The sequence below is a fragment of the Schistocerca cancellata genome, chromosome 4, assembly GCF_023864275.1.
Source record: "Schistocerca cancellata isolate TAMUIC-IGC-003103 chromosome 4, iqSchCanc2.1, whole genome shotgun sequence".
Classification (NCBI taxonomy): domain Eukaryota; kingdom Metazoa; phylum Arthropoda; class Insecta; order Orthoptera; family Acrididae; genus Schistocerca; species Schistocerca cancellata.
The window spans coordinates 428,757,874-428,902,052 of NC_064629.1; the positions used below are offsets into that span (position 1 = coordinate 428,757,874).

A 144,179-nucleotide genomic window follows, 5' to 3' on the forward strand; every position below is an offset into this window, starting at 1 on the left:
AATAGCTACTTTCATTTAAAAACGTGAAGTCTTCTATATGATTGAATAGTTCAACCAGACTGTTTCACCGACATCGTATAACAGACAGTGGAAAACAGCCGATGTGATTGTGAAAGACTGGTGCTGACCCCGTAGACAGCGGGATTGTTGCAATGTCAAACCACTCAGGGCTTTCCTCCAATGCAGCTCGAATACATAATTATTTATATCTGAAAAATTATCCACAGAATTTTTACAGACGACACAATTATCTGAAATGAAGTACTGTCCGAAAAAAAATTGCAAATTTTCAGTTAGAGCTTGATAAAATTTTAGCGTTGAAACGATTGGCAATTGCTTTAAATGTTCATAAATATAAAGAAGTGTACTTCACAAAATTCTAAAATGTAGTATTCTATGACAAAATTGTCAGTGAGTCATAGTTGGAATCAAATCATACACATACCTGCAGTCAGGAGGCCGGTGTGCTGACCTCACGTCCCTCCATACAGCATCCAAATGGCCTCACTGTCTGAGGATGGCACGGCGGTCGATCGGTCACAATATCAGCCTGTCTGTGGCCAGAAGGGCGGACCTTTTCTATAGGTTCTAGAGACATGAAGCCTGTTCATCAAATGCCTCAAATGGCTCTGAGCACTATGGGACTTGACATCTGAGGTCATCAGTCCCCTAGAACTTAGAACCTAACTAATCCTAGGACATCACACACATCCATGCCCGAGGCAGGATTCGAACCTGCGACCGTATCGGTCACGCAGCTCCAGACTGAAGCGCCTAGAACCGCTCGGCCACTGCGGCCGGCCCTATTGATCACGCAGTTTTCGATAGAGCAAGTGGTAGACTATGGCACTTTCGTTCGATACGGGGAAAACCCAAGCAGTCTGCAGAGGAGACAGATAACAAAACTCTCGTGCGATCTGTCTTAGAATATTACTTAAGTGTGTGGAACCAATACGAAGTATCACTAAAAGGGGTACTTAACATATGCGAAGGAGGGCACTTAGAATGGTCACTGGTTTATTTGACACCTGGGAGAGCATCATAAGAAATGTTCAACGTCCTGAACTGGCACATGCTTTAAGACAGACGCCAGCCATCCGTGTAAGCCTACTTATATTAAGTGAGGTAGCTAGGAATAAACTACGATACCTGATATATCGCTCCGGCAGGAATCGTGGAGACATGTTTAGACTAACCACAGCTCATCCAGAAGCATTTAAGCAATCATTGTTCCTGCGCTCCAGAAGCGAATGGGAGGTGAAGAAACCCCAATATGAAGTATGATGGGCAGAACCCTCTACCGTTCACTTCACATTCGTTTGCAGAGTATCTAACTTTACCATCTAATGGCAACCTATTGAGAAATACATAGTCTCTCCTCTAATTTCCTTCGCGTTCAATTAAATAATTGAACGCAATATGGACGTTTGAAACGGATCAAATTACCATCTTCCCTTCCTTTGGGCAGCGGAACGGACTAGCTGCTTTCTAATAACTCGGGGAGAGCTACAGTGTAGCAGCTTTGTGAACAGAAGCTAATGAGTTTCGAGCCGATTAACAACGACGCGGCAAAGGTAAACGGTGTTAGCCTTGCAAAGCAGTGAGAGTAATGGTGGTTGTGTCCCGGCAGTGATAGATTATATAGGTCCCGAGGAACTTCGTAGCAGAATAATTACAACTCGCTTTCAGCGCCGGGATGCTTTAACTGGAAATATGAGACAAAAATCCCTATAAAAACTATGGAGCCACTCGTTCTCTAAACAAAGGAACTTAGGAAGCATTTTTTAAAACGACATATCAGATTATCTAATTGTATTCAATGTGATGTGCACAGTGTAATATAGAAATTGGAACATATCTGAAGATACCTTACAACTAAAACGAAGGAAGGAAGATTAGTGCTATAAGTTCCGTTGATAAAGCGATTAGCCGTGAGGGGTAGCCGCGCGGTCTTAGGTGCCTTGTCACGGCTCCCCGCGTCGGAGGTTGAGTCCTCCCTCGGGCATGGGTGTGTGTGTTGTACTTAGCGTAAGTTAGTGGAAGTTAGATTAAGTAGTGTGTAAGCTTAGGGACCGATGACCGCAGCGGTTTGGTCCCACAGGATTTTACCACAAATTCCAAAATTTTTCCACTGTGGTCACTAGAGACACTGCACATGCTGTGATTTGGGAAGGCTGGATAGGAAATCGGCCGTTCGATTTCAATGGAACCATCCTGGCATTCACCTTAAGCGATATGGGCAAATTCCGGAAAACCTAAATTTGGCTGACCGGACGGTGATTCGAACCGCCGTCCTCAATAGTACGAGTCCACTGTCTAACTGCTCTCTTACTATAACCACGTTGTAATGACCATATTACTGTTATTTCGCATTTTTTTCACACCTTGAGAAAAAATAACAGGGAAATTTTTAAAAAAGATACTGAAATACACTTTATGATAAATGAATATTCAACATGTTTTATATTTTATTCATTTCAGTGCTTTTAATATAACATACCAGTGAAATTTACGTGTAGTACTTACTCATACATCCATACAAAACCAAATAGCATAAATCATAGCCACAGCCACTAATGCCGTACGACTTCACTTACTTTATCCCCGAGTCACTGAGAGTATTTCCGAAATATAATTCCTTATACAATTTCGATTTAAATATAAAACATCATTAGTGTAATCTATTGTGTTTTATTATTATTATCATAATTACTGGCAGCAGCTGTAGTAGTAGAAGTGCTGCCGGTTAAACTTAATTAGTTCTTAGTCGGCATCACTTACTCACATTGTCTCTATAGACACTCAAATCATTTTAATACTATTTCTCGTAGTAAAAGTATCATTATTTCTGAGGTAACTATGGTGTAAAGAAGGTACTGTATGTGTGAAACCCTGGTTCGTTCCTGATGGCCCCAATCAGATCAGGTTAAATAAATACTTCTGTTAAGATTTAGATTTTTTCACAGAGACAACTTCCCATTTCTGGTGTCTATTGTTAAGAACAATATCTCTGATACCAGTAGTCTCAGTGCCAACATTTTGGTAGAAGTAAAAGAATTTAAATTACATCAGTTATTTTTGTTTCAGTAATCAATAATGTTAGTTAAATATGTATTACAATAAAAAAAATCCGAGGGAACTAAAGGTATAAATAAATGGCAAAGTATACAAAACTCTTTAAAGGTACATCATATAAAGGCAGACAATTCTCAAAACCATTTTATCTTTACGCTTATATGCAAGTAATATATGCAAATGACTGGGCACATGAATGTGTAGTGTTGTGTACTAAATTGGTGTATCGTGTTGCTTACTAAAAATAAAATGAGTGCAAGGCACTCTCCAGTTTCATTATAAGTACTGAGTCATCTCGCTCGGTCATTACAACAACCCAGCCATAGTCATACAAGAATGAAGTGCCCATAAAGGGAGACAGATTTCTACAGCAGTGGTATGAGGCGTTAAACGCACACCCTTATTTCACACATTGCGAATCCGTGCCATCTACTAACAATATGTTAAGCGAGACCAAACCATTTGGACAAAAGCACACACTGATGTCGAAACTAATTAATGAGCTGATGAACTCGCTAAGAAGGCTACACGCACAGGATTATTATTGAATATTGTAATCCCCTTTACAGAATTTGACCGGGTTAACAGGTAAAGGACTGTCTCTGAGAGGCAAGAAGAATGGAACCTAGCAGTTTTCTTCAAGACAAAGCGATGCGCACATATCCAGCCTAGAGTACTTCCACAGACGTTGTTCGCCTCCTGAAATTGCCATGGAAAGGGAATATCCGCTGTTATTAGGATGTTTGATGACTGTAGTTTCTCAACTTATCTGCACAGAAATAATTTGTTAGATTCCCCCTCCCCTGCGAATACGACAATAATTCACCGGGAGTTATTAACTACATTATTTTCGCCTATAAGGAGGACAGTGCACACACAGATATCTTTCTGGTAAACTGATAACAACCTGGATGCACCTCAACGGACTTCCAAGTCCTTTCTTTGCAAGGGATTGTGTTGTACATGGAGGATAGTATACCGGTTCCCAGGAAGAAATAATGTTCCGTTGTCGGTATTTCGATCTAACGACCGATTTTAGAATCAAATGAAGGACTGCGCGCTAGGAACCACCATAAGAAGTTTCCGGTATTTTCCACTGTGTTGGTTGTTGTGAGATAAGAGGTTGTCCTCTGTGCAGCGGTTGTAAACGTTACGAGTTCTACATATCTAAGTATTGTTTGAAGGATATTGTTGATTCCTCAGTTTCAGAGTTTTCTGGTGAGCAAAATTATGTACATTTTTAAAACTAATTACACAAGGTGTGGACGGTTAACCCATACTTCGTCGGTCGTGCATCATCTTGTAACTTGGAACGGAAAACAGTCCTGTACGATGGAACTCGTGATATTTGGCAATGAAATGAGCTTTTTTTTATATCGTAACAATTTCCCATGTCATTGCAATTATTGGAAATACTTTCTAATTTAAAATGTTTTAACTTGTGCTAGATTTTGATAATACTTCTTAATCTGATTTCACTTACTGATTATTGGTGTGAAGTAGAGTCATAGTGTAACACATAGACCATTAAATATAGTACTGATAAGATTTTCTCGATTGCAACACTTTTAAATTTAAATAGAATTTTTGTACTTAGCTACTTGACTATATTATCCCTTGGAACATTTTTTCACACTTGGAAAAACCATTCTTTTCCAAAGTAATTTTTGTAATTTCACAAAAAGACTGGGCCACATATAAAGGAGCTGCTGTCATTTCAATATAGAATAAGAAAATATATCAAACTTCCATTACACGGCTGACTAGATCCAAAAGTATGAAAAGTGTTCCAACGTACCACACTCCCTACTACCCGATCTGGTCACGGATGAGTCTTTATGAATTAAACTAACGGTCGAAAAACTCGTAACTTCATTCCTTCCTAGCCAGTGGATACTCTCGCCATAATTGCGATATTACAATACCTGTGTTGGTAAGGAAAACGATGCAATGTTCCTTCGGACAGGCATGCCTGTGCGAAGGAACACGCACTGAGGCGACTACAGCCTACATGAAATGTATTCGCAGTTGCGAATGCGGACAACCATCACGTGCATAAAGGAATTACGACAATGAAAATTTGCATCCGACCAGGACTCTAATCCGGATTTCCCACTTTACGCGAGTGGTCGCCTTAACCTCTTTGGCTATCCGTGCATGACTCACAGCCACACCCAAACTTCCATAAGTCGTCGTTCATGCGTCACAATCTGCACTCGTACAATTATGAAATTCCCGTGCAGAGGGAAGGTATTTTAATTGAAAGTCACTGCCTAGTATCATCGTATATAAGCGCTATAGCAGTGTCTGTGTTGTTAAGATATACGATGCAATGTTCCTTCGTCTAAGAGTGCAAGTTGTGACGCACGTACGACGACATATGGAAGGTTGGGCCTGGTCGTGAGTCGTGCGATTAAGGCGACGGCTCGCATAAAGAGGGGTATCTTGGTTCGATTCCCGGTCCGGCACCAATTTTCGTTGTCATTCCATCACACAGCTGACGGTTGTCCGTATTCTCAACTGAGAATAAATTTCCTGTGTCTCACCCTGATTGTTGTGTAGAAATACACGGCACGTCCGGTGCAGGTGGCAGACGCTGCTAATCACCAGAAAACATACAGGCTGCCTCTCAGTGCATTATTTCCGCGAGCTGCTGCATTTTGTCCTGGAAGTCTGAAGTCTCCTGCCTTAACATGTGCACTGTTTCGAATTTCATCCACAGCCCTGTCTAAATCTCTTCCTCTCCTGTCCTTTGCTCAGAGCAGCGTCCTCTCCACAAAACGTAATCCTCCGATGAAAATCTTTCGCTAAAACTCCGGCCAGCGATGCAACTGTTGAGGTGCTGTCTGTTTTCCTACCAAAACATCTGTGTAAAATGTATTCCTGCCGATACCGTTTCTACAGCATTCTGTGTTGCCCTCCTACTTCAACAATTTATTTTTTAGTGCATTAATGCGCGGTCCTCCCCGAACACGAAATTTCCAGAAGGTCAGCTCCTAACCTCCCAATCTTCAGTATTGTTTAAGAACGTCCAATGATCTCATCTCCCGCCCCTTGGAGGAAATATGCTCAACATCACTGGGGCTGGTGTTTGGTCGACACACTGGGGCTGGTGTCTGGTTTACACAGCTCTCTTTTACTGGGAGACAAAAAACGCATTATTATAGTGAAAACTTGTACCAAGGCTGGGAATCGAACCCAGGTGTCCTGCTTACTAGGCAGGTCCGTTAGCCACAATGTCACCATGGCACAGCAGTTCACACAACAGTGATAATTTGGATCGAGGAAGGAGGCGTGCAGCGTAATCCGTGCAGTTGTGTGGAAGGTGGCTTAGTGGCTAACGCATCTGCCTAGTAAGCAGGAGATCCGGGTTCGATTCCTGGTGTTGGTACAACTTTACACTCGCCGTTTCAGTCTGTACACATGAAATCATATCTGTATGAGACCAGTAAAGTCTCTGAAATTGTGTCATTTCATTTGCATTAAACAATGATGAACAACATCGCTTCCTTAGAGAGGGCAGGGGCTATGGATATATTCAAACTGTTCCTCACTCCATCTTTCTTCTGTCACTGGGTTGAGTACAATGTACTCTGCAGTTCGCTTTTCCAAACCAGGACCTGGCTGTAAAACGGCCATATGCTTGTGAAAGGTGCCCACCCAGCTCATATACCTATTATTGGCTGCCACCATCATCTGCATCGACTGAACTCTATTGAGATTCGGATCGCTCCTCACAGACTCAAATGTGAAATGGAAAGCTTTCGCGAAATGGAAACGTTGCAGAATTAATGGCCGTAACAATCGAGTCCAGGGTGTGGTCCTCCTAAGGATCGATGGTAATGAACGGATGCAGTAATCATCTAGTTACTGAAATTAAACAGTGCTCCGAATTGATCCAAATTTATTATAAGCCTAAGTGCAAACAAGAACAAAGACATGATCTGATAATAGCACAGCTGCCGTCGGGTAAAGAATATCAAATGCAAAACATCAAAGTGACAATCATTACCGAGCCAGCAATTACCAAGTGCAATTCAGAAACAACATCCCATTACGTTATAGAAAAGCTGCTACATATTACCAACCTCTGTTATCTCCCCTTCGCCTTGGCAGCAAGCTCTTTTCATATTTACTGTCCCCTGCAAAGTGGGCTGCATACGTCTTACCACTAATAGCCGCACGTCAGATGATAGACGTGAGCCTCACCTGAAGATTTCATTCTCTGAATGTGTCTCGATCAATCGTCTGTTTTTTTGTGTGTGAAAACTGTTAAAGCTTTTTAACTAAAACAAACGTTATTAACATACTACGCCTTGCAGCCCTCTGCCACTAGAGGGCTTGTAACATGGCTGTGTTTAACGTAACTATGCCGGCTCGTGAGAAACAGCGTGATGTAATCGAGTTTAGAGTTCGAAGAGTTGTCCTCTCCTTTAGCAGTGTCAGACCAGACAGGAACGGTGCGACATCAGCAACCGTCCGATGCCTTGGGTTCATTGTTATCGATCATCCTCTATAGAGTCCCGACTTGGACCCATCCGATTTCGATTTTCTGTTTCCAAAACTTCAAGAACACCTTCGAGGACTTCACTTTGATAGTGGTGAAGTGGTACAAACAGAGGTGCGGTTGTGCCTCCGTCAACAAAGCCAAACATTCCATAGTGACGGCTTCAACAAACTGATCTCTCGTTGAGAGAAGTGTGTTCGTCGCCATGATTATGTCAAGAAATAAAATGTGTTGCCATAAAGAATAAAGATGTAGAATTTAAATAAAATATGTTTTATTTAAAAAGGTTTATGAGTTTTCATGTGAAATAATTCACAGGCATTATTTCTCGTAGCAAAAGTTGCCCTCTCTCCTCCAAAAAGTTTATTTAAAAGTTAGCCAATCTCTTATGTTTGCAAGCTGGTAAAGTCTTAAAAATTTAGCAACGATGTCCCACTTGTGAGAGAAGTTCTAGTGCCAACCAACGCCAGCAGCAAATGTGCTTGCTTTTCTCGTAAAATGGCGCCTGATCCCTCACCCATGCTACTCTTTCTAAGCACTAGCCAGTCATCGTTCTCCCCGTTACTTTCTGCAGTACTGCGTCAACAAACTCCATGGCCTGGCGGCAGGCTGTCGATACAGCGACTTTTTTCGAAGTACGGACATTACATTCCAAAACACTAGTTTTGTACAATAAGCCAATTTACCTCTGCCACGCTCATACGACCAGCGCACGGCCTGCAGTCAGCAAGCACAACGTGCGATCGTTTTAACTGAATAAACAAACATACAGTTCCAAAAAATGGTTCAAATGGCTCTGAGCACTATGGGACTTAACATCGGAGGTCATCAGTCCCCTAGAACTTAGAACTACTTAAACCTAACTAACCTAAGGACAGCACACACATCCATGCCCGAGGCAGGATTCGAACCTGCGACCGTAGGGGTCGTGCGGTTCCAGTTTGAAGCGCCTAGAACCGCTCGGCTACAGTTCCCACACAGTCTCTGTATTCCTTTTAGTGCTCATTGCTAAGGTCCATTTTGTGACGCCTGCACACCAGACACCCGCCCAGTTTCTTCGAAAAGCCAGCGGGCCGTGCCACTGCCGCACCGTTTTCACGGTAGCACTGGGCTGACGACCGCCGACCTACATAACCGATCACTCCGGAGCATCGCCCTGCACCGCGCAGTGAGGGTCTTCAGATCTCAGGGTAAGTTCTGCACTGGAGGCACTTCACCCGCCCATGACTATTAAGCTACAGCACACGCGGAGAAATATTTGGAGAGAGCGCCAAAACGGCACCCAGGCTGTGTACCTGCACTCCGTCTGACCATAGGCACAACTTCTCGTCATGTCGGCAGAGCTTCAGAACTCAGTCTCTGTCCATTAGCGAGTATTACTGCAGGGCTTTCGGTCCACAGCACCCGATGCGGCTACCCGCTGGTCTCAAGACCATGGCTCACAAGTGATGTGTACTATTCCTCATGCAAAAATTCCCAGTAAGAATAGAGAAGGTTAACAGACAGAAAAAGACGGATTGATCTCGGTAGCCACTAATATCATTACCGTAATTAGCATCCAGCATAAACTGATCGGTAGAAACATGACTTTAATTGTGATTAATGGAATTTTGCATAATAAAAGTGAGAGGTGACATTTTGGTGAGGAACTGATGCTTCTCATGTTCTTAGAGGGGAGCTTCAGTCGATGTTGGAGAGTGTTTGCATTCATGCTAAAACTGAAGATCGTTCTATTATCAGCGTACAGCGTGAGCTGCATGCGGTCGGTGTTAGATATGTTAGCGGTCTAGAATGTGTACAGTATCAGTCCAAGTACCGAACCCTGAGACACGGCAGCATAGATGCGATGAACTATTTATTGACAGACCAGCTTCATATTACACATGGAAGGTCCTATCTTCAAGAGAGGAATGGGTAAGGCAGGAATGTGACAAAAAATGGTTCAAATGGCTCTAAGCATTATGGGACTTAACATCTGAGGTCATCAGTCCCCTAGACTTAGAACCACTTAAACCTAACTAACCTTAGGACATCACACACATCCAAGCCAGAGGCAGGATTAGAAACTGCGACCGTATTAGCAGCGCGGTTCCAGACCGAAGCGCCTAGAACCGCTCGGCCACAGCTGCCGGCGGAATGTGACAGCTGCACGCCATGCTCATATAGATTGAATAGAAGACGAGTATGCCACACATTTCTGGTCGCTCCGAAAACGTCGAGGAGCGCCGCCCTGAAGTAATCGTGGCGCGATAGAGCGTCAAAGTCCTCCTGCACTAATTACAGGAGCTGATGCTCGGTTCCCTGACGCTTAAAAAACCTGAACTGCTCCTCAGGTAGTATTTCGTCGAAAATGACGTGACGGTGTAGTCTCTTGAGTGACATCCTCTCGAAGACCCTGGAAAGAGCTCACAATAAACTTACACATACGTAATTCTGCGCAAGTCGCAGATCTTTTTCAGTCTTCGGTTGTCGTTGTTGTGGTCTTCGGTCCAGAGACTGGTTTGATGCAGCTCTCCATGCTACTCTATCCTGTGCAAGGTTCTTCATCCCCAGTACCTACTGCAACCTACATCCTTCTGAATCTGTTTAGTGTATTCATCTCTTGATCTCCCTCTGCGATTTTTACCCTCCACGTTGCTCTCCAATACTAAATTGGTGATCCCTTGATGCCTCAGAATATGCACTACCAACCGATCCCTTCTTCTAGTCAAGTTGTGCCACAAATTTCTCTTTCCTCCAATTCTATTCAATACCTCCTCATTAGTTATGTGAAATACCAATTTAATCTTCAGCATTCTTCTGTAGCACCACATTTCGAAATTTTTTATTCTCTTCTTGTCTAGACTGTTTATCGTCCATGTTTCACTTCCATACATGGCTACACTCCATACCAATACTTTCAGAAACGACTTCCTGACACTTAAATCTATACTCTATGTTAACAAATTTCTATTCTTCAGAAATGTTTTCCTTGCTATTGCCAGTCTACATTTTATATCCTCTCTACTTCGACCATCATCAGTTTTTTTGCTCCCCAAACAGCAATACTCATATACTACTTAAAGCGTATCATTTCCTAATGTAATTCCCGCAGCATCACCCGATTAAATTCGACTACATTCCATTATTCTCGTTTTGCTTTTGTTGATGTTCATCTTATATCCTCCTTTCAAGACCATGTCGGTATGACCACTATATCTGCATGTTTCGAAGCTAAGGGATAACGACAAGTCCGGAAAATCTCGTTGAATATGCCGACCAGATGTGGGACAGCAGCTGGTGGCATCATCTTCGGTAGTGCATTATTCACGTCGTCGGGATCACAACACGTCCTAGTGTTGAGGGTTTGGAGTACCTACGTCAGCTCTTCAGCTAATGTTTCTTCTGTCTTGCCCTCTTCATATCTCTTCACAAAGTAGCGTGTTAGGCACTCAGCCACCAATGTGGTAAGTGCTTCATCCACTTGATCTTCTCTAGATGTGAAATCTGCGGCAAAGACATCATCTAGAGCGTTTGTTTTCTCATTTGGTTCACTAATGATCCGGTTACCATTCTTCACGGGAGCTGTTCGCTGATTGCGTCGACGGAAGTGTTTGGTTGCCATCCAGGCAGAACCATCATCGAGCTGAAGTGCAGCAACCGCACTTGCTCATTCTCGGTTTCATTGTGTCTTCATCACCACCTTGATGTTCCGGCGCAGGTGACTGAGCAACGTTTTAGTGGTTGTATTCGTTGTAAATTGCCACTCTTGGTATTTCTGTTCTCTTAAGTTACAGATGCAAGAACATCCGAGTTGTCCCTTGAAGTACTTGTTGTAGGTGGTGTTGCTTGTGCAGCAGTGGGGAGAATGCTTACTCATTGAACTGAAACGGCGCAGCATCGATTCCGGTTTGCGTACGTGGAGAAACTTTGGCAAACTTTACGGTGATTATGGCATGTCAGTGGACACAGTTCATGCCTTTCGGTGATATTTCCATTTGGTGCAGTAGTGGAGCGTCAGTATCAATGTCAGAAATGACTCGGAGATGGTTTGAAAACAGAGTGTTGCGCGTTGAGGTTCAAATTTACTGTGGTAAATCTTTAATGATAGCAGCATCGAAGACATCTAGTTGCCCTCTATTGTTTGGAAATATGGTACTGTCGTATGGCCCCATCACTGCGAACTTGCATCTTTTTGCGACGGCAGTAGGTGACGTCTGCTTGAATACCAGGCGACATGGTCGGTGTTCAGGTCACAAGAGATGAAAATTGTATCACGTAGGTTTAGCAAGGCCTCGAAATCACTGGGATCGATAAGACGGGACGGCGATTGGTATGTTGCGATAAGCGTGATACAACCCATTGTATGATTGCCGATGCCAGTGGCCAGTGGCGCACGAACATGTGCTCTGGGCTCTAGCTGTGTTTCGCACACTACCCATATGTCAATAACTTCACTTCGGAGAAAATGGCGAAGTTCTACAGCTTGAGTGGCGACGCCTTTGGCTCTCCACGCGGCTATTGTCAGTCCGTTAAAGGTTTCCATAATGCGGCCGTTGAGGTTTAGATACGGTGGCTGCCTGCATAGCTGACATCAGTGCCACGTTAATTTCCTGCGGAATTACTTCTATTAGCTTTGATATACTGTTCACAAGAGCTGTGACTTGAGCAGTTAAGCTGCTGAAATCTTTGTTTGGGGCAGCTGTTATGACACTGGCGCTGGTTCCAGTTTCCTCGGCTGCTTTATAGGCGGCGCTCGTGGATGGATGAACTTCAGGTGGGCGTTGCTTATGATCTTCGTCGTTATTTCACCTCCTGTTAAGTCAGACGCAACGTTCGGCTGCATCGGCAGGTTGTCGAAGGTAAATTGCTGCATTGTTTTGCGTGGATGCTGGCAGAATCTGCTGACATCTACGTCGTAGTCTTCTGGGTAGTTTTGGTGGCGTTTCCCTCCTGTGTAGTGCTTGAGCTTTGCTGGGCAGATGCTTCTGCATTGGCTGGCGCCGTCGGTGCGGCAGTTGCGGTTTAGGATACGCCAGGCGTACTTTGGCCTTCTTCTTTTATTGCAGCTCAGTAGTTAGCCCACGTCGGTGAGTTGTGACGCAGTTCTATTCGGTGAAGCCGCCGTAGATAGCTATATGTCCTTCCTCGTCACGAAGCGCGTATGTCTGCGTCAAACCACGAGGGAGAGGGCAATAACGACTACTGTGCTTGCCAGCAAACTTGCCAACACACTTGTCTGGTATGGAGCTGTGCCGTGCAACGTAACTGATGCCCTGGCACCGGTACCATTACGCAGAGCCTGCATTAGCTCTTGAACTTGCAAGATCCCCTCGCGTCTAAACTGATACTGTTATTACGCAGCTTAGCCGCGAGTCCGTAGAAGGTGGTATATGTGACGTACAGTATAACTGGTGCATTTCCATCCGGACTTTGCGAGTGTAAGTCGGACCTTCCTTGATCCGCATAGGTGGGTCGTGTCGTCGGATTTCCTCCTACCTGTGCGCGGCGCAGCTCTCGTAAATGTCGTCCCGTGCAGATTCTTCATTGGCGCATTGGATGTCTCTGTCGGTGCAAGATAATTATCTGAAATTGCTGTCGATCAACTTTGGGGTATCTATTTACTCGAAATTAACATTCAGAATGCCGTAATATCACTTTTATTCCTATTACATCAATAATGAAACACTCATGTCACAAACTACTCGTAACCGAGAGCATGGCTACCATCGAACAAGACAGGAAGAGCTCTTAACGCCGACTGCCAACCTTGGCGCGCAATCCGTATGTCTTACTAGTTTCGTCACAGTTCGTGGATTTCCGATCAAGTTCGTACTCACTAAGATATGCATTTATTAATAAACGGGTGTGAATTTTAACGAGGCAAAATTATGATAAATAGGTTTAAACTTCCAGAGGCTGCTCCTAGTATTCATGTTGTCATAAATGACTTTAATTATTAAACATAAATAAACAAAATCGGTGACTTTGGTGCCAAGATGGCAGTACTTCCCATCATATATATTTCCCAGGTTAACGCGTGTTGCTACAGTCAAGCGCCGAGACCCACCCCACTACGCGCGACATATGGTCGCTTCGTCACCTAGCCAGCCAGCGCTGGAAATGCTCTCCGATTCATGGCCGGCTACGGGCTACAGCACTTCCTAACTATCGTGAATACATCAATGTGAGACACTAATTTATTAAAACTGGTAAAAATGCCTTCCTCACATAAGAGGCACCTTACATATTCCCTCCGTTGTTTCTTTCCAAAATTGTGCTTTTTTTCGTGAGATAAAATCTCAATTTTGGAAATAACAAAATCGCGGTATTGCAAAATTCTAGGAGTAGCCTTTACATTTTGGTCATTTGATTTCTATTGAGATCTTTAACTTTTCCTTTAACTCAGTATTTTTTTTTCTTTTAATTGGACGTAAACAAAATATATATATTTTTTAAATTTTCGTTACAAAATTACTAATCGTTCTGTATTATTGCTCTTCTATGTCACCATATTATTAGAATATTAATTCCCATGCTCTCGTTATGAACACCTATACTTTTAGATAAAGCACAATATATAAATGAATAATTGAAATAGTGAATGAGTATAAACATTTCCCAAATAACACCAATACAAAATGAATAACCAAGATGTAAGACAATTTGTTATACAATTCAGTTTACAAAACATTAGATATACATTTTATGTAGGGACTTTTTCAATAATTCGTGACACCTGTCGAAGAATATGTCACCTCAAAGCTAAACAAGACGCTCGACTTTCGTATCGGCTCTGTCGCCGTTTTTCAAAAATTTACCAAGAGCGTTCTTTCTTTCATTCAAACAGACCACTATATACACTGATGATAAACTGTATCTTCAGCACACTTAGAGACACAGCAAATTTATCTGCCCTATTTTACAGCACCAGGCCGTCCACTACACCACTGAACACTGATGGCTCAAGACAATTTTATTTGTTTATTTTTTCGCACGCCACTGACAACACTTTCTTTCGAACCAGTATTCACTGTAATCCCAAAGATAGGGTTGTTCGGTTCGCTGGTTCCGCTGGGATCCGGAAGCAATAGCCATTATCAGTTCTTCCCTTATAATTGATATTGCTTTGGATAGGTTTCCCAGATTCCTTGGTCAGCTTACAAGGGCGTCCATATTACGTCTCATCATTCATCAGTTACATTACAATGGTACATGAAACAAAAAAAGACTACTTTAGACAGAAGACTACTATAATATTTCACAACAGTTCCTGAGGAATCAAATAACAAAGCTATAAAGCAATAATAATACTAAGATTTATGTACCACATTTCATTACAGTTCATCCTGCTAATCATCACTGTGTCAGTATGTAAGCCTTCGTTTGCAAACAGTCGTAGACACAACCTCATGACGTCACTCTCAGACGCTAGGGCACCGACCCGTCAGCTGTGCCGGTTAGAGAAACCTCATTAAGACCAACCGATGCCTGGCGTGACATAACACCCCGCCTCTCATTCATCGACACTGGGTCATTCACCTACTGACCTACTCTTAAAGTAAATATTATGATTTCCTCATTCCACATATGTTTATTCAGATTCTTTCCATATTATCATGTCCTATTTTTTAATGCACAAATAAGTTAGTTGCTACGTCGGATTAGAGTGTTTTTCATTACTTTTTCTTTTACGCTAAAGAGATATCTGTCTGGCAGCTACTATTCATGCTCGTCAACTTAGGAGGCTTCCCCGTAACTACCACGATATCGTTTTACATCCACTATATTATAAATTCCTCTGACTACTTTCGACTCAGGGTGAGCCACTTCCACGACATTAGGGTGTGATACCCTTCTTACCACATAAAGACATTCAAAAATCTCATAAAATGTATTTTTTTCAGCGTCAATATTGGACGATTTCCTGTGAGCTCTAATCATTACTGCGTCTCCCACTACATATTTCTTGGGTATAATATTCCTATCATGCCTTGCCTTCCGATAATCCCCTTTTGCTTTCATCCTGCTTAACACCAATTCCCGTCTTTCTTCTATAGTCACGTCTGATCTCTTTGGGAATTTCACTACATTCTCAATCATATTTCTAGGCTTTTTGCCCGTTAGCAACTCATCTGGAGATACTGCAGTTGTTGAATGTGGCAGTTCGTTCAGTATCTCCTCAAACTCTTTCATACACATTCCCCAAGCAGTGTGATGGTCGTGGCAGTAGGTCCTACAAAGCAGTCCCAGCTTTTTCATCACTCTCTCTACCGGGTTCGAAGCTGGGTGAAACCTTTTTATCTATATGGCTTTGATTTCTAGCTTCTCCAACATCTTCTTCCATACTCTGGATACGAATTGAGACCCATTATCACCGAGAATTTTTTTTTTTGTTTTACCCACGGTGCGAACGTAATCCTTTTCTAACTTATTTGCCATTACGTTCCCTGTACATCTCCTTAAGGGATACAGCCTTAAAAATTTCTAAAATACGTCCATTATCACCAAAACGTATTTAAACCCCCCTTTTGAGGTCGGTAGTGGCCCGAATACATCCGCCGATGCCATCTCTCCTATTTCTTCCGGTATAATACAATACATCTGACCCTTGCTACTAGTTGTACGTGTCTTCGTTTTCTGACACTTCTCGCATCTTCCAATACCTTTCTAGCCCTCTTCACCATATTACTGAAGATACATGTTTCTGCCAATTTTTCAGAACACTTTTTAGGTCCGAAATGTCCATAGCTCATGTGAATATACCAGAGAAATTCATTTATGGTATGTCCAGGCAAACACAACTTCCAGTTTTCCCATACCAGGTTAGTCCTGAGATACAATATTCCCTTTTCTACTAGGTAATATCGCTTCACTTGTGGTTCTTGATTTTCTTCCCATTTCTCCTTTGCCTTACGCAGCCTTTCGTCCTTCTCTTGTTCCTGTGATATATTCCTCAGATACCCTTTAATCTTATCCTCATATTCCACACCTTTCATATATAATAAATGGATTTCTCGAGAATCTGACAAATCTTGATTCTCCTGGTTCATCCCCAATGGCAATCTGGACAGCGCGTCCGCTACTACGGTGTCTTTACCAGGTCTGTAATGTATCTCATATTGGTATTCCTGAAGAGCTACAGTCCAACGAGTGAGTCTGCCATGTGTTAATCTGCAGCTTTTCATAAAAGATAAAGCCTTGTCGTCTGTGTATACTTTTACTTTTCTACCCATTAAATAGTATCTGAACTTTTTGAAGGCCCATACTATGGCCAATGCCTCCTTTTCAGTAACGTTATAGTTACGCTGGCATTTTGTCGACAACCTACTGGCGAATCCGATAGTTCGATGTTCTACCCCCTCTTCTGTCTCTGTCCTTTGGAATAGGTGGGCACCAATTCCAAAGTCCGAACTATCTGCTGACAGACAAAATTCTGTGTCCAGTTTAGGGTGGTAGAGTATTCCCCCTTTACGTAAAGCTTCTTTTATGCCGTCGAACTCTTTCTGACACTGCTCTGTCCACACCCAAGGTACATTCTTTCCGGTTAAATTATGCAGTGACTTTGCATTTAATACCTGTTTACCCACGAATTTTCGGTAAAAATTACACAAACCGAGAAACGACGTTATTTGTTACTTGGCTGTGGGAATTCTTTGATAAACTCCAATTTCTTAGGATTCGGCTTAATACCCTCTGCTGATATAATGTGCCCTAAAAATTTTATTTCGCTCTTTCCGAATTCGGACTTAGTTAAATCACGTTAACATTGCCCTCTTGAAACGCTTGCAACACGTCTTCCAGAATCCAATTGTGCTCTTGCCAATCACGCTGCTACCGATATATTCAATCCGAATGGGAGAACTTTGAAATGATAACACCTGCCTCTATATCCAAAAGCTGTGTACTGTTTACATTTCTCGGGCAATTTTATTTGCCAGTACGCGGCAGTCATATCGAGGCTAGATAATTTACTGGTCCCTTCGAACTTTTGCAATAATTCTTCAAGAGATTCTGGCCTATCATTCTGAGGCTCTATTATCTTACTCAATATCCTGGCATCCAAGGTTACTCTCACTGAACCATCTTTCTTTGTCACATATACTAATGGATTGAAAAATTGACTCGTCGATCTTTCGATAATTTGCAATTTTATCATCCTTTGTAACTCTTTTTCTATTGCCTCCCTTCTTGCCAAAGGTATCACATGGGGTCTCAGTTTGAATGGTTGGTGCGGTTTGACTTTAAATTCATAATGTTCTCCTTTCATTAACCCAGGTCTATTTTAAAATACCTTCTGATACTTTACCAGCAACTCTCCTAGTTCTTTTTTTGCACCTTAGTCCATATCATCGATATTATTTAATTTAGCTTTGATATTATCTACTGACCATTCTGACTCAACTGGTTCTCGTCTCTCTTTCCTACAGTCACTCCCCTTCGAATCTGCTTCCCATTGGAAACACGCATTATTTTCAGGTAGAATTTTCCCTGCGCCTTCTCTTTAGCTTGAATGGCCCTGCCAAACTTGAACTCGTTTCTAGTACCATTTACCGTCAGGATCACACTACCCCTTTCTAAATCTACAAATGCTGCATGGTCTACCAATAAATCCATCCCTAATATAAGCCCTACGCAAAGGTCAGGTACCACTATAGCATTAACTTCCAATACGATTCCTTGAAATCTCACTTTCAATAACACTTGGTTTTTTATTTCCTTACTTTTTCCTCCTACTGCACCCATGACTCTAACTCCTTGTAACGGTAGCATAGGTCCCTTATTTGGTCATAAGGCCTCTCTGCTATGGCGCACAACTCACTACCTGTATCAATGACTGCTACTGCTTCGATACCATTAATATCCACATCTATTATCGGTTGATACTCTTCCTTACTCACCATTTCATCTTCCTCTAAAAGAGTTTCTTTAATATCCCACCAATCCTCTTTTATTATCCTTTTGATCTGTATTGGTCCACTGTTCATTTGAGTTTGTGCTCGGAACCCACACGAACTCCCCTCTAGTTTTCCTGCTCGGTAATTTCTCTTTCGGGACCTCTTTCGGTCCTGCCACCCTCATATATCTCTCCCTGTTCTTCGTACCGTCTATTACCATGGCTGTTCGAACCTCCTTGGTTCCAGCCTCCTCTACCACGTCTGTTATGCCCGTTATCACGCCTCTCGTTATCCCTCATGTTATTGTGATTCCTATTACGCTCTCTCCAGTTCTCATTTTTCCTTGATCTCCAATTTACACCTCTCCAGCCGTTACTGGATGTTTCCTCCCCTGATAATGCATCTAATTGATCAAGTGCTTGTAAGATGTCCTCAGTTTTCTTTTTAGGTATGCCTATCAGCTTTTCTTGCATAGATATCGGCAACACTTCTGCAATAAGATCCTCCTCACTCAGTGGATTATCTAAATACAAATTTTTTTCACAGAAACTCTCGAAATAATCTTTGTAACTATCGTACCCACCCCCAAGAAAATTTCTCCCTTGAAAGATACTATTACGTACATTGCCTTGTGTACTATTAGACCAATATTTGTCCAAAAATTTCTTAATAAATTCGTCATAAGTTTGACATGCTTATCCTGCTGTCATTCCCCACGACAGAGCGCCCTCTTCCATTCTGCTAGTGACACAACCTATTTTTCTTGTGTCATCCCAATTTTCTGGCAAAACCCCTTTAAATTGCTTTATAAATGCTTTGGGATGTAACTTACCTCTCGCAGCGAAATTATGGAAAGTCCACACCCTGAGATAGTGGTCCTCATTATTAATTTTTCCACTATTGTTACCTGTGTCCATTAGATTTTTAAATTTAGCATCTAATTTCTTTTCTACCTTTTCAGCAAAGATATCAGTGCCCCTGTTTGTAAAATCACTGACTTCTTGCTGAATACTAGCTACCCTTTCAGATATCTCTTTAGTATTATTCTCTACCAAATCCGACAATTCTGACTTTACTTCCCCCACTCTCTCGTTTACTTTGAATATTTCCCCTTTTCTGGTTTTTAATCTCCTTAGTAACATACTTATCGAAAGTTGTGATACTTTGTTTAAGTTCACTGATATCTCTATGCACTATTGCAGTCTCACTTGTGGTTATCCTCTTTGACAAATCACTTGCTACCGTTTTCTGCTCTTTTACTATTGTTGATATTCTTCCCTCTATTTCGGTGAATTTATTGGCAGCTTTTCTGATATACTCATCTTGCCTATTAGTATTTTTCTTAATTTCCTCTATTTTCTTACTCAACGCTTAGTTACCATTCATTATAGCTATCAACATTTCCCTGATACCCATTTCTTCACCTTTACGCTGTATAGCCTCCGGTACTGTGTTTGCTCCCTCTCTAACAACGTTTCCAGTGGGAGACAAAGCCCCTGTATCTGCCGTTTCTAAAGTTTCTACCACCTTTCCCTGCTCATCATTGCCTACTACATCAACCATTTCACTTTCTGGTCGCTCTTTAGACACAGCAAGTGTTAACAATTCATCACTACTCTCCACTAAATTTGCGTTGGCTTGGGCCATATTTTGCTCTATATTTTCCGTTAAGTACTCATTTTAACGTTTTTCCCGTTTCGCAACAACATACCCTTCTGCACCCTAATCTCGAATCTAACATCCCTAGAATGTGTAAAGTTCAACTTACGTTAGGTAACTCTCGTTGTTCTCCAGCCGTGGCATTAATTTGAGGCTGGCTCGACCGCTGTGCCCGAGCGTCGAACTCCGAACTGCCACGAGCGCGCCTCCGGCGCACCCCTGTTATGCCGCTCCTTCGATCTGCCTGCCGCGCGCTGCTGCCTCCTCTGTATCTGTGGTGGTCCTTGCCACGTCCGTTGCTGCCGCCGACTTTTCCTCGATGTCTTCTCGACGATCGATCGTTCCACACGCGACCGCGAAATGTTCGTAATCCTTAGATGCGATTTTTCCACAACACGACTTTATTGCGTTTCGCGACACCAATTACGCACTCCGCGACACGTACCCTTCACTTTTAATGTTGCTACCCTCTACCCGTTGTAGTTCACTATTCACTTCCTGCTTCCGTTTCAGTCACTTGAAATTACTATTACTTGCTGTTCATAACACTTTTTTTCAAGTCGGCACTCTCGAATGCAAATATGGTATCTTTAATAATAATCTTCTTGATAGTATTCGACCGCCCACGCAGTTTTATCCGACGTCATGGATGCCAAGTGCAAACTTGGCATCTCTCTCCTTAATGCTCTTCCTCTCACACAACTTTATTCCACAGAAATGGATGCCAATTACAAGATTTGGCAACTGTCTTCTTAATGCTCTTCCTCCCACGCAGTTTTATTCCGTTGCAAGGGATGCCAAATGCAAGATCCCCTCGCTTCTAAACTGATACTGTTATTACTCAATTTAGCCGCGAGTCCGTAGAAGGTGGTATATGTGACGTACAGTATAACTGGTGCATTTCCATCCGGACTTTGCGAGTGTAAGTCGGACCTTCCTTGATCCGCATAGGTGGGTCGTGTCGTCGGATTTCCTCCTACCTGTGCGCGGCGCAGCTCTCGTAAATGTCGTCCCGTGCAGATTCTTCATTGGCGCATTGGATGTCTCTGAGCCGGCCAGATTGGCCGAGCGTTTCTAGGCGCTACAGTCTGGAACCGCGCGACCGCTACGGTCGCAGGTTCGAATCCTGGCTCGGGCATGGATGTGTGTGATGTCCTTAGGTTAGTTAGGTTTAAGTAGTTCTAAGTTCTAGGGGACTGATAACCACAGCAGTTTAGTCCCATAGCGCTCAGAGCCATTTGAACCATTTGATGTCCCTGTTGGTGGAAGCTAATTATCTGAAATTGCTGTCGATCAACTTTTGGGTATCTATTTACTCGAAATGAACATTCAGCTGTGGAGATGGATGGTCAGATTTTGGGGCTGTAAAATCATGTTATGAGGCTTCTTGGATATTTGAGAGCAATGAAAATATGTTAACAGTTTATGCTGTTGAATTGGATGGTAAGTGTACTGGTTGAGTAATGCTTCTGGCCTGTACAAAGCCGTCGATGTGTAGTACTGGTATCCTCCTCACTTTTCCCTCCCTTCGCAGAGTTTCGCATGTTGGCAGTGCTGGCCAGTGTTTTTCTTTTGTTTCTCGTATTTCTCGTCGCAGTGCGAGTTGGTGGATGAATAATAGGTTGTTCATCTTCAGCATCGGTAGCGGGTACTATGAAGGCTGTCGTGTCCAAAGGGTAATCCATCAGTAAACCACCGATTCTTTAAAGAATCGAACTCACATGTATAACACAGCTTCAGACGTCTTATTACTTTAGAAATGAGTTAGTGTGTCAAATATTTGACGTTAAGCATGTAAGCCACAACGCTTAACAGTTCATGAGATATTCTAGGTAGGAATTTTGTTTATGAAGAACTGTTTATTTGCGACAGTATTACCTGTCTCTCTCACTCTCTCTCTCTCTCTCTCTCTCTCTCTCTCTCTCTCTCTCTCTCTCTCTCTCTCTCCTGCAGTAGCCGAGAAAGCTTTTAGTGTTAACGGCAGAATGCTCTGGAAACAGGCATATTATTGGAGACCGCTGTTGAAAGTTTTGACTATGGGGAAGTTAGAGAGCGGTATCTCAGGAAGGACTTTGTGAAAATGATCGGCAGAGTCCATTATTTGCAAACTCTGTGCGTTAAATACACGATTACGAGCATGCGTGATGTGCAGTAGTTTTTAACCTCCGCTCCGCTAGCACCTGGTAACTTAAAAAGCTTTTTTGTGTTGTTTTATATCCCGCAGCATACTGCTGTAATTTACAGATGGTGTTACTCTTTGCGCAGCCGATTTTAGCACGGTGTTATTACCGAAAGCACGTATGTGTAGTACGATTTTTTAACATCGCTGCAGTTCTCGAGTTTTAACACTTCGCAATGTCAGTGTGTAAACCAGTTCAGGCAGCTGTTTCAGTTATTGTTTTACAATGAGTCTTTTTCCCACCAATTCACAAGTGGAGTTGGGAAATTTATTTCGACTTCCAGGTGAAGGGAGTATCTTATCTAGAGTTACTATTTATTTTGAGTCTGCCTGCCACTAGTTTGAGTGGTATTCTGAATATTTTCCAGCAGGTAACACCAATTGTGTGACGTTATCAGTTTTGAGCTGTATTGCGATTTTAGGTTCAAAAATGGTTCAAATGGCTCTGAGCACTATGCGACTTAACTTCTGAGGTCATCAGTCGCCTAGAACTTAGAGCTAATTAAACCTAACTAACCTAAGGACATCACACACATCCATGACTGAGGCAGGATTCGAACCTGCGACCGTAGCGGTCGCTTGGCTCCAGACTGTAGCGCCTAGAACCGCACGGCCACTCCGGCCGGCTGCGATTTTAGGCACTCGTTGAGTAGCACTATGCATATATACTGAAGAGCCCAAGAAAATTCTCCTGCAGTGACTGCATGATCTCCCAGCATTATTAATGGCAAATGAACGTCTCGTGGAAAAAAGCAGAAATATGCCATTGATGTTATCACATAGTCGAAACCATTCATCCCTGGATAATATCACTTTAGAATGACAAAATTATGGATACAACAACTGGATACAACTCTCGGTCCACCATGAGACCGTGATTGATAACCTTGCAGTTGGTGTTATTTAAACTATAGCTGAGGTCAAACAACACAATTATCATGGCACGCGGCTGCTTCATCTCACTTGCTATCCACCTGGACATCTTCACCCTTTACCGTTTGCCTCACAATTTGGTGAGCTATTCATCGATCGCTGTTAATATACACTGAAGAGTTAAAGAAACTGGTACACCTGTCTAATATCGTGTAGGGCACCCAAGAGCACGCAGAAGTGCCGCAACACGACGTGGCGTGGACTCGACTAATGTCTGAAGTAGTGCTGGAGGGAATTGACACCATTAATCCTGTAGAGCTGTCCATAAATCCGTAAGAGTACGAGGGGGTGGAGATCTCTTCTGAACGGCACGTTGCAAGGCATTCCAGATATGCTCAATAATGTTCATGTCTGGGGAGTTTGGTGGCCAGCGTATGTGTATAAGCTAAGAAGAGTGTTCCTGGAGCCACTCTGTAGATTTGTCCTGCTGGAATTGCCCACTTCCGTCGGAATGCCAAGTGGACATGAATGGATAAAGGTGATCAGACAGGATACTTACATACGTGTCACCTGTCTGAGTCGTATCTAGACGTATCAGAGGTCCATATCACACCAACTGCACACGCCCCACACCATTACAGAGCCTTCGCCAACTTGAATAGTCTCCTGCTGACATATAGGATCCATGGATTCATGAGGTTGTCTCCATACCCGTACACGTCCATCAGCTCGATACAATTTGAAACGAGACTCGTTCGACCAGACAACATGTTTCCAGTCATCAACTGTCCAATGTCGGTGTTGACGGGCCCAGGCGACGCATAAAGGTTTGTGTCGCGCAGTCATCAAGGGTACACGAGTGGGCCTTCTGCTCCAAAAGCTCATATCGATGATGTATCGTTGAATGTTTCACACGCTGACGCTTGTTGATGGTCCAGCATTGAAATCTGCAGCAATTTGAGTAAGGGTTGCACTTCTGCCACGTTGAACGGTTCTCTTCAGTCGTCGTTGGTCCCGTTCTTACAGGATCTTTTTCCAGCCACAGCGATGTCAGAGATTTGATGTTTTACCGTCTTCTTGATATTCACGGTACACTCGTGAAATGGCTATGCGGGAAATCGCTACCTCGGAGATACTGTGTCTCATCGGTCTTGCGCCGACTGCAACACCACGTTGAAACTCACTTAAATCTTGACAGCCTGCCATTGTAGCATCAGTAACCGATCCAACAACTGCGTCAGACACTTGTTTTCTTATATAGGCGTTGGCGACCGCAGCGCCGTATTCTGCCTGTATACCTATCTCTGTATTTGAATACACATGCTATACCAGTTTCTTTGGCGCTTCAGTGTAGATGTGTAATCAGGAGCGATTTTTCCTTAAGTTTGTCACCAGAAATAAATAAAGTACATTAACCTGAACTTCCTCCCCAGCAGCTGGACAGAGACTAACCGTTTTCTCCATTTCCAGCGGTGAGGTGGTTCAAATGGCTCTAAGCACTATGGGACTTAACATCTGAGGTCATCAGTCCCCTAGAACTTAGAACTACCTAAACCTAACTAACCTAAGGACATCACATACATCCATGCCCGAGGCAGGATTCGAACCAGTGACCGTAGCTGCAGAACGGTTCCGGACTGAAGCGCCTAGAACCACTCGGACACAGCAAGCGGCTGGTGGGTGTGGTTGGTGGGGGGTGGTTGACATTATAGGAGTGGGTGGAGTTGTGGAGGAGCTAAGTTAGTGAAGAAACCCCAGTTGCCCTGTGCTGTGGCCACTCACTTCAGACAGCGTAGCGCCATCTGATTCGGTATCCCACTTTCTGTCCAACCATCACGGGACGCCTGCTTCACAGGGTGTATATTCACCAGGAAAACCTAAGTCGTCTGTGTTGTCAAAACAAATACTTACCGGCAGCCACAACACAACACATCGCCAGGTTTCCACCAATGGCCGTCAGGGACCGCTACCCGTTTGTGGAGCCTGCTGAACAGCTTCACCAGAGGTCGCAGCTAGCCTAGAAACTACTTTGCTACGCCAGGCACGTGATCTGAAATAGTTCCGGTAGATACATCCGACAATGGGCTTTATAAGGCGGAACACTGCCGGCAACAGACAGTTCGACGCACCGCTCGGAAGGATACAGAGCTGCCGCCTTGCAGCAAGGCCAGACGCAACATCTAGCTGCCCGATTGCTTGGTATAGTCGACGAACCTCTTGACATTGTAGTACTGTTTGTGTTCGCTCCCCATGAACAGACGGGCTTTTATTATTATTATTATTATTATTATTATTTGTTTTTTGTGTTTGTGTCGATCCGCAGTTAGGATCGAGTCGGTTGCTCTTTTGGATATTGTATTATTGTTTTGTTTTGGTGAGTCCAATAAAGTGTTTTTCAGACTTGTGTTTTCCGCTTTTGTATTCTTCTAGCGCAGCCACTTCACCCTGTTTCCCTCCAAAATTTGAATTTCGCGCCATGACATCAATACAAAATTGCCACATCTACAGCCGCCACCTTGTATCCGCCATCTCGGATAAATTTAGCAACAATGCCAGCTGTGCCAGAAACTGCCTAGCTAGACTGCTCCTCCATATACTTCTTATTAAAAGTAGAAGTCTGGAATACTTTGAGAAGTCCATTAAACATACTTCTGGAATTGAATTCATTCTGAGTTATGAACAGTTGCTCAGAGGGAGGGTTGAAAGACATTTGTTCACGTATGTCAGCACAGTCGTGAGACAAGCCTTATGGCTTACTATGTATCTAAATGAGAAATGGATAATGTCTGTAGCTCCATGATCGTGTTCACAGTGATATGATTGTGTTTAAGAAGGTATTAATGCTATACGGCTGTAAAGAGCTACAGGAAGAGCTGCAGAGGATCGATGACTAGTACAGGGACTGTCAGTTGATCCTCAACTGAATAAATGCAACGTTTTGTGTATAAACAGGCAAATAAACCAACTACTATACGATTACACCAGTAGCATCAAAAAATGGTTCAAATGGCTCTGAGCACTACGGGACTTAACATCTGTGGTCATCAATCCCCTAGAACTTAGAACTACTTATACCTAACTAACCTAAGGACATCACACACATCCATGCCCGAGGCAAGATTCGAACCTGCGACCGTAGCAGTTGCTCGGTTCCGGACTGAGCGCCTAGAACCGCTAGACCACCGCGGCCGGCACCAGTAGCGTCAAATCACCGGTAAAAGAAACTGCTGTAGAGAGTCCGTAGGAGTAACCGTCAGGAGCAGTTAAAAGTGGAATGACCAGATAAAAAATAGTAATGAAAGCAGACGCGAGGCTGCAAGAATCTTACCGAAATGTACAAGTAAGTCACCCACGAACGAAGTGTCTTACAAAAATTTATTCGGCCAATTGGTATTTCTCATCAATCTGGGATCATTAGCATGTAGGATCGATAGAAAAGATAGACAACGTACTACGAAGAGCGACACTGTTCGTCATGGGATCGTTCAGTCGGCTCGAGAGCGTTACGGAGATGTCCAACGTACCCCAGCGGTAGACGCGTTGTGCATCACGAAGAGGTTGCTGATGTGATTATCGTGTCGTCCAGTAAGGTCCCATGGTGAAGTTCGTACATCAGGATAGAACCACAAGCTAAAGACAGTCGCAGCTAAAGACAGTCGCTGTCAGACGCTGCCACGAAGAAGAGACGTCAACGAAGACACGCCCTCTAGAGGTTCCGTACGCCGCCGCTGCTAGAAGTCTTCTTACGTCAGAGTGTAGCGCCGTTCGCCCTACGTTGATGATGACAACCTCTCGTAGTTCAGTTCCAGCAGCGAGCTAGTGTCGTTGGTCAGTGTAATATACACTACTGGCCATCAAAATTGCTACACCAAGAAGAAATGCAGATGATAAACGGGTATTCATTGGACAAATATATTACACTAGAACTGACATGTGATTACATTTTCACGCAAATTGGGTGCATAGATCATGAGAAATCAGTACGCAGAACAACCACCTCTGGCTGTAATAACGGCATTGATACGCCTGGGCATTGAGTCAAACAGAGCTTGGATGGCGTGTACAGGTACAGCTGCCCATGCAGCTTCAACACCATACCACAGTTCATCAAGAGTAGTAACTGGCTTATTGTGACGAGCCAGTTGCTCGGCCACGATTGGTTCAAATGACTCTGAGCACTATGGGACTCAACATCTTAGGTCATAAGTCCCCTAGAACTTAGAACTACTTAAACCTAACTAGCCTAAGGACATCACACACACCAATGCCCGAGGCAGGATTCGAACCTGCGACCGTAGCAGTCCCGCGGTTCCGGACTGCAGCGCCAGAACCGCTAGACCACCGCGGCAGGCTCGGCCACGATTGACCAGACGTTTTCAATTGGTGAGAGATCTGGAGAATGTGCTGGCCAGGGCAGTAGTCGGAACATTTTCTGTATCCAGAAAGGCCCGTACAGGACCTCCAACATGCGGTCATGCATTATCCTGCTGAAATGTAGGGTTTCGCAGCGATCGGATGAAGGGTAGAGCCATGGGTAGTAACACATCTGAAATGTAACGTCCACTGTTCAAAGTGCCGTCAATGCGAACAAGAGGTGACCGAGACGTGTAACCAATGGCACCCCATACCATCACGCCGGGTGATACGCCAGTAGGGCGATGACGAATACACGCTTCCAACGTGCATTCAACGTGATGTCACCAAACACGGTTGCGACCATCGTGATACTGTATATTCGAAAATATGACGTTTTGCCATTCGTGTACCCAAGTTCGTCGTTGAGTACACCATCGCAGGCGCTCCTGTCTGTGATGCAGCGTCAAGGGTAACCGCAGCCATGGTCTCCGAGCTGATAGTCCATGCTGCTGCAAACGTCGTCGAACTGTTCGTGCAGATGGTTGTTGTCTTGCAAACGTCCCCATCTGTTGACTCAGGGATCGAGACGTGGCTGCACGATCCGTTACAGCCATGCGGTTAAGGTGCCTGTCATCTCGACTGCTAGTGATACGAGGCCGTTGGATTCCAGCACGTCGTTCCGTATTACCCTCCTGAACCCACCGATTCCATATTCTGCTAACAGTCATTGGATCTCGAGCAACGTGAGCAGCAATGTCGCGATGCGATAAACCGCAATCGCGATAGGCTACAATCCGATCTTTATCAAAGTCGGAAACGTGATGGTAAGCATTTCTCCTCCTTACACGAGGCATCACAACAACGTTTCACCAGGCAATGCCGGTCAACTGCTGTTTGTATATGAGAAATCGGTTGGAAACTTTCCTCATGTCAGCACGTTGTAGGTGTCGCCACCGGTGCCAACCTTGTGTGAATGCTCTGAGAAGCTAATCATTTGCATATCACAGCATCTTCTTCCTGTCGGTTAAATGTCGCGTCTGTATCGCGTCATCTTCGTGGTGTAGCAATTTTAATGGCCAGTAGTGTATATTTGGCTGTCATGTTAGGTTGAGAACATTTCTGTGCGTAACAGTTCTTCTGTACAAGAACTATAAACAGTTGCTGTAACTGCAGTACTATTATTATGTGTTAAGAACAGTCATAATTCTGTTCTGAGCCTGTATTATGTATTATCATTCCATATATTAACAGGGATGCTTTATAAAGTGTATATTTGTTATGAAAATATTTTCCTCAAACTGACCTCATAATATTTGTATGTTGTATAAGATATTCGACCTCCTCCACAAGTTAAAACAGTAGAACTCTTGTTTAGGCTTGGTGTGACGTATAAAAATGTCGACGAGAAGTTTCTGAATCGAATTCCACTTTCACCTGCCTGTGTGGATATGTTTGCTGTACTGCTAATCAAAGAGGTAATAATCTTTCAGTTTTCTTGTATCTAGTCCAAAGTGTTTAAACATGTCTGAGCCCCCTTCATTAAACGGAGTTGGTCAGTATCAGGTGCAGCACATTGAGCGACGGCTACTTAGTGTGCAATAGATGATGAGCTTATTGTTGCAATGAACAGCGCCACACCAAAAAAAAAAAAAAAAAAAAAAATGGTCAAATGGCTCTGAGCACTATGGGACTTAACTACTGTGGTCATCAGTCCCCTAGAACTTAGAACTACTTAAACATAACTAACCTAAGGACATCACACACATCCATGCCCGAGGCAGGATTCTAACCTGCGACCGTAGCAGTCGCGCGGTTCCGGACTGCGCGCCTAGAACCGCTAGACCACCGCGGCCGGCGCGCCACTCCAAAGTTCCACCTGTTTAACTGCAAGGAAGAGGATTGGTCAGAATATCGCTCTTAACTGGAAGTGCGTTACTCAGCCTACAGCATTAAACTTTTGGCTCGCATTGCATTCTTTCTGTCGTTCTCAGAGCCGACGTTGCCTGACACTGTTAGCTGTATTGGAGGCGAACTCAAAATCTAAACACATTTGTTCTTATATTAAAAAACTAGAAACCCGCCGCGATTGCAAAAAAACACCTAGTGTTAACCTAGGTTTCGGCGTAGGTAACTACACCTTCTTCAGAACAATAAAACAAACAAACGCCTAAGAAGACCTTTGTCAATAATTAAAAGAACACGATAGCTATACATTTATAAACGAAAAAAAGGGGGGAAACACAAACAGTATACATGTACAAAGTCTAAACCGTTACTTAACTTATTGGTGTAACCTCCACCCCACACCGGCCTATGTTCGATGGGCCATGACCCGCCATAAACTGCAGCTACAAATGGCCGCTCACTTACACTTGCTTCTACCATAATCGATTACTCTTACATACCGACGTAAAACATTAAAAGTCAGGTGGGCATTGCCATGTTTCACACGTGCATCCATTGCTTCTTTACAAAACAATATTTTTTTCATACACAACACCAATATAATCCTTCTGTAATACTTCAGTAGCTCTCGTCCTGTCGTCTCTCCTTTCTTTCCCCTTTTGCATACATCTTAACTTCCTTACTGACGACTGCACTTCTTACTGCTGCTTAAATTATTTTTCTAGGACCACACATTATTTCGCTAAAATCACAGATTTTCCTCAGAGTAATGTCTTATCTTCAGATTCTTTTTTATTCTGAACTGCTGGGCACACATAATTTCGATATTACATATTTTACAGACAGTATCCTACAACTGCCGTTTCCACCTTTTCTTATTGGCTTATTCTCGCAACCCAACCGAAAACTTAAACACTTACCTAATTGAGGTCAGGCTGTCATTTAGCTTCTCTTATTGTTTCTTTATCCTCTAACTCATTTTGTATGGTACACCACACTGTTGGCATCCTCTATCCTTACATACTTGTTTATCACAATTTTACTCCCTTCGCATATTCTGTTTTCATTAATTCTACTCAGTTTAATTAATTTTCTATATTTATATCACTGGCGCTTGTGGCAGCTCAGTCCATGACACACTTGCCTTATTATCCGAACTCTCCACGTTTTCCCATCACAAGCACCAGCTCAGCACTTAAACCATAAAACATTTGTGCCTTGTTCACTAATACAGAGAAACTTAACCTTTAGAATTTGTTTATTCGCCATGTGTTTTCTTTTATTCACCATCACAGTTAAATGTCTTGTCACTGATTTCTGCTTCTGTTTCATATCAGAGTTCGGCAGCTCTTTGCGTCTGTTATCTCACCTTGACGACGTTTACTCGAAAGATTACAGTCGCTCTAAACATCTGAGACTCTGCTTCTAAATATTTTGTTCTTTTACCTTCTCGTTGAATAGTTAATGCTCTCCTCACTCGCGCTGTGCTCCCTTTAACTTCGGCTTTTTGATCACCTGCATCTCTACATTTCTCCTCTTGACCTTCTCATTAACCTCTGGAAGAAACTCCAATAAACCAAAGTACCTGGAAGAGACTGAAGCAGAGAAAGGAAGAGTTGCTTCAGACTGCTGAGCCCGCATCTCGTGGTCGTGCGGTAGCGTTCTCGCTTCCCACGCCCGGGTTCCCGGGTTCGATTCCCGGCGGGGTCAGGGATTTTCTCTGCCTCGGGATGGCTGGGTGTTGTGTGCTGTCCTTAGGTTAGTTAGGTTTAAGTAGTTCTAAGTTCTAGGGGACTGATGACCATAGCTGTCAAGTCCCATAGTGCTCAGAGACATTTGAACATTTGAACATCAGACTGCTGAGGTGCCCATAACTGCAAAACTGTGAAGCCTCTTCAACAATCAGAGACTCCCTACGCTTGGTTATTACTCTCTGTATGCGCATACCTCTTAAAATATACTAGATTCTTTAGACTAAAAACTCGTTCTTGCATTTTGCCTTGAATAGTCTTCTGTGCTTCCGACTAAGGTTGTGGATCTTCACCAGTTCCACACCCACTTCACTGTCCCCTTCTTCCACATATCGTGCCACCTCCTGATTATTACATATCTCCTTCTGCTTACAAAATGGAACCACTAGTTTTCTCTCGCCTACCTGGAATTTTAGCTCACAGGCTTCAACGTCTACGTCACACCAACATGCATTCAGAAAATCGACGCCCACTAAAATTTTTACGCTCAATTTAGGTATTAGAAGGAAGGAATTCTCTACTGTTACCTCCCACACTGGCACAACTGTTTCCTTTTGAATAGGCTTTGACACCATCCCGGATGCTCCAAATATTTTTACTATGGACACCGGTCACAAGGCGACATTTGCGTTCTCTGCAAACTAACGAAGAATTCTTCAGATATTGCTGAAATTTATGAAGCGCTGTCAACCACATCTGACTTATTTTACCTCATAACTACACATCGAAATAAGCGTAATGTCTACTGCAATGGGTAGGGATTCATCCTCTGCCAAACAGTGCGCTATTATTGCTTGGCGATCAAATTCTGGAACATCTCTGACGTTCACGGATTTAATTTTAGTTATAGGCAAACATCGAAAGCTTTCGAGCAATCTGACGTGAAGCAACAGTTCACACATGCACCCGGCTTCTTTCCTCTCAGCACTTAGGAGTGATTTAAAATGGAATGACCATATAAAATTAATCGTCGGTAAAGTAGATGCCAGACTGAGATTTATTGGAAGAATTCTAAGGAAATGCAATCAGAAAACAATGGAATCCGTACCACATAAGGTTGATAGAAGAGATAGAGAAGATCCAACGGAGAGCAGCGCGCTTCGTTACAGGATCATTTAGTAATCGCGAAAGCGTTACGGAAATGATAGATAAACTCCAGTGGAAGACTCTGCAAGTGAGACACTCAGTATCTCGGTAAGGGCTTTTGTTGAAGTTTCGAGTACATACCTTCACCGGGGAGTCATGCGGTATATTGCTCCCTCCTACGTATATCTCGTGAAGAGACCATGAGGATAAAATCAGAGAGATTAGAGCCCACACAGAAGCATACCGACAATCTTTCTTTCCACGAACAATACGAGATTGAAATAGATAGGAGAACCGATAGAGGTACTCAAAGTACCCTCCGCTACACACCGTCAGGTGGCTTGCGGAGTATGGATGTAGATGTAGATGAGTTTGACTTCACCGCCGTTTTATCTGAAGGGGTGCACGTATTGGGTACCTCGATCAAACACAAACACATAAACAACGTCGCTTTTTCTCTCCTCCGCTAGCGCTTTTCGTTACTTCTGCTCGTTCCAATTCCCTTGTTGCGATATTACAACTACTATCCGTCATGCCAGACTCTACATTTACTATTGGGCGTTATGCTTCTCACACTCTTTGACTAAATGATAGGTTACGACCATTACTGCCCACACGTCTCGGTGCTGGCTCTGCGAAGTAGCGCGCTGTGCCGTAGTGCTTCTCGCAGCCTGCGTTTTGTGCGAAGCTTCTGTCGTCTTGGTCGCGCTGTCTTCTATTGCGCCATACTCTCTGTTCCCTGGGCGCCGTTCTCCCCACTACCGGCCTCCTACCGCTCTCTCCTTCTGCTGCGCGCGCAGCCTCGCGTGTGCCACCTCACTACCTTCTGTCACGACCATTCCCACCAGTGAATCTTGGTCAAGGCCAAGTGCCGCGGTCTCTCCTCTTCCTCTTTTCACTTTCTTTTCCCACCCACTTTGCGTGTACGCCTGCTGTCATATGTGACCTTCACATTCTTTGCCTCTGCTCGATCCAGTACTGAGCCACCGCTTAGTTTGAAGGCTCTGCTGTTTCTTCCCATTGCACTCCGTTCGTATGCCTATTCCTCGCATTCTCCGTGTTACTCTCCTTACGAGCCTTACAGGCCTTGCTTCCCCGCTCCTCTGCGACCTCAGCATGTGATTACTCCCACGCACAAGCAAGCGCTCAACTCTCTCATAAAACTTCATATACCGTTCGTAGTTGTCCCGCGGCGCTGCGACCAACTGGCTTCAAATATGGAACGGCTGTTGTGGACTGACAGGACAGCCAGTCCACAGTGACGGGTAACCGAAAGGCACGCGTTTACACACGCCGGCTGGCGTTAGGTCTGAAACAGGATACGTAATGAATGCTATAAAGAAAAGTACGTAGCTGCGGGAATACTTAACTTTAATCCATCATTTGTATACAGCATTCTTGATGATACAAGTGAGACTCTCTCTAGAAATGGTTAATGGCGCCTTGCTAGGTCGTAGACATGGACTTAGCTGAAGGCTATTCTAACTATCTCTCGGCAAATGAGAGAAAGGCTTCGTCAGTGTAGTCGCTAGCAAAGTCGTCCGTACAACTGGGACGAGTCCTAGTACGTCTCTCTAGACCTGCCGTGTGGTGGCGCTCGGTCTGCAATTACTGACAGTGGCGACACGCGGGTCCGACGTGTACTAATGGACCGCGGCCGATTTAAAGCTACCACCTAGCAAGTGTGGTGTCTGGCGGTGACACCACAACGGCAACATCCGTTTCATCCCTGCGGCGAATAACTCGATCGCCATATCTGCATCTACATGAATTATGCGCCACCACAGTCATTCACAAAACTGCTTCACGGTGCCACGCTCCTCCTGATATTTACTGCCTCCTCAAAAGTCTACTAACAGTTCGTGCTGATTCTCTACAGAGTAACACTCTTCTAAACACGTTCCCCTAAAATCTGCTAAATCTTTGCACATAGTTGACACCCTTTAAGTGTCACCCACCCAATAGACTGGCATTACAATATCAAGTTCTAGAAAATCGCTACACTGGATAAACGGTGCTTCTGCTGAAGTGCTCGATGAATCCTGCACTCTGTACAGCTTTCAAATTTCTTGTTCATTTTTCCAAAGTCGACCATCCACCTGGTGATTATGGACCTCCTGCTCTTTCTCAAACGAATCACAAGATGTTCATCTAATGGCCAATGCCTGAGTCATCTCACTCGTATGCAACTTGAAATTAGCATCTTGTTCACACTTTAAATAAGCACTTATGTTACTTCATTATTTATTTTCGTCTCGAAATTTTTCTGTTTCACTTCCACTACTGTGGTAACTTTGTGATAAGCAGTAGTATCAACTTCCAATCATGTAGAGATTTTACCTGCCACCTCTTTGTGCCATGCAGCACATGCATTACTCACTTTGTCCAGAGCAGTACCCTCTTTATCAACGACTTGCTGTGCTTTGGAATCTACTCGCTGTTCCAATTGCAATTTATACTTAGAAAGTTTCTCCACATATCCCGCTTTGCTTCCTTGGGCAAATTTGACACTTCTGTTTAACACTGGCGCTGACCTGATCATTACCTTGCTTAAGGGTCGTCAAGCAGATGCCCAAACTATAGGCCTATATCTCTGACGTCGATCAGTTGTAGAATTTTAGAACATGTTTTTTGCGCGCGTATCATGTCATTTCTGGAAACCCAGAATCTACTCTGTAGAAGTCAACATGGATTCCGGAAACAGCGATCGTGTGAGACACAACTCGCTTTATTTGTTCATGAGACCCAGAAAATATTAGATACAGGCTCCCAGGTAGATGCCGTTTTCCTTGACTTGCGGAAGGCGTTCGATACAGTTCCGCACTGTCACCTGATAAACAAAGTAAGAGCCTACGGAATATCAGACCAGCTGTGTGGCTGGATTGAAAAGTTTTTAGCAAACAGAACACAGCGTGTTGTTCTGAATGGAGCGACGTCTACAGACGTTAAAGTAACCTCTGGCGTGCCACAGGGGAGTGTTATGGGACCATTGCTTTTCACATTATATATAAATGACCTAGTAGATAGTGTCGGAAGTTCCATGCGGTTTTTCGCGGATGATGCTGTAGTATACAGAGAAGTTGTAACATTAGAAAATTGCAGCGAAATGCAGGAAGATCTGCAGCGGATAGGCACTTGGTGCAGGGACTGGCAACTGACCCTTAATATAGACAAATGTAATGCATTGCGAATACATAGAAAGAAGGATCCTTTATTGCATGATTATATGATAGCGGAACAAACACTGGTACAGTTACTTCTGTAAAATATCTGGGAGTATGCGTACGGAACGATTTGAAGTGGAATGATCATATAAAATTAATTGTTGGTAAGGCGGGTTCTAGGTTGAGATTCATTGGGAGAGTCCTTAGAAAATGTAGTCCATCAACAAAGGAGGTGGCTTACAAAACACTCGTTCGACCTATACTTGAGTATTGCTCATCAGTTTGGGATCTGTACCAGGTCGGGTTGACAGAGGAGATAGAGAAAATACAAAGAAGAGCGGCGCGTTTCGTCACAGGTTTATTTGGTTAGCGTGATAGCGTTACGGAGATGTTTAGCAAACTCAAGTGGCCTACTCTGCAAGAGAGGCGCTCTGCATCGCGGTGTCGCTTGCTGTCCAGGTTTCATCCCTTCCGTCTGCCTCCATTATTGTTGTTACCGTTCCACAGCTTGAAGAGACACTACCACTCCTAGCGCTGAGAAAGCAGTCACGTGCGTCGTCAGCGTAATGTTTGTTTTTAAATTATTTCATACTTAATTAATGAAATAGTTGTTATATTTTTGCACAAGTAAATTACCCAGAGACATGAATTATCATGAAATTCGTGTAAAATCAGCCGTATCACACTGATTCAATGACATAAGCTACATGTTATTCATGAAAATATTTTGGAATATGTATGTGCCGCTGAATGCAAGACAATATAAACACATATTTCGTGCATCAGAAGCATATATTTCTGTTATCTGTTCTTATTATTATGGGAACTTTCCTTGACACTTAAAAATTTTGTGTAGACTCTAACGATTCGCCTTTTCTTACACTTCACTTGACTTCCAGACACACGCTTTTTGTAATTTTTTTTAACGTCATTACTTTTGCTTCAAAAGCAAATGTGTCGAAGATTCTTACCGTTTGCGGCTCACACGTAGAGACAATTGTAGAATTTATTTCTTCTGTGTTAGGAAACGTTTTATTGGTTTTGACGTTTTATTATCTCATCTGTTTGGTTTTCCCTTAAGCTACAGGTGTCCTGACTTATTTGGTATGTTAAATTATGTACGTACTACACCCCATACAGGTTTCCTACTTTCCAAATTCACTGATTTGGCTGGAAGTGGCGAGAAAAAAACTCGAGTTTGTTGCGAAGGTAATGTCGTCTTTCCGCCAAAGGACAGGTCTTCTGGTGTTGACTAGAATTTTTTTGTTATTAAAGGAAAACGATATTATTTAGTAAATATCTGTATGTTGCAACAGAGTTGCAAATAAAATGTCCAATAATGTACCGCTTCGTAGTTCCCAGGATCTTAAAACTAAAGAATGACAAAAAAATGACAAATGTGGTGTCATATTTTTTAGTTATTGTCGATGTTTATGGTACTATATACACCCCCTATTATAAAAACTATGCTACAAATCAGTATAAAACAGAGGCCCGGCCACGAGTACCAAAGCTCTCAGCCTCGCTTCAACATTTCCCCCACCGCCAAGCCACGCTGCCTGAGCTCGAGGAGGTGGAAGATGGGAAAATTGCGACTGAACCGTATTTAAAGAACAGTGCAGCTGCACTTATTACTACTTGGTTTTATATTTCATATTTCTCAACAACATAGGCCACAACAAATCAAATTTTCAGTAGTATTTAATTTTTTCTGACGCACTGAAGACATAATACAATTATCACGTATAACTGTCGGCGTTTGAACAGATACAGACAATTTCTCTGAGTTCTGCTCTCAAGTTGTCACGTAACCGTGACTCATTTAGTTTCACAATCGAAAAAAAGTCGATCGAAACACTGAGATGTGGAAACTCTACCTGAGAATAGCAATGTAGACACCATGTGCACTTTGAATGGAAAAAGATTTGTTATTAAAACTGGAATTACCTTACAGGTTAATCAGCTACAACTGCGAGTGCACAGGGGCGCTTTTTAACTGGAACAACGAACGGCCTCCAAAACAGCACAAAAACGGATGTAAGACAGACAGCGTTCTCAAAATCTTTACAAAATAATCCTCGTAATTCTTTCAAGCCCACAATGAATTCTACAGAGATCGCGTTTTGTTTAGTGCCAGTGAGCTGGGAACTGGACTGTCTTTGTCAGAATGTGTCTCTTGTAAAACGTGATTTTCTTTTTGAATGCATTTTCATCAAATCAGAATGGTGTTACCATGAAATACGTCCACTTAAAATGCGAACTCTCCAGTTCATTCCGTATGTTCTATTTTTCGTTCTTGCACTCCTTTTTCCTTGACAAATATGGTTCCTTTGAAAGGACACAGCCCACTTCCTTCCCCATCCTTCGCCAATCCGATGGGACCTATGACCTCGCTGTTTGGTTTTGGTCCCCTCCCACAAATCACCCAACCAACCAACCCTCATAAATTCCAGGCACGCCCCTTTTGCTGTGGCCTTCTTCACCAGACATCGTGGCGCCTAGAGTATCGGCAACCAAACTGACAGCCGGCAGCCGCGGGTTGCCCAACTCGCAGGCACACCGAAGCACTACACAACTGACAGGCAATACTGATGAACGGCCACAGCAACAACCACAACAACAACACCACAGCAAAGACAACAGTGGCCACCAGGGGCCGCTACCGGCCCACATAAGCATAAGGAAGAGGTCGCTGCAGATCCCGGAACTATTTTCACACATCAAACCACGTCATGGAAAATAGTTCCGAGGTACTCATCCGCCGAAGCGCTATAAAGGCCGGCGCTTGGCAGCACATCGGCCCCCTCCAAAACCCAGGCAATCATCATAGGCCGCACCACTCGCTCCTTTCGCCTCCATGATTTCTACCTTGTAAGTAGGCTGTTTATGTTTTCTTATTGGCAACGTTACGTAGCGCTCTGTATGAAAATCACTGTCTGTGCTGTGTGCAGTCTGTGGCTAGTTTGCATCGTTGTCTGCCATTGTAGCGTTGGGCAGCGGCAGCTGGATGTGAACAGCGCGTAGCGTTGCGCAGTTAGAGGTGAGCCGCCAGCAGTGGTGGATGTGTGGAAGGAAATGGCGGAGTTTTGAAATTACATATATTATGACATTTGATGATATTAAGGTAAATACATTGTTTGTTCTCTATTAAAATCTTTCATTTGCTAACTGTGCCTATCAGTAGTTAGTGCCTTCCGTTTGAATCTTTTATTTAGCTGGCAGTAGTGGCGCTCGCTGTATTGCAGTAGTTCGAGTAATGAAGATTTTTTTGAGGTAAGTGATTTGTGAAAGGTATAGGTTAATGTTAGTCAGGGCTATTCTTTTGTAAGGATTTTTGAAAGTCAGGTTGCGTTGCGCTAAAAATATTGTGCGTCAGTTTAAGCACAGTCTTGTATAAATTGTTCAAAGGGGACGTTTCATATGGCAACCCTGCCAGGATACGAACCTGGAATCTTCTGATTTTTCTTGTAGTTTGTGTAATTAGTGTAGATTTTGTTTATTGCTATTGCGTAATTGTAGAGAGAATCTCCTTTGCAGTTCCAGTCTTTCATTGTTGTACAGTAAAACAGTTGTGTCATGCATGTAGATTTGCACCAAGTATTTCGCAGCTGCGCTTGCAATTAACTAGATATTATTTTCAGTGCTATGTTAATGTATTCCCCTATTTTTGCTCTTCAAATTGTGTTTTTCTGTGTTGTCGTGTGAAACATTGTGACAATAATGGCGTGTGAAAAACGTAATACTAGGCTCCAAAGTAAACTGAGACATGACAGTGAAGACGAAAGCAGTGTGTTAGCGCCACCGTGTAATGAATTAACTAATGTTCAAAGTAGTAATTTGGTAATTGTGCATAGGGAAATGGAGCAGGCTGCAAATAATGGTGTAGGCAGTGAAACAATTAGTGAACAGGGAAGCATTATCGATCGATCGGTCGTCAACAGCTCGCCTCAGGAATCCGAAATGACACAACACAATATTGCAAATACTGTAGATTCAGGTTTTGGGTCCTCACCGTTTTCTCAAACAAGTCAAAACACATTTTCTGCTTGTCAAAATGTGAATGCTGCCGGTGCAAATGCACTGCCGAAATGCATAGAGGAACAGATTCCAGACAATAATACATTATTACTGCAATTAATGCAGCAAATGAAACGAAATCAGAGACAAACACAACAACGGTTAGACACAATGGAACAAAATCAGAGACAAACACAGCAAAAGCTTCAAAAGTTAGACACAATGGAAGAAAATCTTCGGAAGTTAGACACCACGCTTGAACAAACACGTGAAGATTTAACTACTGAGTTACATAACATTGAATCGAAATGTCAAAAAGTCTGTAATGACGTAAAAACACAAATTTGTGAGCATTTTCAACCTATTTTTTCGCGGCACGAAAATGCATTACAGAATCACGAAGCAGCCATAAAAGAACTGCTAACCATTGTTCATGAAAATCATGAGACCTTGTGGGCTAAAATTGACTCAGTTGCATTTACCGATTCGGTTACGCAACTTGCAAAAACTCAGGAAAACTTAAAGGACACAGTAGATTCGATTTCAACACAAATGGACACTCTGAAACTTGATTCAGAAAAACACACTGAGGAAATGTGTTCACTATCAGAGAAAGTAGCCGAACTTTCGGATCAGGTCACTAACTTATCTACAAAGGTAGATGATGATCTGAATGACACAAGACCCGTAGCTTTCACTGACACAGAAGAGTATGAACAAAATAGAAAATTCAAACAAAATCAAAATCAAATCGAGGTAAGTGATTTGTGAAAGGTATAGGTTAATGTTAGTCAGGGCTATTCTTTTGTAAGGATTTTTGAAAGTCAGATTGCGTTGCGCTAAAAATATTGTGTGTCAGTTTAAGCACAGTCTTGTATAAAATGTTCAAAGGGGACGTTTCATAGTTTTACTGTACAACAATGAAAGACTGCAACTACAAAGGAGATTTTCTCTACAATTACGCAATAGCTATAAACAAAATCTACACTAATTACACAAACTACAAGAAAAAATCAGAAGATTCCAGTGAGGTAACCTAGGCTAAGGGTCGACATATGAAACGTCCCCTTTGAACAATTTATACAAGACTGTGCTTAAACTGACACACAATATTTTTAGAGCAACGCAACCTGACTTTCAAAAATCCTTACAAAAGAATAGCCCTGACTAACATTAACCTATACCTTTCACAAATCACTTACCTCACAAATATCTTCATTACTCGAACTACTGCAATACAGCGAGCGCCACTACCGCCAGCTAAATAAAAGATTCAAACGGAAGGCACTAACCACTGATAGGGATAGTTAGCAAATGAAAGATTTTAATAGAGAACAAACAATGTATTTACCTTAATATCATCAAATGTCATAATATATGTAATTTCAAAACTCCGCCATTTCCTTCCACACATCCACCACTGCTGGCGGCTCACCTCTAACTGCGCAACGCTACACTCTGTTCACATCCAGCTGCCGCTGCCCAACGCTACAATGGCAGACAACAATGCAAACTAGCCACAGACTGCACACAGCACAGCCAGTGATTTTCATACAGAGCGCTACGCAACGTTGCCAATAAGAAAACATAAACAGCCTACTTACATCCTTTATGGTCATCCCATCCAGCTCACCCCCACCCTGAAATACCTTGGCCTCACCCTTGACCAACACCACACCTGCACCCCTCATCTCCAGACTGTCCAGCAGAAAGCCCATTCCCGCCTCCGCCTTCTGAAACTCCTGTCTGGCCGGACATGGGGATTGCATCCTTCTACCATCCTCCACACCTACAAATCTTTCATCCGTCCTATCCTCTGTTATGCTAGCGTTGCCTGGATCTCCGCCCCCACCCGCTTTTACTAGGCCCTCCAAATCCTTGAACGCCATGCACTCTGCCTTGCCTTCCGTATCCGCCTTCCTTCCCCCACACGGCTCCTGTATGAGAAGAAGGGTCATAAATCAGATGCGAATAATTATAGGCCTATTTCGCTTACGTCAATCTGTTGTAGAATAATGGAACATGTTTTGTGTTCTCGTATTATGACGTTCTTAGATAATACAAATCTCCTTCATCATAACCAACATGGATTCCGCAAACAGAGATCATGTGAAACTCAGCTCGCCCTATTTGCCCAAGAAATTCACAGTGCCGTAGACACTGGCGAGCAGATTGATGCCGTATTCCTGGACTTCAGGAAGGCATTTGATACGATTCCGCACTTACGTTTAGTGAAAAAAATACGAGCTTACGGAATATCGGACCAGGTTTGTGATTGGATTCAGGATTTCCTAGAAGAAAGAACACAACATGTCATTCTTAACGGTTCAAAATCTGCAGATGTAGAGGTAATTTCGGGAGTACCGCAAGGAAGCGTGATAGGACCTTTATTGTTTACAATATACATAAATGACTTAGTTGACAACATCGGTAGCTCCGTGAGGCTATTTGCAGATGACACGGTTGTCTACAAGAAAGTAGCAACATCAGAAGACTCGTACGTACTCCAGGAAGACCTGCAGAGGATTAATGCATGGTGCAACAGCTGGCAGCTTTCCCTAAACGTAGATAAATGTAATATAATGCGCATACATAGGGGCAGAAATCCATTCCAGTACGATTATGCCATAGGTGGTAAATCATTGGAAGCGGTAACGACCGTAAAATACTTAGGAGTTACTATTCGGAGCGATCTGAAGTGGAATGATCACATAAAACAAATAGTGGGAAAAGCAGGCGCCAGGTTGAGATTCATAGGAAGAATTCTAAGAAAATGTGACTCATCGACGAAAGAAGTAGCTTACAAAACGCTTGTTCGTCCGATTCTTGAGTATTGCTCATCAGTATGGGACCCTTACCAGGTTGGATTAATAGAAGAGATAGACATGATCCAGCGAAAAGCAGCGCGATTCGTCATGGGGACATTTAGTCAGCGCGAGAGCGTTACGGAGATGCTGAACAAGCTCCAGTGGCGGACACTTCAAGAAAGGCGTTACGCAATACGGAGAGGTTTATTATCGAAATTACGAGAGAGCACATTCCGGGAAGAGATGGGCAACATATTACTACCGCCCACATATATCTCGCGTAATGATCACAACGAAAAGATCCGAGAAATTAGAGCAAATACGGAGACTTACAAGCAGTCGTTCTTCCCACGCACAATTCGTGAATGGAACAGGGAAGGGAGGATCAGATAGTGGTACAATAAGTACCCTCCGCCACACACCGTAAGGTGGCTCGCGGAGTATAGATGTAGATGTAGATGTAGATGATCCCTTCCCCCACCTCCTCCTGTTTCTCCAACATCTCCGCATCCTTTACGTTGTCCGCAGGCTTGATCCCCCCCGCCCTCTGGTTTCCTGCTTCCTCTCCAGCCCCCGCCTGTTGCCGCGCCTCTATCGCTGTATCCCTCCCTCTCTCCACCTCCACACCCTCCATCTCCTTCATAAGGGCAATTTCCAATGCCTCCCCCTCCCGGATGACGAACTTTGCCGTGACATCTACCCTTCCTTCCAACTATAACCTGGCCTTGTCCCCCCCCCTCCCCAGGACCCCCTTTTGTCCTCTTCCCTCCTTCTCCCCGAGCGGATTTTCCTCCTCCCCCCCTCCCCTGGGACCCTGCACCCCATACTTGCCTCTTTAGTTCCCACATCCCTCCCTACCTCGCCCTCTTCAGCGCGCCCCCCGCTCATCTCCCCCATCAATTCCCACCCTTCTTCCAGTCTCCCTCATCTCCTTGCGCCTGGCAGATCCTCTGTTTTGATCATCGTCAGTGTGCCACATCAGTGTTGTGTTTAGTGCTGTTTCTCCTGTGCGTCAAGAGGTGTGATTTTAATTGTGTACTGCCTTGAGGTTCGCCGTCAGTGTTTGTTACGTGCTACGCCATCCGTCGATACCTTTTAGCCCGCATCTCGTGGTCGTGCAGTAGCGTTCTCGCTTCCCACGCCCGGGTTCCCGGGTTCGATTCCCGGCGGGGTCAGGGATTTTCTCTGCCTCGTTATGGCTGGGTGTTGTGTGCTGTCCTTAGGTTAGTTAGGTTTAAGTAGTTCTAAGTTCTAGGGGACTGATGACCATAGATGTTAAGTCCCATAGTGCTCAGAGCCATTTTTTTGATACCTTTTATGCTCCAGTCATACTGTGCCTTGTGTTCTTTTAATTGTTGCAGTGTGTGGCTTTTTGTGTGTGCTACTTTTAAACAGTTTTCACAGTTTTTTATCTCCATTTTACGGTCACCCCGTTTTTTTGTCTATTGCCTTCCATCATGTTCCCCCTTTTTTATATCTATGTTCACCATATTCTCTCCTTTGTTATTTTTAAATGTCTTCTATTGTTTGTTCTATGTCTTTCGGCTGAAGAATAGCGCATATGCTGCTGCCAGCCCGCCCCGATGGGGAATTGAAATACAATAAAGAAAAAAAAAGCACATCGGCAGTTCATCGACCGCCATCAGACGTGAATAGCTGCCACTCCTGCAGCCCCGCTTGGATGTTCTCGCTGATATCTAGATTAGGCTTGGTATGTCGGAGAAGTCTCTGGTGGAGACTAGTAGGAATGTATTTCAGTTGTTTTCTGTATCTTCATTGTAGGTAGTTGTGATTCGAAGACGGATCACTGTTTTGTGTTGTTGTTATACTTGGAGAATTTGTTTTGGTTAATTGAACAGTCCAATAAATTGTTTTCGGACATTGATCGTTAGTTTCTTCTGCTTACACAGACATACCACCTTGAGTTAATCAACAAACTTTGCAGTAATATATGTCTCCAACCTCCTCATTCAGTTCCAATGGAAACGGTTTGAAACTGACTATGGAGTACTGTGTGCAACTTCAGAAGTTTTGCTATTCGTTCCACCAATTTCTTCGCGTGCTCCAGGTCTGCGAATTTAGAACAAACCGCTTTTTGATGTACAGAACAATGAATCGCGTCTGTCGATCGTTGTAATTTTTTGTTCCTTCATTGTCAACTAAATGTTTAAATTCTTTCAGCACAGTATAGTAATGTCGTTTCATAGCATAAATGGAGTACCTGTCGCTTATGCGAACTGAGAATTATCATTCCTCGCTTCTGTCACTCCCATTCATTTTAAAGGATTGCTACGATAGATCGCTAGACTCCCCCTTTTGTGAAAGTAGCCAGTTGACCTGTGAACGTCCTCCATACCGCGAACAAATAGCGAAGATTAATCAGTGCTGACAGTACGATTCTGCTGAACTCAGAGACTTGTGCCGACCGAAAAACGCCGCACCGCAACGCTAGATAAATTTCGCGGTGTCCCGGGTACTTTCGAGAAGGACCGAGCAAACCATAGTGCAGACCGGGCCCACACAGGCTGCACTCGGGAAGTTCGGCATGTCATGGCTGGCCTTTGTATAGCCGTTAGTATTCGCACTCATCCAATATAGTATCAGAAGTGTCGCTAGCTGGCCGATTGGGGCGCTGCTGTCGCTGTGGGTAACAGAAACAAGGCGGAGTGTTGCGACTGTTATGTTAAGCCGCGTACACACTGCCGCTGGAAACATTTTTCTGTTGGAAACATTGTTTACTGCAATGTTTCGCAAATGTTTCGGACTTTGTTTCTGGTCTCTGTTTCCGTCCACACTGACGGCAAACATTTCTCGTTGTCTGTTTATGCCGTCTGCAGTGCTCCTTGTGTTATTGTGTTCGTTTCGTCTTCTGCTGCGTTATGTTTGGTGTCGAAGAAACAATAATGATATGTAGTGCTGCATTATTAACACTAGAAGGTTTACACAAACAAAATGAAAGGCGTCCTCGTCGTTGGTGGAGAAAAACGTTCTATAGAAGAACTGGCGGAAATAACTTGCTACGTGAGCTGAGTATGGAAGACGGCTCTGGCTTCCGTAACTTCACTCGGATGTCATCTACCGATTTTGAGTATCTGGCAAATATAATATCACCATTTGTTTTTTTTAAAAAAAGACACAAATTTCAGGAAAGCGGTTTCAGTCAACCAAAGGCTTTCAGTTACTCTTCGTTTTCTGGCAACAGGAGATTCATTTCAGAGCCTTGAGTATTTATTTTACATTTCGAAGCAAGCAATATCTGAGATAGTACCTGAAGTATGTGGAGCTCTGGTGGAAGTACTGAAGGATTACGTAAAGTAAATTAAAAACAACGTTAAATAAGCATATTTTCGAAATGTTATTATTTCTCAATTACATTACATATCTCATCAAACACAACTTCTTCAGTTGTGTTGTCACTGTCTTCATAACTCGTAATACTTGATGATGATGATGATGGTCCTGTCACATTCATACCCACTGTCGAATGCTGACTTTCCAGATACGCTACATGCTGTTTCATTAACACTTCATTAAGCAAATCCATTATTTTTGCTCTTTCTGACTCTGGCAATTTCCGTAAAACTGATGCCACATACTGCCCATATGTACTACATTCATCGTTCTTGTTCTCTTCTTGTTTTTGCAGCACTTTAGTTAATAACTGCGACGCAATCTTGTAGGGTTGCTGCATATGTTTTTTCTCGCCCATCCTTCTAATTTTTGGTGGTGGAGGACTGGAAGGTCCAGCCGCAACCCCTTCATCTTCGTTTGTGCCCTCTGGCGAATGTACGAATACCTTAAATCAAATTTCTTTCTTTCAGATACTTGCGCCAGAAAACGACTCGCGTGAAACAGCATGTTAGTTCTCAAAGATTCTTCAGTCCCCCACAGTGTCGGAGCAATTGACGGGAAACATATCGTGCTACAGTGCCCTGTTGGTAGTGGAAGTGAATATTATAATTATAAAGGTTCCTTCAGCGTTGTGCTGCTTGTTGTCGTCGATGCCAGCTACAACTTTTTGTACGCAGATATCGGCTGCCAAGGCAGAATATCAGATGGTAATGTGTTCTAAAACGCGAGCTTAACTGAGTTAATTAACAAAAAGAAACTTAACTTGTCACAAGACGAATGTTTACCAGGTGGCACAAAGGCCCTACCATATGTTTTTGTAGCATATGTGTTTGTTTTCCCTTACAGGAAAGCCAGCCGGTGCGGCCGAGCGGTTCTAGGCGCTTCAGTCTGGAACCACGAGACCGATACGGTCGCAGGTTTGAATCCTGCCTCGGGCGTGGATGTGTGTGATGTCCTTAGCTTAGTTAGGTTTAAGTAGTTATAACAAGGGAATGGTCAGTCTTGTCATGCCGAAACATGTAGTGCTTTTTTTAGCACTGTTATTTAACTGTGCAAAAGGTCCGTATGCAAAATTGTAGCTGCTGCCATGAACTGGAAATCACCTAAAAAAAATCACGAACACGGCTGTGTTTCCTGGTTGGCGCTTGCAGTGACGGCTGGCCACCCCTGGAAATGGCGAGTCGCGAGCGTTGTGCGCATGGTCGTGAAGTGCGGCCGTCTTATCGCGGCGATCACTAAAGAGGAATATCGCTGCACAGTTTTGGTGGAAAGGGGAAACGAATATTCGTTCCTGTGGCATGCACGTCCTTTTAATTTCTGGTACGTATTTCGAAACATACCGTCCTGAAACTGTTTAGAGATGTGAAAGATGTTCTGTACATGTTCATCTATACTCCGCAAGCCACTTTACGGTGAACATTCAATCTCCCCTCACCCTGTAAATGTTTTGCTGCTTGCCATGGAGATACACCACAGACGCCAAATGAAGCAATCAACAGAAAACACGCGAGAAGACTATGTTTTGTGCGACATGGTTGTTAAAATTCTAGACGAGCATGTAAATGGCGCAGACATGTGGCTAGAAACAACTGAAACTCTCGATATTGCGGACTGTGAATCTACAGATGGCGAAGACACCGACGAAAGTTGCACTCATGAAGACTCTTCGAGTGATAGTGCCACGTACCATCATCAATTATCTCCGAAAGTAACACCAGCAACTACAATTACTTTATCAGACAAAGAAAAAGCGGTGACGTATTGGTTGAACGAAAGTCGTAAGAAACGCCTACGTGTCAGTACTGTTCAAAATAAGTATCGCTTTGTCCGTTCTGAACGTGAATTGTATAGATGGAGAAAGGAAGTCGCTGGACGACGTAAGAGTCGACTGGAAATTGCGACGGAGATAAATGCGCGACTTTTTGAGCTATTCACCGATGCCAGACAACAGTCATTTGGTGTCAGCGATACAACTTTGCGCGATTGGCCGTTAGATTGCCAACGCGATAGGCGCTAAAGAATTTACAGCTTCTCAGAGTTGGATTAGTCGCTTCAACAAAACTTGTATCGAGAACCGGGTCGGAAAATGAAGTGACACAAATCGAAATGATAGCTTTTCTTACGAATGCAAAAAATAAGATCGCTAGTTTTAGTGAATCGTACGTTTACAATGCAGATCAGTCAGGTTTTCAAAAAGAAATGCGTGCGAAAAGAACACTGTCATTCAAAGGAGGAAAACATATTGAGGCGATTGCGCAGTCCACGACTACACTCACCCATTCATACACTATAATGCCCATAATTAGTCTGGATGGTTCATTGCTGCCTAAGCTATATGTGTGTGTGTGTGTCTTCAACAACCAACTGGACGTTTTAGACCACGTGTCAAAAGAACGATGTTCTACGCAATCAATCTTGTGGTAGATGCATCGAAGTCTGGAAAAATGGGAAATGAAAACGTTACACTTTTCATGCGTCATGCTTTTCTTCTGTTCTGCGGGAACAAATCTCTTCTCCTTCTAGATTCGTGATCGGGTCATAAAAGGTCTGATTCATTAAAAGCTGTATTTCGAGCCCACCCTGACAAAGAAGTAGAGATACTTCAGATTCCACCCGGCACGACGAACGTAATTCAACCTTTAGACAGAGAATTTTTCCGTCAGTGTAAGGCATTTTACAGAAAACTAACACAGAAAATTATTGTGTACAGATCACTGCGATTTCCTGTCTATCACCGTGACAATATTCTCAAGCTGCAATCAGTATACATTGTCAATTTCCCCCCCCCCCCCCCCCCTCCCACGGTTTCAGAATTTGATTAAATATTCGTGGCACTCCTCGCAGTATACTGATACTAGGCCTGATTCATTCCTAACACCAGCCCAGTTTTGTCTACGGACATCTAACAACGTTTGTGATTCGCAGGGCTGTCATATGTCGTCTTTGCTTGTACGTTCGTGGTGCACAAAAAACCTATGTTTTGAACATTGTATCAATATTTCGCATTTTTGCGGTAATTACAAGAAATAAAATTTGGACGTGTTCTAAACCGTATATTTATTTGTGTCTATTTCATAGCTGTTTGGAAAGAATGTTGCTGATACCATATCAGCCATATTTGTCAACAAATGTTTAATTATCATACGATCGCTTTCACTGGGGGAATCAGCTCTCACAGCTGTGGCAAGAGAGCGGCGCGTAGCTAACGCCACCATGTCCCTAGATGGTGTTGGTATAACGTAGCGAGAGAGGTCAGGGTTGTACAAGAGGCAGTTATAAGCGCGAAAACCATGCGACAATGTCTTACTTCATAAAATTGTTTATAGACTTCCAGGTCATGTCAGCAGCTAAAATTCTGCATACAGACTTCTTGCAATGTTAACTCACAGTAGTAAAAAAAGCAACACAAGTTTCGACATGAGAAATCTTACCATTCCCTTGTACGTTCTAGGGGACTGATGACCTCAGATGTTAAGTCCCATAGTGCCCAGAGCCATTTGAACCATATGAAGTGTAAAAAAATATGGTTCAAATGGCTCTGAGCACTATGGGACTTAACTTCTGAGGTCATCAGTCCCCTATAACTTAGAACTAGTTAAACCTAACTAACCTAAGGACATCACACACATCCATGCCCGAGGCAGGATTCGAACCTGCGACCATAGCGGTCGCGCGGTTCCAGACTGTAGCGCCTAGAACCGCTCGGCCACTCCGGCCGGCTTTTGAAGTGTACCGTGGCAAAATAACTGTGGGTGAATGTGGCTGTACACCATAAAATAGAAATAAAGACAAACAAGCATAATTTTTCGTACCTCGTTTTCCATAGTATCTGTTGTCTCCTTCAGCTCGTCCAAGAACTGCAGCACCCGATAGCCGAACCAGTTGGAATCATATGCAATGTCTGCACCGTTACCAGATGGTCTGCTGGAAATAATTTTTCTTTTCTCACATCTGTAAGCAACCAGGAGTGATCGTATATTTCTCTCTACACTTCCCTTGTCCGTCCCTAAAGCTGCTGCAATTTTTGCAAGTGCATCGTGTTTTTTAACAGTGTTCTTATATTCCTTGTTCTGGACGTTCCATCAGCGATCCTCCCCTTGGTACATAGCAATTAAATTTGTTGCCTTGACCACTCCATTATTTTAGAAAAATAAAGCGAAAACGACACTATAGTAAACACAACACCACTTAACAGCTGACGACACACACACACACACACATACACACACACACACACACGCTAGGGCCGTGCAGCGGTGACAAGTGGTAACTAGCCTGAAATATTGTTTCCTTTGGTCTGTACCGACACTGCTACGGATAGATGTTTCTGTGTTTCGAAATATGTTTCTAAATGGCGTCCACATCAAGCAGCCGGAAACATGTTTTGAAAACATGTTTCAGCCTCAGTGCGTACGCGGCTTTAGACTGTGAGTAGACAGAAGCACTCCGTATTACTTAGTTCCCGATTTATAAACTCCATGTCAGTCATTTCAACAACATCATCCTTGACCTTCCCCTCAATGTAACCACTATCTTGCCTACCATCCTATTTTCAAAAACTTACAAAGCTGCTCAACAGTTGGTACAAGACATTGCGACTTAGTTTCGACGTCTTTGGAGTCGCGTTGTTTGCCGCTGCCTCGCCAGCCTGGCCGACCGCTCCGGTGCGACAGTTGCCGCGCTCCACGTGTCCTCTCTCGTCGTCTCCTTTGTACGGTGATTCGGCGCCACCTCCATACCTCGGCGTCCTCCTTGCACGATTCTTCGGCGTCCGCTGCCAGCTCCACTCGTCGCTAGCGAAAGTGTTTTTGAGAAGTGCGCGGCCTTATCAGCTACCGCGAGTCCGTGCAACTGCCACCGCTTTAACGCAACATGTACTTAAGGTACTATTTCGCTGCGATTGTCCACCGTAGCGGCCGGCTGTAACTGCCAGCCCTAACTGCCGACCGTCACTACCTGTGTACTTTCTTGAAACTGCTCACTGCAGCGGCCATGCTACTCATTGTGTTGCCTCTGTGAAAGGAACACGCATGCGAGTTTGTAACATGGATGCTAATACCATTCTAGGTTTTTTGGTGGGTGAGGAGGACGAGGAAATTATGATAATGCTTACAAGTTCTTGATCTCACAGCATTTTCCAAACACAGAAAAGTGAAGGAATTTATGCTAACTTAATAGCCAGCCACTTGCGAAACGATAAGGAGAGGTTTTTCGCTTAATCCATTTCACTTCGAATTTGTTTTAAGCCCGGTGAAAGAAGATATAGCAGGAACACTTACCAGTGCAGTACAAACTCCAATAGAAGCTTCCGAAATGAGATTTTCACTCTGCAGCGGAGTGTGCGCTGATATGAAACTTCCTGGCAGATTAAAACTGTGTGCCGGACCGAGACTCGAAGGAGGTTCGCAGGAGAGCTTCTGTAAAGTTTGGAAGGTAGGAGACGAGGTACTGGCAGAAGTAAAGCTGTGAGGACCGGACGTGAGTCGTGCTTGGGTAGCTCAGTTGGTAGAGCACTTGCCCACGAAAAGCAAAGGTCCCGAGTTCGAGTCTCGGTCCGGCATACAGTTTTAATCTGCCAGGAAGTTTCATATCAGCGTACACTCCGCTGCAGAGTGAAAATCTCATTCTGGAAACATCCCCCAGGCTGGGGCTAAGCCATGTCTCCACAACATCCTTTCTTTCAGGAGTGCTAGTTCTGCAAGGTTCGCAGGAGGAAAAATGGTTCAAATGGCTCTGAGCACTATGGGACTTAACTTCTGAAGTCATAAGTCCCCTAGAACTTAGAACTACTTAAACCTAACTAACCTAAGGACATCACACACATCCATGCCCGAGGCAGGATTCGAACCTGCGGTCGCGCGGTTAAAGACTGTAGCGCTTAGAACCGCTCGGCCACCCCGGCCGGCCTTCGCAGGATAGCTTCTGTAAAATTTGAAATGTAGGAGACGAGGTACTGGCAGAAGTTAAGCTGTGAGGACGGGACGTGTGTCGTGTTTGGGTAGCTCAGTTGGTAGAGCACTTGCCCACGAAAAGCAAAGGTCCCGAGTTCGAGTCTCGGTCCGGCACACAGTTTCAATCTGCCAGAAAGTTCCAATAGAAGCTCATGAAATAATGGCAGTGACATTACGGTAAGTAGCTGCACAAAAACATACTTATTCATGAACATATGTTCAAATAGGTTAATTTTGCATTTCTATGAGATAAGATAAAATTCTATGAATGGAAATGACTCACTGCTTGTACAGTTTGTTGTTTATTTTTTGCATTATCTTTGGTTTGTGTTAACATTATACTGGTTTCAAAAGTAGTAGCAGCATCACCTGCCTGTGGTTCGACGTTTATTAATGGGATGAAAGTGTACCCATCGTCTACAACCGACGAAGCATCTAACGGTTGTGAAGTTTGTTCGAGCGGAGGTGGAAGGAAAGAAGAGCTGGAAAGACTGATGGCGGCAGCTGATGGCACAAAAGGTGATTCTGAAGAACATTCAAGTACCATAATACAACTTAAAACGTCTACTTCGCTTTATTAATGAGGTGAAATGGCAGTTTCCTAATGGACGCTGCGATGCCTCTCGTGAATAGCCCCACATCATCTTGGGGGTCCTGCTCATCATCCAAACGCTGCAGCAATTCCAACCGTTGTTGGTCCCTTTTGTTGACTGAATCCCAGTCGGTCGGCCTCGATCTGCGAACTGAGAAGGAAGAGTTGGCAGGAGGTGTATGATGAGAGGACAAGAAAGCAATGGCTTGTCAAGTGTCCGCCCTGTTCCATCTTCATCAGATGGGGGTCCTTCAACATTTGTAGAGTCTTGTAGCGCAACACTACAAAAAGAGAGCCGCTCCCTTTCTACATCTCTCAAAAGACCTAATCTAATGAAAAACGCTCATGTTTTTGATGAACTTGGTGCTGCAGAAAATCTTTACAGTTATTTTCGAACTGTTTCCCAGTAGCTATCTATGGTGTCTTTTCACCTCTTCTTACACTGGCCACCTAACAAAAATACTTTTTTAGTTCTACACTCTTCGTGGTTTCCCTAACTGTGGTACTGCTATTGATGAGAAACATATAAGGATAAGGTGTCCTGGAAAAGTGGTTCTATTTTTTGGAAAGGCTACTTCTCCATACTACGTTTGGCATTGGTTCATGCGAACTGGAAATTCATAGTGATATATGTCAGTTATATGAGAAGAAAGGAGTCAGTGGCATATTTAATAAGTTGGCAAGGGGAAAATGATTATGAATGAAGACGTATTTCGAGCAGATGAAGAGCTTCCGTAGACTGAAATCAAAATGTCATTTTTTATAGTTAGCGAGGAGGCATTGTGCTTGCGAAAGTATATTCTCAAGTCTTTCTCTCGCTCGGACGCCCAGCAAATCAAAATCTCCCTCGAACTATAAATTGTCAGGGGCGCGCCGAATTTCGGAAAATGCCTTAAGACTTTCGTGTCAGGTATTCAGGTATCTCTTTTTTTTCTTTCTTACGCAAATGTGAATCTACAACATAACACGTGATAAACTCGTTACAGCTTTTTGCTAGTAGTAGTAGTAGTAGTAGTAGTAGTAGTAGCAGTAGCTTTATTCAGCTGTAGATATCTTTTTGGAAGGATATAGGACATGTCGAAGTATTTACAAGTTTAGACCAATTTAAAATAAGCTAATTCGTTTACACATACATTTACAGACTTCTAGTTAGAGACAATCGTTAGAGTTACTCCTGGTATACAATACTTATTTTGCAAATAACTTATTAAATAATGTAATGCCACACTGTTCACTCATCTCTCACTATCAGTCACAGCACACATTATACACACATTGTTTCATATCACTTCACTGATTACACACACACACACACACACACACACTGGTGATCTCTGACCCATTTTCTGTACCGCAAGTTCCCATTTGATATCCTGAAAAACTGAGTCAGCATTCCTCCATAATGAGTGAGATGTTGAGCTCAGAAAGAGGAAGAGGTGGTAGTATTGTGCCATGCACAGCTTGTGGGTAAGTATTTCTAGAAAGGAAAAAAAAGGAAAGAAACAAAGTGAAGGTGTTATGTGGAATTTTGGATATTTTATAATCATTATTATTATTATTATTTATCTGTATAACATTTTTTATTAAACCCCTACTCTGTTCAATGTATAAAATGTATTGCATAACAGGTATTTTTTAGCTCCCTTTTGAAATAAGTGTATTTTGGCAATTTCTTTAATCTCTTTTGGTAATTTATTGTACAGCTTTATTCCTTGGTAGAAAATGCTGTTTTGAGTTTTATGTTTATTTTTTCTTGGTAAATGTAAATTGCGTCTATCTCTTGTTGCATGGTCATGGACAGAGCTGTTTGTGCAGTAATTACCAATGCTCTTTTTGATGTGTACAACTGACTGGTAAATGTATTCACATGGAGCAGTTAAAATCCCGTGTTCTGAATAGATCTTTACAATGAGCTCGACTTGTGTTTTTGGTTATTATTCAAATAGATCTTTTCTGGAGTTTGAAAATTGTGTTCATATTTTGTGCATTTGTTCCCCAAAAAAGAATTCCATAGCTAAGAACTGAATGTACATATGAATAATATGTAACTAAAAAGACACTGCATGTTACACACTGATGATAGGATTCTAAGGGCATAACATGCTGATGACATTCTGTTTGCAAGTACCTTTGTGTGTTCACGCCTCTTCAACTGAGAATCAGTATTGATTCTTAGAAATTTTGCATTTGTTACACAGTCTATAGAGGTGCCATCTACATTTATCATTGTCATTTTTCCTCTTCAAACTGAAATTCATGGCATTAGTTTTCTTTATGTTCAATTTCACTTTATTACTTATTGACCAATCATAAACTTCCTTGAGAGTTTCATTTGCTTTCTCGGGAAGGAGTTCTCTTGTTTCCTCAGTGTCTATAATATTGCTGTCTTCAGCGAAGAGGATTTTTTCACCATGAGTAACACTACTGGAAAAGTCATTGATGTATATCAGGAATAGTATTTGTCCTAATATGCTACCTTGCGGAACTCCTATATTAATGTAATTTGGTTCTGATAAGTGTTTTCCTGAATGTTTAGAACTATTTGAAGTATGTGTTATTTCTAATCTTTGTACCCTATCTGCTAGGTATGATCCAAATCAGTCATTAGCTACCTCTCTTATTCCTAATGCTTCTAATTTATTTAATAGAATCTTGTGGCCGACTGTATCAAAAAACTTAGAAAGATCCACAAATATGCCCGTGACACACTCATCTGTGTCAAGAGCATCAAGTACAACTTTTGTGAATTCTACAATGGCTGACTCCGTATTTGTGCCACTGTGTTAACCAAACTGTGATACGCTTAAAGGGTTGTATTTATTCAGGTAATTCATTAATCTGTCTGTCGTAATTGCTCTAACGTTTTTGATAATGGTGACAGCAGGGAAATTGGCCAGTAATATTCTATGTCTTCTGTATTACCTTTCTTAAGCAAAGGTACAACTTTTGCCTGTTTTAACCGCTCTGGAAATGTCTCTGATGTGAAGGATTCATTTATTATATTTCTTAAGGGGGCCTTGTATAATCTCTATGCATAGTTTCAGTATACACATTCGCACTTAATCTAAGCCTACTTAATTTTGTTTTTTAGTTTTTTAACAGTTTCATTGACTTCGTTCTCTGTGGTTGGAAGTAACATCATTGTATTCAGTGCAACATTATTTACAGAAGTTATATTTGTTTTGGGGCATTTTTTGCTGTACCTTCTCTGCGATGCTTGAAAAATGCTCGTTTACATAGTTTGCTAAGTGTTGTGGATCTTTTCTTACCTTATCCCCCCTCCCTTAGCAGTATGTTATTCTGCGTTTGTTTGCCTCTCCCTTTTTACTTTTTTATACCATCCCAGACTGCTTTGCTTTTATTCTCTGCATTATATATTATTTTGTCATTAAACGACTTTTTGCAGCAATCAGCACCTTCCTATAGATATTTTGTATCTATGATAGAAATTTAAGAATTGTGGATCATTGCGACTCTTTTTCGTGGAACTGAGGTATTTAAGTGTTCGGGAGGACTTCTTAATACTTGCTGTTATCCATCGGTTTTTGTGAGATGTTGCTACAGACATGCATACTTTTGGAAATCCATTTTCAAAGTTAAATTTAAATAACATGGAGAATTTATATAATTTCATATTCACATTGGTTTCCTTAAAGCTTCATTCCAGCTTTGTTTTGCTAGTTCTTTTGAAAAATCTTTTATTTTGATTTCTGATAGATGTCGTTTGTAGGCTTGTAGTTTAGGGAACGATTCGATGCCTGATTTTACTGTTATTTGACCGAGATGGTCTGATAGTCCGAGAGCTTTTACAGCTACATCGCATTTTTACCTGCCCATATTTGTGGTCACATAGTCAATTACTGATGCAGTCATTGTAGTAACCCTTGTTGCACTGTTGACCAATACGAACATGTCAAAACTTTGAAAGATATTTATGAGGGTGCCGCTGGATTCATTTATGATATTAGTGTTGATGTTAATGTCCCCACACAGAGTTATGTTGATCTTTGTATTTGAGTCTTTATCTAGAACTTCTGTTAGTATACTGAAAAAAGTGTCCACACTACCACTGGAAGATCTATACAGACACAAAATGATTAATTTCTTGGTGATATCAAGCCCTGTTAATTCAATAGCTGATATTTAAAAGTGTTTGTCTTCACTTACTGTACTGAGGTAGTGTCTTGATTTGAACTGTGTTTTTTTTCTGATATAAATGCATGATCCTCCACCCCTTGAAGCAGTTCTGCAGTAAGAGTTTGCCCTTTCATACAATGATAATACTACATGCTGGATTTCTGCATCTCTACACCAGTACTCAGTAACACAAACTACTGTGCAGTTCAAACATTGGAGCTCAACTTCTAATAAATGTACTTTATTTTTTATTGATTGCATGTTCTGATGGAGGGTTGTTAAGTCTTTGAAATGCCTCATGTTACTCTTTGCAATGGTTTGTTTGTCTTTGTGACATCTGGATTGTGTGACATTTGGAGTGTTAAAATCTGTCTTGTGAGTGATTGTTTCAGCAGTTTCTTTTGAAATTGCAGGAGATACTCCTTAGGAAGGGAAACACGTTGTCTAGATTTATCCTAAAAAAGACTTACTTTCCTACCCATGACAACAGATGATTGACCATGTGTGGCCCGAGATCCACCCCCTATACTTTCATGAATCAGCTGTAGCAATCTTCCCTTCCCAGTCCTGTTAAGGTGTAGGCCATGCCTAGTGAAACCCCATCTGTTGATAGTCCCAACGGGCATCAGAGAAAAATGAGCGAAGTTGGCTGCTCTCAGAGCCATCCCTAACCCCACACTGATTCGCCTCACAGCTCCATCAAGGTGTGATCGATCATGACACTGGAACAGCTCAACCAAGTGTACATTGGTGCCGCGAGTCAGGGAAGCTGTCTTGTCAAGATCACCACCTATATCATATGCCACACAATCTGCTCAGGGAGGGCGACTTTTTTGTAAACTCTACCATTACGTGAGAGTACTACAAAACATTACCACATTGCCTCGAACAGGAGGATTCTACCGAGCGGAAGGGTTTCAGATATGAGGTGCTGGGAAGCGACCACCGAGTTTCCTTTGTCATCGTGAGGCGAAATGCAAATGAACTATTTACTGAACTCGGAATTCTATTACAAACTTTCCCAATGCCATTCTTATGTGCTTTATGACATCTGACTATGCAATCCAGGCCTCTGCTGAAGAATAGGATTCGGTGAGGTCGCTTGCCTCATAGTAAGTAATGATGTACGTAAATTATTAACATCAAGTTAACCCCATCCAAATTTTTGGACTACGTTGTAGGGTAGGTGTACATGTAGTCTGAAATATCAGAAAAGATAATCAGATTTATTCCATTTGAAAATTTACATGTACTCATAAATTGTATTAATAAGGTGATGCTGCTTGATTGTGGACAGATTAATATCTTAATAAAGAGGAAGAGATATAAAATGAATATACAACCATATAACCGAGCAATGAGGGTAGGAACTTCACCTTAACTGAATGAGAGCAGAAGAATCTAGATCACGTTTTTCCATCAGTATCTAATCACAGAAATAATGCGAGAATGTGCTGCAATGCTCAATGGTTCAATGGCAACCCATCTAATATCTATGAACTGCAAGGCTGATCGTGCTACGGCTGGAGACGAATATATTACCGATTTTGTTCTTCTGCTCCATGACCAGGTCCACATCCGGCTGTTCTCATCGTGCTATTATGCCGATCAATTATGTGGCCACAGCCACAACGGCGCACGTACGTGATACAGTTCCGCGAGTTTATCCAAAGTTCCAGATAAAGTATGCAACTACTCCGCAATTACTTCGTATTGCGCGGTACAGGGTAATGCTCCCTCATCGGAAGAACGCTGAAACGCGTCTCATTTCTACAAAAATCTAGTCCGGCTTGCCGCTCCACTGCTGTCGCTGTTCAATAGCAACATTTAAAAAAAAACTTTTAACCAATGACTGCTACTCCCACTCGACTGTGAGTATGCAGGAAAAACTGCTTATGTCACATCGATCTGGCCAATCGCAGTGCGCCGGTGGGAGTAGCAGCTCGTCCGAAAAACTTTCCAGACGATTCCTTGGCAACAGCCCCTAAATGGACACATTCCGGCCGGCCGGTGTAGCCGAGCGGTTCTAGACGCTTCAGTCTGGAACTGCACGACCGCTACGGTCGCAGGTTCGAATCCTGCCTCGGGCATGGATGTGTGTGATGTCCTTAGGTTAGTTAGGTTTAAGTAGTTCTAAGTTCTAGGGGACTGATGACCTCAGATGTTAAGTCCCATAGTGCTCAGAGCCATTTGAACCATTTTTGACACATTCCGCTCCTCTGCCCCACGCTCAGGAAATATGGAGTTACGGATTTGCGGAGGTACATTCCTTGCTGGCAATGTCGCCCGCGACGCTTTTGTAAGCCCAGGGTGACATGTCGGAGGAGGAAACAGCGTCTCCCTGCATTATTCACTTTGGGGAGACATTCTGCTTGCCTGCAGTGTTCTGCCGGAAACGCCGCCTGCCCGTCGAGCTAATCAGACCCTGCCGCTGGAGACCGGCCTGGAGGGGCCACCACCACCTGTAGTGCTACAGGCTGTAAAATTCGCTTCACACCACTGGCTCCCTGAGTACAATTCCACCAAAAAACTCTGCCCGCAAAAATTATTTGCACTTAACGCAATCCAGTACATTCTCATTGCTCATACCTTAGCCACCTCTGTTAGCATAGTGCGATGAACTGCAAATTTGCTTCCCGCAGCTCGTGGTCGTGCGGTAGCGTTCTCGCATCCAGCGTCCGGGTTCCCGAGTTCGATTCCCGGCGGGGTCAGGGATTTTTTCTGCCTCGTGATGGCTGGGTGTTGTGTGATGTCCTTAGGTTAGTTAGGTTTAAGTAGTTCTAAGTTATAGGGGACTGATGACCATAGATGTTAAGTCCCATAGTGCTCAGAGCCATTTGAACCATTTTTTTGGAAATTTGCTCACATCAATGCTGTTACTTGTGATTACTGCCCTAATTAATTATTCAAAAACGCAAAGTGGCGATTAACGTGGGCCTTGTACTCCCAGTGCATGGCCCGTATAGACTGTCACCTGGAAATGCATCAAAAAGTTACTTCTGTGAACTTACAAACAATGATTACAACTGGAAAAATAACTAAGTCTCATATAAAAGAAATAACTTATTTTTACTACTCGTAACTACATCTACATCCACAACTACATGGGTACTCTGCAAATCACATTTAAGTGCCTGGCAGGTGGTTCATCGAACCACCTTCACAATTCTCTATTATTCCAATCTTGGACAGCGCGCGGAAAGAATTAACACCTTTATCTTTCCGTACGAGCTCTGATTTTCCTTATTTTATCTTCGTGATCGTTCCTCCCTATGTAAGTCGGTGTCAACAAAATATTTTCGCATCTTGTAGGGATTTGGCAACAGAAGGAATGAACTTATTATTGTAGTTTCAGTTTTGTAAAATTACGTGTCACAGTAGGAAAAACACATAAATAAATAAATGCGTATATGAGAAAAGACTTTCCATCTTTTTTCACTGCTTCTCCTATCTTTTCCCACAACTTATCCTATGCCACCACATTTCTGAAATCTGTATGTTTATGGTCATGAAATGTAGAGTATCTGCTCACATACTAAACTAACTGTTCGTTGTCATCATCGTGAAAGCCTTTCTTCAACATCGCGCGTCGCAGCTTATTGCAGTTGTCACAGACGCTGCCCGACTGCCAGACAGCTTCTGCAGCGGCCGAGACGCGGCATTAACGATAACATCACGACCGTTGGCTGCCGGTACTATTTCGCTGCGACTGCCGGCAGTGACTGCAGGCAGTTAACTGCTGTTCTTCGGGAATGCAACGGACGCAATGCCACTGTAACTGCTCGGCAGTCAACGGTCGTTACGTCATCGCCACTACCACTTCTCGGCCGCTGCAGAATGAGTCTGGCAGTCGAGCCGCGTCTGTGACAACTGCAGTAAGCTGCGACGCGCAGTGCCGAAGACACGTTTCCACGATGACGACGACTATCAGTTACTAGAGTATTAGAGCAAATACTCTACATTGTATGATAATAAGAATACAGGTTTCAGAAATGTAGTGGCAAAAGGATAATGTGTGGAAGAAGATAGGACAAGCAATCAAAAAGAAGGTAAGTTTCTTTGCATACACACGTTTATTTATTTACGTTTTTTTAAGTACTGTGGCACATAATTTTGCAATACTGATGATAGAACAAGACCTTCCTTTTGTCCGTCGCCGAACAATTACAACAATAGTAGTTAAGAGAAGTAACAATTAGTTTCTCTCCCTGTATTTGAGCCTTAATTCTTTTCCGGTTTGTAATCATTCGTCGGTAGGTTCACAGAGGTAATTCTTGAATGTACCTCGTACCTGAAACCATTCGGCTTGGTAAAATCCCACTGTTCGAGGCAGCTGAGCAATGTTTTGTGGTAAATTCACTTCAAGCTAAAGTTCATAAAGAAATCGTCCTCCTTTGTGTAAACAGGCGTCCCCGAGGAAACTGTGTAGACAGCAGCAAGCTGTAGCGAGTTTATCACATGTATTAGGTTATAGATTCACATTTGCATAAAAAAAACGAGATAACTGACACAAAAGTCTAAATGCATGCCCGCATCTCGTGGTCGTGCGGTAGCGTTCTCGCTTCCCGCGCCCGGGTTCCCGGGTTCGATTCCCGACGGGGTCAGGGATTTTCTCTGCCTCCTGATGGCTGGGTGTTGTGTGCTGTCCTTAGGTTAGTTAGGTTTAAGTAGTTATAGGGGACTGGTGACCGTAGATGTTAAGTCCCATAGTGCTCAGAGCCATTTGAACCATTTTTTTCTAAATGCATTTTAAGAAACTCGGCGTGCTCCTGACAATTTATACCTGAAGGTAGGTTTTAATTTATCTTGTTAGGTTGCCGGCCGAGAGTAACGCTTGAGAATATGGTGTCGCAAGCAGAACGCCTCGTCGCCAATTATAAAAAATTGCATCTTGATTTCAGTGAATGGAAGGTCTTCATCTGCTCGAAATAGGTCTCTCTGTTAATGATCATTTTCCCCAGTGCCGACTTATTAAATATGCCACTGTCTTCTTTCTTCTCATATGAACCGACACATATCGCAACGAATTTACAGTTCGCATCAACCAATGCCAAGAGTAGTATGGAGAAGTAGCCTTTCCAAAAAAGAGAACCACATTTTTCCGGGACACCGTTTCCTTATATGTTTCCCATCAATAGCAGCACAACAGTTAAGGAAACCCCGGAGTGTAGATTTCTTTCGCACTTTCTAGGAATGACTCTCAAGATGGGTAAGCAGAAAGATGGGTAGGAAGTGTCTGCATATAGCTTCTAATGTTTCATGAACTATGATGCTCACGTAGCTCCAGGATATCTGAAAACCATACCCAAGGGACACGAAATTCTCCCCTGTAGCTAGCCAGTCGACCGCTGTGGCCGAGCGGTTCTAGGCGCTTCAGTCTGGAACCGCGCTGCTGCTACGGTCGCGGGTTCGAATCCTGCCTCGGGCATGGATGTATGTGATGTCCTTAGGTTAGTCAGGTTTAAGTAGTTCTAAGTGTAGGGGACTGATGACCTCAGATGTTAAGTCCCATAGTGCTTACAGCCATTTGAAGCATTTGTAGCTAGAAACCTGTAACAACCCATAGTTATGACTAACACATGAAACATATGTGGTGTACTAATTACTTAACAGAAAATTTTTGGTGGTTAACCAGTGTAAGAAGAGGTGGGAAAACATCATAGATAACTATTTGAAAACAATTCGAAAAGAACAATTGCAAACATGTTCTGCAGCACCAGGTTCATCAAAAACATGGGCGTTGTTCAACAGAGATGTAGAACGGGAGCAGTCCTCTTTTTGTAGTGTTTCGCTACGGGACCCAACAAACGTTGAAGGACTGCCCTCTGATGAAGACGGACAAAATTCTGACGAAACAGAGCGTGACACTTCATAAGCCATTGCTTCTTTGTTCTCTGGTGACACATCTACTGCCAACTCTTTCTTCTCAGTTCGCAGATCGAGGAAAACTCACTGGGATTCAGTCTACAAAAGGGATCGACAACGGTTGAAACCGCTGCAGCGCTTGGCTGATAAGCAGGAGCCCTGGGATAATGTGGGGCTATTCATGAGAGACATCGCAAGTCTTATTTGGAAACTGCCTTGTCACCTCATTAATAAAGCGAAAATTGACATTTTTAGCTGTGTTACGGGATTTGAATGTTTTTTTATCATCTCTTGTATCACTTCATGTGGGAGCTTGCACTGCACTGCTATATCTTCTTTCACCAGGTTTAAAACATAATCAAAATGAAATGGATTAACCATAAAAATTTCTGAACCTCTCTTCACTTTTTCGCAAGAGGCCAATTAGTAAGTGATCATAAGTTCCTTCACCTTCCTGTGTTTGGAAAATGCCGTGAGAGCAAGATCTTCTCAGCGTTATCATAATTTCTCTTCCTCTTTTTCCTCGTCCACCAAGATATCTAGAATGGGATTAGCATCCGTGTTGCGAACTCGCGTGCTTGTTCCTTTCACAGAGGCACCACACAGCGGCGTGGCCGCTGCGGTGAGCAGTTTCAACGAAATGCACAGGCAATGGCGGTCGGCAGTTACGGTTGGCAGTTACAGCCGGCCGCTACGGCAGGCAGTCGCAGCGAAATAGTACCTTTGAGGCTGACTACTTCGTCAGTCCGCTGCTGCACCACATTAACCTGGGGCCACACGAGCGGAGTGTTTTCACAACGGCAGACGTACTGCGTCGATGGACTCCTTTAGCCAACAGGCCAGGTGCAGAACGAAATGCAGAGCACCAAATATCGAGTCAGCCGCTGTGTCTCTACAAAAATTGTTTTCTGTAACTGAAGCAGAGCTACGTCCGACTGTACGGTTAGTTTCTCACTGAAACTTTTACTTTTCATGCAAAAAATTAAAAACCGCTGTTTTGGGACCCTTGCGTGTTCTGCGCTATGCAGTCTTTCTCATTCGATTCTTAATAAAATATTCGATAAAAACATTTTGTTCTTTCGCATCTTATAGACATATATCGCAATCTGATAAAGAACTGGATCTCTTTTCGTAATTGCTCATAGTTTTAATGCTGCTTCGAAAGTATGTAAAACATGGTGCGTCTTTCGAAAAGTTTACAGGGAAAAATGTAGTCTCTGATCAGTTTACCTTAGGTTCATTTTAGGTAATATATTCCTGTGTAGGAACTGTAGCTAACATATCGAAATTGTTCTTAACACTGGAAGAGGAGCCATATCTGTTTCCAGCCCCGAGTAAGTAAGTGATATGTATTGGTGTTCGGTCGCAACCACCCACAATGCACCACACTCGAAGCTATCAGCTCTAGCTATGCGGAGTTGTGCCTAGTTTTTCTCTTTTGTGTGACGTTTATAGTTACTCACATTTTGTGTTAAAATTTCATTAAGAGCTTTTATCATTTTAAAAGTGGAGACAGTCATTCGCAGATCAAGGGACAGAGTATGTATGTGTCATTTTTCTTCTCTACACTAACAGTTCCGCTCACTAAACAATCTGTAACTATTATTGTTAACAGAATTTTTTAAAAAGCAAAGTCGACCAGTTAATTTACCTTGCAACTAAATAACAATAGAAGTTACACAAAAGAAAAAAATACACTGGTGATTCTAGTACAGCTAGAAATACTAGAGAATCATGGTTCGCTTGGAAGCTGCGAAGAGTCCACGCAAGTAGACTGGATTTGCTTTTTTTCCTTCTTTTTGTAGAAGATAATGCACACTGACATAATGTCAGTGGGAAAGAAATATAAACGGATTGAGTGCCAAATAGGAGGAACAAAGTTAGAACAGGTGGACGGTTTCAAGTATTCTCACAGGGTGGCAACATAGTGAAAGAACTGGAAGCGAGGTGTAGCAAAGCTAATGCAGTGAGCGCTCAGCTACGATCTACTCTCTTCTGCAAGAAGGAAGTCAGTACCAAGACTAAGTTATCTGTGCACCGTTCAATCTTTCGACCAACTTTGTTGTATGGGAGCGAAAGCTGGGTGGATTCAGGTTACCTTATCAACAAGGTTGAGGTTACGGATATGAAAGTAGCTAGGATGATTGCAGGTACTAGTAGATGGGAACAATCGCAGGAGGGTGTCCACAATGAGGAAGTCAAAGAAAAACTGGGACTGAGCTCTATAGATGTAGCAGTCAGGGCGAACAGGCTTAGATGGTGGGGTCATGTTACACGCATGAGAGAAGCAAGGTTACCCAAGAGACTCATGGATTCAGCAGCAGAGGGTAGGAGGAGTCGGGGCAGACCGAGGAGAAGGTACCTGGATTCGGTTAAGAATGATTTTGAAGTAATAGGTTTAACATCAGAAGAGGCACCAATGTTAGCACTGAATAGGGGATCATGGAGGAACTGTATAAGGGGGGCTATGCTCCAGACTGAACGCTGAAAGGCATAATCAGTCTTAAATGATGATGATGATGATGATGATGATGATGATGATTTGTAGAAGACAGTCGAGATGGATCGTCGACACTGTGCGGTAGAGGCAACCCTGGGGCTGTAATTTTCTAAAAATAAAAAAGAACAGTACACTGAATGTACTTGGAACATCCAGTAGTGAGTAGCCGGTTACTACAAAGAGCGTCTTACGTTTTGTTGAACGAGCTACGAGAAGATGAATCGAAATTTTTCATCTACTTCAGAATATATTTCTAAATTAATCAAAATATCCACGGGTGTGCAGCCGGTCTATAGTGTCCAACGGGCACAATATTTCGGCGATCATACATGTCGCCATCATCAGGTGGACTGACGGACTGAGCTCCTGTGAACGTGCCGGCACGGAGATCCGTACGCTATGGCTGCTCAGAGGGAACTGGGTTCGGTCGCGACGGCGGCCGATTTAAATACCCTCCGCCCGCGGCGCGCTCCCTCTGCCGTCCGTGCCCCGCGCCACGGTCGCGCGGTGGAACAGACTGCGACGGCGTCTGAGATGACGTCGGTGTGATGGCTCTGTCCGCCGTGGTCGTCACAACTATACGTTTGCTCGATTTACTCTTGATTAACCCAATCGCTGGTTCCCAAGCCTTGCTAAGATTATAGCCACAGTCACGGTTTATGAGGTCGTCATTGGTGCGAATTTCGATGGCCTCTCTGACAACGCTGTCCCAGTATCTCGACGTCTGTACCAGAATCCTCGTGCGGTCATACTCCATGGCGTGATTTTCCGACAAACAATGTTCAGCGACCGCAGACTTGCTCGGATACATCAGTCGAGTGTGCCTCTGGTGTTCACGGCATCGATCCTCGACGGTACGCATCGTCTGACCAATATACGACTTGCCACATTGACACGGAATCTGGTACACGCCGGCCTTCCTTAAACCGAGGTCATCTTTGGCGCTCCCCACCAGAGAAGGGCTGACGGCACCCTAGGCACCAGTGCACGAGTTTTCTTTGGAGGACAAAACACAGTTCCGACCTGATGTTTCTTCAGAATGCGGGCGATTTTACCCGAGAGTGCGCCTGTGTATGGAATAAATGCAGTGCCTACCTCCTCCCTCGTGACTTCATCCATCTCAACAGGTTGTGCTGCAGTGGTTGGGCGGAGAGCATGTTGAATCTGCCACTCTGAGAACCCATTTTTTCGAAATACAGTTCTCAGGTGTTCCAATTCCTGGGGTAGACTCTCTGCGTCAGAGATAGTGCGCGCCCTATGTACTAGAGTTTTAAGTACCCCGTTCCTCTGTGAAGGGTGGTGGCAGCTGTCCGCGTGCAAATACAGATCAGTGTGCGTTGTCTTCCGATACACCCCATGACCTAGGGTGTCGTCAGCCCTTCTCTGGTGGGGAGCGCCAAAGATGACCTCGGTTTGAGGAAGGCCGGCGTGTACCAGATTCCGTGTCAATGTGGCAAGTCGTATATTGGTCAGACGATGCGTACCGTCGAGGATCGATGCCGTGAACACCAGAGGCACAATCGACTGATGTATCCTAGCAAGTCGGCGGTCGCTGAACATTGTTTGTCGGAAAATCACGCCATGGAGTATGACCGCACGAGGATTCTGGTAAAGACGTCGAGATACTGGGACAGCATTGTTAGAGAGGCCATCGAAATTCGCACCAATGACGACCTCATAAACCGTGACTGTGGCTATAATCTTAGCAAGGCTTGGGAACCAGCGATTGGGTTAACCAAGAGTAAATCGAGCAAACGTATAGTTGTGACGACCACGGCGGACAGAGCCATCACACCGACGTCATCTCAGACGCCGTCGCAATCTGTTCCACCGCGCGACCGTGGCGCGGGGCGCGGACGGCGGAGGGAGCGCGCCGCGGGCGGAGGGTATTTAAATCTGCCGCCGCCGCGACTGAATCCAGTTCCTTCTGAGCAGCCATAGCGTACGGATCTCCGTGCCGTCACGTTCACAGGAACTCAGTCCGTCAGTTCACCTGATGATGGCGACATGTATGATCGCCGAAATATTGTGCCCGTTGGACACTGTAGACCGGCAGCACACCCGTGGATATTTTGATTATCAAATACGCCGGGAGAAACTCAAGAATATATTTCTAAATTGTTGATCGATTACTTCGCTCACTTGGAAACGTCTTACAAAAGCAATATGAGACTAACTATACCATCAATGGAAATGTTGTCCGTAAATCTAAGATCTTATGTAAGACAGAATATGAGCTGTCATATGCATTTACCATTACAAGAACCATTTTGTTAATTTGATTGTTCTATACTGATCGTTATTTTCGTTTTTTTGGCCTTTAAATTTGTCTCTAACACAAAAAAACTAATCAGCTACTGTTTACTGTCTCACACTACACAGAAACCCAATTTAGAGCAATGCTTACTGAATACGGTTTGTTTAATGTTCTGTTTTCAGTCATATATCACTCTTTACAATAACGTAAACGTCCAATGTGATCATGTGGCTTAATTCATGGGATACCTAAATATCAATAACATGTTTGTCGAAAACGAACGTGGGGATAACATCGTTCCCACACCTTGTAAGAAATTATAATGCATGCTGCCACCGATGTGTCATTCTAATCGGTCATTCACTGCAGGGTTGTTGTGCATCTTTACATAAAATAATTAACAGATTACATATTTATCTTTTTACCAAAAATGAATGTATTAAGCATGTATCCCGATATCCAATCATCGATCAGTCACGCCGGTAATGCTTCAGAAATTACATCACTGCTAATATTTCTTCTGCCTTCTTCATACTTGCTCATCTTTTTAAACTTATTACTGAATTCCTTACTAATTGCAACTGAATTAGTCTTTTTGCTAGGTTGTGTCAGAAGCATCAAGATGAAATTAGGGACAACTAACATCCAGATCAACTAGCGAAAATGGTGCAGCATCTACTTCCCATCGCCATATCCCTACTATACAGGGATTTTCGTAGTAAACTCGTCAGTCGAGCAAAAACGCAATGAATAAAGTTAGTCGACATAGATCCAGGTACATAGGAAGATTCCGCAACAGATTCCAATACGCCCTTGGTTTCGGAACTCAGCACACAGGAGAATAGAGATGTTTAATCCAACAGACTGAGAGCAGGTCATATGAATACCAATAAAATTAGACATTTGTTAAAATTAATTCTTTCTCCACGTTCTGACTCTCACCTCATTGACGAGGACGTTGTTCATATATGCACAGAACGTGATAAATACTATAATCCAAGAACAATTACGCACACAATATTTTTAAAAAAGGACTATTTTTCGCTTAGAGTAGCTCTTTGTTCCATGAATAAGTCCTTTGCAAAATGTATTTGCCATTTCATTCGACTTTGTAAAAGGGAGCTTTAAAATTTGAGTATATCTTTAATGTTTTAGCTGTATTTGATGCCAAAATTACTTGGCCTTTTTTTGTACCAATGAAGTCAGACTAATGTACTTTTTTGATTCCTTATTGCGTTTAATTATATTTCATATTTTGTAATAAGAGCAAACCACTCTCCTGTTTCTATCATTATCTGCAGTAATTGTACCTGGTAAAATGGACTCTACCTGAGACGCTTATGTCACATGGTATTATTTTTTGGGGTAATTCTTCTGATTCAAAAAGGGTATTTTTGGCTCAAGAACAGGCTGTTCGTACTATGTGTGGTGTAAGTTCGAAAACCTCTTGTTGACCCCTACTCAATAGTCTGGGAATTCTGACATTGCCCTCACAGTATATATTTTCTTTAATGTCGTTTGTTGTTGGCAATATTAGGTTATTCCCAAGAGTTAGCAGCTTTCACTCAGTTAATACTAGGCAGATATCAAATCTGCATGTGGAATGCACTTCCTTGACTCTTGTGCAGAAAGGAGTGCAGTATTCTGCTGTATCCATTTTCAATAAGCTACCACAAGAACTCAAAAATCTTAGCAGTCGCCCAAACACTTTTAAGTCTAAACTGAAGAGTTTCCTCATGGCTCACTCCTTCTATTCTGTCGAGGAGCTCCTGGAAGAGCTAAAAAATTAAGCAAATTCCAGTGTTACATTGTTGATTTTCTTTATTTAAACTTATGAATTGTCGCCTGAAGCCGGCCAGTGTGGTCGTGCGGTTCTAGGCGCTTCAGTCTGGAACCGCGTGACCGCTACGGTCGCAGGTTCGAAACCTGCGTTGGGCATGGATGTGTGTGATGTCCTTAGGTTAGTTAGGTTTAATTAGTTCTACGTTCTAGGCGACTGATGACCTCAGAAGTTAAGTCGCATAGTGCTCAGAGCCATTTGAACCATTTTGTCGCCTGAATATGTTTCTTATATTTCATTTTATCTGTTTCTACTATCGTGTTATAATTTCATGTATTGACTCGTTCTATGACCATGGAGACTTCTTTAATTTGGTCCCACGGAAAAATATATGAATAAGTAAATAAAGAAAAATAAAAGAAAAGAAAAAGCAAGATATAACATTCGAGCAATAAGAGGAAAATGGGAATTTTTCAAAGCCTATCATTGTTGACGAATCTCTTAATAAATATTCATAACGCGTTTGGGAAAACTAAATCGCTAATTCCGTTGCAATTCCGATCGATCCTTTAACCCAGAGTATAATAATAATGAAAAAGTGAACAGAAAAACTTGCCAATAGACTTTTTATCTCTACTTGAATTTTCTGGGAAATCAAGAAATAATCCACGACAGATATCGTGCCATGCCGTATCTTTCTCATTTCTATCCTTCTACTCATCAGTCCTTATGTCCCAAACACAAGCCCACTTCTCTATCACCATTCTGTATTGTATTGTGTATTGAACTGGGGATCTAGAAACTACGATGGAGAGGCTTCGTCCCGCTGTAGCCCTCAGTGGTTCAAAACCCACAACAGGCCACAGCAGTCCACCCACCCCACCGCCGCCCCACACTGAACCTTTGTGCGGTTTGACCCTAGTGAACCCCTCAGGGGACGTCTCATACCAGACAAGTGTAACCCCAAATGTTTGCGTGGTAGAGTAATATATACGATGTACAACCTATCAAATGATACCTAATTCGGATTGTAAATCTCGGCAAAGTATGTAGATGAGTGTTGGTAAGGTCCGAAATTACAGCCACCTTACAGGTTTATAGCCTTGTATGGAAATGAGATGTGGATGATAATCAGTTCAGATAAAAAGAGAATAGAAGCTTATGATTAAATGAAACAACAAGTTCACTGTTACCAGTCACCGTTTTATTTATTTCCACGACGCGTTTCGAAGGTTTAAACCTCCATCATCGGGTGGATTTACATTAGTAAGTATTACATTTGTGTGTGTGTTGTGTTAGGATTTTTGGAGGAACTTGTGGCACTGCCAAGTGGAGAAACGAAACGATATTTCAGAATATGGTTTAGGATTACTTTTGACGAAAAATTAAACTGATATCTAATGGTAAACATTAAATAAGTAAACTACAGTACCTTCAGTGATCACAGGTTCCTTTTGCTGTCGTAATACATCACATGTATACTGCCACATTCGTAAACAAATATGGCGTCACGAATCAGCTGGGTGCAAGGTTCGTATAGCAGAAGTGAAGACATAATCGCAAAGTGCAAAGAATATACATCATAACAATATTATTACAGAATAATTGCTTTAAGCATTTAGCGGTGTTTGTTTATGTGTGTGTACTTCAGGTGGTATATAAATCCAATTCTGACAAGTTAAAACAGCAAACATTCGTACTCGTTTATACAATCACGTGAAATGTTAAAAAGGCTTAAACTTCATACTTATTGATAACAATTAGGTGAAATGTTACAGACTATAATTACAATGATCATATTGGCTACAACAGTAAAATCATACATACATTACACTCTTTGATTGGGGTTAATAAACAGATGTGAAGTGAGGGGCTGGAGGCAGAAGGAGAGGTAGAGAGAGAGAAAAAGTGTGTGTGTGTGTGTGTGTTTGTGAGTGAAAGGGAGAGGGTGAGAGAGAGAGAGAGAGAGAGAGAGAGAGAGAGAGAGAGAGAGAAGAGAGGGGGGGAGAGAGAGAGAGAGAGGGAGAGAGGAAAGAGTGATTATATGAGAGGAAACATTTACATGGCAAGGAGTCTTAAGATTGCATGTTGCATGTATTATCTGCCTAAAGATTGGGGTAATACATTGGTTAATGCTATAAAATATGCAGATAGATATACATTTGTGCCAGTAGTTGATGTACATACAGTTTTAAGCTGACAAGGATACAAGCTGTTGGTGTGATGAATTATCTGTGAATGAGGTCAATGTCTTGTAGTCTCGGCAGCTGTCAATATTTATGGTAAATATTAGGTGTGTCTGTGTCTGTGTGTGTGTGTGCGTGTGTGGAAATAAATAAAACGGTGACTGGTAACAGTGAACTTGTTGTTTCATTTAATGTCAATAACAGTCACGGTAAAGCCTAACCTAAAATGTTCGCATTTAAAGAAGCTTATGAAATGCGGTGCACAGAGAAATGTTGAAGATTAAATGTGTGGGCCTGTTATTGGCCTGGGATGGATGACATCTACAGGGGCACGATTTGTTGAGGCGGTTGGTTGTTGTCACGATGATTACCGGTGAATACTCATAGAAAAATCATCATTAATCATACGTTTTATTGAAGAACAAACTACGACACTCGTAGCATTGCTCTGTGAGTGTGAAGTAACAGGTGGCCGTGGCCATTGCTGAGCAGGTACGCTAATAGGTGGAGTATGCGGTAGCGTGTGTGCCATCTGGGTACAGCTTTGCAGCCCAGGGCAGGGTGCACCAAAAAGTGTGGAAACCCTTAGCAGTGGTGTCGCTCCTTGTGAGCGGAGGTATACAGCGACTGCCGGCCGGTGCGGCCGAGCGGTTCTAGGCGCGTCAGTCTCGAACCGCGCGACCCTTACGGTCGCAGGTTCGAATCCTGCCTCGGGCATGGATTTGTGATGTCCTTAGGTTAGTTAGGTTTAAGTAGATCAAAGTTCTAGGGGACTGATGACCTCAGTTGTTAAGTCCCATAGTGCTGAGAGCCATTTATATACAGCGACAGCACGCCTACTACAGGCATAGGAGCTTGAGTGAGTACACTGCTCTGGTCTCCAACGGCTGCCCTCCAGAGCAGAAAGCTTGCTGCAACTGGTAGTTTGCCTAGAAGTGGCCCACCAGGTGGAAGGCGGTACATCCACAGCATTGGACTTAGAATCACAAGCAGGTGCCCGTATTTAGTGCAGGCCAAATTTCGTGGTGGCTTATAGCCCAATGTTGTCTCATGGACTTGCATAGGTCTCTCCTCATAGGTGATGGCTGCCATACTGAAATATGTTTGACTAAATTAACAGGCATTTGTATTGATACAGCATTTAGTCACATAGGCAATAACAAGTTCATACCTTGGATGCCACAATGCACTGGCCTGATGATGCCACAATCATTCTGCCTTTCTGCTGTGTAATCGTCGTTGTGGTTCTGGCCCCTTGCCAGGGAGGGAATCAGTCAGCTCAGTACAGCTTGGGATCCAGCACTGGCCATATTGAAGTCGCTCAGAGCAGAGAGGAGTATTATTGGTCATATGACAGATGACGATTCGCCAGCAACATAAATATTCTGTTGACAACGGAAGGATAATCAAGGCGCCTACGCGGACGCGCATTTTTGCTTGTGGCTTCCGACAGAGGTCGCTGGGGCGGCCGATGGCAGCGCAGAGTAGCGGCGGCAGCCTCCGTGCGTGCGCCGAAGTCTTTGGTTCTTCAACCTGTAGGTGGCGTTGCTGTCCTTCCAGCGATCGGTTGGTATCGGCGCTATTGGCCATCGAATTTGGCGCCTCCACGCGTGCGCACTTCCTGCCTAAGACTGGCTTAAATAGGGGGCTCTGGTCCTGCCTTAGCATCTCCGGCGGTACACCGCAAGGTTACCGCCCTTCGATTGTGCCGTTCCAGCACTAATCGAAGTGATAGGTGTTCCAGGTGCCAGCCAGCCAGCCAGCCAGCCAGCCAGCCAGCCAGCCAGCGTTCCAGCCGAGCAGCAGCAGCAGCAGCAGCAGTCGTCTCGGCCAGCAGAATCGGTCCCAGCCAGCAGCAGCGGTCCAGCCGACGGCAGCCAGCCAGCTCTCCAGCAGCAGCAGCAGCGGTCCCTGCCAGCAGCGGTCCCAGCCAGCAGCCAGCAGCGGTCCTCGCCAGCAGTGGTCTACGCCAGCAGCCAGCAGCGTCCCCGCCAGCGCCACGCAGCGGTCTTCGCCTGCGCCGGCCCCAGCCAGTGGTCCCCACCGCCAGCGGTCGCAGCCAGCGGAAAGCTGTGGTCCTCGCTGCCCCCACCATCCGCCAGCCGCAGCCGCAGCAGCAGCAGCAGCAGAGGCGTCCCCACCAGCCAGCCAGCCAGATCGCCCCCCCCCCCCCCCAGCGGCAGCAGAGTGGGGCTTAGGCCCCAGTCTACTTCATCCTTCTCCGTCCGTTTCTCCTCTGTGTCTCTCGTCGCCCTGCCCGTCTCTCATTGGCTTCTTTGTCTAGTACTGTGTTTTTTCCCCCTTATCATAATGTCAACCCCCACCACCTCTTCTACAGCCACCACCACTGCCATTATATACACCTCCCCCTCCGCTGCTGCCACCACTATCACGTGGTGTGCCGCTTCACTCCCCCTCAGTCCATCCCACCACTCCTCACTCTCTCATCTCTCTCCCTATTTGTCGCCCCGTCCCCGGCTCCTCCCTCCTGCGCCTCGTCTGATCCCTTCCCTCTCCTCCCTCCCACTGCTCCTGCCGTTTCTGCAGCCCCCGCCAGGGCGGTCGCCCGGCGGGCTACGGCCCACGCTCCACTCTCCCCTTCACCTTCATCGTTCTCGTCATCATCTTCACCGTCGCCTTCGCCATCGCCCTCACCGTCTCCGGCGCCGACTCCAGCCCCGGGACCTGCCACTCCCCGCCACAATCCCGTTGTTCCCATCCCCCACACCTCCTCCGCCGCCGTCAAGCGCCCCAGTGGCACCCCTGCCTCCTCTGCTCCCAAAAAGGTTCCTCCTCGTCCCCCTTCCCCCACCCATGATGCCATGGATGTCTCCCCGCCCGTCCCTGCCCCCTCCTCCTCCTCCTCCTCTACCCCCTCCTCCTACGGCTGCCTCCTCTCCCGTCCTGATCCCTCCCTCCTTGAAGCCCGGAACCTCACCCTCTTCCTTCGCCAGCATTGTCCTGGTGCCCCCACCTCCCTCCTCACTCCCCGCCGTGATTCGGTGCTCATTTCCTCCCCCAGCCCTACCCTCCACACAGACCTCCTTTTCCGCATCCCTGTCACCCACTTTGGCCCTCATGCCTCCCTCACCCCTGCTCCTTCCCCGCCTCTCTCCCGCCAACCCCAACCCCCGCGTCGCCCGCCGACCCTCACCGCCATGATCACTTGGCTCAGTCCGGCGATCACGGAGGAGGAGGTGTTGGCGGAGCTTCAGGCCCATCCCCATCTGGAGGTGCGTGCGGTTCGTCGCATCCACAATGCTGCCGGCCCCACCCGCCTTATGCGGGTTTTTCTGAGCACGCCCCCTCCATAGACCGTCTCCTGAAGGAGGGTGCCCTCCTTTTTAACCAACGATATAAAGTTGACCCCTCCCGTTCCCCTCCTCAATCCCTTCACTGCCAAAGGTGCTTGCGGTATAATGCGCACCCAACATCTGAGTGTCGCGAGGCCCCCACCTGCCCGCACTGTAGGCAAGCCCACTTTTTACTGCAGTGCCCCAATCTCCAGTCCCCCCCCTCCTGTAATACCTGTAACCTCCCTCATCCCACCTACTCCCAGAAGTGTAAGGCCCGACCCCCTCCTACCACTCCCGAGCTCACCGTTCCCGTCCGTCCTCTGGACGCCCCCACCCCTCCTGGCAACTCCCTTCGCCCACCCCCTACTGCTGAGGACATCATGAGATTCCTCACCATCGTCCTTCAGAATGTCCATCCTTTTCAGCGCCCACACACCCTCCAACAGATCTCCCTCGCCACCCGTTCCGTTTTCCAACTCAAAATGTACGCCACCTACTCCAACAACCAGGCCCATTTCACCTTCTCCCGTGTTGACACCCTCATTTAAATCCCTATCATGGCGCGACAGCACCGTATCCTTTTCAACAACGTACGCTCCCTTCCCGCCAACAAGAACCTCTTCCTGCACACCCTTGCCACCCACCGCGTGGATGCCTTCCTCCTCAATGAAACCTTCCTGCAACCCCACTACACAGTCCACACTTCGCCCTACCTCCTCCACCGCTCCGATAATCCCCTCCCGATTGCGCGTGGTGGAGTTGCCATTGGGCACCACCGCCAGATCCCCGTTCGGCTCCAACCTCTCCTTCCCGACCCCACCGAACACCTGATCTTTAGTCTCTTCTTCCCCAGCCTTACCATTACCTGCGCCACCATCTATGACCGCCCCAACGCTCCTATTCCCTTCGACTTCCTCTCCCACATCGACCGTACCTTCTCCTCCTATGTGATCGCCGCCGACCTCAACATCCATAGTCGTTCCGCTGCCCAGTTACGGCGGTGGCATCGGTTCCTCTCCACCCTTCAAGGCGACCTCATCCCCATCCCCCAGCACACCCGTCCCGAATCCAACTCCGCTCCCGATGTTATTCTCTCCTCCCCCAACCTCCTTGGTCGCGTAACGGTGGATGTCCTGGAGCCTATTGGTAGTGACCATCTCCCTGTCCTCCTCACCGTTTATGATTCACGTCGTCCCCGACCCGACCCTCGTAATGACCCTCCCCCTAAGTACGTCCATGACTATTCCCGTGCCAATTGGAATGCCTCCCGGGATACCCTTTCCACCCAGGTCGATAGCCACCCTTTCACCTACCACCACCCCGATGATGTCACCCATGCTGCCTCCTTTCTCCAGCAGACCTTGCCTGAGGCCGTGGAGGCCCACGTCCCTACTGTCGCCATCCACCCCCACCGTCCTACCTTATCCCCACAGGCCATCCTCCTCCTCCGTGAATCCCGCCGTCTCTACCGTGCCTTCCTCCACACGCGTGAACCGGACACACTACAACGCCACCGGCAACTCCAGCGACACATTCGTAATTTGCTCGCGGCTAAGAAACGCCGGGACTGGCGACAGACATGCACCCGTTTAAATACTATCCTACCTATCAACTCGTCCAAGTTCTGGTCAGCCTTCCATCGCCTTACCGGAACTAAACCCTCCCCCTACTATCCTCTTCTCCATGATGACCACCCTTCCCTGACACCCTCAGTAAGGCCAATCACTTTGCTCCTACCTCTCCGATGTATTTTCCATCCCCGATGATCCCCAGTTCGATTACTCCCTCTTCCCGGATATCCGCGTTCGAACTGACACCTCTGTCCCTCCCCTCGCTCCTGGTTTCCAGTACTTGGACACCATTGCACACACGAAACTCAATGCCCCTATTACTACACAGAATCTCATTGCTACACTCCGCACAAAACGCACCACCGCTCCTGGTCACGATCGTGTCACCTACCGTCACCTTCGTGAAGCTCCTGTCTCTTTCCTCTCCACCCTGGCCAGGCTCTACAATGTAGTCCTGTCCACCGGTTACTACCCCGACCTGTGGAAAACCTCCCGTATCCTCATGTTCCTAAAACCTGGCAAACCGCTGTCCGCCGTCTCCTCCTACCATCCCATCAGCCTTACCTCAGTCTTCAGCAAGGTCCTGGAATCTATCCTCACTCGACGCATCCACCAGCATCTCCGCCAGCACCGCCTCCTTCCCGTTACCCAGTGTGGCTTTCGTCCGTCCTTCTCTTCCGACGACCTTCTCCTTCACCTCACTCATCTCCTTTCCGACCAGCTTAATTCCTGTCGCTCTGCAATATTCCTCTCCCTGGACCTCGAACGAGCTTGTGACCGTGTATGGCATTCCAGTCTCCTCTTCAAGCTCCAAACCTTCGCTCTTCCCATCAACTACGTCCATCTGATCGGCTCCTTTCTCCCCCGCCGTCCTTCCTATGTCACCATCCATCACACAGATTTCTACACCTTTTCCCCCTCTGCCGGTGTGCCCCAAGGCTCCGTCCTCTCCCCCCTTCTGTACCTTTTGTACACGGCGGACACGCCGCAGCCGTCATCCCCCATCCACCTTCTCCAGTTTGCTGATGACACCGCCTTCCTTGCCCTTGCCCCCACCCTGCAGCGCTCCCAACACCTTCTCCAATCCCATCTTGACCGGTTCACCGCTTGGTGCAACCAGTGGTTGCTCAAGGTCAATCCCTCCAAAACCCAGGCGATCATTGTAGGCAAAACCACCCCTTCCTTCCGCCTCCTTGATTGGTATCTCACCGTCTATGGCCGTCCTATCACCCTCACTCCCACCCTTAAGTACCTTGGCGTCACCTTCGACCGTCGCCTCTCCTGGACTCCCCATCTCCGGACAATCCAAGCCAAGGCACGCTCCCGACTCAGTCTCCTCAAGCTCCTCTCCGGCCGTACGTGGGGTCTGGACCCCTCCACCATCCTCCACGCCTATCGCATCCGTCTCCCCTCCCCCACGCGGATCCTCTATGATCTCATCCCCTTCCCCCACCTTCTCCTTTTCCTTGAAAGGATATGGATCCTGTACACCTCCCATAAACTCGATCCTCCTCACCCGCTCGTCTCCCCGATCCTCTCCCACCCCCGCCCGCTGCCGCGCCTGTATTCCCACGTTCCACCCGGTCTCCATCTCTCCACCCTCCTTACCCTCTCCTGAGGTGGCTTCCGCCAGCTCCCCCTCCCTGATGATGTCCTCCTCCCTTCCATTTACCCCTCCTATCAACTTTGATCCTCCCCCCCACTTCCTGTGTCCTTTCCTTTAGGCACCCTCCCTCCCTCCCTTCCCTTCCCTTCTCTTTCCTCTCCCCCCTTCCTCCTCCCCTCTTCCTTCGGGCTTCCCCTACCCCTTCCTCCTTCCCCCTCTCTCCTCTGCCCATGGCATCTCTTCTCTCCCCTCTCCCATTCCCCTCCTCCTCCTCCTCCTCCACTCTTGGCAGGTCCCCGGACTCGTACACGCTCAGTGGACTTTCGCGCGCCGGAGATCATCGCCATCTGTGTGTCGTGTGTGTGCCTCTATTTGTGTTTAGTGTTCTGTCACCGTCACGCCTCAACTGTTCATGTGTGCCGTCGCCGTCATCCGTGTTCTGTGCGCCGTGTCACCAAGTGTTACTGTTTTTTCGCGTCCAGCGTGAACGGCTTCTTGTTTATTGTTTTTTGTATCTCCTTTTTTTGCCCGCCGTTTTTACTGTATTGTCTGTATCACCTATATGTCATGTTATTGTTCCACTTAAGGCTGAAGAGCAGCGTAATATGCTGCTGCCAGCCCGCCTTGTATGAGGTGATTAAAATTACAATAATGGGAAAAAAACAAAAAAACCTGCCTTAGCAGTGTGTTCGTCGCATTTGAAGATGTCGGCCAGTTGCGCTGATGAAATATTGTTGAGTTTTCACTATGACATCCGACGTCTCGCCGGAGAACCATATATATAACAGAGGCATGTTTCCAGATTCTTCACTCGTGTTTATCATTTCTTAACAACTACTTATACGCCGATTAAAATTACTTTGTGTTTGACGTTTCAGAGAGTCGAGTGGAAGGGGCCAGCCGACACCCAATCATAGTTCTTTCTCGAGCACTCCGTGTTCGCTGCGCTGCCTGTTTTGTAAATAGGTGCAGCGCCTCAAGAATCTTGGCTGGCTGCACGCATGCAGCACTACCCTCAGCCACTGCGATCTGTTAGTCACCATGTAATTTTAATCGGACAATAAAAGTAAATTTATTCACTCAGGACAGTCATTAACCTATTGGAATAGCCTGTGTACCTACTTTACTTACTTGACACTTCCTGTCACAAATTACAAATAATGCAGGGGATTTCTTTCTCTCTCAACAAACTTTCCAAACAAATCGTTTTTCACGGCAGATAGTCCTACGTAAGTTTATCTTGTGTTCATCAGTCCTTGCCTATCCTCACTATTATTTATCATTCCAAGTACACTGCAGAAACAAAATAAACAATATTCGCCACAAAATTACACAGAACAAAATACAAATGTTAGCACTGATTTCTACTAATGCGCCTAACCATTGGCAAATTTCGAACGAGCCGCAAATAGTTCAAATCCCTTACTAATCATCACACAATAATCAGTGAAAGGCAGTATATCACAATACCCTACGTCCCTATCGCTGCATCGTAGCACAAGATCCGTCACTCAGAGCACCCAACGAATGTGCAGTGTTACCCATCAAACATCCCATTCATTGGAAACACATTCCTACCATTAATCACAACGAAACGACGGAGCCTATAACAGTATCGACAACAAATATAGAGCAAACTAAAAATAATACTGGAAAACTCTTCTCGCTAAACAAATTAATCTTAACAAATCAACTTTAACAGTAAATGATATGACTCCATTTATTTACCTTGTTTGGCATCTCTTTCCGTCTATTCAGTCATTTCTTAACCCACTGTTTCAGTACGTCACCCGGAACTTTGTCTCAGCAACAATAGTTACCTTTCCGTTTCCCTAGACAACACACCCCTAAAACTATGCTCGCACAAAACCTACATTTGGTACTACCACACACAATTCGTAGACAGGTAATTCCCCATATTTCTCTTACTTTTATACTAATCCTAGACACAATTCTGCTCGTAATGCTATGCTTTCTTGCACCCTCGGTCACCTAAAGCAATTTCCCAGTGCCTTTGGCACTATATCATGCAAATTAAGCGTTAGTGATTTTGCCCGCATTTGTCCTTCATCACAAACGAACGTTGCGACAGTACTTCACTGGTACCAGCTTCCTCCAGCTTGAACATTATCCCCCTGAGTTGCACCGCGCGTCGTCTAAAGTCAGTTTCGGCATGATGCTTGATGAGAAAGTCTAGCCCTGGGATTGCGCAGCAGCCTTCGCCTGCATCACGCATTACACTGCAAGTGTTGTCACTTTTGTCAATCTCCTGATCCACTGGCACAGGCCTAGTTGGCCCGATCGTTAACTTTACAAACACGATTCCTCTTTCTTCTCCTCCCACCTTCTGAGGATGCAGTGCCGTCACAAATGGTGCCGAATTTGCGTACTTCGGAAATACTAAATGCGTCTGTACAACTTCAGTACCCACAACATCTGCAATACAATCAGCCTTATTGATAGCTTTCTGTGCAACCTCCTAAGTATCTACAACGAAATTACTGTCGGCCGTTGCACTCTGCAAGACACAAAAATCATTGTCAAGTGCACTTCCTTGCATATCTGTTCCACGCTGTAGAAATTCGCAACTTCTCCGCCAAGAAATCCCCACTAATTATGCAAACAACAAACGAGGAGAGCAAAACAGTACGGCGACAAGGACACTTAAGCTAATTCTATCCTAACACTTATTGTAACTTAACTTCTCCGCTTCAGCGGCTACTTATGACTACTACTTTACGTGCTTCAACGTAGTGAGCCACATTTATTGCTCAAAATGAAATACATTGAGAATTCAAAACGGCGTAAACTACCACAAAACTCCGACGTCTCAACAAAACTCATCTTTCACTCCTAAGAAGCTACGCATAGTCAACACCTTATACACTTCCAGACAGTGAACCACACCCATTGATGATATATAAAAATTACGTTCATATTTACACATCCTCAGAACATAGTCTGAGTTTACTTTCCACATACCGGCGCACAATTTGCCGGCCGCGGTGGGCGTGCGGTTCTAGGCGCTCCAGTCCGGAGCCGCGCTGCTGCTGCGGTCGCAGGTTCGAATCCTGCCTCGGGCATGGGTGTGTGTGATGTCCTTAGGTTAGTTAGGTTTAAGTAGTTCTAAGTCTAGGGGACTGATGACCACAGCAGTTGAGTCCCATAGTGCTCAGAACCATTTGAACCACATACCGGCCGGAGTGACCGAGCGATTCTAGGCGCTTCAGTCTGGAACATCGCGACCGCTACGGTCGCAAGTTCGAATCCTGCCTCGGGCATGGATGTGTGTGATGTCCTTAGGTTAGTTAGGTGTAAGTAGTTCTAAGTTCTAGGGGACTGGTGACCTCACTAGTTGAGTCCAACAGTGCTCAGAGCCATTTTTTTTACTTTCCACATGTCACACATGGAAACAGAACTGAAAAGCTGCTAAAAGGTGCACTGACTCGACGTCATACTTGCAGGGGAAGAAAAAAAGAGCAGTCAGTGTACTCACCCACTGCATACTGATGCTGTGTGTCGGCGAAACTGCAACCCTGAAGTAGTCGAGAGTCATTGTCTCCAGCGAGGGTGGCTGGTAAGGTTCCTCTGTCACTGAAATTTAGAGGTGACATACACTTCTGACATCAAAATGTAGAGGTACCGGATGAATGACCTCTACACATGGATGTCTGAGTTGAGGTGGTAGATTGTTGTTGGGATGACGATCGATGACTGCTCATAAAATCTTCACTATTAGTCATACATTTTACTTAAGAACAAACTAGAACATTCTGTGGCGCAATGTCCTCCATAGTGCGTGAAAAAAGGCAGCGAGTGTTAAGGAACTGATGGAACAGGTGGCCATCGTCTCAAACGACTGCCCTCTATGGCGGAGGGCTGGTTGCGCCTGGTAGTTGGCCCCCTGGCTGGAAGATGCTAAGTCCACAGCACTGATCTTAAAACCAGAAGCAGGGGCCCACAGTTAGTGGAGGCCAAATCTCGTGGTGGCTGCTTGTAGCATCATGTCGCCTCGTGAAGTGGCATACACCTTTCCTCGTAAATAGTAGCTACCAGACTGAGGCACCTTTGACTGAAAATAATGGTAATTTATGTTGGTACAGAGCGTTCTTGCTTTGAAAATCACAGCTTGCAACCATGTAGGCCATAAGAAATCTGTTGATTGGATGTGTCGTCGTTATGGCGGTGCCAGCTCCTTTCCTGGTGGTGTTTGGTCGGCTCTGAGCTGGCCCACTCCCAAGGTCTTTTGCAACAGCCATGGTATCATCACAATTTTACTCAGTTGCACCGAAAAATAGTGGTGGCGCTGCAGATCGAATAACTGATAAGAAGATACTGAGTGGAACTGGGAAAACAAGAAATTTATGGCACAACATCGTTTCATAGGGCATATCCTGAGGCATTAAGGAATTGTCGGTTTGGTTATGCAGAGAAATGTGTATATGTGGGTATTAAAATTGTAGAGGGAGAGGAAGTCTTGAATACAGTTAGCAGGTTCAAACTGATGTACATTGCATTAACTGTGCAGCGCTGAAGAGGCTTTCACAGTATAGACTAGCTTGGGCAGCTGCATCAAACCAGTCTTCAGACTGAAGAACACAACAACAACATTGAGGAAGGGGGCGGGAGGGAGAGGTACGTTTCTGGTCCACAATTTTGCAAGTCCTTTCCTTGGGGAACTCATGAGTGAGATCGATCTCGTGTGATTCAGCACCCTCGGCTGTTGACATGGCAAAAGACGTTTCTATATTGCTCTAAATTAACGGCGCTGCTTATTCTCGTATGAGAAACGTTATTTATCTCACATTATTGGCCGATGCACCGAACTGAGGTAGCGGTTCTTGTATTAATTTTTTTGTTGTAAACTGAAATGTCTCTGGTATGTCGTTAAACTGCAACCACACATGGAGTGACCACAGTATAAGTGGTCCCCATCCAACAATAGCAACAACCTCTCTGGAAGGTGGATGAGCGAGTGGAAGTTGTAAGCTGTAATTGTTACCTTGTCTGCTTGCGAAGGTGGAAGGAAGATAGAGAATGTAAAAGAAATAGTCATGATCACCTACCACTTACCAGCAGGTAATTAGCTCAGTATTGTTAATTGAAATTAACCGAGCAGTGCTTGTTGACTCCTGTTGTGATTTCGGATTACTCGAGGTTGGTGTTCGAGAGCAACGCAAACTTACAGATGTGGCTCCAATTTAATTTTCATAAGGTAAGTGCAAAAGAAAAAATGGCTCTGAGCACTATGTGACTTAACAGCTGTGGTCATCAATCCCCTAGAACTTAGAACTTCTTAAACCTAACTAACCTACGGACATAACACACATCCATGCCCGAGGCAGGATTCGAACCAGCGACCGTAGCAGTCGCAGGCAAGTGCATAACGCCATCGTTCAATCGCATTATGCTGTATAGTTAATTGAGTATCGGACTTCGTTTCTGAAAGACTGCAGTTTCGTTGGTGTACCATAAATGATCTGCTAAATTGCTAATCAGTATTTGGATCACACCAATGGCGGACCGGCTCCATGTCAGCAGTTTTGCATTTCTTTCACGAATAGCTGAACACAAAGCTGATAAAGACATTAATACAAAGAGATATGTTTTGTTTGTTAAATTAATACCTCTGATAGGTATTAATATAAATATACTTAAATATATTCATGGTAATTTAGAGCTAACAAGATAGATGCTTACATAGCGAAAGCTGAAGAACAAAGGACGATACGAAACAGGAAGGCATCCCCTAGCTGATCGCAGAAAAAAATGTGAAGGCTTCTCTGTTCTTTATCATCATAGAAAGTATTACATGTACTTACTAACATTACTGAATTCTCTGGTATACACATATTTCATAAAGAAAGAAAAATTTTCTTGGTGTCTTACGTTTGCCTACGATAGATTTGACTATGGTACTGGCTGTTACATGAGTAGTCATTCAAGTCGTGTACAACAAAATTACAAGATTGGTGTATACGAGAAAAAAGAATACACTATTTGACATGTTTTAAATGAACAGTTTGACAAATGATTTACATTGGCACAGGCGATATTTGTACAAGATACACTAACTTAAAATTTGAGAGGTATCAATGTTCTGAGGATAAGGAGGAGGAGGAGGAGATTAGTGTTTAACGTCCCGTCGACAACGAGGTCATTAGAGACGGAGCGCAAGCTCGGGTGAGGGAAGGATGGGGAAGGAAATCGGCCGTGCCCTTTCAAAGGAACCATCCCGGCATTTGCCTGAAGCGATTTAGGGAAATCACGGAAAACCTAAATCAGGATGGCCGGAGACGGGATTGAACCGTCGTCCTCCCGAATGCGAGTCCCTGAGGATAAGAGGTTAAGTCAGTTCAGTGACGTATCTGCCCATGGGAGTTGATGCAGCCATTGCTGGATTGACGTCGCAGATGGTTTGTATGATGTCAATCAGACGGTGATAAGCGGCTGAGAGCGAGTTCTGGTTGTGCACTTCGCAGCAGAGGTGGGCATCGAGGCGCAGCCCGTCCAGGACCGTAGCTTATGACAACCGTGCGAGCCTTGCCTCGCGCTGCCGTTTCAGCCGGGGCAGCCGCATCGAGATCCGACGGGCCGCACAGTGCAGAGTCGTGCGTCCGCACTGGGCTACAGCAGTCTCGGGCCGAGCGAGTCCCTGACGTCACCCCAAGGGCCGAGCACTGCTGTTGCGAAAGAACCTGTATGCCACGGCCTCAGCTGAGTTGCGTTTGGAGACGCAGCCCACGGGCCGCGGCCTCACTGCTCCGCACTGAGCGAGCCTGTGACGTCACTGTGCCAGTGTCGTGCGCAAGCACTGGTGTGCTGCGGTCTACGGGCTGTTTGTAGCACTGATCGCAGTTGCGAGCTACGGGCTACCAGCGGTGAGTAGAGCAGTGTTTAGTGGAGTGGTGTGATTTCTTCATTTTTTTCGTAACGCACAAAATGAGCGCGGAAACTAAACGTGGTTTGCAGAACAAGGAGCGCATGTCAAGAAAAGGGAAGTAAAAGAAAAACTAATCAGTGGTGGTGAGCTGAGAACCACACAGGCTGAAGTGAATCTTAAAAGTTCAGTTTGGACCGTGTTAAAGCCTATTGTGGATGGCGTTAGGAAAAGCGTTCATTTTGTTTGCTGTTCACTGTGCGGTGAAATTTACTCTCAAGCTGAAGGGTCAAGTGGCACTTCGCACTTTTCACGCCATCCATGCGTGTCTAATAAACAAGAGTCTAGTGTGGACGAGAAACGACTTCCTAAACCTGCTCAGGAGATAACTGTCGACAAATGCGTGGCTATGTGTGCACGAGTCGTAAGGTCGTACGGAACTGTTGTGTACATAGTTCCTCGTAGTCAGCGCGTACACAACTTTTACACTAGAGCGGGCGTCGCTAAACACAACAGCGCAGGCGCAGCGCTCGTCCGTCTCCGCTCTACCAGATGGCGCTGCCATAAAGACGGACCAAATTCTGCTTCCGCCGATCCGCGTATTAATGTGTAACGCAGCGAATGAGATTCCTACTAACGTAGAACCTTTTCTCCTCGCGGATCACACTCGCGCAGTGATACATGAACACGCGAGGTATTATAACGAGTTTACAGACCTCCGATTAGTCAGTCTGCATTAGTCTGTAGTCAAGTTTCAGTCTGCGCCTAATAAGATTATCATATTCCTGTAAATAGCCTTGAAGAGAAATGTAAGACACTTTGTCAAGTATCAGAGATATGTGAGAATAAGATTAACGTACCAAGACCAAAGGAACTTTAGATTGTCAATTGTAAATAGCATCCAGAATCAAGTTAAGTAAGGTTTATGATTGTTATTATTTTAATAAATGTGTGTGAAAATTAATCAAGTTCTGTTTAAGGTTGGTCATGGTTAATCTGCTACTCTAAGCGTGCAAGTGGCATTTCTATCGTCTGACCTAATGGCAGAAGATAAACACGCCACGATAAGACCACGAGACATGTTGCTGAGACTCGCCTACTTCGTTAGAGCGACAAGTCAACTAAGCTGATGGTGTGTGTACCGAAGGTCTTACAGTACGCACACCACAGGAACTACGAGAGGTGAAGGTCTTATGGATCTTGTTCAGACGTTAATAGACTGTGGAAAAGCCATTATATCTCACCCCACAACTATGTCGCGGTACACGGCAGAAAGTGCTAAACGCCTACCACATATAATTATGCCTGAGGTAATTGCTCATATAACAGAAGGTGAATACTCAGCAATTATAGACATGTGGACATCCAGCGCGAGAAGAAATCGTTATCTGACATGTACTGTCTCCTGTTTTATTGACTGAACTCTCAGATCTCGCATTTTGTTTGCGACCCAGTTTCCAGACGAACCAATAACGGGCGGTAACATTATAAGAGAATTGATTAGACTATTTATTTCTTGGTATCGGCGACTCTACTATGAAAGACACGCAGCAGACGACTGATCAAGGTACCAACATTGTCGCTGCACTGCACCATTATTCACGATTGAATTGTTCCTGCCATATGCCAAATACAGGACTGCTAAATGATTTTAATGCGGAGTATATATGAGTCAATTGTCCATAAGTTCATGGTCTTTTGACTGCGGCGAAAGAACGCGTCACTTACGTAAAGAAAATTGGTCTTCTTAATGCTCTTGATATATCAGTGAGCCAGTCTAACGATACTCGCTGAATAAGAAGCTGACAATGTTAGAGTGTCTTTGTGCGAAAAGCTCTCTGAGAAGGGAGAACTACCCCGAAGTGAAGGGACTGATATCACGCTGATGAAAGAATTTTTCACGGTATGTATGCTATTTTATTACTGTAATTCTTTACGCAATCGTTTATTTTTTTTTTTAGCTTTTAAAACATAAGGGTTCTCGGGCATGGATGTGTGTGGTGTCCTTAGGTTAGTTAGGCTTAAGTTGTTCTAAGTTCTAGGGGACTGATGACCTCAGATGTTAAGTCCCATAGCGCTCAGAACTATTTGAAACATTTGAACATAAGGGTTTTTGTAGCTCTTCAAAGTGGCGTCCAAGGAATTAGAACTGGAGAAATCACCTACGCTGCACTTTCTGTTGACATGGACGATGACAATGTTAAAGCATTTGAGTCAGGCGCCCCAGAACAGAGAACCATCTGAAATCGAACTTTTACATAAACACCTCAAATTATACTTACATGAAAAGCTATTTGTCCAGAGATGCTGTGAGGTAGCAATTTTCCTTTGGCCACCATTCGTTATTAAAAATGATATCTGAAGATAAGAGGCGTAAAGTCATGGCAGAGGTAAGATGTAGAATCCATTTATTGCTATGGTAATAACTCCCCAGTGGCCAGTTCCAAAGGGAACTGATGATTCGCAAGGTCGGTCACGGACTCAAGTTCAAGCCTCATACGTTCAGAGTCGATGTTCCTTCTCTTAAAGCATAGCCGAATATATGATAATACTTCGTCAGATCGCCAAATCCAATCTGTGAGTGACCTTGGCGGAGCCCTGAAACTGAATGAAATAGTTCAAGTTGCTTCAACAACAGGATATCTGGTTTTATTTTCAGTAAACTTTCATACCCAGAGTGGGGATCACACTGGCGCTGTTTGCAAAATGACGTATTAAAGAGTTATTGTACTTTTACCATCAGATAAAAAACGTTATGGTGGAATAGGCATGTACAAGCCACGCAAAGGGAATTCTTTCATCAAATTGCACAAGAACTCAACTACCAGAGAAAGTAAAGAAGTTTCCTTTGTGGGCAGGTGCCTATGATAGTCTTGCTCCAGTAGACGTGTTGGAGAGATATTTAAATCAGAACTACAAGATGGAAGAAAATGTGGCATCTTACTGCAAAACGAGCGGCCATAATTTTCCTACTCTTCAGAAAGTCGTCAGAAAAATATTGTGTAATCAAGCATCTTGTCTGCTTCTGAAAGGAATTGTAGTTCTGCCGGTTCTTTACTCAGACCAAGTAGATCACATTTAGCTCCAGACGTGTTGATGACCTTCTTAATCATAGTAACTGTATCGCAGACAAATGAGTGAAAAATTATGCTGAAACTCTTTTCGGACATTAACTTCCCTTCTACGTCGTTTTTATTGCTGAAAAGTTTTCGTTTATTGCAGTTTTGTTACGTATGTTCGATTTATGTACACTGGTTTTCAAATTAATTTTGAAGTTTTAAATGCCAGAACTTTAGAATCATGGGGAACATGCTCACTTGCTGACGTCTGGTTACGTTGTGCACCGCCAGTGGTTTGTTTCACATGTTCCTGTTGCCAAGCGACGTACGTCATTGCTTGGTAATTGGTAACATCAACTGTTCCGTTGCAAGCACACGGGTTACTACGTAGAGGTAATCACAGGCTTGGCTCGTACAATGGCAGAGTACACAAATGCAGAGATGACAGATGCCCATTTGATAGGCCAATTCCCTGTCCTACAAGCTCTCCGGAGCTAAGCCCAATGGACTTTTATTTGTGGAGCCCTAGTACAAAATGTTCAGAGTCTCCGTGCCCGTTTTATGGAAGGCTGCGAAACCATACGCAATACTCCAGGGATTCATCAGCGCATCAAGATTCACTAGGACTGCGGGTTGATGCATCTATCAACGATCACGGAGATCACGTTGAACATCTCCCGTGATAAAGTGTTGCATGTGGCATGCTGGTGTGTTCCGTTCATGTATGTTTACCATGATTAAAGAGTTGGAGAAAATGAGCCGTAACATGGAACAAAGCGTTTTCAGAACCATGTTCATACAACATAATTTGTTCGTCTACGTGTCAGGAATGTGTCCTGCAATTTCTGCGCACGTTTTTGTTACACCCTGTATATCAGTGAGTCTTATTAGCATTCTAAGAACCCCCGAAGTGACGTAGATGACTCTGAGACAAGTAGTTTAACATGAGACACATGGGGCCGCAAATGTCGGAAACAGCCGTAAAGCTGACGCAAATATTGAACACATGACATCCGCAGATGATGTACCTCGCTGCACGTGCAGTGGATGTGCTTGTCGATCATAATCTCGCCGGTAGGGGGCCTGCACATTGCACCAAGTCAAAGATTGACGTCGGTGTGGCTGCGAGCCTGCATGCACGACTATAGCGCGTGAGGCTGTATGTTCGAATTTTGCGTGTGGCGGAAGTACTATTTTTATTTCGTTAGACAAATATATGTTTATTCTGAGATAATATTTCTTATTTCATTTACCGGTCTTGCGGTCTCTGCTGGTTTATTGCAAAGTACAGTACAACAAAAAGCTAGCACATTGCCTCACAACTAAGAGAGTACTAGCTTCCAAATTGTCACGTTACCAGTAAATAACCTACGTTTACTTTATTAAATAAAGCCTGTAAACAAAACAAAATCAGGGTAAAAATGAAAGGAACACAAAATAAGGGCAGCTTTTGCTTTGTTGCAGAGATGGCAATAATTTTGTAACTTCTACGTTTACAACAGATCACATTTACAAAAGGTGTTCGGAAAAAGACTAACCTAGCGAAGCGCTGTGCAGCAGTGCCCCCCCCCCCCCACTTCTCTCTCTCTCTCTCTCTCTCTCTCTCTCTCTCTCTCTCTCTCTATACACACACACACATGGTTCATTGATAGTGACAGGGCCAAATATCTCACGAAATAAGCATCAAACGAAAAAACTAGAAATAACGAAACTCGTCTAGCTTGACGGGGGCGCTATGGTTGGCCCGCTAGATGGCGCTGCCATAGGAAAAACGGAACGGTTATCAACTGCGTTTTTTAAAATAGGAACCCCCATTTTTATTACATATTCGTGTAGTACCTAAGAAAATATGAATGTTTTAGTTGGACCACTTTTTTCACTATGTGACAGATGGCGCTGTAATAGTCACAAACGTGTAAGTACGTGGTATCACGTAACATTCCACCAGTGCGTGCGGTAATTTGCTTCGTGATACATTACCCGTGTTAAAATCGACCGTTTACCAATTGCGGAAAAGGTCTATGTCATGTTGACGTATGGCTGTTGTGACCAAAATGCCCAACGGGCGTGTGCTATGTATGCTGCTCGGTATCCTGGACGACATCATCCAAGTGTCCGGAGCGTTTGCCGGATAGTTAAATTATTTAAGGAAACAGGAAGTGTTCAGCCACATGTGAAACGTCAACCGCGACCTGCAACAAATGATGATGCCCAATCAGGTGGTTTAGCTGCTGTCGCGGCTAATCCGCACATCAGTAGCAGACAAATTCCGCGAGAATTGGGAATCTCTAAAACTTCGGTGTTGATAATGCTACATCAACATCGATTGCACCCGTACCATATTTCTATGCACCAGGAATTGCATGGCGATGACTTTGAACGTCGTGTACAGTTCTGCCAAGAGAAATTACGGGACGATGACAGATTTTTTGCACGCGTTCTATTTAGCGACGAAGCGTCACTCACCAACAGCGGTAACGTAAACCGGCATAATATGCACTATTGGGCAACGGAAAATCCACGATGGCGTGGAACATCAGCGACCTTGGCGGGTTAATGTATGGTGCGTTATTTTAACGATGGCAATATAAATGGTGCAATGTTCGCTCATTTCCTACATAATTTTCTACTGATGTTACTACAAGACGTTTCACTGCATGACAGAATGGCGATGTATTTTCAACATGATGGATGTCCGGCACATAGATCGCGTGCGGTTGAAGCGGTATTGAATAGCATATTTCATGACAGGTGGATTGGTCGTCGAAGCACCATACCATGGCCCGTACGTTCACCGGCTCTGACAAACACGGATTTCTTTCTGTGGGGAAAGTTGAAGGATATTTGATATCGTGATCCACCGAAAACGCCTGACAACATGCGTCAGCGCTTTGTCAATGCATGCGCGAACATTACGGAAGGCGACCTACTCGCTGTTGAGAGGAATGTCGTTACTCGTATTGCCAAATGGATTGAGGTTGACCGGCCGGTGTGGCCGAGCTGTTCGAGGAGCTTCAGTCTGGAACCGCGCGACCGTTACGGTCGCAGGTTCGAATCCTGCCTCGGGCATGGATGTGTGTGATGTCCTTAGGTTAGTTAGGTTTAAGTAGTTCTAAGTTCCAGGGGACTGATGACTTCAGCTGTTAAGTCCCATAGTGCTCAGAGCCATTTGAACCATTTTTGAACCATTGAGGTTGACGGACATCATTTTTAGCATTTATTGCATTAATGTGGTATTTACAGGTAATCACGCTGTAACAGCATGCGTTCTCAGAAATGATAAGTTCACAAAGGTACATGTATCACATTGAACAACGGAAATAAAATGTTCAAACGTACCTACATTCTGTATTTCAATTTTAAAAAAGCTATCTATTACCAACTGTTCGTCTAAAATTGTGAGCCATGTGTTTGTGACTACTACAGCGCCATCTATGACAAAGCGAAAAAAGTGGTCCAACTAGAACATTCATATTTCTCTACGTACTACACGTATATGTAATAAAAAATGGGGGTTCCTATTTTAAAAAACGCAGTTGATATCCGTTTGATCTATGGCTGCGCCATCTAGCGGGCCAACCATAGCGCCATTAGATTTCCCCCTTCAAACTAGACAAGTTTCGTTCTTTGTAGTTTTTTCGTTTGACGCTTATTTCGTGAGATATTTCGCCCGGTCACGATCAATGGACCACCCTGTATATATATTTGGATGGATACTGTCTGAGTATGTTTCACTGGAGTGGTGTATTAGAAGGTAGTGACCAGCCATCTTCAACTTTCATTCTTTGCTGGCAATTAAAATTACTGTGCCATGAGGCAGAAAGCAACAAGAGTCACACTGGCATCAAATGCGCTACATGCTTGGATATGCAAATGGTTAATATTTTAGTGCAACGGTAATAAGCAGGGATCTGCGGAGGGGGAGGGGGAGAGAGATCAAAGGGATCATGACCAACCCCTTAATAACATTTTAGTAAAATATTTCTATTTTTTATTAATACCACTTTCCAAGCTTCTTAGATAATACACAGAAAATAAAGTTGCATGAAAACAGTGTAAAACGGTAAGGAATTCTAGATTATTACAGGGTAAGTAAAACACAGGACTCTTTCCTGTTGTCCGCTTGAGAGCTAGCTCACAGGAATGGACTTGCGTTATGACCAGACGCAGATATCATTCCAGCTAGGTAAAGGCATCCACTCAGAGCCTGGCCATATCCCTAGTCAACAGAAAATCGGACACAGCTCATGGGTTCACAGGTAGAGCCAACTAAGCACAGGAAGCTGAGAAAAGCTCTGGCGTTCTGGCTACAGACGAGCGAATCGGGACCGACCGACAGTCGTGTCATCCTTCGCCAATGGCAGATACGGTGTTGAGGGGAGTAGTGTAGGCATACCGCTTCGGCTTTGCAGGCGTGGAGCCGCTATTTCGCATTCAGGTAGCATCACGAGGCTGAGTAGATGGTATTCCAGGCCTCCCACCGAGGAAAACTCACTGGCAGTACCGTGAATCAAACGAGAGTCCTCGACATGGCAGTAGGCTACCTTGACCACCCAGCGACAAAGATGGACGAAATTGGGTAAGGCAAAACTGAAAAGGAAAGGTCCTTCATTAAGGAAATAAAGAGGTCCATTTATTTTCCTGACCGTAGTTCGAAACGATTAAAAATCTTTTATAAAAGTATGCATAACAAAGAAAGATTATACAGCAAAAAAAATGGTTCAAATGGCTCTGAGCACTATGGGACTTAACTGCTGAGATCATCAGTCCCCTAGAACTTAGAACTACTTAAACCTAACTAACCTAAGGACATCACACGCATCCATACCCGAGGCAGGATTCGAAACTGCGACCGTAGCGGTCGCGCGGTTCCAGACTGTAGCGCCGAGAACCGCTCGGCCACTCCGGCCGGCAGATTACACAGCAGGTCCTACATTCAGAAATAGCGTTCCAGTTTTGGTTGCTTGTGAGAAGGACGCGTTATGCGTCGTGTCTACCAGTATTATTAGTCTGTATTCGGCAACAGTTGGTCTATGGTGTATCGAGACTGTGATATATCGTTCTGCAGTACTGGTGCTCACGTTGGTCGGGATACCAAATTGTTATGCGGATGTACACTCCTTGGGGTCGGTAGGGTCATACTAACGCCATTCAGGGTCTTAACAACAGCACGCGACTAATGGAGAGACATACAATATTGTTCTCTTGGTCGTCCTGTCCGCTTGCTGGGTCTATAACCGACCACCGTCGGAGTTGGAGGCACTTGTGCCGTGTCAGAGTGAACAACGCCAGCCGAAATTCAGCGCGGTCCGCGAGCACCCGTCTTCTTTCTACAGACTGTAGTTCAAATGACAATATGCAAACAGACAACAGGAAATCCACGGTTAGATTCGGCTTCTCATGCGGGCAAAAGCGTCTCCGTATCTATGCTGTTGACAGCTGGTCAGTCGAAACAATTTGAATTTCCGAACAAGAACTGTACAGTTTGCAGTACGACTTTCTCGCCAACTCGATTTATGTGAAAGCAGTCGACGACGATGTATGTACCAGAGTGGTAAGCCGCTTTGATGGCACCATTGATTTCCCTACTTACACATGAGAGACGCACAAAGCACTTGGGACATATGCCAGCAATGACATACGCCAGTATGGCTATACGCACTGTAAAGACGTACAACTTGGCTTTCGATATATCCATTTAGGCTATAAAACCAGCTCTAGTTCTCTTCTTAACTGTTCTGCAAATACAGCAGGAGAAATGTTTCACGAACAAATAAGTATTTCAATGTCTACAACGGTGTGCGAGCTGTGCGAATAGATTTGAAGCAGCATATACCCTCTTACTTGATCGTTAGTGGTTGCAAGGCTCTGTACGAGGGCCAGCCCTGCACCTGCGTGACGTGCAGTGGTTTAGACCACCTCCGCCCCCATAGCCCACAGTGCCCGGCTGCCAGACAAGCTCTCAGCTCTCGCGAGAAGCTACTGAACCAAACTTCGAGGGCAAACTCCTACGCAGGCGGATTGCTTAACAGGCGCCCTGTATCATCGGAGGCCGTTGACTCACAGCAGCAGATCGCACCCACGACCTCAGCAATCGAACACACCGCCAAGTTAGTAAGCATGGTTGCCCAGCTTCCTGTTGCCACAACAGCCAGTTCGCCTTCTGCTAGCTTGAAGACTATCACCACTCTTCCAGATCCATGCACCTTGCAGAAGAAGAGAGAGCCAAAATTTGCATCCACCCAAAAATCGCCCTTTTGTGAGGTTAAGCTAGCGGTCCGTGATTCAGCAACATCCGGGAAGTCAAAAGAACCACCCTCAACAATGCGACCCTCTGCGTCACAGAAGGCTCGTTATCAGTCTTTAGAGCTCCAGGACGAAGCAACTGATCCCGAAGTATCCGAGCAAAATCGACCAGCGGGCAGCAGGACGTGGAACCAACAGCCGCCCAGCGCAGAAGACGTACAAGTAGACAAAGATAAATTGTAAGAAAATGGACACAGACGATGAGGAGCGTGTCACAGTGTCTCCCACTCTGATAAAACTGACGCACGATAAAGCCCCGCAGCAGCAGAACCCAGAACCAATGGAGGTCATTCAGTCTCGAACACCGGGCCACACCATTTCGTTGGCTGTAGATACCAGGGACTAACTTATCGTCACATGAACACCTACAAATTTGGTACCTTAAATTTCAACCGGGTAGCGTCTGACACTAACATATTAGGTTTCTACCACTATATGTATGCTGCTGACGTAGATGTCAGCTTTGTTCAAGAAGTCGCCAACATCAAAGTAGCAGTCTAAATGCTACGCCGGCCGAAGTATCCGAGCGGTTCTAGGCGCTACAGTCTGGAACCGCGCGACCGCTACGGTCGCAGATTCGAAACCTGCCTCGGGCATGGATGTTTGTGATGTACTTATGTTAGTTAGGTTTAAGTAGTTCTAAATGGCTCTAAGCACTATGGGACTTAACATCTGAGGTCATCAGTCTCCTAGAACGTAGAACTACTTAAACCTAACTAACCTAAGGACATCACACACATCCATGCCCGAGGCAGGATTCGAACCTGCGACCGTAGCAGTCTTGCGGTGCCGGACTGAAGCACCTAGAACCGCTCGGCCACCGCAGCCCGCAGTAGTTCTAAGTTCCAGGGCACTGATGACCTTAGAAGTTAAGTCCCATAGTGCTCAGAGCCATTTGAATTTTCTAAATGCTACGACGCAGTTATCAACATAAGACTCTACGCTGGCACTATGATCATATCCAAGCAAAGAACCCGCGTAAACCGTCGACAGCACTCGCCCCCCGGGGGAGACATATCCGCTCAGTTGCACGACCTGCATCTGACAAACATATATGGTTTCTTGGGAAAGACAGAGCGGAAACGTGTGGCTTTCACCACGTCCATATAACGCAGCTTTCCACATTACTGCACGCGCTCGTAATTCTGGATGCAGATTTCAATTCTGTTATATCTAAAGATGACCACACCTCAGGTTACAGTTATTCGGAGCAAGTGAATACATTACAACTGGAAATGGCCCTCGAATATATCTGGCGGCGATTGAAACCGAATAACGTCGCCTCGACACGTAACGGCGACTACTGCCAGCCGCCTTGACAGATTTGAATAAACAAGACCGCTGCGGCTGTTAGAATTCTTTACAGGACAACAGGACCGGCATCGCAAATTAAATTTGCATCTTCAGGTTGTAACGTCTTTTAAATTTTTTTATTACCCATCACAAATAAATAAAATGAAATTGTCTTACCTCTAAAGCAACAACGGTGGAACGCGATATATTTTGGTCTCTCATGATAAAAATATATATATATATAATCCTTGAAAAACGTATGACCTGGAAAGGGAGGCGGTACTGATTTGGGTGAATTACTAACACTGACCTAATCAATAGTGAAATTGAATTCTAAGTTACGATTGGCTTCCCAAAACATGTGACAATTGAAACTACATTGCTCAGAAAAATTACATTCTTTTTACGAACTGAGTCAAACAACTTGATTTATAGAGCAAATATTACCCAATCTCACAAAAATACATAAAGACAAAATATCAAATTACGTATACTTGTGTTAATAAATCTTAGAAACATTCCAAAGGGAATTATCTAACTAGCTTTTACATCAGGTCTCTTTACGTACATTCTGGAGTTACTCAACAATTGCCTATTATCAGCCAACTCTTCTACACTAACGCGCTGGCAAAACGAAAGTCATAATATTTAACATTCTTACCTTGCGTGCTAGAAGACTTCTGCTTATACATTGGTATTTTCAGTCCGCCCCCGGTACCTGAATGGTCAGTGTGACGGATTGTCAATCCTCTGGGCGCGGGTTCGATTCCCGGCTGGGTCGGGGAATTTTCTCCGCACAGAAACTGGGTATTGTGCTGTCCTCATCATCATCCTATCACCCTCATCGACTGCAGGTCGCCGAAGTGGCGTCGAATGAAAGACCGGCACCCGGCGAACGGTCTGCCCGACGGGGGCCCCTAGCCATATGATTAACTTAAAAAAAAAAAGATTGGTTTTTTCGGTAATACATGTAATTCCTACATTATAATCTAACAATTTTTGGCTTCACAGAGCACACCACAAAAACTGCCTACTCCTTCCTCTTTCGCTCACAGGCAGCTACCCACTGCATTGCGCTTAGCGCTCTCTTGCTCCAACACTACAATCTCAGACGAGAAGCGGTATCTTTGTCTCTGCGGTCGTGCACAGTCAGCGATCCGCTTTGGAAAGCCTATCAGAGACATACATCGTTTATAATATAATAGTTTCATTTTAGTTTACATTAGTAGTATTATCATATTCTGGTGCCACATACAAGTGTACCCCAGTAGACTCCTTGCAAGGTGCTCCACTGTATACAAAGGGATTTAAGAACTTATAAGAAATTTAGCCATGCCAAGAAACGGACAAAAGAAAGCGATAAGGTCTGTGTCTACTTATAGTCAAAAGATTAAAGCTTATTCAAATGATTTCTAGATATCGGTACAACACCTGCCTCAGGAAGTGTATAAAAGCTGAGGGTTCTGGCACCTCAATTTTAGTCTTTTGATCACACGGACTTGGAAGTCCAAGTCGAGAAACTTGCCGATCAATGTTGGCTGCGCGACCAAACCTTCAGTCAAGCATGCTTTGGTGGACCAGACATGCTAAGGTGAAATTGAGAAACTGCTTAAAAACCCCCGCAGTCATTGGTATCAGAAGGAATAAGACGACTAAAGAGTATTAGTTTCTGGCGCGGCAGGAATATTCTGAACTTGTACATCCTATCCAAAATGTAGCTGAAATCAAGCGGATTAAGGCAAAGATTACTAGTATAGTACGTCACACTAGAAGCGGTTTCAAAGTTTGTGTCCTGGACTGAGCTGACCTCATCCATTCACCAAACGATACAAGAGTCGCAGTGGGACTGGTCTCGCTTAGACACCATTATAAGCGATGACATGGACACCCAATACAGCAGGTAGGCTGATATACAAGCTCTCACTACAGAGCAATACACCGCCTTGTATTATGAAGGAATATCGGACCTCGCACACATGGAGCCATGGCTACGAGCAGCACATCAATTCACAACAAGACGCCTCCTGAGACGCGGCAAGGTAGTAGTAGGCAAAACGCAACAGGGGATAAGAATATTAATGTGGTAATAGTAAACTGCAGGAGCGTCTATAGAAAGTTCCCAGAACTGCTCTCATTAATAAACGGTCACAATGCCCACATAGTACTAGGGACAGAAAGTTGGCTGAAACCAGATGTAAACAGTAATAAAATTCTAAACACAGATTGGAATGTATACCGCACAGACAGGCTGGACAGTGAAGGGGGAGGCGTGTTTATAGCGATAAAAAGTGCAATAGTATCGAAGGAAATTGACGGAGATCAGAAATGTGAAATAATTTGGGTGAAGGTCACTGTTAAAGTTGGCTCAAACATGGTAATTGGATGTCTCTATAGACCCCCTGGCTCAGCAGCTGTTGTGGCAGAGCATCTGAAGAAAGATTTGGAAAATATTTCTAGTAGATTTCCCCACCATGTTATAGTTCTGGGTGGAGATTTTAATTTGCCGGATATAGACTGGGAGTTTCAAACGTTGATAACGGGTGGCAGTGACAAAGAATCCAGTGAAATTTTTTTAAGTGCTTTATCTGAAAACTACCTTGAGCAGTTAAATAGAGAACCGACTAGTTACGATAACATATTAGACCTTCTGGTGACAAACAGACCCGAACTATTCGAAACAGTTATGCAGAACAAGGAATCAGCGATCACAAAGCGGTTACTGCATGATTTCAGCAGTAAATAGAATTATTAAGAAAGGTAGGAATATTTTTCTGTTTAGCAAAAGTGACAAAAAGCAGATATCACAGTACTTGACGGCTCAACACAAAAGTTATGTCTCAAGTACAGATAGTGTTGAGGATCAGTGGAAAAAGTTAAAAACCATTGTACAATATGCATTAGATGAGTATGTGCCTAGCAAGATCGTAAGAGATGGAAAAGAGCCTCCGTGATACAACAACCGAGTTAGAAAACTGCTGCGGAAGCAAAGGGAACTTCACAGCAAACATAAATATAGCCAAAGCCTTGCAGACAAACAAAAATTACGCGAAGCGAAATGTAATGTGAGGAGGGCTATGCCAGAGGTGTTCAATGAATTCGAAAGCAGATCTCTATGTACTGACTTGGCATAAAATCCTAAGAAATGTCTTTTTTCAAAGCTGTTTCACAGAAAAAAACTGCACTGTAATTCCTTCTCTAGATTGTCGCACAGATGACAAAATGGTAGACATCGAAATAGACGACAGAGGGATCGAGAAACAATTGAAATCGCTCAAAAGAGGAGAGGCCGCTGTACCTGATGGGATAACAGTTCGATTTTACACAGAGTACGCGAAGGAACTTGCCCCCCTTCTTGTAGCGGTGTACCATAGGACTCTAGAAGAGCGTAGCGTTCCAAAGGATTGGAAAAGGGCACAGGTCATCCCCGTTTTCAAGAAGGGACGACGAACAGATCTGCAGAACTATAGACCTATATCTCTAACGTCGATCAGTTGTAGAATTTTGTAACACGTATTATGTTCGAGTATAATGACTTTTCTGGAGACTAGAAATCTACTCTGTAGCAATCAGCATGGGTTTCAAAAAGGCAACCGTGTGAAACCCAGCTCGCGCTATTCGTCCACGAGACTCAGAGGGCCATAGACGCGGGTTACCAGGTAGATGCCGTGTTTCTTGACTTCCGCAAGGCGTTCAATACAGTTCCCCACAGTCGTTTAATGAACGAAGTCAGAGCATATGGACTATCAGACTAATTGTGTGATTGGATTGAAGAGTTCCTAGATAACAGAACGCAGCATGTCATTCTCAACGGGGAGAAGTCTTCCGAAGTACGAATCATTTCAGGTATGCCGCAGGGGAGTGTCTTAGAACCGTTTCTATTCACAATATACATATATGACCTTGTGGATAACATCGGAAGTTCACTGAGGCTTTTTGCGGATGATGCTGTGGTATATCGAGAGGTTGTAACAATGGAAAATTGTACTGAAATGCAGGAGGATCTGCAGCGAATTGACGCATGGTGCAGGGAATGGCAATTGAATCTCCATGTAGACAAGTGTAATGTTCTGCGAATACATAGAAAGAAAGATCCCTTGTTTAGCTACGATATAGCAGGTCAGCAACTGGAAGCAGTTAATTCCATAAATTATCTGGGAGTAGGCATTAGGAGTGATTTAAAATGGAATGATCATATAAAGTTTATCGTTGGTAAAGCAGATGCCAGACTGAGATTCATTGGAAGAATTCTAAGACAATGCAATCCGAAAACAAAGGAAGTAGGTTACAGTACACTTGTTCGCCCACTGCTTGAATACTGCTCACCGGTGTGGGATCCGTACCTACCAGATAGTGTTGATAGAAGAGATAGGGAAGATCAAACGGAGAGCTGCGCGCTTCGTTACAGGATCATTGAGTAATCACGAAAGCGTTACGGAGATGATGGACAAACTCCAGTGGAAGACTCTGCAGGAGAGACGCTCAGTAGGCCGGTACGGGCTTTTGTTGAAGTTTCGAGAATATACCTTCACCGATGAGTCAAGCACTATATTGCTCCCTCCTACGTATATCTCGCGAAGAGACCATGAGGATAAAATCAGATAGATTAGAGCCCACACCGAGGCATACCGACAATCCTTCTTTCCACGAACAATACGAGACTGGAATAGAAGAGAGAACCGATAGAGGTACTCAGGGTATCCTCCGCCACACACCGTCAGGTGGCTTGCGGAGTATGGATGTAGATGTAGATGTAGAACAATCGGTGACGAACAGCACAGTGTTCAACTGTATTCCTGGTCAGCACGTTCTCCAGATCTCTCACTCATTGAAAACATTTTCTCATGAGCTGGCAAGAGAGTGGCACGTCACACTCGGCAGTCACTAAGATAGATGAAGTGCAACATAGAGGTCAAGGAGTGTAAACTGACGTATCCCTATCAGTCATCCAAGCATACAGTTCGAGTAGATACCCAAGCAGGTCAAGGTCACTGTTACTTGCAGAGGAGGCACATCTATAGGCTAAATTTCGCATCCTGTAGACTTCAGAATCTTACCTCGCCGTAGATGAGTCATAAGCGAGATTGACTACCATGAGGAGGACCCGGGTTCGATTCCTGGTGCTACCAGGGAATCTTCCCTTGGCAAGAGGGCTGGAATGGGGTGCTCTCAGCCTCATAAAGCCTACTATGCAGCTACTTAACCGAGCAGTAGCGGCTCCAGGTCACGAAAGTTGAGAACAGCGGGGTCAGCTGATGCCCCTCTATACTGCATCCAATTATGCCACTGTCAGAAGATGAAACGGCTGTCGATAGGTACCGATGAGACCGTCAGGCCTGAGGACGGAGGTTGTGCTTTATACCTATAAATTTTATCATGTACTTTTCCTACTATATTCTACATCTGATACGTAAAATTTAGTTATTTGCTATCCTTACCAGTGTTGTAGTTATAATGACCAGAGGTGTAGCTTCGTCATTCACCCAGTAGTTCTTTATAGTTCAGAATATTAGCTAGCAACAATAAAAGTGTAAAATTTGCCGCATGAAATCGAAGCGACAATGCTGCATTGGGCCACGAAGGTCACAAGGCTGGACCACATGAAATACGAACACATAAAGTAGCTGATGGAAATGACCAAAATCACCAACAATTTAAGAGAAAATGCCGTAGGTGGTATGAACACATCAACAGAAGCGAGGAGAACTCAACGGGCAAACCTTACACCCTTTACGACCAAGGAGGACATCGACACCATGGCCGTTCCAAGAAGGAGGGAAGGAAGGTTTTTTAAGTTTAACGTCCCGACAGTGAGGTCATTCAAGACGGTCCCAAGAAGAAATGGTGAGACTAGATCAAGGAGGCCATGCAACTGAAAGGACCACAAACCGATGGATGCATCCAATAGAAAGTTATGGTGGAATATACATTGAGTGCCTAGTTTTAGAATTTGCAACTGACTCCTTTCTATCTTAAATACAGCTATTCGACGGCTGAGTATCCTTGTACATTTTCACGACTCCTTCTCCTTCTTGGAAAAGTGTGTAAGTTATCTGGTTAATTCATACATGTGACAATAACCTGTATTGGTTATATTGCATTGCACGTATACTTTACATAACACCATACTGTTTTCTGTAAACGGTTTCCGTGACTGCTGTCTCTAATTAACACTGAATAAAATGCTGTACAGTAATTAGTCAGACCATTATTCTAGCTTTAGTTGTACATTAATATGAAGAAAAAGCTTGTGTCTCGTGCTGTTTCTGACGGTACAGCTGCAGCGAAGGCAGCGCTAACCCTCCATCGCCCTTTGACCTTTTCAAGAGAAAATAATATATGCCCGGCAGCGTTGACCTGCATGTCAGATGAAAGGGATCAGTATACCAAAAAAGATGGTGGGTTACTTCCCCTGAAGCAAGACAGGTCACGTTCACCAAACACACACAACCCGATTTGTACTGCCCGACCTCTCTAGAAGGTCACGGTTGTGTGGCTGCAATTGAACAAAATATCGGTGCCATATCTCCAACGTTTGATTGCAGGGCGTTAAACTTTTTCAACGTCCCCTTTGAAAAATTTGTGAATTACTGTGCTGGTAAATCCCTTACATTATTTGATTTTCAAACAGCTGAGCAGAACTGAACGTATTCAGACATTTCGCACTTTACCAATTCTGATCAACACTAAACAGACACACAATACTTTTAGCGCAACGCAATCTGACTTTCAAAAATCCCTACAAAAGAATGGCCCTGACTAACATTAACCTATACCTTTCACAAATCACATACCTCACAAAAATCTTCGTTACTCAAACTACTGCAATACAGCGAGCGCCACTACTGCCAGCTAAATACACGATTCAAACTACTGAAGGCACTAACTACTGATAGGCATAGTTAGCAAATGAAAGATTTTGATAGAGAACAGCCCGCATCTCGTGGTCGTGCGGTAGCGTTCGCGCATCCCACGCCCGGGTTCCCGGGTTCGATTCCCGGCGGGGTCAGGGATTTTCTCTGCCTCGTGATGGCTGGGTGTTGTGTGCTGTCCTTAGGTTAGTTAGGTTTAAGTTGTTCTAAGTTATAGGGGACTGATGACCATAGATGTTAAGTCCCATAGTGCTCAGAGCAATTTAAAACCATTTTTGATAGAGAACAAACAATGTATTTACCTTAATAGTGTTCAAAAGTCATATATAGCAGTTCATGGCATCCAGTCTTACAAATTTACTGTCTCTGACGGACACACGTCCAAATCATCCACTCTCAAAATTCCGCCATCTCTCTCCTCACATCGACCACTGCTGGCGGCTCACCTCCAACTGCGCATTGCTACGCTGTTAACAGCCAACTGCCCAACACTACAATAGCAAATTCCAACAATGCCACCCAGCCACAGACTGCACACAGCACAGCCAGTGATTTTCATACAGATCGCTACGTGGCGGTGGCGTTACCAATATAAGAACCTGAACAGCCTACGTACATAGCCCCCATGCTCCCCACAAAAAAATTTACAAATTGTTTGGGCAGAGGCCAATACAGATTTGAAAAATATTTTCATAATTACAATAACATATATATCAAATGCACACACTTATTGATACAATGTTGGTCAAAAGTTAAAATTTTCTCACAGTACATAAAGACAGTCCTGATCATCCATCATAGTAAAATACCAGTTTCTTTTTCTCAAAGTCTGAGCAGTAAAAGAAAATGCACATGGAAGTAGTGGATTTCCATGCACTCTTGAAGAAGTAGTGTTGTCCTTCCAACGGAAAGACAGTGCTGACTCTTGACATGCAGACAGGTAATGGGCCACAACAGAGCAAACCCACAGCAGAGTCAGTCGAAGTTTTGAAGAATATTGGTAGGTAGGTCATCCCAGAGCAGACCGCTGTAGTCCTGTTAGAGATTACGGTATTGGTGGGCCACCAGAGGTGCAGACCCACTGCAGTCCTTGTAGAGATAATGGAACTGGGGGGCGATCAAAGGTGCAGACCCACTGCAGTCCTTGTAGAGATAATGCTATTGGTGAGTCCTCAAAGGTGTAGACCCACTGTAGTCCTTGTAGAAATTATGGTATTGGTGGGTCATCAAAGGTGCAGACCCATTTCAGTCCTTGTAGAAATGGCCAGCAGCCATCTGTTGCGACTCTGCAGGTGCACAATCACCATCAAAGAGTCTTGTGCACCATATAGCAAGTCCATAAAACATCACTTGTGCACTCACAGAGTTTTTGGAACTGTGCTTAGAACCAGCAATGCTGATAACCAGTCAGTTGCTGAATTATTACACACGTGCAAGCACTAACAGTCACAACTTCACACATACTGTGTGTATATTATGACCAACAGAAACGAGTGCACTGAAATGGAACTTAATTTGAAGAACTGGTGTCAATTAAAATTTTATAACATGAGAATACAATGACAAAGGCACAGAAAACATCATTAAAAACATAATACTACAGTAACATTTGTAGTAATACAGGCTTTACAAAAGAATAGCGACAGACATATACATCAGTGTTACAGGAATTATGACATAAGTAAATATATAAAAGGTCAGAATAACTTTCGAAACATCAACTTCACACGTGAGAATTAAAACAGAATAAATAATGTCTAAACATCTTTACAAAGTAAACAACATATTATAAATGCAGATTATATTAGAGGATAACAGTATTCCTCATCATAGTGAATGTAGCTGAGTACTAGAAAAATTCCACAACATAAGTCTTATCAGATATACAGATAAAGTCAGGAAGAACACAAATACACAAGGGTACACTAAGACATAGCGGAATTATGTACACTCCTGGAAATAGAAATAAGAACACCGTGAATTCATTGTCCCAGGAAGGGGAAACTTTATTGACACATTCCTGGGGTCAGATACATCACATGATCACACTGACAGAACCACAGGCATATAGACACAGGCAACAGAGCATGCACAATGTCGGCACTAGTACAGTGTATATCCACCTTTCGCTTCATCCAGTCCCAAACATGCTCAATGGGGGACAGATCCGGAGATCTTGCTGGCCAGGGTAGTTGACTTACACCTTCTAGAGCACGTTGGGTAGCACGGGATACATGCGGACGTGCATTGTCCTGTTGGAACAGCAAGTTCCCTTGCCGGTCTAGGAATGGTAGAACGATGGGTTCGATGACGGTTTGGATGTACCGTGCACTATTCAGTGTCCCCTCGACGATCACCAGTGGTGTACGGCCAGTGTAGGAGATCGCTCCCCACACCATGATGCCGGGTGTTGGCCCTGTGTGCCTCGGTCGTATGCAGTCCTGATTGTGGCGCTCACCTGCACGGCGCCAAACACGCATACGACCATCATTGGCACCAAGGCAGAAGCGACTCTCATCGCTGAAGACGACACGTCTCCATTCGTCCCTCCATTCACGCCTGTCGCGACACCACTGGAGGCGGGCTGCACGATGTTGGGGCGTGAGCGGAAGACGGCCTAACGGTGTGCGGGACCGTAGCCCAGCTTCATGGAGACGGTTGCGAATGGTCCTCGCCTATACCCCAGGAGCAACAGTGTCCCTAATTTGCTGGGAAGTGGCGGTGCGGTCCCCTACGGCACTGCGTAGGATCCTACGGTCTTGGCGTGCATCCGTGCGTCGCTACGGTCCGGTCCCAGGTCGACGGGCACGTGCACCTTCCGCCGACCACTGGCGACAACATCGATGTACTGTGGAGACCTCACGCCCCACGTGTTGAGCAATTCGGCGGTACGTCCACCCGGCCTCCCGCATGCCCACTATACGCCCTCGCTCAAAGTCCGTCAACTGCACATACGGTTCACGTCCACGCTGTCGCGGCATGCTACCAGTGTTAAAGACTGCGATGGAGCTCCGTATGCCACGGCAAACTGGCTGACACTGACGGCGGCGGTGCACAAATGCTGCGCAGCTAGCGCCATTCGACGGCCAACACCGCGGTTCCTGGTGTGTCCGCTGTGCCGTGCGTGTGATCATTGCTTGTACAGCCCTCTCGCAGTGTCCGGAGCAAGTATGGTGGGTCTGACACACCGGTGTCAATGTGTTCTTTTTTCCATTTCCAGGAGTGTAAAAGGACAGGACAGGGTTTGTTTTCAGTGTGACATTTGGTACTGCAGTCCAACCCAAAACTTCATTCCATAGATCTTTCCTCTTATTTCAACATTTGTTTCCACCAAAAACATCCTATCCAAGCATGCTTTCTGTGTTTATATGTTTACATTTTTCTTACCTCATTATTTATTTTCCATTATCTTACCTCATCATTTATTTCCAAGAAAATCCTACCTAAACCTGTTGTCCCTAAACCCTACTTTTTTGTTCATATCCTCTTTCAAAACCCTTTTTTTGCCAAACAATTTTCTTATAGCTTCTCAATGCATTTCTTCCAATTCATCACAACTCGTTCTCTTATATAGCCTACCCCATCTTAAGCTAACTTAAATCTACTGAGCTCAGATGCATAAACTAAGGGACGAGGCAATGCAGCAGCACAAAACAATTAACAGAAACAGCAATGACAAAAAATGCAAATTGGCAAAGCAAGCAGCAATAAATATAAATTAGCAGAGCAAATGCAGCATTACAACTAATATGAGCCAATGTGCAGCAACAAGAAAAGTAAATCAGTAGTAAAACTGGCTTACCAGAGTAATACAAAGTCAAATTCAGTAGCACTATGCCTGGCAAACACCATAACTTATATCTAAACATGGCAAAGCTCAAGCAGAAAAAATAGTACACTAAAGACAACAATGCACATTAGGGAAATGTCTATTCACATCTTAGAGTCTATGTAATTAAATGGTGCACCACAACTTATTCTACAAAATAAATTACCAAGTACATGGAAAGAAAATTGTGTATGTAGTTACTGTTATTAGTTCCTTCTTATTGTTCTTTCCTTTCCAAGTGCTCCTTTTTCGAAGAATGTGGATCATATAATAATTATTTAACAGATCTGTTGGCAGAAAGTTTTCACATTAGCAAATGCATTTAATTTTATTTTATAAAACCAATGCTGTAACACAGCTGGAAACCAGATATCAAATGAAATAAGCACCTATCTAAAGCAAAGCATAAAAATATCATTCAATAGTCATGTGGCATTTCATAAGTTAGTAGAAATTATCTCAACTCTCGTAGAAAGACACTTGTCATAATCAGGTGTGCAGATGTAAGAATATTTCCCATCAGTTCATAAGCATTTCAGTAGGTAGGACAAAGTACAATATGTATCCAAGTAATGCGATGCTTTCTACAAAGGAATGGCAATAGCAAGGAGAATGGCCTCTTTTTTTTCCTCCACCTGTGCCTCTGAAAGGCACACAGTAATGGCATTTTTCCAGGTGACTGTCGCCCAGCTGGGTGCTTACAGTGCATTACGTCAAAGTGACCTACCTTCCTTACCGAAATATTTACATCGGTTTCTGCTACAGTGACAGTTTGATACAAGTAAGATTTCACAGTTCGAAATATTTGCGTTACAAATCTGTAGAAACAAAATCTTATAAATATAACAGTGCCCAAAAAATTTTCGCCGGCGTTGTGATACATTCGCACATTTACACACATTTCATAACTCTTAAAGTACGATTCTTGGTTTTCAACATCCTTTTTCACAAGTCAGAGTCCCTAACCACTACTCATTATTCCTTACCTTATTACACATACACATATTCATCGACACTTCTTCAATATTTCATCATAATAAATACATAGAATAATCAAATTCCTCATATAGCATCAGCTTATTGATCATAAACATACCTCAACAGTATAATACACATTGTCATCATAATAATAACATCATAACACCTCAGTCAAATCTCATAATCGTTGTAGGTTCCTCCAATAATTTCAAAACCAAAAAAAATCTCTGCCAATTCAGCAGTGTCATCTACCTCAAACGTACTTTAAAATCATGATCCCATACCAAATACAGCATTCAAAGCTCTCATAGTATCACAATGGTTCCAAAAAAATATGAACAGTTCACAAAGTACAGACAAAATACAATTTCATAAGTGTGAAGTTATCCAACTATGTAGTTGTGTAAACATGTATCACTGATGTAGTAAAAAAAATGTTTGTCTCTCAGTTAAATGGTCAATAGCTGTGTAATTTATGTGTTAGAGAAATATGGTACCGATGTGTAAAGTTGTATAAGCAAATACCATATTAGCTGGGGCTCCTTGTGCTTGCCAGACACATAGTACACAATGTAGGCGTGTACCCCCTGAGGATTAATGTAATTAGACCCTCAGGTGTTGCAGATTACAGCAATGGAATGAAATGTATCAAGGAAAACTTTCTTTGTAATTCAAAAATCTTTAAAAATAAATGTTTCAAGTACAAAATTAACCACTCAAATGCGTGTCCTGTAGCACTAAATGTGCGTCTTGCTATAAGGTAATTCTGTGGAAGTGTCGTAGTTATCGTCCTCTGTAAGCAAAGTTCTGGTGAAGTCAATGTACTCACCTCATCATAAACAAAAGTGAAATGCTTTGCGTATAGATATCGTAGTTATTATGCTTATTGCCGAGATGAAGAAAGTACTGTACTGCAACGTATTGTTGTGCTACGGAAAAGGCTGTCTCATTGTAGCTATACCACAAAAGTGACTACTAAAACATGTTTTACTTTCCAGAATAATACATAAAAACTGTGCAGATATAAAACAGATACACCGCAAAAACAACCATGTAAATTGTGTCACCCATTAGTAGCCTCGTGATAAAATCGTGTAGCTGTCAAAGAAACTAAATACTAAGTCATCTTTAATCTCAGAGAAAGTACTTCAAATAAAGAATGTCTTTTCAAGTAAACCAAAATGTTGCATTAAAATCTCATTAGCAGTATAAGTTCTAAGTACATAAGCCTTATAGTCGTTACCTAATCATGCAATTAACAAGGAAGAATGTACACACACAATAACACCGTGTCCTCTGTTCACTATTACAATGCATTCGTAATTTCTGTTTAAATAAGTTCTCTTGGTTCTTGACTGGATATTTAACTTCAAACCTTGTTTCATGTTAACAGATTCTAAGTCTAAAAAAAATGATTCAAATGGTTCTGAGCACTATGCGACTTAGAACTAATTAAACCTAACTAACCTAAGGACATCACACACATCTATGCCCGTGGCAGGATTCGAACCTGCGACAGATTCTAAGTCTGACAAAGCATACTAGTAATGTAAAGTGAAAAATTTTATAGCAAAGGCTAAGTTAAAAAAAAAAACAGATTATCCCTCAATAAACGGTTTTACATGTGAAATGTGGTGCAATCCTTTACTCTTCCTAGTATGCAGAGATTCTTCTTAAGTGACAATGAATGAGCATCAATGAGAACTTTGTGACCAATATATAATTTCTTTCCATTTGCTTTACCGTGTAGTTTTCTCCTTTTGTCTGCTGCAGATTTTATGTTTTTAATAGCCGAATCAATTATGTCTTTGTGTCGAAGTTTACATGTATTCGGAGAAGGTACAAGCTCTCTGATTCTGTTCGGAGCTTCTTCATTCTTCAGTACAAGAATAGGTGGTAAAGCAAAGGAGTCATGAGGCATTTCATTCAGCACGTTTTGAAATAAGTGTAAATATCTATCCCAATGCTGATGCTGTCTGTGACAATAAATTCTGCAAAGCTTATTGATTTCTTTCATAATCTGTTCAGACGGGTTACAATGTGGTGAGTACAACGAAATAAAAACAGGTTTGATTTTATGGTTCCGAAGTATGCGTGACCAAACAGCAGACCTGAATTGTGGTCCGTTATCTGAAATGACTTTACTAACGTGTCCAACTTCATATAAGAAATTTTTAACAAAGGCGTTGGACACAGACCGTCCAGTGGCTTTATGTAACGGAGTGAAAGAAACAAATTTTGAAGTAAGTTCGACAGCGACTAGAACGTACGAAAATCCATTCAATGTTCTGACAAGGGGTCCCAAGAGATCAACAGCAGCAAATTCTTTTAATTTAGAAGGAATGATAGGAAACAATGGAGCACGATTGAGGTAGTAGATGGTTTCTCCTTTTGACAAAGTTTACAAATAGACAAGACTCTTCGAATTCTCTTTTCCATATTGTTAAAATAACAAGTCGTTCGAAGAATATGATAACATTTTCGGGGACCAAAATGTGCATAGCTGAAATGAATGTACCAAATGAGCTTATTAACAAAATCGTCAGGAATGCAAAGTACCCATAGCTTGTCATCAACAGTGCAGCGTTGGAAGAGTATGTTGTTTCTAACCAGATAATAATGCCGAATCTGAGTGTGTGTCTTTTCATGCCATTTACTTTTGATGTCTTTCCAAATCGGATCTTTATTTTGTTCATGAGCAATGTGCTTTAAAGAAGTGAAGATGAAGTTTTCAAAGGCGACTTTTTGAATGTAAAGAATATTGAAATTTTTCTCGAGGTTGCCTTCTGTGTTACTTGTCTCAAGCCCAGCCGGTGCGCGTGACAGTGCGTCTGCAACAATGTTCTCCTTGCCGGGAATGTAGACTATTGTGAAGTGGAATTCTTGCAGAAACAATGCCCAACATTTTAACCTGTCATGATTTAATTTTGAAGGTATAAGAAATTGTAATGCACGATGATCACTGTATACTTTTATGTGCTTACCAGAAATAAAGAAACGGAATTTGTTAAATGCCCAAACGATAGCTAAAGCTTCTAATTCAGTAACGGAATAACTTTTTTCAGATTTTGTTAGCACTCGGCTAGCAAAAGCAATGGTTTTCTGAACAGTAGTGTCGTTTTCTGTGGCTTCTTGAAATAAATGGGCACCAAGACCGACTTTAGAAGAATCTGTGCTAAGGCAAAAATCTTATGACAGATCTGGATGAGCTAGTATTGTCACGTCAAGTAGCGATTCTTTCAAAGAATTGAATGCCAAATGTGCTTGTTCGTCCCAGTTCCAAATTGTATTTTTTTCAGGGAGAGAACAAAGTTTTGGTGTAACAAGGATTTGCATATTCAGAAAACGGCGGTAAAAATTTACGAGACCTAGATAACTGCGGACTTGTTTTTTTGTGGATGGAACTGGAATGGCTCTGATTGCTTCTAACTTTTCAGGATCCGGCTGAATGCCTTCAGAAGAAATAATATGTACCAAAAACTTCACCCTTGTCCTACCGAATTCAGACTTTGCCAAGTTAACTGTAATTCCAGATTCTGCAAAAATATGTAACACGCTGTTGAGGATGCGATTATGTTGTTCACATGATGCTTCTGCTATCAGAATATCGTCCACATATAAGGTGATGTGACGTTTTAAGAACTCAAGTAATATGGAATTTAGCCCGCAAATGAATGCTGCCGAAGAAATGTTCAAACCAAAAAGAAGTTTCCGAAACTAATAACAAACGCCGAAACAAAGGAAAGCTGCCTATTTTCTACATTCTGGATGAAGTTAGAGCTCATAAAAGCTGGATCTGAGATCAATAGAAGACAACAATTTTACAACATTAAAATTTTGAAGAAGTTCTTCCAATGTTTGCGGCCTGTCTGTATCAGGAATGATGATAGTATAGATTTGTCTCGAATCTAAGACAAGCCTGATCGATCCATTTTTCTTCTCAACAACATGTAATGGATTTTTCTATGAGCTTACTGCAGGCTCAATAATGCCTTTGTCAAGCATAGATTGTATTTCTGTTCTAACACGGTCCCTATAATGTGCCGGAATTATGTATAGTCTAACACAAAATTTTGTAAGCTCACGAACACGAAATTGGTATTGAAATCCCTTGATTTTTCCTGTTTTGTGAGTAAAAACTGTGGAATGTGCTTGTAAAATCTTAAAAAGGTCCTGCCTATGAGTGTCATTACAATTCTCAATTGTTTGAATTTTATTCTGAATTAACTCATTAGTATCAAATACGCCGTCGATATCATCCCTGTCAGTACTTGCAGAGTGATTGCTAGTGTCAAATTCCGTCGAAAATTCCGAACTGTGGTCTAACAGGAGGTAAAGGCGATTAATTTCCTCATCATGGTTTGAGAGCCAATCTTCAAATTTCAAAGCTATTGACTTACCTTCTTTCTCTAAACTTATTTCAGCATCGTGAAAGTTTAAGATTGCTTTGTATTCATTCAAAAAGTCTACTCCCAATATAATTTCCGTCGACAATAATGGAACAATAAGAAAGTTCATAGAGAAGCTGTGGCTTTGAGAAAAGAATTCTAAGTTGGTCTGTTGGCGTACATCTACAGTTTTTCCAACGATTGCACCTTGTAATTTAATCTTACGTAACGGAAGTGTGGGGCAATCATTCGATTTGTTGCATTTTCTAAAGGCTGTTTCACTAATTACTGAAATGGGACTGCCAGAGTCAAGTACTGCCATAAATTTTACGTCATTTACTGTATTGTGAATCACAGGATATGCAATGTTGTTATGTTTTACGTCATGTTCCTGGAGTAAGATGTCCCTAATGTCTTCCATTTTTACGTAATTACTAGCTACGGCAGCTGCGTCGTCAGTTTCAGAAGTACGTTTTGTGGCTGCCAGCGGTATGAGTCAATGCCTTTTGTCTCTTTGTTGGCGTGTGTCATTATTGGGATTTGGAGACCTAACTTCTACATATTCACCTTGTCGAGAGGGCCCTGCCCTGTTTGAAACCCGCCAGTTCTGATGCAATTCAGGTCTGTCGTTACGATCATATCGTCTGTCGTCATGTCGGTAGATTCCATAGTTTCTTTCTTGTCGGTCACGTGGTGGAGAATTTCTCCCTGAATCATAACAGCGCGCTGGACCATTGCGTCTGAAGTTATTCTGTCTCCCTTGATAATAATTATTTTGGTTCCCATATTGTCTGTTTCTCTGATTGTCTCTGTGATAGTCACTACCACGGAGAGGTGATCTTTCCCTATTTTTATTACTACTCTGCCAACGGTTGTCATACAGGTGGTGTCTGTTTTGGTCACGATTTACGTTGTAAGAATAGCCTTGTCGTGTTCATTTATTATTTCTGTCATCATGGAATTGTGACGGATGTGACCTGCAATTGTTGTGCTCCTGTTTTCGCGTTCCGCGATTGTCAGTGTCAATTTCCAGTACTTGAACCAGTCCCTGAAAAACTTCAATGTCGTCTTTGCAACGTCCTGCAAAAATAATATGTCGTAAATGTTCAGGCAATTTGATTAAGCAAATGCGGATGAGTTCTGAGGGGCTGTAAGGGTTTGACAGGTCCTGATTCTAGTGCAACATGTCTTCAAAATATTTCAGAAGACTGGAAAATTCAGATTTTTGGAAATGTTTCATCATTATGATGCTATGTTTTACTCGGTCTTATGTGGCTTGAGACCAATATGCCGAGAGGAAGGCATGGTAAAATTCTTCTTCACTGTGGCAATTGTGAATGACCGATCGCATTCTTATGGCTGGTTCATTCTCTAAGTAGCCACACATAAATTCTAATCTGTGCTCTAATGACCAGTTGGGAGGAAAACAATGAGAGAATTGATGAAGCCATGCTTGTGGATGAATGTCGTTGCTGGAATTTAAATGTTTTGAATTTACGTGTAGTAATAAACAGCTTATAGTCAAAATCATCATGTCGGCGAGTCGCATGTCGGTCATTGTTACGTCGTTTCGGCGGTTCCATCCCAAAATTCGGTGTACCTTGCCAATTTCTTTCATAATTTCTGGGGTGCCCTGTGTTATTATTTTGTGGCTGTTCTGTATTTCTATGTCCCTATTCCCGTATTGGAGCGCGAGTGACCTCTGAAATATGTAAGTCTTGTATTACCTGTGTCAACTGATCTTGTACTTCCCGGATTTCTCTTTGGTGTTGCGTATTAATTCGATACTGATTTTGTTTGATTTTCCTAATTTGTTCGTAGTCTTCTGTGTCAGTGAAGGCTACAGGTAATGTGTCATTCAGATCATCATCCACCTTTGTAGATAAGTTAGTGAGCTGATCCGAAAGTTCGGCTACTTTCTCCAATAGTGAGTTTATTTCCTCAGTCTGTTTTTCTAAACCAAGTTTCAGAGTGTCCATCTGTGTTGAAATCGTATCTACTGTGACCTTTAAGTTTTCCTGAGTTTTTGCAAGTTGCGTAACCGAATCGGTAGATGCAACTGAGTCAATCTTAGCTTGCAAGGTCTCATTATTTTCATGAACAGAAGTTTGCAGTTCTTTTATGGCTGCTTCGTGATTCTGTAATGTATTTTCATGCCACGAAAAAATAGGTTCGAAATGACCACAAATATGTGTTTTTACGTCATTACAGACTTTTTGACATTTCGATTCGATTTTATGTAACTCAGTAGTTAAATCTTCACGTGTTTGTTCAAGCGTGGTATCTAACCTTTGAAGATTTTGTTCCATTGTGTCTAACTTTTGAAGCTTTTGCTGTGTTTGTCCCATTTGTTGTATTAATTGTAATAACGATGCACTGGTGTCTGAAACATGTTCCTCAGTGCTTTTCGGCAGTGAATTTGCACCGGCAACATTCACATTTTGACAGGCAGAAAACGTGTCTTGACTTATTTGAGAAAACGGTGAGGACCCAAAACCTGAATCTACAGTATTTGCGAGATTGTGTCCTGTCATTTCGGATTCCCGAGGCGAGCTGTTGCTGACCGATCGATCGATAATGCTTCCCTGTTCACTAATTGTTTCACTGTCTACGCCATTATTTGCCACCCGCTCGATTTCCCTATGCACAATTACCAAATTACCACTTTGAATGTCTGTTAATTCATTACACAGTGGTGCTGATAAGCTACGCTCGTCGTCACTATTATTTCTCAGTTTACTTTGGAGCCTAGTGTTACGTTTTCCACACGCCATTATTGTCACAATATTTGACACGATAACACAGAAAAGCACAATTTGAAGAGCAAAATAAGAAAACACATTAACATAGCACTGAAAGAAATATTTAGTTAATTGCGAGCGCAGCTGCGAAATACTTGGTGCAAATCTACATGCATGCCCACCTGTTTTACTGTACAACAATGAAAAACTACAACTACAAAGGAAATTCTCTCTATGATTACGCGCTAGCAATAAATAATAGCTACACTAATTACACAAACAACAACAACAACAAAAAAATCAGAAGATTCCAGTGAGGTATCCTCGGCTAAGGGTCGACATATGAAACGTCCCCTTTGAAAAATTAGTGAATTACTGTGCTTGTAAATCCGTTACGTTATTTGATTTTCAAACAGCTGAGGAGAACTGAACGTACTCAGACATTTCGCTATTTACCTATTCTCATCAACACTAAACTGACACACAATATTTTTAGCGCAACGCAATCTGACTTTCAAAATTCCCTACAAAAGAATTGCCCTGACTAACATTATACTATACCTTTTACAAATCATATACCTCACAAAAATCTTCGTTACTCGAATTACTGCAATACAGCGAGCGCCACTACTGCCAGCTAAATACACGACTCAAACTACTGAAGGCACTAACTACTGTTAGGCATAGTTAGCAAATGAAAGATTTTGATAGAGAGCAAACAATGTATTTACCTTAATAGTGTTCAAAAGTCATAATATATATAGCAGCTCATGGCATCCAGTCTTACAAATTTACTCTCTGATTGACACACGTCCAGATCATCCGCTCTCAAAATTCCGCCATCTCTCTCCCCACATCCACCACTGCTGGCGGCTCGCCTCCAACTGCGCAACGCTATGCGCTGTTAACAGCCAACTGCCCTACACTACAATAGCAAATTCCAACAATGCCACCCAGCCACAGACTGCACACAGCACAGCCAGTGATTTTCATACAGATCGTTACGTGGCGGTGGCGTTACCAATATAAGGACCTATACAGCCTACGTACATTTTAGACGTGTTGAAGAAGGACAAATATGTCAATTTATGTGTTTTTTTGTGTATGTGTGTGTGTGTGTGTGTGTGTGTGTGTGTGGTAAACTGAAGGATAATGACGGGAGTTGCATAATGCTGTTAGCGGAGAAGTTTATTAACAAAATCACTATGTGAGAAGAATGTAGAGAAATGTATGAAGACCTACAGATGATCGATGTTTGGCGCAGATATGGACAGCTGAATCTCCCCTCACGTGATATGTTGCTCATAATTAAGCAGAAAGAAATGGCCTGATCGAAATGCAATTTCGTACGTGTAGTTCATTATTGCCGCGTACGTAAACGATTGCCGTTGCAATTCTCTGTGCCAGTTAGAGCGGCCACGAAAGTGCATTAGTGTTGTTCGTGATTAGTGTTGTTGCCAGGTCTATTAGGGTATATAAGGGTTATGAACAGCGTCAGATGTTGAGTTATCATTGTGGAAAACAAGGGGATGCCGCGTACTAGTGTCTGGTACGGTTATTAGCAAATGACTTAGTTTCATGGAGGCTTTGTAGTGACTGGCGTGTTGAATTGTGCAGTATCCAGATTTGTGGGGAATTCGGACGCAGGCCGGAGTGGCCGAGCGGTTCTGGGCGCTACAGTCTGGAACCACGTGACCGCTATGGTCGCAGGTTCGAATCCTGCCTCGTGCATGGATGTGTGTGATATCCTTAGGTTAGTTAGGTTTAAGTAGTTCTAAGTTCTAGGGGACTGATGACCTCAGCAGTTAAGTCCCATAGTGCTCAGAGCCATTTGAACCATTTTTTTGAATTCGGACGTGACAGTGACCCAGAGTTGGAATGCATAGAAATGAGAAGGCAGATATATTCGTCATCGAGATGCTGGTCGTCCACGTCTTACCACCATACCGGAGAGTTGCTGTGTGCAACCCCTTCACATCTTCGCCTGCCATCCGAGAACACGTAATGGACTCCTTAGAACATTCTGTGTCATCCTGAATCATTGGTCTGAGACTAACAGCAACCGGATTATGGAACTACCAACCTACACCACAACACAAATGACTTCGGGTATGACTTTAGGTCACAGCTGGTAATAATTCAGGGAACTCTGACGGCACGTCAGTACCTCAGAGATAACCTGTGTCCTCATGTGTTACCTCTCGTGCGGTCTAACGCACAGTTTTCCGAATTGGGAAGGAGCGCCAGGTCCCCGGCACGTATCCGCCCGGCGGACTTGTGTCGAGGTCCGGTGAGCCGGCCAGTCTGTGGATGGTTTTAGGCGGTTTACCATTTGCCTCGGCGAATGCGGGCTGGTTCCCCTTATTCCGCCTCAGCTACACTATGTCGGCGATTGCTGTGCAAACAAATTCTCCACGTATGCGTACACCACCATTACTCTACCACGCAATCATAGGGGTTACGCTCTTCTGGTCTGAGGCGTTCCCTGGGGCGGTCCACCGGGGTTAGAACCGCACAATAAACCTGAAAGAGTGGTTCGGTGTGGGGCGGTGGAGGGGTGAAGTAGACTGCGGTAGTAGTCGTGGGGTTGTGGACCACTGCGGCTGCGGCGGGGATGGAGCCTCTCCGTCGTTTCTAGGCCCCTGGTTAACATACAATACAGTACAATACCTATCATGCGACAGCACTGCGGCGTCACTTTTCAACTGGACAATGCTCTTCCATAAGTGGCATGTGTTCCTCATAACTCTGCGTGATGTTGAGTCTGCGGCCAGCAAGATCCTCAAATCAGTCCCGGATAGAACGTGTGGGACCAACTTGGACGTCTACTTCGTCCGAGTGCCAGGTGCAGCGTCATACTTATAAGTGGGCCCATACTGCCGAGTCATTTGTAAATTAGACTCGATTTTTTAATCACTGAAGTAACATCAGATACCCTCTCAACAGGTGACGTGTCATTTCATTTCACCCTTCCCTTCTGGATGCGTCACATTTTTTGTCAGGCGGTCTAGAGCGGGATAAAAATGTATGTTCGACCACAATTTCGTAGTCACTGATGAAGTTACTTACGGTGTCAGGTTGTGCAAATTACCTCCGTATATTGGGGCTGATTCAAGGCCACTGGTGAGGTCACTTTCAGTCTCATTCTACGTGGACATACGAGTGCAGATTCAAAGTCACCCCCTCCACCTCTCTCTTCTTCCTATGCTATTGTGGTGGTACAACTGCAGATTCAAAGTCAGTTTAGGTGTCAGGTTACAGCTTCATAGGAGAGCAGACTTGCGGGCTTTCAAATAGAAAATGTGATGAGTGGCTCTCAACTACGTACCCTCAGACTCAGAGTTGAAATATTAAAAGCTTTGGTTGGTTTCATTGTCTAGGGGCTGGGATACGTAGTTGCCGCATTACAGGCCAAATACTGCTCAGTCTGCAGTATACAATATGAATATACACATTAATCGAATGAGCGAGGGTTCCTATCACTCGGCAATTGGGAATTTCGAATGTGACATAGAAATTCATAAATGAAAGATTACAATTAAACAAAATTTGCAGGTACTATTTTAACGACTTTAAATGATGAGTACGATAGCAGAAGTACCTTTTAAAATGCCATTTACTACTGTAAAACACTTATTGGTGTCGATGGTTCAGCAATTAAATAAAATATAAGTTCAATAACAGGGAAACAATAGATTCCTACTTCGCGTAATTAGTTATGAACGATTACATAGCTCGCGAGATATTCACTTCTAAACGCGTACTACGTCTTCACTGCAGAAGCCACGGAAATCTCACAAGTCGGCACTACGAAATATTTCTATCTCCAGCAACCACGCGCAAACTGCTCGACTCTCCAATTATTTCCTGGGACCGTCCGTCCTGCTCCCCGTCCAGAATCCCTTGTCCTGTCCAGCACTACTCCCCCACTTCCATCCAGTCTCCCCATTAACGAGCGCTGTGATTGGTTACAGATCTCCCGCCATTTCTTTAATCCAATGCACACTCACAAAGCCGGCCATGGTGGCCGAGCGGTTCTAGGCGCTACAGTCCGGAACCGCGCGACCGCTACAGTCGCAGGTTCGAATCCTGCCTCGGGCATGGAGGTGTGTGATGTCCTTATATTAGTTAGGTTTAAGTAATTCTAAGTTCTAGGGGACTGATGACCTCAGAAGTTAAGTCCCATAGTGCTCAGAGCCATTTTTGAACACTCACAAACGTATTGAAAAACATATGAAATACTGGGATTACCTTTAAATAACTTGAAATTAAACAAATATTCCTACGGCTGGACCATTAACACGCTCTAACACACATTATTAAATACAGAAACATATCAAATTAACACATATCAAAGGAATAGAAGCAAAAGGTAGGCCAGTAGCCTAATTTCTCTGTGCTTTCTAAAACACAGTAAATATTTAACCAATTTCTTCGTGAATAGTATATATCAGATATAAACAAAGACATAGATGAATAAATATATTGATAAGCATGGTGCTACCGTTTCTTCGTGTAACTGTGGAGTAATTATGGCCTGACATGATCAATAGTAATCGGCCACTTTGACCTCCAATAACTCATGTACTATTCAAGTTACATGCCTGTAGTTCATACGAATTTAGGATTACACTAATCTCTTTCTAAAGACACGTCGATCGACATAATCGGATGAGCCGTTTAGATTTTGGAAATTCGTTGCTGGGTGTTACCTGTATAATTTACAGTCAGATACTAAACTTTAAACTAATAAAGATATTGAAAATCTGATAAAACCATCAGAATCGTCATGCAAATAATGGTAATGAACATGTTTCTTTTCAAAATATCATAATTCCTCTGGCTATTATTAATTTCTACAATAGCTGTGGAACGTGTGCCATTATGGTTTCACAAAGTCCGCCATCTTTGGCAGTCCCGGGATACACGTCTCCTTCATCGACACAAAGCTCAGTCTTCGTCACAGCGTCAACATGGAATTCCCAGCCACGTGGTCCGTATGGATCGCGCGCTGGGGCGACTCCTCTTGCCCCAGCTAACGCGGGTTGCCGAGAGGCCCCTGCGGCCACACCAACTCCGAACTTAGAATATTTTCAGGGCGCCACAACTCGCCCGTTACCTCACAGACTCAAGGTCACTAATTTCCCTCTTCTTCGAGGCCTACTCAAGTACCCCTCCCCTTTGACCCAATAAAAATGGTTAAAATGCAGGAAATCTGTTAAACTATAGGAATCAAGCTCTCCCTTCCCCTCACCATTTTTATGGTAAGAATGCTTTTTTGCATGGATCTCCCTCGTTCGAGGTCTGTTCTTCATAGTGAAAGGATGAAATATAAGCAGGCAGAGCAAGAGGAATAAGAGTGTTGGATTTGAAAGTACGTAACTGACTGTTCATTACTACTCTTATTTTCTACAATTAATAATATCATACTCGTTTATACTCACAGTTTGTTATTTTTTATTACAGGAGTGCAAAGCACCCCTGATCCTGTGTCAGTGGGACTACTGGACAAGGCACACAGATACCGTTGTATGCACTTCCACAGCAAGTCGCCAGCGGTCTTCCCAATTTATTGGACCTAGTGTCGTTTGATTATACTGCACTGAAACAGCAGCTGCATCTGCTGCCGCCGTTGCTGGAACCATCATAGCTCACAGAGATAAAGGCAAGTCCCTCAAGAGTGCCGCTTTTCGCCAATATTCATGTCGTGACAGCGAGTAGTTCTAAATGCATTCATGTGAGCCTATCACCAGACTGTGACTTTACTGTGATGACTGAAATTGAAAAGGCACAATGCGTCGGTGCCAAAGTTCAGTATTCAAGATACAAGTGGGAATTTCTGTGTAGTATAATGGGGTTTATAAGGAATAAGATGACGGACAAGTATGACCCATCTCATACACCTAAAGACATTCACATGTGTGGCCACAAAATCTCCATTAGTTGATATGAGGCACTGAGAACCATAAGAGCCTAAGGTGCACTGTCATCAAGCCCACATTTAAATGAATATCAGAGAAACCACTGAGACAGCTTTTCGATAACATTTATATACACAACGTGCGCCAGTGGCACACATAAGCCTGACTCACCCTAACATCAACAGATTTCAGAAGGATGAATAAATGCAACCGTCTCACAGTCGACGACGATGTGCTTTAGGCCCTTATGGTTCTCAGCGCCTTACATGTATGACAAGCCCATGCTATAATTAGCTTCATTAGACACAAGCACATACCTAAAGCATTCAAGGGTTGTAAATTTAGATGATCTGTGTTGTGCATTATCGATCACCACAGAAAGACGGTGTCGCCGGCGCCCGCCTGTAATAAGGCCGTACTATGAGTCTTTTGACTATTTGAGCAAAAATAGTGTAACTGTATACCAATTAGAACAGTGTTCAGTCTCTGTATTCCCCCTGTACCAAAGTGTAGAACTGTGTTCACTGAAGGAGTTCCTGTGCACGTAACCCCACCTGTTGTACTGAGTGCAATACAAGCCAAATTTAAGGCTTACAGATGGCAGCTGTTTTCAAAATTCTGTGTTGCCACTATGCAATGAAATTTGTAGCTATATAAATCGGTAAAATACAACGTATTTTCTCAACATTGTTATTATGATCCTCTCATGACTTATCCAACCATCTATAATTTCAAAAAAATATAGCTAGTTATCAACGTCACCACTGCCACCTATCACTGCTGCCGACGCTGACGCCAATCCCGCAACCGACGCTGCATTGACAGACATCAAACTCCATAGAGGAGCCGTGTTAGAGAGACATGGCTGACGCCATTTCGTCGATAGATGTGGGCTCGCGGTTTATCAGGTACGATAAACAGCTGCTCGCATATGCACAGCTTTGCAGTGGCCGGCCGGACAGAAAGACACTCCTCCCCCTCATTAAAGACTAAAATAAGAGTCTGTGAAAGGATGTAGACACTGTGGTAGTGGGTAGCGTCTAGGATTTCTAAACTCTACCACGTACTTGCAGAGCTGCTGTGCCTACACATATTACTTTAAGAAAGCAATAACTAGGAAAAATCATTTAGTTCCCTTTTTATAATCAACACAGTGCAGTTTAATAGGAGGAGACCCAGGAAACTGGCATTGTGCATTTACATCATAATGTTTATAGCAGGTCTGATGCACTGAAAGAACATACAATTTTTAAACACTTGAGGCAACAAGTTAAATCTGTATGAAATACCACGTGTCAAAAGTATAAGCTGTGGATGAAACAAATAAGTCTACAGCATTCAAACTACGACATCTTCCAGTAAGTTTCATATAAATGTTCAAAAGCACTTAACAAATATTTCAGGCTTTCAGCCACAGTAACATATAATATGTGCTAACACAATCGTTATCCTCTTCTTATATACCGTAGACCTCCATTTGGAATGGAGGAATAGCCAGAACTCCTGAGTTAAGACATTTTCTTGAATACACCAAAGTTGTACAGTACCTCTTCTCCTTAACAGCGAGGTAATGGCTATCACATCAGCTGACATAGCTTGCAATATACACTGAAGTGACGAAAGTTATAGGATACCTCCTAATATCGTGTTGGACCTCCTTTGGCCCGGCGTAGTGCAGCAACTCGACGTGGCATAAACTCAAAAAGTCGTTGGAAGTCCTCTGTAGAAATATTGAGCAATGCTACCACTTTAGTCGTCCATAATTGTGGAAGTGTTGCCGGTGCCAGATTTAGTGCACGAACTGACCTCTCAATTATGTCCCATAAATGTTCGATGGGATTCATGTCGGACGATCTGGGTGGCCAGATCATTCTCTCGAACTGTCCAGAATGTTCTTCAAACCAATCGCGAATAATTGTGGCCCGGTGACATGACATCGTTGTCTGGGCACATGAAGTACGTGAATGGTTGCAAATGGTCTCCAAGTAGCCGAACATAACCATTTCCAGTCAATGATCGTTTCAGTTGGACCAGTAGAACCCTACCATCAGCTCTTACCTTACTGAATTCAGGAATCATACGACTAGACCACGGTTTTTCAGTCGTCAAGAGTCTAACAGATACGGGTACGAGCCCAGGAGACGCGCTGCAAGCGATGTAGTGCTGTCAGCAAAGACACTCGCGTCGGTCGTCTGTTGTCAACCCATTAACGCCAGGTTTCGCTGCACTGTCCTAACGGATACGTTCGTTGTACGCCTCACATGGATTTCTGCGGTTATTTCACGGGATGTTGCTTAACAGTTAGCACTGAGAACTCTACGCAGATGCCGCTGTTCTCGGTTGTCAAGTGAAGGCCATCGGCCACTACGTTGTCCGTGGTGAAAGGTAATGCCTGAAATTTGATATTCTCGTCACACTCTCGACACTGTGGATCTCGGAATATTGAATTCCCTAACGATTTCCGCAATGTAATGTCTCATACGTCTAGCTCCAATTACCATTCCGCGTTCAAAGGCTGTTCGTGGGTCGTAACCACGTCGGAAACCTTCTCACATGTATCACCTGAACACAAATGATAAACACGCCAATGAACTGCTCTTTTATACCTTGTGTAAACGATACTACCGCTACTGTATATGTGCTTACCGCTCTCCCATGACTTTCATCAACTCTGTGTACACTCGCTGCCCAGCACACAAGTTAACGACGAACACCGTCGTTCTGCAAAAGACCGTAACCTTGTTCATTCTGACAATGAACTATCAAGAGAGGCACGGTATTCATCTCTTATACTATAGTAATATATTTTTTAGTTGCATAAACTGTTGCAAATAAAGTACATTAACAGCGATCAATAAATAGTTCACCCAGTTGTTGGAGAACCGGGAAAGGTTGAAGATATCCAGGTGCATGACAAGTGAGATGAAACAGCCACGTGCAATGACAATTGTGTTGTTTAATGTTAACTATAGTTTAAACAACACCAGCTGTAAGGTTCTCAGTCTCGGTATGATGGTGGACCGAGAGTTCCATACAGTTGTTGTATCCATAATAAAGTGGTATTACCATTGGATGAATGGTTTCGACTATGTGATAAAATAAATGGAAAATTTCTGCTTTTTTCCACGGGAATGTTCATTTACCATTAGTAATGCTGGGAGATCATATAGTCACAGCAGGAGAATCCTCTGTATCAATTAAAATATTCAACAGCAAACAGTGGATACATGTATAGGATCAGATGATTAAGGATCTAATGTACACAAATTATGTTGCTAAGTATACTTTACTCTGTCAACTAAGGAGGCAGCTGTACGCCCACCGATTCTACGAGACATTGTCGAACAAACTTTTGGCGTCTTCTTGCCAAAGTTTATGCCCAGCGGAAGAAACTGTCGCTCAACTCTACGGTTCTTCTTGTGCTTGGACGGAAGTAGAATGTATGAGCCAAGTGTGCAGGTTACAGCTACAGAATGTGATCTTATTTGAGTCTGTTCATATACCCTGCAATACGTAAGAGCTACATGTGTGTGTTCTCTATGAAATACCCTGTATGACAATGCGAGAATGCAGTTTTCATGACCGAGTGGATGAAACACCCCTCACAAGAGTCGTGTAGTAACCGACTTATTCTGCAGTGATGCTGTAAACTGGAAGAAGAAAAAGAATCTATCATGACTTCCCGATAACATAGGTGCTTTAATTGTTGGACCTTCAAACTGCAGGAAGGCTATTCTAACATTATTAACACATGCTAATGGGATATGATTCGAGCAAGTATACACTATTTTCGAAAACACTGTCTCAGCCCAAATATCAGCGTTTGCAGGAGATTTTGCACAGCATTGATGGAGTAACGTTCCGGAATTTCATGGGAAGCAGCCACCTGAAAAAGCAAAGACAAACAGCGTATTCAGATTTGACGATGGCACAGTGGAAAACCAGATTGATATTCGGAAATATTTCTGCTTTAGCTGGCATATGAAAGCCAGTGTCTTTTACTTGAGTCAGACATACTCAAGGATTCCGAAGCAGTTAGTCGCTTTCATACAGAACAATGTGAATTTAAAGCATATTTACAAAGCACATGTAGAAACCGACATGTTAGCCAATACATTTGTTAGCATATGTAGGAATTGCTGGAATAACTCGCAGTATGATTTTGTGGCTATTGAAAAAACGAGAAAATTGAATGGAGGCCGACATGACCGAAACTCCGGGGACATTCTGCATAAGAGATAGTGTACCAATACGTAACTGTGTCCGCGAAGCTATGGAAAATTTGGCACGCATGCAATGCGCTAATTCTGATAGGATGAAGCATAAGGCAAATATACTTTTATACGTTGACAGAGAAACTGAGACAATCAACGGTTCTAGGCGCTTCAGTCCGGAACCCCGCTACTGCTACGGTCGCAGGTTCGAATCCTGCCTCGGGCATGGATGTGTGTGATGTCCTTAGGTTAGCTAGGCTTAACTAGTTCTATGTCCAGGGACTGATGACCTCAGTTGTTAAGTCCCATAGTACTCAGAGCCATCTGAACAATCAACGCAAGATTGATGGAGTTAGACAGTGGTGTTAAGGTGGCTGCTTTGAAAGTTGAATCTCAGCTGAATGATAGAATCCAGCGAAGTCAGCATGCAGTCAACACAGGCTTAATGGAACTGGATACAATTATCTAGCCAGCAGCTACAAAAGGTGAGTCTCAGGTGAGGCAGCTGAATGATACACTATGTTATCAAAAGTATCCAGACACCTGGCTGAAAATGACTTACAAGTTCGTGGCGCCCTCCTTCGGTAATGCTGGAATTCAGTATGGTGTTGGCCCATCCTTACCCTTGATGACAGCTTCCACTCTCGCAGGCATACGTTCAATCAGGTGCTGGAAGGTTTCTTGGGGAATGGCAGCCCATTCTTCACGGAGTTCTCCACTAAGGAGAGGTATCGATGTCCGTCGGTCAGGCCTGGCAGGAAGTCAGCGTTCCAAAACATCCCAAAGATGTTCTATAGGCAAACTGCCTATTGACTTCTGTCTCGGGTTCTTCGGCCGACGTTCATCTAATGATTTTACAGACGTTTCGCCAGAACGAGCGGCTGGCATTGTCAAAGCTTCACCCTCCATTGCCAGTGGTGGACTGGAGCCGAGATCGCGGCCGCAGACTGTATGTACCTGGCGCGCCAACGTCCGAGGGCTTCTCCTCGGTCATTTCCGGTGCGGTTCTCCTCTCGCGACCTGCGACGATCGTTCGCTGCAGTACGGGAAGCCAGGATCCGTTTACCTTAAGGCTTTCCTCTTTATTTTTGAAACTGTTCGCGTGTTTTTTTATTTCTACAGCTTCTCTGAACAAGAGCGTGTGAGAGTGCTTCTATACAGCCAGAACTTCCGTGTCGGCGAATTTTATTACGTGGTCGGTCTCACTCAGTGAGTGCTTTGCTACGGCCGATTTCCCCACCTACCCCAACCTGCAATGTTGCTTATGTTTTTTGATCCTGGTGTTGATTGATCGTCCAGTCATTCCGGCATAAACTTTTCCGCATGTGCACGGTATACGGTATCCTCCCGACATTGCAAGTGGGTCTCTTTTATCCTTTGCCGATCTAAGACACTCTTTGACCTTCCTTGTCGGTTAGCAAATCGTCTTTACGCCGTGTTTGCACAATATACGGCCGATTCTGTCCGTTACTCTGGGAATGTATGGCAGAAAGGCCGTACCCGACATTTCTTTTTCTGATTCCTTACTTCGTCGAGTGTTTGGCTCTGTTACACTTCTAATATAACTTGTGGAGTACCCATTGCTCCTCAGAACACTTCCCAGGTGTTGCATTTCGCGTATGAGGTGCTGCGGCTCACATATTCGTGTGTGACCACGAAAGCCTTAACAATTTTGTGTTCTATAGGATTCAGGTCAGGACTCTGTGCAAACCAGTTCATCACAGGGATGTTACTGTCGTGTACCACTCCGCCACAGGCCGTGTATTATGAACAGGTGCTCGATCGTGTTGAAAGATGCAGTTGCCATCCCCGAATTGCTCTTCAACGGCGGGAAGCAAGGATCTGCTTGAAACATTAATGTAGGCCTGTGCTGTGACAGTGCCACGCAAAACAACGAGGGGTGCAACTCCTCTCCATGAAAACCGCGACCACGCCATAACACCACAGCCACGGCCATACCCACACCCTGCCATCCGATCACCACACTGTGTACCGTGATTTGTCACTCCAGACAACGTTTTCGCACTGTTCAATCATCCAATTTTTACGCTCCTTACACCAAGCGAGGCGTCGTTTGGCATTTACCGGCGTGATGTGTGGCTTACGAGCAGCCGCTAGACCATGAAATTCAAGTTTTCTCACCTCCCGCATAACTTTCATAGTACTTACAGTGGATCCTGATGCAGTTTGGAATTCCTGTGTGCTGATCTGGATAAATGTCTGCCTATTACACATTACGACCCTCTTCAACTGTCAGCGATCTCTGTCAGTCAACAGACGAGGTCGGCCTGTACCCTTTTGTGCTGTACGTGTCCCTTCATGTTTCCACCTAACTATCACATCGGAAACAGTGGACCTAGGGATGTTAAGAAGTGTCTAAATCTCGCATACAGACCTATGACAAAAGTGTCACCCAATCACCTAACCACGTTCGAAGTCCGTGAGTTCTGCGGAGCGCCCCATTGTGCTCTCTCACGATGTATAGTGACTACTAAGGTCGCTGATATCAAGTACCGGCGGCAGGTGGCAGCACAATGCACCTAATAAGAAAAACGTATGTTTTTGGTTGGGTCAGGATTCTTTTGATCACATAATGTAGAATACAAGCATATATCGAGACAACAAACGTAAAAATCAAATAGGCTGTTACAGTAGCGGTAGAGGTCCAAAAGACAACAGAAGAGATAAACAATCTCCTCCCGTAAAAATAGCAGAAAGAAAATCTCGGGACGAATGCAGTGGACCCTTTCTGAGGTTACTCAATGTAATTAAGGGAAAGGTTGAGGAGCATGAGAAAACCACGTATAAGACTACGTAAGATGTGTTCCATTACAAAGTGCGGTCAGTATACGACAGCATGTCGACAAAACACAAAGACAGAGAGGGACACAGAAAGCTATTTGTCACAAACTACGACTCTTAAAACTAGGGCAGCTGGAGGATGAACAGTGTCTCTCTCTCTCTCTGAAACATTCAGACCAATAACAGAAAGTATTTAACAGCTCTTACACATGGAAGCGGATATCTGTAGCAGCGGAAAAGACGAAAAAGTGGATGGAGAAGAAGAAGGATATAGTATCACGGAATTCATTAATCTTTCAATGCTAGCGAATTATGGGGTGACAATTATTGAACTATATGAAATAAAATCGTCATAAGTCATGAACGTTTTCGTTAAGAAGTTCAAACTGCACTGTTGGCCGCGGGACATGAGGGGAATTAATATGCGGTGTGTAGTTTGGTCTAGCGACGAAGCCAACTTTCATATTTGGATGGATTCGCCAATAAGCAAAATTGGAGCATTTGGGGAACTGAGAATCCGCATTTCGAAATCGAAATGTCTCTTCACTTTCAACGCCTGACTGCGTAGTGTGCAATGTCGGATCAAAGAATAATCGGTGCGATATTCCTTGATGGCATGGTGACTACCGAACGGTTTTGGTAGATAACTTCGCAATACAGAGCTCGACCCCATCGAAGCAAGAGAGTGTTTGATGTCCTGCAGGAGCAGTTTGGGGATCGCATTCTGCTCTGTGGTACTCAGAGGCCATTGGCATGGATCTCGATTGGCCGCCATATTCTCCGGATCTGAACACATGACTCCTTTTTGTGTGACTATATAAAAAAACAAGGTGTACAGCTATAACGCTAAAACCATTGCTGCGCTGAAAACAGACATCCATGAAGCCATCGACAGCATCGATGTACCGACACTTCAGTGGGTCACGCAGAATCTCGCTATTCGTCTGCGCCACATTAAAGCCAATGATGGAAGGCATATCGAACATGTTGTAACCTAAATCCGAATATTGGTAGTGACATCTACATGCTGAATAATGTGTGTGCATGCCGCAGTTTGTAGCAAATTTACGTTTTTTTTCATATAGTTCAATGATTTCCACCCTGTAAATACGAAATATGGAGTCAGCCGAGATCAACTGTGTATGATGCGAAACCCAGCTATTAGCTTAACGAAGGACACCATGCAGCCTGGAGCAAGGAGTTTAAGTTGACACCTATTTTAGTAGAGCTAATGTTCCTGAAAAAAGAGGAGAGAATACATGCTGAAATATTATGCATGACTAATGCACATGCGTGAGACAACACTCCGAAAGAACGACTAAAAAGCACAAACCGCAAGAAATGCATCAACATTATTAGACCAGCGTTAAGTGAGGTATATGTCAGAGGCGAAGGCGCTGGTCGAGGCACTGACATTCAGCAGTAAAAGTTGAACACATTACACCTGGAGTGTATACGAGGGTTATAACTTAAATAATGGCAACTATTTATTCACAACCGATACAAAAGAGTTACATGTTTGCACCTGTTACTGTCCTTCAAAGTAGTTACCAGCGTTGTGGAGAACCCACTGCCAGCGATGTGGAAAGCGTAGTATACCGTTAGAAGAGCCTGTTCTGTTGATGGTTGTGAATGGAGTGGTCTACTGCCTGTCGAATCTGTGGAACAGTTCTGAAGCGAATGCCACGAAATGGTTCCTTCATCTTCGGAATCAAATCGAAGTCACAAGGACTTAAGTCCGGGGAGTATGGTGGATGGGACAGTACTTCCCAGTCACATCAACCGAACAGAGCAGCTTGCGCTGTATGCGCCCGCTCATTGTCGTGCAAAATGATGAGCGGGTTGCGCAGGAAGTGTCACCGCTTCTTTGGCAAAGCTGGTCGCAGGTGATGCTCCAAAAACAAACAGTAATACTGCGCATTGACGGTCTGCCGTGGAGGAACGTCATGCATTAGGACAACACCATTACAGTCGTACACAAGAATCACCATAACTTTAGACCTCTCCATTCGCACCATCAACAGAACAGGCTCTGCTAACGGTATACTACGTCTTCCACATCGCTGCCAACGGGTTCTACACAACGCTGGTGACTACTTTGAAGGACAATAACAGGTTCAAAAATGTAACTCTTTTGTGTCCGTTATGAATAAATAGTTGCCACTATTTAAGTTCCAACCCTCGTATATTATGATGAATCGAATGAGCTCATAGAGCGACTTGACTACGCACAGCATCAGCCACTATAGGGAACACAGGTTGCATGTACGAAATAATGTTATTTGGTAGTTTCGAGAAAGACACATTATTGAATAATAACTAATGAGGTGATGGTATATGTACTCAATAGACCGGCTCGCAAAACATACCCCCACATACGAGCTATAATACGAAGTTTACATTATTTATGGCAGGCAAATCTCGTGGATATGAGAAAATATTCATGATCAAATAAAGGTTGCAAATATATGTTGATGAGCACAGACATATGTTCCAAATTCGCTTGAGCCCTTCGTGTCTAGAGAAAGAGTGGAAAGGATGTTGTGCAGGATTCAATCGTATTCAACAACTGCTATCTAACCAATATGAAAGTGTTTCCAAGTTCTATATATTACCTATTCGATAATATACAACTTGACTGCAAAAATTACAGTATCGGTCTGCCGTACAACATGTATTCGAGGTTTCTGTCTTCTTATTATGAGGGTGATTAATTTGGACGTACGCTCAGTCCATAGAAGTTTAAGAAAATACTGCTAGTTGTCGTGATTGATTGCACAAAAAAAACTAAAAACGACGGTATCAAGACAGGCTGTATTAAATTGAATTAGACAATTTCCCTCCAAGCACCACAGGGTACACATTACTGTTGCACAATCGTGATATTAATTTAAGCCTTTCACGGGAATTGTGTACTTCTGTCTTGTTGCGAGGCCCTGGTCCTTCATCATCTCCAGTACTATCTATCTATAAGGTCCGCTAACACGACCTATCTCGCCTGTCTCCTATTTCCGAGAGGAGAGGCGAAAAAGAAACGACAGCTTTGCTGTACGGTATCGAGAAGCACTAGTTTGCGGCCAAGTCACTCAGAATTCGTCCTTCAGCTCACGTTATGCTTCGTAGCACTCAGCGATAATGGAGCTGCGAGGTACATACAGTTCCCTTGCGCTCACTGCTCTGAGGCTGATGAAGTTCATCGTGGATGCCGAATGCTTTATAAACGGATAGCGCCTGCAGTACGCGTCACTGCAACCCGCCGAACACAGGGGCGGAGCGTGGAGCCGCGGCGTTCACACAGGCGAGATACGTCGTGTTAGCGGACCTTATAGGTGGATAGCACTGGAGATGAAGAAGGACCAGGGCCTCGCAACGAGACAAAAGCACACAGTTCCCGTGAAAGGCTTAAATTAATATCACGATTGTGCAACAATAATGTGTACCTTGTGGTGCTTGGAGGGAAATTGTCTAATTCAATTTAATAGATCCTGTCTTGATACTGTCGTTTTTAGCTTTTTTTTTCTTAAAATCTATGAACTAAGCGTACGTCCAAATTAATCATCCTCATAGTAAGAAGATAGAAACCTCAAATACATATTTTACGGTAGACCGATATTGTAATTTTTCCTGTCAGGTTGTATATTATCGAATAGGTAATATGTAGAACTCGGAAACACTTTCGTATTGGTTAGATAACAGTTGCTGAATACGATTGGATCCTGCACAACATCATTTCCACTCTTTCTCTAGACACGAAGGGCTCAAGCATTGGTCAACGGAAGCACCGCATACGTGAGCACGGTGAGGTGTGAAATCAGGCATGTGCCGACACATCTACGCCTATGTAGAGCAACTCTGGATTCCCATTGGTGGAAATCCGCGTTACTTCACCACTGCATCCACGACCGAATCTACCTGCACTCAGACAAAGAGGTACCAGCAGTGATACTCGATTCCTACTGCCTGAAACAAGCAATGGATTACATTTCTCGTCTATAAATGAGGACCGTTTCAGTGCTGGTGTCCCTTTCTGTCTGTGTGCTAATAGTAGTTAGGCTTACTTCATGTCCTACTTCTGACATTGTGTAGACTGGCTGGAGCATCTCTCTAGTGCTTCTTACTAATAGCTATCCTGCCTTTTCCACCAGGCTGTTTAGTAGGCTGGCCTCAGCCTCTCTCAGTTCTTTGTAGTAGCCTATTTTCTTCGCTAGTGAGTAGACCAGCCTCAGCCACTCTCAGGCGCTTCTCACTAGGCAATTTCCCATCTTCCTTGGTATCTGTTAGCTTTTTCAGCTTAGGAAAGATGAAGCACCGTACTTCTGGTATGCTGCTGTTAATTAGCGTCCGTGGTTGGAGTCCAGTGATTATACAGGTATGTGATGATGATTAATTTTTCTTCTTCTTCCATTGTAAATGGAGATGTTGTCGCCCATTTTCCATGGCAGCACACTGATGACCTAATGGAGATTCTTGGCTTCTCAGAGGGTGGTGCATGGATAACTGGTGAATCGTGTGAAAGTAAGTACTCGTTCTGTCTCTCTCTCTCTCTCTCTCTCTCTCTCTCCCTCTCTCTCCATGTTAGTGAATAATGCACTTATCTAACGTCGCGCTTTTTTTCTGTTTGTTGTAGAATTCTTCAACAAAACAGCTACTGTGGGCACAGATGCACCAAACACAGTAACCATGGGCATGGATGTAGTCTCACCAAACCCAAAACCAAGCCACAGTCTGTGAGTGAGTCAGAGTGTCTAATGATTGACTATCCCCATTCTCCAGTGTCAGCTCGTGAGAGATGACACCAGTCATTGAGGAGAGAATACGTGAGTAGCAATTCTTTCTATTCTTCTTGTAAAATAATAAATTTTTTTACCAATGCAATTGGTTGGATTACTTAAGTTATTGTTTGTTTCTAGGTGAACTCAGTTGTAATACCGATTTGATTCACGAGTTGGACGAACTACGAAAGTTCGAGATTCCGATCAGTGCTGAGGATGATGGGTTGGGTTGTTTGGGGAAGGAGACCAGACAGCGAGGTCATCGGACTCATCGGATTACGGAAGGACGGGGAAGGAAGTCGGCCATGCCCTTTCAAAGGAACCATCCCGACATTTGCCTGGAGTGATTTAGGGAAATCTCGGAAAACCTAAATCAGGATGGTCGGACGCGGGATTGAACCGTCGTCCTCCCGAATGTTGAAGATGATGTATGATTGAAATCCCTCTGTGCTTACGTCAACGACAATGATTTTCCTCATAAGTATTATTATTATTATTATTATAGATATTTATACATAACTTTCATTTACACATACATTTTTTCCTTTCTTACTTTGCTGAAGGGATGGAAGTTCACGGATGTGGGTGTTCCTTCAAGAACAACTTGTAACGCCGGAAATGCATATCCTCCTATTTCCATCTATTGTACTATAATTCTTTTTCCTTGTTTTGTTACCTCAAGATATGACATTTCTGTGTCTTTACATATGGTAATTGTTTTACTATTTGTATATATATATTTATGCATTTATGTCGATGTATAATTGGTTGTTTTGTAAATATTATTTGTATTTTTACGCTGGGTCTTGCCTAGGGAAAACTGCTATCGAACGATTACATCGATAGGTCGTGTGAAGAATCAAAGTGTGTAGGATCTTTGGTAGTGTTAACTCTGTCGCGTGGAGCGCGGGCAGAGAGGGGTCTGGCTGGGGTAGTGCAGTGGAGCAGGTGTGTTGTGTGACGCTCCCGCGAGTTGCCGCGCTTTCGGGGTTGGGCAGCATGTAATTGCGCTCGACGTGCTATGATAGTTTCTGACATGGTGTCGCGGACGAGAAGCATTAGCTGGCGCACATGAAGAGCCCGTTTCGTCTGGTGACTGTGTCGAGAAGAAGGCGCGCCAACATCCAGCTTCTGCAACAGCGACGGCCGACAATGAGTGACTGTCGCCACCTCCTCGATCGACGGCTCCAAACCTTCAATCAACCAACAAGGAAGACTGGAAGCACGTAAAGTTTTAGAACTGTATGGCAGACCTCAGCTTTTCAAACTTTTAAAATTGTTGCATCACAAAATTACAGCAACTTAGCATGAACGTTTGTTGCTCATTGTCCCAATTGCATTACCAAGCAGCGTCCCTTCCTTTTCCGGAATGAACCTGAGTGTCGTTGAAATTCAAACGCCAGCATCATTCTATTTCACTGCTTTAATTTCAAAGTTCAGTTAAGGTATTCATAGCTGGCAACAATATTTAGATTACACAAGCCCAAATTAAGAGTGCGAGTTTTGTTACCGTATTTTAGCTTACCTGTGACTGCACCTTAGCTTGGTACGTATTAAATTTTACTATTGTTAATTGTTCAGAATCATTTAATTCATCTTTCAAAGTTAAATCTCTTATTTCTAAATTGCATAGATTCAAGTAGCTTTTGAAATGATTGTTGAGGCAGTCCAAGACTAACCGCATTTTACTGAATTTCGATGTGCTTCAGAAAGAAAGCTCAGTATTAACTTCAGTCACTAAATTAACTTTCGATTTTCCGGTTTTATTAATTCTTTTGCTAAATTAAGTCAGAGTGTAGCGAAATTTATTACTTCTGACAAACTTTCAGTTTTCACACTACACGTGTCAACCTTCAGTTGCCACGCTTCTAGTGCTAATTATGTGTGTAATAACCTTTCTTTTTCAGTTACTATAGTAATTGTCCTTAGGACTGGCGACCGTAATTTCCCCCAAATCTCAAATATCTAATTACCGCTAGTTAATTGTTAACGTAACGGCCGCACATTTACTTTCTTTATTAACTTTACCGCTTTTCAAAATTAATTTCCACCAGTTTCATTAGCATTTTTCCTTTCATTTAGATGTAATCCTTTCCTCCCTCTTTACCGACAAATTAACTTCGGTGACGATTGCTTTTCCCAAATTCCCATTAGGTACACGCGGTTTCATTTTTCACTGTGATTAAGGTCGATAAGTGAGGGGGAGGTTACACGTGGCGACCTGGTGACAGGACCATCTTCGGATTTGAGGTTGTTCTGGACACGAATTTTGCATTGTGCAAATCTCGTAAGAAAGTACTGGTTACGAAATTGTCGATACGTCAGCGAGAATATTAGTGTGAGGAATCCTAATTAGATTTGAGATTTGGCATTTATATTGAAAATTATTAAAATGAGTGAAGGCAACAATTGCCAAAATTTGGTAGACTTGGATACGGAACAATCGGTCGAACAGTGGGAAACGCGCACCGCGGTACCCATTGTTCAGGGGCAGGCGGCTAGCATGAAAGACGCGACCACCGAAACGCAACAAAGAGCAGAAATGGAATTCCAAACTTTAGAAAATGTTTCGGAATTGGAAGTGAAAATCAAATCTGGATCCCTTGATGACGAATACGGGGGGACAATTAAAGAGGAAGCCGCTACGGAAGTAAGACCGGTAGTTTCCAGGAATTTAACTGATTTATTGAATGTTTTGATTAACGAAATCAAGAGTCAATCGGCAGAAATTAAAGCTCTGTCTGTCAAGCAAGAAGATCAGGCTGCCTAGCAAGAAGCTCAGGCTGCCAAGCAAGAAGCTCAGTCTGAAAAAATTGAACGAAAGCTAGACAATCAGAACAAAGCTATTAATGTTGTTAACAACAATGTTGAAGTTGTTAACACAAAAGTTGATAAAATCAAAGAAGATATTGTTGTGATTAATACCGAAATCGGTAATCTTAAACAGGAAATGGTAGGCGTTCTGGCGGAAATTGCGAGCATAAATACTCGTTTTTATTCCGAAATCAGCAGAATCGAGAAAAGTGTAGGAGAAGCAGTTGCTCCGATCATCGAGAATAGAGTGACGGAACAAATTCAATTAGTGAAAAAAGAGGATCAACAGAAGGTGGAAACTTTAAAGGCTTTAGTGTCCGAAGTAGATACTAAAGTGAGGGAGCAGGCTATTACCTGCGAAGAGAAAAAGAGGGAAGTGGAAACGCTTGCGACAACCACTTGCCAAGTAATTACGAGAGTGTCGGAATTAGGAAAGAAACTTGACGAAAAACAGAGCTATGTGCCAATCTGTGCCCATAGTTCGGAATTGTTGACGAAAGAGGAGCGGTTCGACCCCTTGAAAAAAGGCGGTATACACGCGACGGATTTCATTAAAAATTGTGAAAGAGTTTTACCCAGATCATGGACTAATGAGAAAAAAATTAATGCGGTTATTGATTTGCTGGCTGGTGATGCCAAGCGTTGGGGCTTAAACCTCAACATTACGAACCTGACTTTTGACGAGTTTAAAAATTTGTTTCTGGCTGAATACTGGTCAGAGCAAAAACAGCAAAGTGTCTGGCGCGAATTTGACGTATCGAGGCCTTTCGATGCGAATTCGCGCGGCTCGATGAAGGAGTTTTGTGAGGGCTGGATCCGCAAGTTGGAATATTTGCGTGATCGCCGCACGGAATCCGAAATAGTCTGGGAACTCTACAAGAACCTTCCAGATGATACAAAACGCTACGTAGGAAGCAATTACAGGACAATCAATGATTTCCTGGAAAGAGTTGAGGACGAGGACGATTGGCGCAATAATCGCGACAGTGGTAGTGGCCGTGGTAACAACAACGGGAACCACAACAACGATAACCATGGGAATAATGCATACCGCAACCATGGCAGCAATAACAATAGTGGTTCGGGCGGTAATGACAATCGGTACAATGCAAATAATAGCAGGAATGACGGAAACCAGTATCATACTAGCGTGATACGGGCTTCGCAGAATAGTAATAACGCCAGAGGGTGTGATCAGCCGCCTCAGCAGCATCCGGGGAGCGTATCTGCTGGGACGAGACAGGGAAACCATTAACCGCGCCGGTGAGGGGCCGACCGGGCGTGGAGAAATTTTGGCGGCCCAATAACAGCAGAAAACCGAGGTGTCGTCGTAATCAAAATTCCGTATGGAATAATCAACGGTGGGAGAGTGTGCCAGTGTTAGGAGAAAGCAGTGCGCCCACGAGTCGTAGATCAGCTGTAGACACGGCAGTAGAAAATACATTCACTGTCAGTGAGAACAATTTAAGTAGTGTTCCGGAAATCGATTATAAAGTGGCAGCTGTAACACTTACAGCGGAACTGGAGATTGAGTTTAAGAATGATTCGCAATTGTTGAGAGAAGATCAGATGTCGGATAACCCGTTCGTCATTGAACGAGGGGATGCAGAGAGGGATGAGGTCTGGTTAAGGCAGTTCGGTCGCTTATACGACGAACTAAGAGATTATAGGGGCCTGTACGGGAGAAGTGTTTATGGGGAGGGCGGGCAGGATTTGCCGCGTCTCGTCCCACAGGAAGATAGTATTTGTCAAGTGATAGAAAGTTCTGGCCCTAACCGGCAGACTTTACTAGAAATAGTTGATGTTAATGGGGAGCACGAGCAAGATTCGTCGTGTTTCGTCCCGCAGGAGTTGGATGTTGAAGTAGTAACGGAAAGTTCTGGCCCTAACCGGCAGACTTTACCGAAAGTTATAGTGGTAGAAGTAGCCGACCCATCCGACGCAAACCTCCAGTTTAAACATTGCGAGAGTATTAAGGAGAAAGATTGCGAAAATTTTAGTGATAGCCGGACACGATTGGTAGAAAAGCACATATATTACAGCGTATATGAGGTTAGAGCTGACATTATACGGTCAGACGATAGCAGTGTGGGTTGCGCAGATCTAGAGGAAGTAATTGCAGATACTACTGGGCACATTCCTCCAGGTAGATCGGCAGATGAGATCTATCTGACCAAAGAGGAATCAACGAAGGTGACAATTAATGAATTGATAGCAAAGCAACACTCACTAGTTGACGAGTTACAGGAAAAGGTTTCGTTATTGGAGCCGAAGCTACAGACTAAGCCTCAGGACAAACGTGATGAAATTAAAACTGTATGAGAACAGAGGCTGAAAAAGCCGCCAGATAAACCGGATTTAGGATCAAAGCCGGAATGTTTTTTTCTGGAATGACCTGGATTTACACTCCTGGAAATGGAAAAAAGAACACATTGACACCGGTGTGTCAGACCCACCATACTTGCTCCGGACACTGCGAGAGGGCTGTACAAGCAATGATCACACGCACGGCACAGCGGACACACCAGGAACCGCGGTGTTGGCCGTCGAATGGCGCTAGCTGCGCAGCATTTGTGCACCGCCGCCGTCAGTGTCAGCCAGTTTGCCGTGGCATACGGAGCTCCATCGCAGTCTTTAACACTGGTAGCATGCCGCGACAGCGTGGACGTGAACCGTATGTGCAGTTGACGGACTTTGAGCGAGGGCGTATAGTGGGCATGCGGGAGGCCGGGTGGACGTACCGCCGAATTGCTCAACACGTGGGGCGTGATGTCTCCACAGTACATCGATGTTGTCGCCAGTGGTCGGCGGAAGGTGCACGTGCCCGTCGACCTGGGACCGGACCGCAGCGACGCACGGATGCACGCCAAGACCGTAGGATCCTACGCAGTGCCGTAGGGGACCGCACCGCCACTTCCCAGCAGATTAGGGACACTGTTGCTCCTGGGGTATCGGCGAGGACCATTCGCAACCGTCTCCATGAAGTTGGGCTACGGTCCCGCACACCGTTAGGCCGTCTTCCGCTCACGCCCCAACATCGTGCAGCCCGCCTCCAGTGGTGTCGCGACAGGCGTGAATGGAGGGACGAATGGAGACGTGTCGTCTTCAGCGATGAGAGTCGCTTCTGCCCTGGTGCCAATGATGGTCGTATTCGTGTTTGGCGCCGTGCAGGTGAGCGCCACAATCAGGACTGCATACGACCGAGGCACACAGGGCCGACACCCGGCATCATGGTGTGGGGAGCGATCTCCTACACTGGCCGTACACCACTGGTGATCGTCGAGGGGACACTGAATAGTGCACGGTACATCCAAACCGTCATCGAACCCATCGTTCTACCATTCCTAGACCGGCAAGGGAACTTGCTGTTCCAACAGGACAATGCACGTCCGCATGTATCCCGTGCCACCCAACGTGCTCTAGAAGGCGTAAGTCAACTACCCTAGTCAGCAAGATCTCCGGATCTGTCCCCCATTGAGCATGTTTGGGACTGGATGAAGCGTCGTCTCACGCGGTCTGCACGTCCAGCACGAACGCTGGTCCAACTGAGGCGCCAGGTGGAAATGGCATGGCAAGCCGTTCCACAGGACTACATCCAGCATCTCTACGATCGTCTCCATGGGAGAATAGCAGCCTGCATTGCTGCGAAAGGTGGATATACACTGTACTAGTGCCGACATTGTGCATGCTCTGTTGCCTGTGTCTATGTGCCTGTGGTTCTGTCAGTGTGATCATGTGATGTATCTGACCCCAGGAATGTGTCAATAAAGTTTCCCCTTCCTGGGACAATGAATTCACGGTGTTCTTATTTCAATTTCCAGGAGTGTAGATGAGGATTTACTGTGGGAAAATAGAGAAACAGTCGAGGACAAGTGTAGACAGATAGTAGTGTCTGTTAATATGCACGACCTACAACTAAACGTGTTGATTGACACCGGTGCAGAATTGAGTGCTGTATCTGGAAAAATATTTCAGTTACTGAAAGACAGACCTGGCATCGTAGTTATGCCAGTAACAGGAGTGAAAATTATCGGTGCTACTGGGAAGGCCAGTAAACCGGTCACAAAACAGAGTTTTGTCAACTTCGAGATATGTGGGGCACGATTTGAACAAGAGTTTGTCGTCGTGCCAGACTTAACTACGGAAGTAATTATCGGGTTAGATTGGCTATTAAAGTACCGTGCTGTGATTAATTGCGAAAACAAAACTTCGACATGTACGTTACAAGATAAAACAATAGTAGTTAGTTTTGACGAGGCAGGAGATGGTGTGCATAGGCAATACCAGCCTATACACATTGTTAACTGGCCGGATGCCATTGACGTAGGTATGAATTTGAACTACTGTAATGTGAAGAATCTCGGCATTGACAATAATGTAGAAAGTGAATTGGAAAATATTGTAGACGGTGTGTCAAACGTAACACACCAAAAAAGACGAGGCCGACCTTCCCGTACCTATTGCCATAACAACCATAGGACATGGGGCAAATATGTAGCAGTATTTGAGAGAATTATGAACACGTTGAGACATGAATCGACGGGATTTTCTCCAGAGGAAATCCTGTTGGATGACAGAAGTAAAAGTTTAGTGGAAGAGATAATCAAATTCCCTCCACGGATTGACATTAGTATGGGTGTGAAAAAAGATCGTTTGCGAGAAGTAATGAAGCTAGAAGCCGATGCTCGCATACGTCGTCATGACGCTAAAGCGCGTTTTGCTAAGTTTGCAATCGGAGACTTAGTACTTGTAAAAGCTCATGAGAAATCGAGCGAGATAGACCATGAAATCTCTAAATTTAAGTTTGTTTATAATGGACCATATAAAGTCATTGGTATACCTCACACAAATGCTTATTGCTTAGAGTATCCAAGCTCTGGAAAACTATTAGGTATATGGAACATTGTAGACTTGAAATTGTACCAACCTAGGATTGATTAATACCACAGAAGGGTAATTTGTACAGTTTGTAAATATAGAGTGTAAGATTTAAGGTTTGCTAGATTGCCATGCTTATGCCTGACCTAGAGGACATTAAAGAAGTTGTAATTAATAAGTAATTAATTTTTACTAAATGATTTAAGACAAACTGATTATTAATCTACTGAAAAATCCAAGCTGCTAGTTTAAGTTTTCAGCTGAGTCACAGTAGATTAAGGAATGGAAATATGATTTTGTAACAAGCTGTAAGATTTCATGAATATGTGTTTTACTAGTCATTGCTGATGTACTTAGACGATGTTTTAAGTTTCAGGCTTGTACATGTGTGATGATGGACAGTGTTGAGTTATCCACTGTGATAGTGTTAATGGACTCCTTGAGATTACTCGGGAGTGAGTTTTTCTGAAAGAATTCAATCAAACTGACGTTCTGGAAATGCCGTTACAAGGGCGAATGAGATCAAGCGTGCCGCAGAGGCGGGCGCAACAATACTGGCGAGGCGGAGCCGCTGTCGGCTCTTATGCTGCTGTCGGCTCTTGTGCCGCTGTCGGCTCTTGTGCCGCTGTCGGCATTCTTTGTACTTGGGAGTACGGAAGGCGGAGTTGTTTTTCTTCCCGGACATCTGATATGAAAGAATTCTGCTGTCAATATTTATGTTTTTGTCGATCTGCTGTATATTATTTTCTTGTTTAGCGTTAAGTGGACTCTCATGACGAGAATATTAATTTTGTAAAGGTTATATAAAAATGTTTATTCTATGGAATTAATTATTAATTTGCATATTTTGATATACCTGTTTTTTATGTCCATGTACTCCGATTAATTTTGTAAATAGTATTCCATTTCTTTATACCGTTAGGAATTTTGATTTTTTGGATAGCTAAACCGTTTTCTATGTTTTCTATGAATTTTAATATGGTGTCACCCTGTTTTTTTGTGTAAGATGACAGAGTGGAATAAGATTAGGAGTGTCTCCACTCAATTATTATGGTCTAAAAATTGGTTTACGGTTAATTAGCCTAATGCTAAATTTTCTTGATGTTTTGAGCATATGCATTTCCGCTGTCTTTTTTCCTTTTTGGGACATTTTCTGAGTCTGTTTTGGTTACACGTACATCCTCAGACAATGTGGGGCATGTGTAACGCCGGAAATGCATATCCTCCTATTTCCATCTATTATACTATAATTCTTTTTCCTTGTTTTGTTACCCCAATATATGACATTTCTGTGTCTTTATATATGGTAATTGTTTTACTATTTGTATATATATATTTATGCATTAATGTCGATGTATAATTGGTTGTTTTGTAAATATTATTTGTATTTTTACGCTGGGTCTTGCCTAGGGAAAACTGCTATCGAACGATTACATCGATAGGTCATGTGAAGAATCAAAGTGTGTAGGATCTTTTGTAGTGTTAACTCTGTCGCGTGGAGCGCGGGCAGAGAGGGGTCTGGCTTGGGTAGTGCAGTGGAGCAGGTGTGTTGTGTGACGCTCCCGCGAGTTGCCGCACTTTCAGGGTTGGGCAGCATGTAATTGCGCTCGACGTGCTATGATAGTTTCTGACATGGTGTCGCGGACGAGAAGCATTAGCTGGCGCACATGAAGAGCCCGTTTCGTCTGGTGACCGTGTCGAGAAGAAGGCGCGCCAACATCCAGCTTCTGCAACAGCGACGGCCGACAATGAGTGACTGTCGCCACCTCCTCGATCGACGGTTTCAAACCCTCAATCAACCAACAAGGAAGACTGGAAGCACGTAAAGTTTTAGAACTGTATGGGAGACCTCAGCTTTTCAAACTTTTAAAATTGTTGCATCACAAAATTACAGCAACTTAGCATGAACGTTTGTTGCTCATTGTCCCAATTGCATTATCAAGCAGGGTCCCTTCCTTTTCCGGAATGAACCCGAGTGTCGTTGAAATTCAAACGCCAGCATCATTCTATTTCACTGCTTTAATTTCAAAGTTCAGTTAAGGTATTCATAGCTGGCAACAATATTTAGATTACACAAGCACAAATTAAGAGTGCGAGTTTTGTTACTGTATTTTAGCTTACCTGTGTCTGCACCTCAGCTTGGTACGTATTAAATTTTACTATTGTTAATTGTTCAGAATCATTTAATTCATCTTTCAAAGTTAAATCTCTTATTTCTAAATTGCATAGATTCAAGTAGCTTTTGAAATTATTGTTGAGGTAGTCCAAGACTAACCGTATTTTACTGAATTTCGATGTGCTTCAGAAAGAAAGCTCAGTATTAACTTCAGTCACTAAATTAACTTTCGATTTTCCGGTTTTATTAATTCTTTTGCTAAATTAAGTCAGAGTGTAGCGAAATTTATTACTTCTGACAAACTTTCAGTTTTCACACTACACGTGTCAACCTTCAGTTGCCACCTTCTAGTGCTAATTATATGTGTAATAACCTTTCTTTTTCAGTTACTATAGTAATTGTCCTTAGGACTGGCGACCGTAATTTCCCCCAAATCTCAAATATCTAATTACCGCTAGTTAATTGTTAACGTAACGGCCGCACATTTACTTTCTTTATTAACTTTACCCCTTTTCAAAATTAATTTCCACCAGTTTCATTAGCATTTTTCCTTTCATTTAGATGTAACCCTTTCCTCCCTCTTTACCGACAAATTAACTTCGGTGACGATTGCTTTTCCCAAATTCCCATTAGGTACACGCGGTTTCATTTTTCACTGTGATTAAGGTCGATAAGTGAGGGGGAGGTTACAAACTGGCCCATCTACGATGTACCCGCAGGCAGATCGCCACAGTCCGACGCGACCACGCAGCAATATTCGCACCCAGACGTGTCGCAGCCCCGTCCATCCATGAGGACTTGTTGTAACGCAGCCCGTCTATAAAGATGATGATGTCTCGGCCAACACTACAGTCCGACGTGTCATCGACCCCATGACACGACTTTATAACTGTGGCTCGTCTGCCTTGGTGTGGACCTTGGTACCCGCGCCCTGGAACGTCTCGTGAACGTCAGCATGAAGCATCGCCGAGACATCGAACTGGATCTAGCAGCAGCAGTTCCACAGCCCGCTCTGTTACAGATCCGCAAGTAAGTCCTGTTGTCACAATGGGTTACTCTGAGGTTTTATATTCCTGACATGGTCGGTTGGGGGAGAGAAGGGGGTGCGATCTGCAATGTATGGCAATTGAAGAAAACTTCACAAGCCAAGATCGCTAAAAAGCCGTTTGCGAGCTGGTAGTGAACATGAACACTTGCAGTAAGCGCAGTATAGTTATTTTTATGTTTGCACATAATACTTTTACATTTAGTAGTGGGATGTACAAATGCAACGTGAAATGACTTATAACACTGGTGGACAATACGCTGTAAAAATTCAAAAAGATAAGATCTGGTGATGACAGCATAGCTTAGTCGAAACTGCCTGCTTAGCGATCTTAGCTTGTGAAGTTTTCTTCAGTTACCACACTTTGCAGCACCTGACACTTTTAGGGAGAGGCTCTCACAGATCCGTACTGACAAAAGAAATATGGACTATACAGATCGTGCAACTTTTCTCGACGCTTGCTAAGGTGTTTGGGAGAGAATGTTCTCCGAAATCGTGAACGACCAGCTGTATCCCGGCAGTGCAAAGCAGTACTGTATTGTGAGTTGACTCAGTCCCTAAAAGAGGGCAGTGATGCTGACGAGGAGAAGAGTGTCGTCCAAATTTGGGGAAAACTGGTGTGATATCGCAGAGTGTCATAGTTGGACATTTTTCCGACACGCAGGAAAGAGGGTCGGGTAATGTGTTCAGCAGTGCACTCCACCTCGATGTGTACTCACTTGTCTTTTATCCAGTAAATAGGGGGCCCAGTTTCATCCCTTTTCCGAAAGGTATTGCCGCTAAACAGCTATACATTACTGTCCAGGGTCTAGTGGAGAGGGATGTATATTGCTTCACGTGGTTACTTTTGGTTAGCGATAGAAATTACCAAAAATATGCAGAGTGTACAAGTAAATACAAAACATATGATGTCCGCAAGCACTGTGAGTTCAAAGACATCTCATTCCCCATAAAAATCCAGGACATACCAAAATTAGACAAGCAGAACACGGATTATTTAGTTCACATATACGCCCTAGGTGTTGACAGCGATCCATAAGACGAGGAAGCTGACTACGAGCACATTTTGCAGAAGACAGAAGACAAGCGTAAAGAAGTTGGACCCCTCTACTTTTCCGAATTAGTAGGCCAGCACCCCAAATATATTGATCTGTTGCTACTCTCTGAGGGCGAGAAGCAACACTACGAATGGATAAAAACGTCTCCTATCCACTTTCCTTCCAATTGTCCTAACATTGTGTTACACGACATTTTTGCCGCAGGTACCTGAACTCTTTTACCAAGAGAGAGTATCTTGATAAGCTTCAGGTTGATTGCTCTAACCATGAACCGGTACATGCGGAAATGTCTACCGAGGATATGAAGTTAGAGTTTAAGAACGTCCACTATTAGGGGCGATGCCCCTTCATCGTGAACACAGATTATGAATGTCTCCTACCTCCTGTGGCACGCTGTGAAGGTGACCCCACTACCTCTCACACTACCTTCACAGAACGGCACATACTGTACGTGGCAGTGCATCAAATTATATGCTCGCACAATTACAGTCGAAACAAATTCGAATCATACGTCTGGGATAATCCTGCGAGATGTTTGCTCGCTGAGCTCAAAAAAACTCGGGTGGGAATTTTTATGGCATTTATCACAATAGTGTCCCCAAGCTGACTTGCCAAACAGTGATGCCTTGTACGAGCAAGCAGTTGACTATCATACTTGCTGGCTTCCGTTGTATAGATAATAAGTGGAAATTCCACACAGAGACCATTATAATAGAAATGGAAACTTCCATGGCGCAGTCCACAACACATGCAACTTTAAGAACCAACTGCCATGGCAAATACTTTTCTTCTTCCTTAACTTGAGTAGGTATGATACCCCCTTTCTCGTTGAGCATTTGGGTGATTTTGATGTGAACAAATGTAAAGT

The 144,179-nt window shown here is 43.7% G+C and overlaps 1 non-coding gene across 1 annotated transcript; it reads left to right on the forward strand.

Moving 5' to 3' along the window:
* The first annotated feature begins 51,093 nt into the window (after positions 1-51,093).
* Trnar-acg (transfer RNA arginine (anticodon ACG)) lies at positions 51,094-51,168 on the forward strand. Its single transcript has one exon. It is a non-coding gene; the product is annotated as a tRNA-Arg (tRNA).
* The last annotated feature ends 93,011 nt before the right edge of the window (positions 51,169-144,179 follow it).